Consider the following 144,179-nt stretch of genomic DNA (forward strand, 5'->3'; position numbering starts at 1 on the left):
ACAGTCAGAAGGACTATATGAAAAGTTAGTTCCCACCCCTTTAAAAAATAACTACTTGTGTGTCAGAAACTGGTATGATCTAAAGGTTAATGAATAAACTGAAAACCCCTGAAGATTACTGTAAGGCCCTTCTGCAGGTAAGACACCAAAGGAAACAGGCAAAGGAGACCCATACAGAATAAATTATAGGCTACCACAGCCATATTTCAAAAGCTATAATTACCAAATGACCCTAAATTTAGAATGCAAAATCAAACACCCTATTACTTAAAAGTGCAAAAGAAAAAAACAACACATCCACATTTTAGTTATCTGTATGGTTGGTATATGCCATTTATAACATTTTTAATAAAAAACTCATTTATATATCATTTTATAGAAGATCAAAAAAATCAAAGATCAATGTTTATTCCAACTTTAACTATAAATAACTAAATGAAACACAAAAAGGCCTGCTCTCCGGCTCTCACTCCTGCATCTAGGTCCTCTGTTCTTTGCCTTTTGGAGAAAATACTGCGTTGTAAGGCTGCCGTCTTTTGGGACGAGGACTAAGATCGAGATCTTCCTTGATATAACCTGAAAAACAAATTATGACTTTAGAACAGTGCATTATGAAATACATTTCTTTCAGCATGGGTGAGCATGGTGGCTCATGTCTGTGATTCCAACACTGAAGAAGTGGAGGATCAAGCGTCCTAAGCTAGCCCTGGCATGAAACCCTGTCTTACAACCAAACACACAAACTCCATCCAAGTAACAAAAACAATAGCATTTCTTTTAGTATATGTTCATTACATATCTAACTTGTGTAATGTCTAGTTATCTTGATACTTCTGATTTTTAGCTGTGTGATACTGGTGAGTATCACTAGCTAGCACCAGAGTTTCCTCATTTACACCAAGAGAGAAAAAAATCCCAACAAAATGTATAAAATGGTCAGTATCCAGGATCTCAGATAGCTCTCATGCTCCTTCTAAGTAGTTTCTGCTACACTGATTTCCCATATGAGTGATGGAGGTCTGCAAATATCAAATCACTTGCTCAAGTTCACAGAACTGGAAGAGTTGAGAATCTTGATCACACTCTAACCCAGTTCCAGAGTTCTCAGGCATCTCTCTTTTGTCTACCCCCAATAGGTTTGTACATGGGGACATATTATTAAATCTTAACTCTACTATTCTTATAAATTCCAGTGATTTCCCCCCAAGTCTTCTGTGTTCTCCATACTCAGATTCTCTTAAGAAATCTCCAGTCATGATTTTCAGGGGAGGACTGTGCTCTGGGCCAGGCTAGTAGGGTAAACAATGGTTGTAGCTAGCTTATCTAAATCTGTGCAATGACCAAGAAGAGAAATGATGTCAGTGACTTTGTGTATTTCCTACAGTTAGACACATGGAGCTTCTCTAAAAGTGAGGAAGACACCTCCAGGTGTGAGTCACAAGTCACCTTCAGGGGTTTGAAAATACTCAAAGAGCATGAAGCTAAACAGAAAGCAGCTTCTTACCACTTGATATTTATTTGTTGTTTTATTTTTCTTTGGGTAAAAGTTTTAAATATTAATAACTTAAATACAGGTTTAAGACCAAAAGGCTACAAATAAGCTAAATGCCATAGACCTTCTAGTCAAATTATAATCTGAACATTGTTATCTTTGCAGCCATATCAAGCAAACTTAGAATGACCATCTGTTTTAGCACCATGCTGCTGGTGGCAGTGAGGAACTGCTGCAAGAACTAGTTTTTATGATGCACAGTAAATGAAAATGCCCAATTTGAAGGAACTGACTGCATGTCAATATTCTTACCTCTGTAAGGTTATTTATTTAAGAGTCATCCTGACAGGATAAAACTGCTTTCTGAAATCTGAATGACAAACCAGGCTAATATATACATAGTCACATCAAAGTGATTATAAGCAATGTCTAGTTCCAAGTCAAATAACACAACAGTTGAAAGAAAGCCTTTCCCATTCAGGAATTCACTTGTATGTTGCAGAAGCAGTTCTTAACTTACAGACAGGAAAAAGAGAGTTATAGAGAAAAAGTTAATATTCAGATTTAAATCTTATACAATATTTTTTTAAAAAATCCAAATAGTGAAATCTATATTCCTACCTCTTTCCACACATGTCTGAGTAGAAGGAAAACCAACTTCCCAGAAATTCTCTGGTGTGCTGGGTGGAATGTAGCGAAATCGGTGTCTTGAGCAGGAAGCCAACTTCTTTTCTCTTTCTTCTGCTGGCAAATCTGCATAATACTAACAATAATAACAGGTTAAGTTTTTCTAGTTAGGAATAATAACCAGAGTGGCATGTTTACTGATTTAAACTAGAAATCAAAAAACTATTTAAATTAAGCATTCTAAGGAAATAATACTTATTGATGATTCTGAAGTAGTAGTAATAGTAACAAAGTCAGTGGTGAGTCTGTGCAATGCTTGCTCCTAAATGAGAAGCAGCTTGTATCACAATGTGAATCAATAGACTGTTTCCTTTATCCATAGAGGTTTGCACTGACAATTGCCAACCCTGCCTGGCATACCTGGCACTGATCTACCCCTGGGCTCTACTTAGTAATCTGAGAAGACTGAAAGGTACTGGCAGAATACTGGCATGATTTAACTTTTTTCTAAAAGATTATTAGGAAAAAAATACAAAAAGCCATTATTGTATTTAGTAAGAGATAAGAACCAAAAGAAAGGGAGAATATGGAGATGAGCATTTCTGAGGACTCTCTCTTTCTGCTCGAGTTCACACAGTGAAGTGTGTTAAGGAAGGCAGAGTGATCTTCAACAGACCACATAAGATGGAGTCTGGGTGTGTACCTGGTGGTGTGAGTGGAGATAGTAAGTGAATGCGGAGTGGAAGAGTCTGAAGGTAAAAGTGGGGTTTGTTGAAAGATAAATCAATGATATGTGCAAAAACACAGTGAATAACTAGAATCTTTCCTTCAAAAGAAAATTAGGAAAACAAACAAACAAAAAGGCAAAAAACCAACCCAGACATATAAAAGAAGTATAGGAATTGAATGTAGGAAACACATTTGCTTTATACAGGTGACATCTGTGGTCCCTGCCTTACACTTTCACACTGTATAGAATAGACATTGGGAGAAATTTATAGATAGTAAGCTACAGATTACATTTAAATACATAAAATTTGTACTTTAATCATTTTTTGACAATTAAAAAAAACCTCTTTTATAGTAAATAACAACACTACATAAAATGAAAGAAACAACCATTTTCAATGACTGGACATCAAGAAAGAAAATGATCAGCTGTAGTTCTCTAGTGGAGTTTTTTGGGTCATTTAGGTAGACTATCATATCATCTGCAAATAATGATAGTTTGACTTCTTCCTTTCCAATTTGTATCCCTTTGACCTCCTTATGTTGCCTAATTGCCCAAGCTAGTACCTCAAGTACAATATTGAAAAGATAAGGAGAAAGGGGGCAGCCCTGTCTAGTCCCTGATTTTAGTGGGATTGCTTCAAGTTTCTCTCCATTTAGTTTGATGCTGGCTACCAGTCTGCTGTATATTGTTTTACTATGTTTAGGTATGGGCCTTGAATTCCTGTTCTTTCCAAGACTTTAAGCATGAAAGGATGCTGAATTTTGTCAAATGCTTTTTCAGCATCCAATGAAATGACCATGTGGTTTTTTTTTCTTTGAGTTTGTTTATGTGGCAGGTTATAAAATCAACTCAAGCAAATCAGTAGCCTTCCTATGCTCAAAGGATAAGCAGGCTGAGAAAGAAATTAGGGAAATGACACCCTTCACAATAGCCACAAACAGTATAAAGTACCTTGGGGTGACTCTTACCAAACACGTGAAAGATCTGTATGACAAGAACTTCAAGACTCTGAAGAAGGAAATAGAAGAAGACCTCAAAAAATGGAAAAACCTCCCATGCTCATGGATCGGCAGGATTAATATAGTTAAAATGGCCATTTTGCCAAAAGCAATATACAGATTCAATGCAATACCCATCAAAATCCAAACTCAATTCTTCATAGTGTTAGAAAGAGCAATTCTCAAATTCATCTGGAATAACAAAAAACCCAGGATAGCTAAAACTATTCTCAACAACAAAAGAAATTCTGGGGGAATCAGTATCCCTGACCTCCAGCAATACTACAGAGCAATAGTGTTAAAAATTGCATGGTATTGGTACAGTGACAGGCAGGCAGATCAATGGAACAGGATTGAAGATCCAGAAATGAACCCACACACCTATGGCCACTTGATCCAATAGAAAAAAAGACAGCCTTTTCAACAAATGGTGCTGGTTCAACTGGAGGTCAGCATGCAGAAGAATGAGAATTGATCCATCCTTGTCTCCTTGTACTAAGCTCAACTCCAAATGGATCAAGGACCTCCACATAAAGCCAGACACTCTGAAGCTAATAGAAAAGAAACTGGGGAAGACCCTTGAGGACATCAGTACAGGGGGAACGTTCCTGAACAGAACACCAATAGCTTATGCTCTAAGATCAAGAATTGACAAATGGGACCTCATAAAATTACAAAGTTTCTGTAAATCAAAGGACACCATCAAAAGGACAAATCAGCAACCAACAAATTGGGAAAAGATTGTCACCAACCCTACATCAGATAGAGGGCTAATATCCGATATATACAAAGAAATCAAGAAGTTAGACCGCAGAAAACCAAATAACCCGATTAAAAAATGGGGTACAGAGTTAAACAAAGAATTCTCACCTGAAGAACTTCGGATGGCGGAGAAACATCTTAAAAAATGCTCAATTTCACTAGTCATCAGGGAAATGCAAATCAAAATAACCCTGAGATTTCACCTTACACAAGTCAGAATGGCTAAGATTAAAAACTCAGGAGACAGCAGGTGTTGGCGAGGATGTGGAGAAAGAAGAACACTCCTCCACTGCTGGTGGGGTTGCAAATTGGTACAACCACTCTGGAAATCAGTCTGGCCGTTCCTTAGAAAACTGGGCATGTCACTTCAGAAAGATTCTGCTATACCACTCTTGGGCATATACCCAGAGGATTCCCCAGCATGTAATAAGGATATATGCTCCACAATGTTCATAGCAGCCTTATTTATAATAGCCAGAAGCTGAAAAGAACCCAGGTATCCCGCAACAGAAGAATGGATGCAAAAAATGTGGTATATATACACAATGGGGTACTATTCAGCCATTAGAAACAATGAATTCATGAAATTCTTAGGCAAATGGATGGAGCTAGAGAACATCATACTAAGTGAGGTAACCCAGTCTCAAAAGATCAATCATGATATGCACTCACTAATAAGTGGATATTAGCCTGGAAAACTGGAATACCCAAAACATAATCCACACATCAAATGAGGTACAAGAAGAACGGAGGAGTGGCCCCTGGTTCTGGAAAGACTCAGTGTAGCAGTATAAGGCAAAACCAGAACAGGGAAGTGGGAAGGGGTGGGTGGGAGAACAGGGGGAGGGAAGGGGGCTTATGTGACTTTCGGGGAGTGGGGGTCCAGAAAAGGGGAAATAATTTGAAATGTAAATAAAAAATATATCGAATAAAAAAAAGAAAGAAACTGATCACTGAGAAGGAAAACAGTAACAATATTTGTGCTATAAAATTTCAAGATATAAGTGGTTTCATTTGTACTGTGCTGGTAATTTTTTTAAATCAATTCTATGCAAGCTAAAATCATACGGGAAGAGGAACTGCAAAATTGAGGAAGTGTCCCCATCACACCGCCTGTAGGCAATTATGTGGGGTGTTTTCTTGATTGATGACTGATATGGGAGGGGCCAGCTCATTGTAGGTGGGGGCCACCCCAGGGTTCTATAAGAAAGCAGGCTGAGCAAGTCTTGAGGGGGAAGCAGCAAACAGCACCCCTCCATCCATGGTGTCTGCTTCAGTTCCTGCCTCTCTCCAGGAAACTGCCTTGAGTTTCTGCCCTGACTCCTTCCCATGCTGGACTGTTGCATAGAAGTATAAGCCAAACGAATCCTTTCCTCCCCAGGCTGCTTTCCATCATAATCTTTACAATAGAAAGCAACTATGGCAACTGTCAAATTGGTTTTCAAAACAGGATTCCAGTCTATATTCCTGCTGCAAGAGCATATTGTCACCAGGTCATTACTATAATCAAGTCATACTTTCACATGCTACTTTAATGTATCTTATTAAAATTTTAAGATAGCAGTTAATAAGAAAAGCTAAATGAGGAAGGTAGATGTTGAGGAGGGCATCTAACAGCTGATAATGAGACAGAAAATAAGAACAGCATATCTTAAGATATTAAAGCACCTGTCTGGGACAGCATATTAATTGGGTGGTTAGTGTTGACTTCTTCAGCATAAGACAGCCAATGCAAAATGTTAAAAATGTAAGTGTCCTAAGGATGAAGGAAAACTTATTTTTAATATTTTGTGATGAAAATTATCTCAGAGAAAAATGGGGATTATAGTCGTACTGATTCTTTAAAAAGTTATGGGTATACCTTATGTCCAGAGAGTAAAAACGAATAAATGTAGTTTCCCGCTGAAGTGTCATTTTCCCTAAACGGTATACGTGCATTAGCATTTGCAAGTGACTACAGAAAAGTGGCACATAATGTCCTAAGAAAGCCATAAGAATTAGGATGTAGGGTACCTGCAAAATGGCTCAGTGATTTATTGTGGTACACATGTACCTAACTCCACATTAAAGTATGTAAATGCAATTTAAAATGGAATTAGGTTAGGCCTCAGGCTCTAAGACAAGCTGGGGGCTCTCACTCTCATATTTTTCTATTTATTTATAGATGCTGGTCCTAGCTGATATGTTACTTATTCTATCATTACTACAGTTAGCAAATTTCTAAATATAAATATAATTTGTGGCTATGATTTTTAAATCAGAAACTTATGATCTATAAAATTACACTTCAAAAGAAGTGTTTACATTAGTACTTACAATTTCACATTCTTTACATGTGTGCCCAAGCAATTTCCTTCTCTCTTCTTTTTTTCGAACTACCTCAATATGAGGAAAATTCTGTATGCTAGTTTCTCTGGATGGAAAAAAGGAATTAAAAGTTAACCTATTTGTTACTAGAAAGATATCTGGTTTAAAATATGAATTAAAAGTGTAAGAATTCTAAAAAGAAATAATCCCCCAAAACAGTCATTTTATTTGAGATATTCTTCTGTATACTAGGAAAACAGGTGATTCTTTTCAAGTATTTATTGTTACCTTATGCCAAGTATTATTTTAGATGAATGTTTAATTGAGCACACAAAGGAACAGGTTTCACTGTGCCCTTTCAGGCATAATTTCTCATGTGTTCCCTCCCTCCCTCCATTTTCCTATGCTTGCCAGCCCGGCCTGCTCTCCCCACCCCCCATCCACAGGTGGCTCACGTTCTCTATTTCCCCACTCCTCCCCTTACACTCCTCTTCTCTCAGTGGTTCCCTTCTTAGTTTAATGATTTGTATACATACATATAAATTTAAATCTAAATTTTTAGAAGATAACTACATGACCCATTCTAAGTACTTGAAAACATAGAAGATGACTTTTAAAATGATTTTCCTTGGGGACACATCTACTCTTTCAAGTATTTGGATATCATGTTCCTTTAATTGGAAAGCATTTTTCTTCAAAACAAATTTTAAATAATCTATTTCCAACTATACTGAGTGATAAGTCCCTTCTGTATTATAACTTTTAGGAACTCCCATTTTAGAGTAATGTATGAATTAAAAAATGGAGAGCATGAATGGATAAAACATATTGCTATATGATATTTTTTCAAATAATTTATGAAATCTAGGTTTATATAGAATCCATTTTTGCCATATCCTTTCCCCTGAGTATAATATATGCAGCAAGGAATTCACTAGAGGACTGACATTCATAGCAAACCTCAAAGGAAGCATCATTTAAAATGTTAGTAGGCCTGGGCCCCCGACACAACACAAAACAGGTTACTGTTTGATGTACAATATTGTCAACCTGACAGAATCTAGAATCACTTAGGACATCTCTGAGAGACTAAGTAAGGGTTAGCCTCTGGGCATGCCTAAGAGTACTAATCAGGTTGAGGTGAAAGGCCCACCTGAACTGTGGGTGATACCATTCCCTGGGGGCCCAGACAGTATAAAAGGAGAGTGAGATCAGCATTAGCATTCTGCACTCTGCTTCCTGACTGGGGATACAGTTTAGCAAGCTGCCTCATTCCTGCTGCTGTGCTCGCTTTTATGATGGGCTGACTCTCTTAGAACTGTGAGCCAAAGTAAATCCTTCCTTTCTTCAGGCTACTTCTGTGCGCTACTTTGTCACAGCAGGGAGACAAGTAGCTAGTACCCCAGGGTTCTAGAATTCTCAGCAGAAAAAGCAATCAAATAACAAGATCTTTACCATCATTCTACCCTTATCCACTTCCTGTTTCCTTAGCTATCCAGTAGCTTCAGAAATAAAACTACTCATATTTAAAGCTTAGTGAAACTCTACTAAGAAACATTTAAAATAGATGGTATTACTTTGTAATGTCACATTGATCTACAACTCTGTCTTTAGATGTGGAGCAAAGATATTCACTGTATCATTAGGTGTACTAGCATCATGGTGAACAAAACATGTGTTTACTGCTTGAGAACAAGTTATATGACACACCTAAAAAACTATCATTATTCCAACTCAACTCATTTCCAGGATATACAATCAGATGAAAACTAGTAAGAAAAAGGCTTATATAACATCTATCATTTGCTGAAGGGTACCTGCACACACAACCATGTGCATTTCTGTGTTTCTCACAGGTCACTAGAAGGGGATGATCCCCGGGAGCTGTAGTTAGCAGCAATTGTGAGCCATCTGATGTGGTTGCTGGGGACCAAACTCAGGTCTGCTAAGCCAATTGATTCCCTAGCCCCAGCCGAGAACATCTTTTATCAGACAGAAGGAAGCTGTAGAAGATGTATGGGGAAATGTTTGTCCCAGAAGGATTAGTACAGGTGAGCACAAATCAACTGTAGTTAGAATAGACAATAGAAATACGGTGGGTGGCTCCTCATTTGTGGCTTCATTTTCTGCTGTTTGTTACCCAGGTCTAAAACTATTACATGGACACTTTCAGGACTAAATAATGTAAAAGTTTTAAATATATGAAGTTCTCTGTATGTAGTATGACAATATCCTGAACCACCACGCTCCATCTCGCTCTAGATGGATGTGACCCCTTTATCCAGCTTCTGACCTGTATGTGCTGCCCACTCACAGTCACACTGGGCATCAGACTGGTTATGGCAATGCCTGTGTCCAGTCCATGCCATCCTTATTTTACTTCAGAATGTCCCTCAAATACAAAAACAGTAGTACCATAAGGATGCCAAACGTAACGGAAGCAAAACCACACTAGGTGTTCAAACTCATGAGCTTATGAAACAAATAAAATGCTGCCTATTTACATTTGGGATTCTAGGGCACCATTTCTTTGGAAAAGTGATTAAAAAAAAAGAATTAAACATTTAATGACAAAATGTCAACTTATTTCTTTTAGAGACTCATAAGAATCAATAAAAATTCATTTTGGATCCAGTGTGCTGGTTGGGCCTTTAATTTAAACACTCACAAGACAGAGGCAGACAGATCTCTGAGCCAGAATTATACAACTATACAGTGAGATCCTGTCTTTAAAATAGAATCAATTAGATTTTTGTTTTTTAGATGATAAAAATTTTCAACAGAAATGTAAGTCTACTCCGGGCTGGTGAGATGGCCAACAGATGAAAGCACTGGCTTTAGGGCCTGACAACCCAAGTGTGACCTGTAGGACCTAGGGCAGGAAGGGAGGGAGCCTACTCATGCCCTCCCCAGGAATACATAAATAAATGTAATTAAAGATGAATAACTGACTAAGTAACTCATTATGAGAACTTCAAAAGGAAAAAAAAAGTAAGTTTTTTGGAAAAAGTATTATGTCTTAAATTTACTTTAAAAGCTTACAGAATATAGCTGAAAGTAACAAAATTTACAATCTTTGTGAAAAAGGCAGAAAGTAACACTGATGATCAAAACTAAGTTGAAATTTTTTGTTCCAAGGATTCAAAAATTCTCTAAACTGAAGCCTAGCAACCTAAGGCTCACGACCAGGTATTACACACCTGAAAGTTACGAGAACATAGTCAACAAGTTCCCAAAGGTCAAAATAAAATAAAACAAAATGAAAGAGTATTTGTTAATAAGGCAGAGAAAGCATCTCTCCTGCAAAGGAGGAGTGGCACTGGTAAGATTTGCCTCTATGTCAAGTCGGCCTTCCTCTTGGTCTCCAGTCCCTGTCTACAGTGCAGAGTAACAGGCAGCAAGTGTGAGTTGCCTGCCCAGGAGGCACATGTAGGAGTCAGAGGTGGACCCCAGGGTGCCCTCGGATGTGTGCCCACTCTATTGCTTCCCTCGAATTTCATACAATGTACTCTGATCATGTCCCTCTTCCTACTCACCCAACATAGTGTCTTCATGTTTTGAGACATTCTCTAACTGAACCTCAACTATTTCTGTTAAACTGGCCAGTGCTGGGGTTAACGAACTGTGGCATCCCTCCATGCCTGGCTTCTGTGAGGGTGCTGGGGATCTGAACCTAGGCCAGCATGCCTGTTAGGTGAGCACTTATTCTGGCCGTATTCTCAGCCCCCCATGTCCCATAAATGATTTTTTTTTTTTTTGAGATAAAGATTCACTGTGTGGCCAAGCTGGTCTCAAACATGCAATTGCTCTGCCTCAGTCTCCCAGTGCTGATATTAGAGATGTGAGCCTGGCTCTAAATGGTTCTTTTTTTCTTTTTCATTTTGACACGTCTTTTTTTATTTTTGTTTTTGTTTTTACTATGTAGCTTTGAGTCTCCTTATAAATTATTTGTTTTAATCAAAGCAACAATTAAATAGTTTACAGACTGACAAAGACAGCAATATTAAGCAAGACCCACTTACCTCTCCTTATCTTTAAAATATGGCTCCACAAATGCTTTCTGTTTGACCCCATCTTGTTTATCACTGTGCACTGTAAATACAACAAGGATTTCATACATACAGAGCTTGATAAGAAATGGTTAGTTTGCTTGGAAAAAAACCTATTGCACATATTAAACTTCCCTTGATATTGATTTTCACACTTGTGTCCTGGTGGAGCAATTCATCTAATTTTTTTTATTTTTCATCTACATAAAAGTGATGCTTATTTTACCTTAGAGTCATTAAACTAAAAATTATATTTCAGAAATATTTAATTAATTGATTCATTAATTAATTTTGATATAGGGACTTTGTGGCCTTGGCTAGCCTCAAACTCAGATTCATCTATTTCTGCCTCCCCAGTGCTGGGACCAAAGGTGTATGCTACTACACCTGGCAATCAAGTGTTTTAGATTAACAGAACTATCTGGATGTCTGTTATTATTTGGCAGGAGATATCAATAGACATCTTTTAGTATTTTACTCTTATTTGTCCTATTAATTTGTGTAATGTATCTTTAAGATAGGTCATGGTTTGAAATATTAAGAGATTAAAGATTTTTTCAGAAAATTGATGACAAAAATTTAAAAATTTTGATCATATCTGATTTTCCTGTTATTTCTTTGTTTTTGATATATAGGAATGTCCTCTTGTGTTTCTCTCCCACCTCTCCCTCAACACTAGTTGATTTCTTTACCTCATAGATTGTTTTGAATTACATATTAAAAAATTTACAATTTTTTTTAAGATCATTTTTATTTTCTCAGCTTAGCAAGCTGGAGGTTTATCTATGTTGCTTTGATGTATTTTCTTGTTGATGGATATGTGGGCTGCTTTCAGTTTTAAGTTATAATAAATAGCACTATTATAAATATTCTTTCAGTGCTATAATTCTGACCCTATGAACAATCATAAGCATAAGTACTTTTTTTATTTCATTTTTCATATATATTTATATGTATGTACACACACACACACACACACACACACACACACACACACACACACACACACAAAATCAAATGCCATGATAGGTACAAATTTAATTCTGTACAAAACTGATGATGAACTTGTGAATTTTTTTTTTTTTATAATCCTCTTACCATACATAGGACCCCAATTGCTCCTCACTCTAATATTTGGTTATCAGTGTGTTTTTTTTAAAGTCTTCCTTAAAATTTTATTGTAAAATGGAATCTCTCTCTCTCTCTCTCTTTCTCTCTCTCTCTCTCTCTCTCTCTCTCTCTCTCTCTCTCTCTTTGGTTTTTTGAGACAGGGTTTCTCTGTATAGGCCTGGCTGTCCAGGAACTCACTCTGTAGATCAGGCTGGCCTCAAACTCAGAAATCCACCTGCCTCTGCCTCCCAAGTGGTGGGCATGCGCCACCACTGCCTGGCTCAAGGTTATCAGTGTTTTTAATCGCCCCAGGGAATGTCCTAATAATACTGGACATATTTTTCATATGCTTATTGATTACTCAATTATCTTTTCACTGAAGATTTTCTAGCTAAAAACATAATATAATCCCATATATATTTAAAATAAGGTCATCCTGATATTCTGTATCAAATTTCAGAGGCATGCATAGAATAGGTAAAACAGTAAAGCTTTTTAGATTAGGGACAAAGGGATATAGAGTAATGTAATGTACACTTAGGACAATACCTTTGGAGTAATAGACTGGGAATGAAAATTAGGAGAAAAAAGTCAAATGTGACCGTTCCACTTCCCATTCCAACCTCTGCCCTTTGGGCTAAATCGCATCCTGGAAACAGCTTTGTGTGTCCTTCTAGGTAAGAAAGACTCTTAACAGATTTTTCACATGGTAGGCAAGCCACTACCAACACAGCAAATAATTCCTATCTGTTTTCATACATTTTCTTATACTTCTGTGATTTATTCTGATACTATGAGTTTGACATTCATAGAGTTTTATTATGTCATGTGTCTGTCACAAAACAATAATAACTACAAATAATATATGATATATAATTCTGATTAGTAATAAAAATTAGTATGTAAAAACATATTCTCAACATTTCTAATTTTAGCCCCTGGGTAGATATACTGGACAGAAAATGAAACCTGGAGAGTCAGGAGAACATAACATCTAGGGTAGTTAAACAAAAATGTACTGGGTGGTGGTGGCACATGCCTTTAATCCTAGTACTTAGGAAGCAGAGGCAGGCAGATCTGAGATCAAGGCCAGCTTGGTCTACAATGTGAGTTTCAGGACATCCAGGGCCACACATAGAAACCCCGTCTCACAAAACCAAAACCCAACCCAACCAACCAACCAAACAGAAAGAAAAAGAAAAACAAAAATTTGTAAGCTGATTGTATCAGGGTCTAGATGCTTATAAAGATGCCACATAGGAGTTTAGTCTGGGGCTCTGGGAGAAGAGAACAAGGAATATACAAAACATTTTCCCTTGCTTCCCAGAACAACTACCTCCTTCCTCCCTCATGCCCAGAGCATCATCTCAATTCCTCTTGCTGCTTCTGTTAATCTCTATGTGTGTTGTATTGTGTTTACTGTGTGTGCATACATGTTGGTGGTGCTACCATGACTGTGGACAAGAGAACAAGTCCTGGGAGTTGATTCCCTTCTTCTACATGAAGACCCCAAGGACTGAATTCAGTAGTTAGGTGCAGTCATAGGTACCTTTACCCACACAACCATATAATTGATTTAGCTCTGCTCCTTTTATGTAGCTACTATATCCTTTGGGCTAGAGAGACGACTCTGCCACTAAGGTGAGGCTCACAACCAAAACCATAAGTTGCTACATCCCAGAAGTTAGAAACCTGAAGTACTTTTCTGCTTCTTTGACACCTTGGTATCTCACTCAGTGTCATGGCTTTAGGGAGTGCCTACTTTCTGTAAACTTCTTGTCCTCAAAGCATCTTCTTACTCTTGACTTCTTGCTCAAAGTCTACATACACTGATTTCTTACTAACAGATCCATTTAAATGTCTAGCAAATAAAAATCTGTCAGAATGAGATTTTGATATTGTTCCCTAAATTTTCTTTTTCCTATGAAGGAAAATCAGTTAGAGTAGTTGGCATTTGAGTTGTGAAAATGAGAATTTAAACCTTATAATTTATCCCTATGATTGAAAAAAATAAGAAATTACTTGGTAAGAAATAAATGGAATATGGCTCAGACATTTATAGCTTAAACTGCTGAGGCACAAAGGTATCTAACAATTATCCACAAATGCAGAACTGGGATTCACCAGAAGTCAAATACAGGAATACAGATTTGGACTTATTTTCAGTAATGACTATGAAGGCAATGAGCAAAAATACCATGTGAGGGGAATACTCTGGGAAATAGAAATTCTAGAAATCAAAAAGTGAAAAAAGTTAGTGAGAAGAAATTTTGAGATGGACAGTGTTAAATATAACAGGAGATACTTAGCAAGACTTTGAACTTGCAATTGTAATTATCTTTCTCAGAGTTCTAAGTAGGTGGAGTCCTCTTTACTGCCATGTTTCCCACAGAACACTAGCAAGGTGCTCAGAGCAGCAAATGGGTCTAAACTTCCTGTGACTCTTTTTCCTACTACATTATAATTATAAAATTTAAACTTTCTCACACTTTTACTATATTTAAGTGTGATGGTTTGTATATGCTTGGCTGAGGGAGTGGCACTGTTGGGAGGTGTGGCCTTGTTGGAGTAGGTGTGTCACTGTGGGTGTGGGCTTTAATACCCCTGTCCTGGCTGTCTGGAAGCTAGTATTCTGCTAGCAGGCTTCAGATGAAGATGTAGAACTCTTAGCTCTGCCTGCACCATGCCTGCCTGGATGTTGTCATGCTCCTGCCTTGATGATAATGGCCTGAACCTCTGAACCTGTAAGCCAGCCCCAATTAAATGTTGGTCTTTAAAAGAGTTGCTTTGGTCATGGTGTCTGTTCACAGCAGTAAAACCCTAACTAAGACGATATGTAAACTTCTTTATATATATATATATGGAAATTTTTATTATGGAACCAAGATTAATTTCTTAGTTCTAATAAATACTTCAGTTGTGTAAAATGTTTGCATAAAGAGGTGTAGGTGAACACACTGAACTTTTTTTTTTAATTCTTCCATCATTCTGAAATTATTTCAAATAAAAAAGTGGGAGAGAAGGCTCAAGTGGTTTAGAACACTGGCTGCTCTTCCAGAGGACCCAGTTTTGATTCTCAGCACTGACATGGTGATTCACAACCTTCTGTAACTCCAGTTTCAGGAGATCCAATGCTATCTTCTGGCATCCATGGGCACAAGGCACATACATGGTGTACAGACACATACACACAGGCAAAATATACATACACATTTTTAAAAACCAAGAAAGAAATTATATAAAAAACATGAAACTTTTGTTAATATTTTTAATCAATCCTCTATTAATTAGTCTGATGATTTAATGAACTCAGTGTAATAGAAAATACACAAAGAGAAGAAAGACTTACTGTTTGGTTTCTTTGTGGTGTCAGACAGTTCTTCCTCATCTGGTACCTGGGGGAAGCTATCTGCCAAACAGGATTCATATTCTTCATGTGTTGTCAGATCAAACATATCTTCCAAGCTATCGTTCATTTTTATGTCTCCATCTATACAAAACAGCATCAGCTTAGCAGCAAGCCTTCTATGCAGTCCAATATAAAACATATAAATAGCAACCACTGTAAAATAATGTCCTTACATGTGGATTGTAGACTATGCTTACAACAGTGTTGAAGTGCTTATAGATACACGTGTAAAAGTGATTCTAATTCTAAGATCATTAGTTTTATGTCACCTTGCTAAGACAGAATGTTAAGTGGATGACAAACCTTAATATATGTAATGGAGTCTTTAAAGATACATTGAAAAAAAAACCCCACACAACTACACTATACTTCAGATCTAAGTAAAGAGTGTTTAACTGAATATGAAGTGAGTTGGAGGCAGTCATGGACATGCTAAAAAGATGATTCTAAGAATAGTAGTTGTAAACTGTAAAGTTAAAAGAGTAGAACTCACTGACTCAAACTGGGTAACATAAATATAATTAGAGAGGTTTAAGTCAAGAGTCTTTCAATGGGGCTTAATTGTCACAAAGAGGCACATGAGGTAACAACAAACTAAGTCCTAGTAGTTACTGTTCATTTACAGATGTTTATGTTTATGTGGTGCCCTAAAATGTTGTCCTATGACAAGAAAGCTAGTTTTTGTTACTTCATATAATTGGATCTCTTACAAATGCTGACGCCTTTCTTATTCATATATAATCCACAAAGATCAAAATAATTCTTATCAAGGAAATTATAATAAATGATGAAAAATGTTAAATATAAACAAGTGTATAAATATCAGACATTAAACTCTATAAAATTCCATTTATTTTTCTAACAAAGCAGCAAAAATTTACTCCTTTACAAAAAAAATTACTGTTTTGGTGATTTAAAATGGATAGAAATAAAGATTCACATCTTATCTACTACATCAAAATGCTGGATTCATCTTACATTAACTACATTATCCATTATGTAGTCAATTTAGAAAAGTTCTGATTTAAAAAAATCAGACATAGTTCAGTTGCCTATCAAATATGACAGACTAGAGTCAACAAAGGCAACTAAATGTAAATAACTACATTGTCCTTAATCCTCAATCCAGAAATCTCTATCACTCTGTGTTAGTCAGGGTTTCTATTCCTGCACAAACATCATGACCAAGAAGCAAGTTGGGGAGGGTTAGGGTTAGTTAGGGAGGAAAGGGTTTATTCGGCTAACACTTTCCATATTGCTGTTGATCACCAAAGGAAGTCAGGACTGGAATTCAAGCAGGTCAGGAAGCAGAAGCTGATGTAGAGGCTTGCTTCCTGTGGCTTGCTTAGCTTACTCTCTTACAGAACCCAAGACTACCAGCCCAGGGATCGCACCACCCACAATGGGCCCTCTCCCTCCTTGATCACTAACGGAGAAAATGCCCCACAGCTGGATCTCATGGAGGCACTTCCCCAACTGAAGCTTCTTTCTCTGTAACTCCAGCCTGTGTCAAGTTGACACATAAAATCAGCCAGTACACACTCTTGATTTAATTCTTTATTTACATTCATCATTATAAAATTATATATTCACTAGTTTCTTCCCCATTAAAATGTAAATCCCATGGGACAGGTGTTTTTGTTTTATTTATTCCAGTTCTAGAGTATTTCCTACTATGTAACTTTTCTTTGATTTTTTACTGGATGGGTACATTATTTATGTATTTGTTTGTTTATTTTGCTGAGGTACAACTTTATAAATGGCCTTTTAGTGATATGGCAGGTACTGATGCCATATACTCCCCCAAACACTCTGCATAGCTATTAGTGAATCAGGGAGCTAAGGTTCTAACTTACTTTTGGTTGGTCTAACTTCTAAGTGTGAAATACTTGTACAAAGATACCACACACTTTTTGATATTTCTATCACTATTCCTCATAGGTCTAATGCAGTAGGGGTACAAAGATATTAGCAGTAGTTGAGTTTGGTGTATCTCGTTTCTGCATTTAAAAGGTTTACTTTAAGGCAAACCCCCTCCCTTTGTCTTCAAATATGGCCCCAACGGCTGTAGCTTTACAAATACTGTTCTTGCAATATGATGCTGACAGCCATCTGCTTGGTCATATGATTTACTATTCACTACTAAAGACCGATAAAGTAAAGACTACTGAAATTTTCTTACTACATTAGGGCAGAATTAAAATTTCTTAAATTCTTAAGAAAGAATTTCATTCAAAGAAATTCTTTGTAAGACTAGATGTTTCAGAGTTAAGAGAGATGGCTCAGCAGTTAAGACCACTTGCTACTCTTGTAGAAGATCCATTTCCTAGCATTTACATGGTGGTTCACAACCATTTGTAACTCCACTTTTAGGGGAGCTAATACAATCTGCTGATCTTCATCGAGACCAAGGACATATGCGGTACATATACATATATGTGCAGGAAAAACACACATTAAAAAAATAAACTTAAGAAAAAAAAAAAAGACTAGCATCCGCTTATTAGTGAGTGCATACCATGTGTGTTCTTTTGTGATTGGGTTACCTCGCTCTGGATGACATTTTCTAGTTCCATCCATTTGCCTAAGAATTTCATGAATTCATTGTTTTTAATAGCTGAATAGTACTCCATTGTGTATATACACCACAGTTTCTGTATCCATTCCTTTGTTGAAGGACATCTGGGTTCTTTGCAGCTTCTGGCTATTATAAATAAGGCAGTTATGAACATAGTGGAGCAGGTGTCCTTATTACATGTAGGAGCATCTTTTGGGTATATGCCCAGGAGTGGTATAGCTGGGTCCACAGGTAGTACTATGTTTAATTTTCTGAGGAATCGCCAAACTGATTTCCAGAGTGGTTTTACCAGCTTTCAATCCCACCAACAGTAGTCCAAAAGCTCAAAATAAACAATTTACAATTCACCCAGCACAGGAAGATCAAGAAGAAGGAGGACTTAAGTGAGGGTGCTATGGTTCATCTGAGAAAGGGAACATAATACTCACAGGAGAAATAAGGGAGGCAATGTGTGGAGCAGAGTCTGAAGTAAAGGCCACCCAGCTACTGCCGTACCTGGGGATTCATCCTATAAACAGTCACTAAACCCTGACACTATGACAAGAAGCATGTACCAAAAGGAGCATGCCATGGCTGTCTCCAGAGGGGCCCTACCAGAGCCTTACAAATACAGAGGCAGAAGCTAGCAAACAACTATTGGACTGGGCTTGGGGTCCCCAATGGAGGATCTGGAGGGTGGTCTGGAAGAGCTGAAGGGGTTTATAGCCCCATGGGAAGAAAAATGACTTCAGACACCCAGACACCCCATGACTCCCAGGGACTGAACCATCAACTGAAGGGTACACATGGTTCCAGCCAAAAATGTGGCAGAGGAATGCCTTGTTGGGCATCAGTGGGAGGAGTGGTCTTTGGTCAGGTAAAGGCTTAATAGAGGCCCCAACAAAGGGAAACGGTGGAGGGGGCGGGCTGGGAGGTTGGGGGAAGGTGGGAGTGTGTTGGGTAGAGGGGCATATACATGGAGTCAGGGGTGGGAGGAGGGGTAGGGAATCTTTGGGGAGGGGGGCTTTTGGGAAGGGAAAAATTGGGAAAGGTTTTACCATTGGCAATGTAAATGAAGAAGATACTCAATTAAAAAAAAGAAATGTAAATTAAAAAAAAAAAGAAAAGACTGCATGTTTTAAATTGTTTAGCTAAGCGGAATAGGCTATAGACAACTATGCAGAATGTAAACCCAGATGGAATGTCTTCACCGCTTCCCTTTGATTTTAGTACTTTGTTTTCATGGGCAGGCCCTGGTGATACACGTGACAACTCTTCATTTTATGAACCTCTATAGGTAGACATACTGCTAGGATTAGTACCTACCAGTTTTAGTTGTTGTCTTGTCTTTTAGAAAAATCAAGGTTTTAGTAAAGAATTAACAATTCTTCTTACTACAAAGGGGGTAGATACTCCTGATTTGATTTAACTCATTATATGTACTTCCTTTTCTCAGTAATAATTTGGGTTTTTTTTGGATTTGGTTTTTTTGAGACAGGGTTTCTCTGTATAGCCCTGGCTGTCCTGGAACTCACTCTGTAGACCAGGCTGGCCTCGAACTCAGAAATCCGCCTGCCTCTGCCTCCCAGAGTGCTGGGATTACAGGCGTGTGCCACCACTGCCCGGCTCTCAGTAATAATTTGTAAGTATATTATTCTCTATAGATTCCTGTCTTATCAAATTGCATCAGAAAATAATTGTAATTCTAAAAAGGCTCTTGAGATTAACCATTGCACTATATACTAAAAATAGTCTATACCAGAGATAAGCAAACATTTTTCTAAAAAAAAATTAGACAGGGAATATTTGAGTCATAAAGGAATATGGAGTCATAAAGTCTCTTCCACTTGGCTAACTGTGGTCTTCCTAAAGAGCAATCACAGGTAATGCAGTCAACAAACAAAGCCATGTTCCAATAAAACTTTATTTACAAACTGGCTACTGGGTAGACCTTGTGGACCCACCCCTGAAGTGAAGTAAATTCATGAGATAAAAGATATTATGGCTAAAGGATATTTTTTTCCTGAAATAACCAAACTGAACTCTCCTAGGGAAGAACACAATATTAACATAGCCGGAGTTGGGCATGGTACGCAAGTCTATAAGGTCAGAACTCAGGAGGCTGAGACAGACTGCAAGTGCAAGACCAGCCTGAGCTACATAACAAGACCCTTTCTCAAAATCTAAAAACTAAACCATTCCTAACATTACCAAAAAGCGGGGTAAACAATTTAATTATAAATACTGAAAACTGGTACACTTAGATAATGGAATATTATTCAGCTCTTAAAAAATGAAATTATGAAATGTGTAGGTAGGTAAATGGATGGAGCTAGAAAAATCATCATTTAGAGCAGTTGTCCTCAACCTTCCTAATGCTGTGACCCTTTAATACAGTTCCTTCTGTTATGGTAACCCCCAGCCATAAAATTACTTCATTGCTACTTCATAACTGTAATTTTGCTACTATTATGAATTGTAACATAAATATCTGATATGTAAGATATCAGATATGTGATCCCAAAGAGGTTGTGACACACAGTTTGAGAACCAGTGATCTACAGTATGGTAACCAGACCCCCAAAGACAAATACTTTGCTTTTTCTTATATGGAAATGTTAGCTTTTAAGCCTTCAATATGCATGCTAAAATCCATATAACACAGAGGTTAGGTACAAAGTAAGGGACTATTGAAGAAGAGAAGACTTCCCAAGGGAAGGGAAATAGAATATACTGTTATGGAGAGATGGGGTTGGGCAGGGGACTGGAGTGACAGGATTAAGCCGGGAACAGAAGAGGGGTAAGGAGTGCAAATGAGGAGAACAGTAAGGGCTGCTTGAGGGGTCATATGGAAACTTGTTACTGTAAAAGGTTTTAAAATATATACTATATGAAAGGGATCTAAATGGAGTTACCAAATAATGGAGAGACACTGCCCAAATAGACATCTTATACCACCAAATGAAATCTCCAATGCCAAAAATTATATCCAATTGAGTCGTTGGACAAAGAGAACCCATGGAAACCCCTAAACATCTCTATTTGCCAAGGCTATTGGCAGCTCTCCACAAACTGATGGTAAGTACCTATGGCTGCACGTGAAAGTATCTCAACATGGGGAAGTCAAGAGGCGTCACCCCTACCAGCTTCATCGTAATGGAAGGTATTCTGCAAGTTACTAGAGGAGTGGATCCATCCCAGCTCTGATTGGATGTAAGGCCCTTCCATCAGATGGAACCCAGGCCCGACACTGCTAGGGTAGCCAAGAGTCTGGATAGGCCATGGGCCTAGGGGAAAACCAAATACTGATGTTGTAAGCAATAAAATGACTCTTAACTACATTTTGCTCTACTGGACTATGTCTGGGCCTTGCCCAGCCAGCATCACAGAAGCTTCCTCTTGCAGTAAATGGGAATTAACACAGAGACCTACAATGGACAACGCACAGTGTGGAGAGACTTTGGAGCACTCACTCCTAAATGAGATATCATCATCAAACACTTGCCCTCCGTGATCAGAGAGCCAGAGCCAATGCATGACTCCGAGGAAGGAGCATCTCTCAGACACTCTGGGACTGATGCACATATGACTTACAGAGGTGGTAGCAGCAGGTATAGAACCTGCCAGCATAGGGTCAAGCCAGATGGGGTCCCAGCACTGACAGGAGGGGGGGCACAAAGGCTCCCACACATAATCAAGAAGCTATTTGCAATTGACAACCACTTGCGAAGGAAAAATTAGTTCTCTCTAATGGAGTCTCACTGGGTATATTAACCGCATTTTGGGGTAGGTCCCTTGCCCAGCTGTTCAGTCAACATAAAAAGAACAAAATGCTATTTTTTGTAGATTTTTGTCTTTGTTCAAACTTTGTTTGAACAATTTTTGTTTTATTGGTTTATTGCTTATATATTTTGGTTTTTGTGGTTTCTTTTTGTTTGTTTTTCTAGATAGAAAAAGAAGACATGGAATTAGGTAGGTGAGGTGGTGAGGAGGACCTGGGAGGAGTTGGGGGAGGAAAAAGTGTGATTAGAATATATTATATGAAAAAAAGGCCCCAAAATCTAGTTTAGAAAGTTACTGCACTTATCACTATGATGTCTATACACCTTATTCCACATTTGATTAACGTAACCAAAATCAAGACAAATCTTACTTGAACTTTTTTCTTTTTGCTCTTGTTTCTTCATTTTTAAAAGCATGGTTTCACTGACCAATGTACAGTCCATGTCCACTGTTTCTCCTCCTAATCGTGAGTGACTGCTATCCTAAATATTTTAAAAATTCAAAAGTTTTAGCAATTATTCCTTCATAGTCTTATGTCTGCTTTGGAGAAAAAAAAATAAAGGGTTAAAAACTCATAACATTTTACTATTTTATTTTTTGTTTTTTCAAAATAGGGTTTCTCTGTGTAGCCCTAGATGTCCTGGAACTCCCTCTGTAGACCATGTTGGTCTCAAACTCACACAGATCTGCCTTCCTCTGTCTTCTGAGTGCTGAGATTAAAGGTATGTCACCACCCAGCAAAATTTACTATGTTAAAGCTTTAAGCTATATTTACTTTTGTATCTCAGTAACAGAGATTTAGGTTTTCTTGCCAGAGTAATTATTTTAGCCTCAATACATAAACAGTTTGTGTCAATCTGAGGAAAAGAAGAACCGTGGTCAAGGAAATGGAGATTTAGTCACTACTCAAGTCCTTCCTGCTTTTCCTACCTTCTCTAATCTGCCCTGTAGTAATAAACTTTTTTTTTTTTTGTTAAAGATTAATTTATTATTATATGTAAGTACACTACAGCTGTCTTCAGACACCAGAAGAGGGCATCAGATCTCATTACGGATGGTTGTGAGCCACCATGTGGTTGCCAGGATTTGAACTCAGGACCTTCAGAAGAGCAGTTGGTGCTCTTAACCGCTGAGCTATCTCTCCAGCCCCCAGTAATAAACTTTAATGCTCATGAAAAGTAACTCCAATAATCAAATTTGATTTTTCCATAGCTATGTGAAACTTTAATAAACTATATAATTTCCTAATATGCCAGAGAATAGGAGAATTTCACAAACTATATAGAACCTGCACACAGAGCAAACACATTTCTAGTGCAATTTAAAATAAAAACAAACAACAACAGGCTAAGCCCCCCAACACAGCTGGAAGTAACAATATACACCTTTAATTCCAGCACTCAAGATGCAGAGGTGGGTCTTGTGAGTTCAAGGCCAGCCTGGTCTACATAGTGAATTCCAGGATAGCCAGAGCTATATTGTGAGACCCTATCTCAAACACAGACAGACAGATACACACACACACACACACACACACACACACACACACACACACACACACACTTTTTTTAAAAAGTCAACTGGGAAAAAAATTAATGTCTTGACAGCACTTTTTCTTCTACTTTTTTTAAAGCTAATCAAGGTGGCTGGAGGGATGGCTTAGTAGCTGAAAGTACTGGATACTTTTGCAGAAGACCCACATTCAATTCCCAGCACTCATATGGTCACTCACAATAATTTCTAACTCCAATTTCAAGGGATATGACTCCAACTTCTGATCTTTTCAGGTATAATCAGGCAAAACAACTCATACATATAAAAAATAAATATAAAATCTAAAATCATTAAAGGTAGTCAAGACATAAGATGGTATGGTGGTATACACCTACAATTCCATCACTGGGGCTGAAGCAGGAGAACAGTAAGTTTGAGACCAGTCTGGGTTGTACAATGAGATCTTATCAAAACTAAGGACATAGGATGGATATTTTTTGATAAAAATAAAATCACTTGGAATATGCAATTAATTTTTTTGTTATTTAAAAAGACAACAGTAATGCTTTATATCAAAGGTCTTTAAATATCAGAAAGTATTATTAACCTTTCAAAATTAGCATTGTGTTAGAAGAAAAGGTATTATTTCTGTTTCCTGAGAAAATACACATGCGTGTTAAGAAGTTACTATCTGGAGCTAACAAGATGACTCAGTGGGTAAATGTACCTGACAATAAGCCTGACAACCTGGGCTTGATCCCCAGGATCCAAAAGAAGAAGGGAACCCAGAGTTATGGTCTGACATCTACATGTATGATGTAACATGCAAATGGTGTGCACTAATGTGTGTACATGCAATCACATGCACAATAAGTGAAATGTGTGAAAAAGTATTTCAAGGAGAGCCTGATAATTCATTAGACTAAGAAACAAATGGGCTTTAAGTTTTTATACTTACCTTTGTATCTATTACAGTAACATCCATTTTATACTGAGAAAGGTCAGCTCCTGGATCTATACTCCACTGGATATTTTCAAAGGACATATCTTGGAAAAAGGAGGGTGAGGTAGGGAAAGAAGCACAAATTAAAAACTTTTTTTTTTTTTGCTTTAAAATGTTATGGGATCCACAGAATAGAAAATGTTCTGCAAATTACAAGTTTGATGAAGGACATCTAGGATATATAAAGAATTTCCATAGCACATACTAAAAAATAAATATATCTAGAAGCTGAAGAGATGGCTCAGCAGTTAAAAGCACTAACTGCTCTTGTAGAGTACTTGGTTTTGTTTGTAGGACAACTACATAAAATTGTCCTCTGACCTATACATCACATATGCAACAATAAAGATAAAAGAAAATAATATGTAAAGGGAAGGAAGTCAGAAGATTTCATACTGAATAGGTCTATTTATATAAACAATATTTCAGTCTATGGAGATAAAAATTAAACCAGTGATAATTGGAGTTGTGAAGGAAGAAAAAGCACTGAAGATGATATACTTAAGATTGTACAGACAGATGTACAGCTCTGTAAGTATACCAAAACCACTGGACTCAACACAAGAAGTGATCTGTATTTAATTGTTTAAAAGTTAAAATTGTGAAATTGTTTGAATCTTAATGTATTATAGTAGAAAACACGTGACAAACATGAACTGTAGATGAAGAACATGAAGCAAGATGATGCTAACTGCAAGCAGACTGTGCACAATTTATGGGTAGAATATGATCTCTAAGGTATAGTAAAGAAAAAAAAATCAAACATAAAAGCTAAGGAAAAAGTCAGGAATGACAGTAGAAAAACAAAAAACCAAACCAAACATTTTCACTTTGGGACTGAAACCTGTATAAGAAAACTAAATAATGTGCTTCAGGTGAAAACGGAAATAAATCGATAATGAAGGAATAGCTTAACTTGCTAAAGATAGACTAAGACAGCATCCTGCACCTGAAGCACAGCAGTGCTGAGTGGCGGAAGAACATGGTGATACACAGATGAGGGCAAACAGTTTCAACAACACGGTTAGGGCTAGGAGACCTGAGAAGGTAAAGGCCCTAAACCTAGACAAAAAGTCCAGGCACAGCAGAGACAGAGGACACGTGGGTCCCTGGGGCTTGCCGGCAGTCAGCTTACAAAGAGCTCCAGGCCAATGGGAGACCACCTAAAAATGAGGTGGACAGAGACCAAGGAACAACATCCCAGGCAGGCACACCTTCACGTGTACCTGTACAGATGTGCACACACACATGTGATTACAAGATTTAAACAAGTTAAACACCTATTATTTGTATAAGCTTACATATAAGCATTTCAATGCAAAGAAGGATAGGCTATCTAAGTGGTACAGAAAAAGTTCTGAATGATGAGTTATTTTTAATTCTTATGTCTGGTTTAGGACTGCAGGTGGAGCTTACATAGCATGGACAAGGCCCTGGCTCAATCCCTAGCATTGCCTCCCTCTAAATCAAACCAAACTCCCTCTAAAAACTAAAAAAACAAACAAAAACCCCAACTGAATTGTTAAAATACTTTTTAAAAGCTTTTGCACAAGAAGAAATAACTACATAAGTAAATCTACAACCATCTAAAAATATGTATCAAAGTATTTAAAATGATTTTTGAAAAGGCATAAGTGCAGAAACTTCCAAGGTGAGATGAAACCAGTGAGAATAATGCTATAAAGTCACCCAATTAAAGAAGAGAGACCTTGTCTGCAGTGTACACACCTTGGTTGCTTGGCCGAGACTTTGTTTTAGCAACTCTACAGGGATTTAACTGAAGAACTGATGCGAGCTCACATCCTCCATGGACTGATCTGTTTTTTACTTTTATTGGCACAAGAGAACCAGTACCCTAAACAGAAATAATTATTAGCACCTAAATGAAATCACAAACATTGTAATCAAAATCTCTAAACATTTAACACAAACCTTCACATCACCAAAAAGATTCTCTGTCTCCAAACTTTCTTGTGAACATGGAGGTGTTTTGAAGACAGGATTTTCTTCTTTTATCTGTAATGGTGTTTTATGGTCTGGAGAGAATTTACTAGAGGACTGGAGGATACGCTGCTGTAAACAGTGCGCCTCTGAAGAGTCTTTGGCTGGCATGCAGGCCCCACTCAAGGCTTTACGGCCTGAGGAGGAGCCCTTTGGAATGGGCTTCAGGGCCTCATAAATAGTTGCTTGCTTAAGTTTGTTTTTAGAAGTTTCGTTTCCGTGGTTCTTGTCTTGACGCTGAGTAGCTGCAAACCGATCTGACAAGTCCAGAGGCTTATCTATTCCATGGTCTCCATTCATGGAGAACTGATTCTCCATCGGGAAAGGAAGGGCATTCTCCTTATCAAAGCAGGTCTGGGGGCAGTTTGTTTCATGCTCACTTTCTTCCTCAGTCCTCTTCCTTTTGGATGCTTTGCCTCCCAGTGATTTCAAAGGCACCACAGATCTATCAGTCACAGCATCGTTCATGTGATCAGCACTACTACCCTGCTCACCAACACAGTCACTGACATTTTTATTTGTAAGTATTTGCTTATTAGAAAATGACTGGCTAATGACCTTTACTTCAGACCCAAGACCATGTTGTGTGAAAAGGGCATTATCCTCAGATTTGGATCTAACTTTCTCTGATCTAGAAACAGCAATGTTGCTAAAGGGAGCTGTCTTCAGAAGGTTTTTTTTCCCAATGTCTAAGAGAGAGGGGGAGAAACTTGTATTCAAACCCAAATGAGTTTTCACAGTAGAGGTAGCTCCAAATACTGGAGATGACCCCCGAGTAGTAAATTCTTGGGGAGGTGTCTTTGAAGCAGAATCTGAAAATCTAAATAAATAAAGAATATATAAGATTTTTTTAAACTGAAAACAGGGGGTAAAAATTTAAAAAACAGTATATTAAGAAAACATTTCTTGATGTAAAACAGTAAGGTGCTATCTACTTATTAGAGACAGATGATTGACACAAATGTAAGATGCAGTATTGGTTTTTCCTTAGTTAGCACACCAGAAGATGAAAGTAGAAATGAAGCCCACTGAGGACTCCAAAGTCTTTTGCTATTATTAAATTTTACAAGTAATTCCAAGAAAAAAATTCCTAAACTATTGAACTGAATGTAAGCGCTCTCAATAGATCTTAAACAAGATATTCAACCTTTGGAGCCACATTTTTGTTATCCATTTAAAGAAAAGAAGAACAGGCGAATAAAACTCACTTGACAAGTTATTAACAGATGTACCTAAAACCAAGCAAGATATGGGGAGGAAGCATGAGAGAAGGGGCAGGAACAAGAACGGCAAAATAAATCCTCTAAGCTTAATCAATTCCTACTCTAAGAATGGTTTATCAACATAGGTATTGTTAGTAAATATTATGACATTTAAGAAAAAACAAAACAAAAACAAAAAAGGGCTAAACAGGCGGCTCAATGGGTCAAAGCACTGACAACTCTCGCAGAGGCTCTAGGTGGAGATCCAGCACCTACATGGTGGCTCACAGCCATTTATTTATAACTCCAGTTCAAGGGCTTCTGGCTCTGGTTACTGGGAATACACAGTGTACATACATACACACAGGCTCACACACAAATATAAAATAACGTGGATCTTTCCCACCATTTAGTGTTTAGAGACACAATGTAATGACTAACTGTAATGGGCTAAAGCAAAACTGGGAGCTCTTAATGCTTTTGATGATGCAGGAAAGGAATGTAGACACAGTGTCTGCAGCCATTGTGGGGGTGTGCCGTAGTGTGAAATTCAGCCTTGTAGGATTTATGGAGTCACACTATCAAAACAAAAATATATGTGCTCAAAATTACCTTAATCTATCTTCGTTACTTCTTGCAGATTCCATAAAAGGCTGTTTTTTGTGATCTTCTTTGAGACAGTGGTAGAGCTCATTTCCAAGAGGGCTCGTAGGACCTTGGGGTTCCTTCAATAATAAAGTATGCTTAAAGTTGATAAATGCTACAATGCAAATAAGTCCCAAAAAGTATATGAAGTAAAAGGAACCAGAATGAAGAGCTATATAATCAGACAGAGAATGAAGTTGTATAATATTGCGAATGAATAAATATCACTGCACTGCAGACTTTAAAGTGACTAATTTTAGTATTTAAATTTTATCACAATAAAAATATGAAGAGAAGAAAGTACTAGTATTTTGATACTTTATATAACTTACTACTGCAGAGAAATAGTTCAATACCAAAATACGTTAAAATGAAGGGTAGAAAACTCAAGTGAATGTAAAAGGAAATTTTAGAGGAAATTCTCAAGATTGCATACAAGTCAACTGGGAATCATTAAAACACAAGTTCAATAGATCTGAAATTCTGTGCCTATAATACATTCAAGAATGATAAAGATGCTGTTGACCGTGAATTGGAATGTAAGAAAAGTCCTTTGATAGCTCCGCCTTTAATACATTTCATATCTGAACTTGTTAGATCTATGGCTAGTAAGGAACTAGAGACTATTAAACACAAAATGTAATGAAAAATGAACTCAAGTTTTAGAAACTCAACAGTGAGAGTTTTCCAAGAGAAAAGCAAAGGAGGACTACTTTAAATTTGTCACTTGTTTTAGTAGTGTTAGTGGTCAAACTCAGGGCCTGTATACATTATGCAAATGCTTGGCCACTGAGCCAATTTAAATCCTGAGTCCTGAAGCAGTATCAAAACAGAACTTAAGCTAGCGTTTGTGAAACCTTGGGTTCCAATGCTCAGCACTACACACAGATGGAACCCTCTGATTCGGAGCTCCAGACCCAGCTTAGTGACTAAGCAGCACATGCTCCTCTTGCAGAGCGGGCTGGTATGTGATTCTCAGCACTCATATCAGGCAATTACAACTGCTTCTAACCTCAGCTTCAGGGAGGTCTCAGGACTTCTAGCCCTCATGGGTTTCTGACTAGTACACATACAAACCAACAGGTAGACATACATATAAATAAAAGAAAAACAAAAAACCAGAACAAAAGCCCAAACACCAAGAACTTAAGATAGGGAATTTCAAATGTTCTATGTTATAAGATTAAGGGGAAAGAAGAAGGAAAGTATTACCATAATTAAAACAATTGTACAGTCAGATTTTTACCCAACTTTTAAGGATTATGCTTAGCTGAATTGATAGGTTCTTAAAATTCAGGTCATTTTTCAAATTAAATGAAAATGTAATGGCTGCCAGAAAAAAATAAGTTCTGAATTCAACCTAAAGGATATTTTCTTACAACAAATATGGGGAGGAAGCATGAGAGGAGGGGCTGAAAGAGCTGGCAAAGTAAATTCTCTATGCTTCAATCAATCCATATCCTAAGGATGTGTTGCTCTGCCTGCATTGAAAGGATCTAATAGTTTTATTCTAGGCCTTTATCCAAGGATGATGAATAAAGGATTTTCCTGCTCATTCTCATGAAAAGAGATCTGTGCCTTGTCAGCACATCCCACCTGGGTCCTAATGGCTCCTGCTTAATTCTCTAAGAACAGATCCAAGTGGATATATGCATTGTTAACAATTCATAGAAGCATCGAACTTCTGTAAGTGATTACTTACAGATTCTTCTTGACCATTAAATCCAAGTGTCTCAGCAACAACAGTATCTAAATTAAAAGGTGATTTATCAGTTGGGTAACTGCTTGTTCCACATATTTCTAAAGTAAAAAGAAAAAACACATTAATTTTAGAGTAGATATCAAAAAAATCACATAGAAGAACCAATGCATAAAAATCACAAAGATTAGGGAAAAAAATCAAGGTACCATTTTTAAGATGACAGCAGACAAATTTCAAACTGTTAAAAGGTCTATAATGGTTTCTTATAGATAGCAATGGGTTAAGATAATTTAACATCCATATTGTCAAACTTTTTCATTCATCTAAGTTTTCTACTTTTCCTTAGTACACTAAGTGGGAGCTTGTGCAGTATGTCCTTCCTCTCCACAGTCCTCGTCCTCTTCCTTTGTGCTCCTCTTTCTGTCACAGGAGCATGGTAGGAGTAGACTCAGAGCAGGCTGGGACAGATGAGTGTTAAACAGTGATACCGACAGCAGACTTCTTGTTAACTTTGAAGGGACTGTATAACTAAGCAGTGAAAATTAGGAGGATTTTTTTTTAAAGGAAGATAATACACATGTACACGCCAACAAGAAAAGCCCAGCGGAGTAGATAAAGATATAATAAAACATAAGCAGAAAGGTCAGGGATAGTAGCAGAGCCAGTTGTCTCATATGTGCAAAGGTCTGGTTTCAAACTCTAGCATGGGGTGAGAGGGCGCAACAAACAAATCTGTGCATATGATTTCTGCTTTCTCTGCTTGTAGTTTTTAATGATAGTTTCAAATAATCTTTTCTATTAGCTTCAGAGTGTCTGGCTTTATATGGAGGTCCAGTTGTACCTTTCAAGTTTCGAATCATGCTACTAGTTTAATACCTAATGATCTCCATGAAACTAAAATCAATGGAGTCTAAGAGGCTGTGGTCTTTTCTGACCCATCAGCTCTGTGCCGTACAGTGGCTCCCTCCCTCCTTCTCTCTTCTACTGGCCATTAGTCTTCCTTTCTTACTGGAAGCTCATTTTCTGGCTACTTAATTCCTCTTCCTTTTAATAATCTCTAAATCACAACAGAAACAGCTGTAATACTATCAGTGTGCACATGTATGTCTCTGTGTGTATGGGGGGATACAGGGGGCTTAGGGGACAAAATGTCTTTCCTTTTTTTATATAAAGTAAAATAACAGAGTACACAAACAGATATACAGTGTTTCTACAGTACTTACACATGGGGACAACACTAGGGCAGAATATGTGTAAAATGGTTTCTAGAAAGAGATAATAAATATCTCTGAAAAAGAAGATAATAAAAAAATCACTGCTTAACACAATGACAGAACTAAGCAGGCCTTGGGACGTGAACTTGTCTCTTCCATCTACACTGACTTGCTTGGTAACCTCATGGTTTTAGATAGTATGTTAACAACCTCCACATGTATCTCAGTACACGGACCTTTTCCTCTAAAGATGAACTCATATACATGCTTCCACCACAAATCTTTAATAATCTTTATCTGAACATGTTTTGAATTTCAAACCATATTTTCAAAGCCAAACTCCTTAATTTTAAGCTTCTCCTAGTCTCCTCCATCTGTCAAGAAGCAATTCTATTATTCCTATTGCCCAAATCACTTCTCCCTCCCCCCACTGTGTTCTGCCATGAACACAGAAAACCAACTGACACTAGACTTTTCCTAGGACGAGGCTCCTGGACACCACCCACTCCTTTAGCCTCTGCTCAAGTGTCACTTTAGTAAGACTTTGTGCTGCCCTTGCCATCTTGCTTTGTCTTTAGAATACTTGACTCTGCCTGACAAGAATTTGTTTTCTTTCTCCCATTATCAAACTGAAAGTTCCAAAAGGGCGAATACTTTCTTTGATCAGTGCCTGACATAGCAGGCCCTTAAATATTTATTGAATGAAAGAGGAAAAAAAAAATCACAAAAAAGTCTTTCTTACTTAAATCACCAACACTTTACATTAGATATTAACATAAATTAATATTGGCATTAAGATTACTTTCTCATATTAAACATATCTGTACAATACTGGATAATTCTGACTGTTGGTCATTTTTGTTTACTAATAACCACAATCTTACACTTATAAACACAGTATCTTACTTACCAGACAGTGGTGAGTGATTTTGATCACAAGTGTCAGCTACTAAAATTTCATGTTCCTCAGAGTTAACTGGTATAGGAGCTGAACCCTTAGAAATGTTTCTTAATTCTAAGTGGGGGGAAAAAAGGAGGATACACAGAAAATAACGATAAAAGATGCTATCAAGATTTATTCTGGTAATGCACAAAAACCATTATTTTATAGATATAATTTGCCTAATTCTTTAGTTCCACCAAGAAACAAAGCTATAGGCTAGGACAGTGGGAGAGAGGGGACTGGAACAGCTTAGTTTCTACGACCTGAGTTACCTTGGTAGTGACAGTTCAGTCACTTTTCTCATCTGGGACAAAGCACTAAGTTTACTAAAAATGTTATTGGCTCATGTTTCTCTAAAATCTGCCCAGAACAGAAACTAAAATGTGCTTTACTGGAAATCTCTACTGCTTAAATGCTTAGTTCAAAGACAACCAAAGGATAAGGTAAGGGAACAGAATTATACTTTAATTATAACATGAAAATTAAAAAGTTCTAGATACTTTTAAGATAAGTAAATATGGTAAAGGGATTTGTACTAGTTAAGTCACTAAATAATTTGAATTATTTTTTAAATATTTTACTTTCTAAGTAAAAAAAGAATAAAATTAAAACTAAGTTTTAAAGTCATATGCTTGTTTTTTACAATTAGGAAATAAGCCTTTGGGGTTTTTTGTTTTTTTTTTTAAAGATTTATTTATTTTATGTATATGAGTACACTATAGCTGTCTTCAGACACACCAGAAGAGGGCATCATATATCATTACAGATGGTTATGAGCCACCATGTGATTGCTGGGAAATGAACTCAGGACCTCTGGAAGAGCAGTCAGTGCTTTTAACCACTTAGCCATCTCCCCAGCTGTGGAAATAAGCCTTTATGGATACAAATAATTACCAATAGAAGCACTGTAGTTGTTTTCTAGACATTCATATGGATGAATTTAATCATGATATAACTTATACACACAGCTATCTATTTGTACCTTAAAGACCAATGAATGTTCATTTAAGAGCTTATATTTTAATTTAGCTCTTATTAGATAAAGGATTTAAAAACATTTCTGCTCTTCTCCACTAGATGGTGATAAAAACACACAAAATGAAGGAAACAGCCAGCCAACCTTACATTTTTTTTTTTTTTTGGATTTGGTTTTGGTTTTTTTTTTTTTTTTTTCTAAGACAGGGTTTCTCTGTGTTGCCCTGGCTGTCCTGGAACTCACTCTGTAGACCAGGCTGGCCTCGAACTCAGAAATCCGCCTGCCTCTGCCTCCCAGAGTGCTGTGATTACAGGCCTGCGCCACCAACGCCCGGCTCCTTACATTTTCAAATAAAGATGTAATTAGTTTTTATCTTTAAAGAATTACTTATTATTATGTGTAAGTACACTGTAGCTATCTTCAAACACATCAGAAGAGGGTGCCAGATTTCATAAGGATGGTTGTGAACCACCACGTGGTTGTTGGAATTTGAACTCAGGACCTTTAGAAGAGCAGTCAGTGCTCTTAACGGCTGAGCTGTTAAGAGATGTCTCCAGTGCCTGTTCTCACTCTCAAAAGACAAAAGAACCAGGAACATTTTTCAACTTCCAAATCAAAACAGATTAACAACAACAACAAAAGCATACACATACACACACACACAGTGTTTTGTTTCTGCCAACTAACTACTCCTGGCCCAAGGCCTTCCTTTAGTGTGGTTGATAAATTTGGAGCCACCCACTCCAGCAGAACATGGGTTTCCCTCTGCCAGCAGGAATCAACTGCAAACAGCTTCTTAATTAGGGTGAGACTTTGTGTCCACTTCAGTGCTGGGAGTCTGTCTGGTTTAAACCTGTGCAGGTTTTGAGCCTATTGTTACAGTCTGTGAGTTCTTACATTGTCAATCCTGTTGTGTCTAAAAGAAGCTGTTTCCTGGTGTCATCTACTACCCGACTCTTACAATATTTCCGCCTCCTCTTTTGCTCATATGCCTAAGCCTCCACCGGGCTGGTTTGATAAAGACATCCCAGTAAGGCTGAGTGCTTCAAAGTCTTACACTCTCTTTGTGCTGTTCAGTTGTACATCTCTTTGTTAACTACCATCTATTACAAAAAGCTTTCTCTGATGAGACTGAACAATGCTCTCTGTTCTAGGGTATAGCAATATTTCATGAAGAGTCATTTTACTGCTATGTTCCTTTAGCAGAATAATAGTAGTAGGTTTTCCCCTAGGCCTATGACCTATCTGGATTTAGGTTCTTAGCCATGTTAACAGCATCAGGTAGGGGTTCTAGCTCATGAGGTAGGCCTAAATCCATAAAAAAGTGGATGGCTGCTCCAGTAACACTTGTGCCACTGTTATAGCACAGTGTTATTTTGTCTGTTGTACTTCAGAGGATTCTAGACAGGCTAAATTAATTATTTCTCTTCTCTGTTAGTATGCAAAACCTTCCAAAACCATAACGATAGTCAGTAGGGGTGAAGTTTCTAGTTGGGCACCATCTCAATTTCTTTATTTTCAGCGGCATAAGTTTGTGTCCTAAGCAATTGGGCCTTACCATCAGATTATGGAGAATAACCAACAGCCTTGTAAATATGTAAATAGCCCATGATGTTTGTGAAGTGGCAGTCTATTTTTTTTTTTTTTTTTGGTTGTTAGTATGTCTGTGATTATAATACTACATGCTATAGTTACAGGGTCAAAATCGCTTCAGCATTGGAAAGTCCAGAGTCCCTTATTTTTTTTTCTTTTCTATATTCTATGTTTACATTTCAAATGATTTTCCCTTTCCCGGTTCGCCCCTCCCCATAAGTTCCCTAAGCCCTCTTCCCTCTGCCCATTCTCCTATCAAGCCCCTCCTAATTCTCTGTACTGGTGCTCCCCTACAATGCTGGAACAAGCCTTTTCAGGATCTGGGACCTCTCTTTCCTTCTTCTTGGGAGTCATTTGATATGTGAATTGTGTCTTGGGTATTCAGAGTTTCTGAATTAATATCGGCTTATCATTGACTGAATTCCGTGAGTGTTCTTTTGTGACTGGGTTACCTCACTTAGGATGATATTTTCCAGATCCAACCATTTGCCTAAGAATTTCATGAATTCATTGTTACTAATTGCTAAGTAGTATTCCATTGTGTAAATATACCACATTTTCTGTATTCATTCCTCCATTGAGGGATATCTGGGTTCTTTCCAACTTCTGGCTATTATAAATAGGGCTGCTATGAACATAGTGGAGCATGTGTCCTTATTGCATGCTGGGGAATCCTCTGGATATATGCCCAGGAGTGGTATGGCAGGGTCCTTTGGAAGTGTTATGCCCAGTTTTCAGAGGAACAGCCATACTGATTTCCAGAGTGCTTGTACCAACTTGCATTCCCACCAGCAGTGGAGGAGTGTTCTTCTTCACATCCTCACCAATACCCACTGTCTCCTGAGTTTTTAATCTTATCCATTCTGACTGGTGTGAGGTGAAATCTCAGGGTTGTTTTGATTTGCATTTCCCTAATGACTAGTGATGTTGAACATTTCTTAAGGTGCTTCTCAGCCATTCTAAGTTCTTCATGTGAAAATTCTTTGTTTAGCTCTGTACCCCATTTTTAATAGGTTTATTTGGCTCTCTGTTGTCTAGCTTCTTGAGTTCTTTGTATATATTGGATATTAGCCCTCTGTCAGATGTAGGGTTGGTGAAGATCTTTTCCCAATTTGTTGGTTGCCATTTTGTCTGCTTGACAGTGTCCTTTGCCTTACAGAAACTTTGTAGTTTTATGAGGTCCCATTTGTCAATTCTTGATCTTAGAGCGTAAGCTATTAGTGTTCTATTCAGGAATTTTCCCCTGTGCCAATGTCCTCAAGGGTCTTCCCCAGTTTCTTTTCTATTAGTTTCAGTGTGTCTGGTGTTATGTGGAGGTACTTGATCCACTTGGAGTTGAGCTTAGTACAAGGAAATAAGAATTGATCAATTCATATTCTTATGCAGGCTGACCTCCAGTTGAGCCAGCACCATTTGTTGAAGAGGCTATCTTTTTTCCACTGGATGTTTTCAGCTCCGTTGTTGAAGATCAAGTGACCATAGGTGTGTGGGTTCATTTCTGGGTCTTCAATTCTATTCCATTGATCAACCTGCCTGTCACTGTACCAATACCATGCAGTTTTTAAACACTATTGCTCTGTAGTACTGCCTGAGGTGGTATACTGATTCCCCTGGAAGTTCTTTTACTGTTGAGAATAGTTTTAGCTATCCTGGGGTTTTTTGTTATTCCAGATGAATTTGAGAATTGCTCTTTCTAACTCTATGAAGAACTGAGTTGGGATTTTGATGGAGATTGCATTGAATCTGTAGATTAAGTGGTAGTCTTTTATTTTAAATATATATGGGTATTTTGCCTGTATGTATGTCTGTGTACTACGTATGTCCCTCATGTCTATGGAAACCAGGAAAGGGCACTAGATTTTATGGAACTGGAGTTAAAGATGGTTGTGGATGTCATGTGTGTATTGGGAATTGAACCTGGGTTCTCTGAAAGAGCAGCAGTGCTCTTAATTGCTAAGCCATCGCTCCACCTGCATAGATCTACTTACTTTTTAAGACCTAGTTTAGCAAACCTCCTGTTTCAAATATTTTGGGTTAAGAATTGCCTTTGTCATTTATTTTAAATGAGCAACAAAAGAAATAATCACCTTATCATGCCACATAAGCTACAAGTTTTTGAAGCATTTTGAGGCAAAACAGCAAACTGGAATGGAATTAGAAATAGGTTCTACAAGCCAGGCATAGTGGAGCATGCCTTTAATCCCAGCACTCAGGAGGCACAGGAAGGTAGATCTGAGTTCAAGACCAGCCTTGTTTACAGAGCACATTCCAGAACAACCTGGGCTCTACAGAGAATCCTTGAGAAAAACAAAAGCAAAAATAAAACAAAAGGGATACACTAAGCTGGGCATAATAGCATAATGGCATTTAATTCCTATGGCAGAGGTAGGTAGATTTCTATGGGTTCAAAGCTAGGCTGATCTACATAGTGAGTTCTAGGATAGCCAAGGTTACAGAGAGACTCTGTCTCAAAAATAAAAGAAATATATTACATAAAGTATATACTTTAAAAAGTCTATGCAGAGGACTGGATAGACAGCTTACCAAGTAGGAACAAGCATTCTTTGCTTTTACAGAGCTCCTGGGTTACACTGCCAGCACTCACATTTACCCGGCAGGCAGCTCACAACCTCCTACAATTCTAGTTCCAGAGAATTAAACACTATTCTGACCTCTGTGGGTTCCAAACATACACTCAGTTACATACATATAAAATTATGCACACATATTCAGATTAACTATTGTTCATGTCTGTATATAATGTAAGCAAAAAATACCTTATTGTTCATTTTATGAATGGAAGTTAAATTCACAGTGATATTCTTAGTTATCTGAACAATGTACACCAAATAGGCTACATAAAAACAGTAAGTGAATACTTTATAAAACCCAACTCTGACCCTTACCACTTGCACACACAGAGCGCTCCAATTTAGTGTGTGTTTGTTCTACGTATCGGACATGGAGATTCTCCTTTCTTCGTAGCCGGTTAATGCCAGAAAAGGAAAAGGATGTTACTGGTGAGTCTGGAATAATGTTTTCCTCACATTCAAGCTCAGCTACTTGATCCTGTTGACCATTCCTAGTGCAAAATGACAGATAGAAAGAAAATGAATTCTGTAATTATTTATTAAAATGTCTACTAAATAATGTGTAACTACAATAGAATATGAATACAAAAATATCAGAGATATTATCCTTTGCATCTAATGCTCTAAACTCAGGGAATAGAGATGCATGCGTAAGTTAGTACAAAGTGGGGAATATTAGAATTCTTGACCCAAACTACTTGAAATGTTTGGAATTTCAAAGCATAAGAGGAATGGGAAATTTAACAGAAGTGTACAAGACTCATTGGAATAGGAAGAAAGGGGGAGCCATCATTCAGACAGTCACTTGTAAAAGGACATGCCAGATTCTGTAATTAGAACTGTAATCCTCACGTGTGGAAAGAAACTGAATGTTGTAGAAGAATCAGCATGACTCAGTAAATGCCACACAGATGATAATGCTGACAGGATAACTGCCAACTTCTCCAGGAATTATCCAAACTGCTGTGTATGACTTTAATTATTACAGTTGTGTGAAATATTATTCATTTTGCAATTGGGAAATAAAGAGACAGAAGTAAAGTAACTTATTTCAATAGTAAGAGAGCTAGGATTGGAATTTATCATAGACCCTGGAGGCTCATTATTAACCCGGTGACATGTTATTCTTAGAATAGGTCCTGAGTCAAAAGACTAACACACAAGGCTTCTGTCCCTGCTTCTGTTAAGTTCTGCTTACCATCTTCTCTCAACACTGCAGTTTACAACAGTCCTACTAAACCTGAAGTGATAGCGATTGAATCTGATTGAAACCCCGACATATCTTTCCACTTCATTAAGAGTACAAGCTTAAAAAAAAAACCCAACAACTGAGTACAAGCCAGAGTTTTCTGACTAGCACACAAGAACACATGTGGTCTCTCCTACATTAATTGTACTCTAGCCACTCTCTTCCCTGAAGTTTCCCAGCATGCCAAGCATATTCCTACTTTAGCTCATTGCTCTAGCTATTCCAAAGGCCGTGCACTTGCCCACACCAACACCTTATGTCCTTTATGCCTTTGCTAAGATTTCATTTATGAGGTAGGAACTAACTATGCAGCTCAAGATGGTCTCACACTCACTATCCTCCTGCCTCAGCTTCTTGAGTGCTGGGATTACAGGCATGTTTCATTGTGCTAGGCTTGTACTAAAATTTTAATATAAAATTGTAACCCCTTCCCATAACTTAGTCTCCTTCCAGTTCCATTCATTTTTATGTATTTTAAAGATGCTGTCTAACAAGGTATGCAACTTGTGATGTTATTGATTACCAATTATAATACAAGATATAAAAGGGCAAGGACCTTTGACTTATAATCACAAAAGCAAGTATGTAAGAGGTACTATACAAGATGCATTGAGTGAATGAATGTGACACATTTCAAGTTTCACTAAAGAAATAAATTTCTGCTAACCTCAGTAACTGTTCTTGACTAACTTGATTCAAGATCAGCGACACCAATCAAAAATTTGGATTGAACTATATAAATGACCTATGCCAAACCATTGTTGACCTTATTTGCTAGTCAATAGTACTATTCTGGCAGCCATTTAATTTTTGATAAGACCAAACTAATTATTTCATTTGAAATTTAATTTGTCATATGACTTCAAATACTACATAAGAATTTTATAAACTATGATCCCCAGAGGTTGGTAGAAGGCTGGCAAGACGATTCAGTAGGTAAAGGTGCACGTAAAGCTGGCAACCTGAGTTTGAACTCCGGAACACATGCAAAGATGATAGGAGAGAAATGACTGGGCAAAGCTGTCCTCTGCCTCCACAGGTATACCATGGCACACATACTCATATACACACACCATGGACACGGGGACACACACACACACACACACACACACACACATGGATGGACGCACACAGACACACGGACGCACACACACACATTTTTTTAAAAATAAAAATTAATCCAAAACAGAAAAATGTTTCCTAACAAACATTTATACTTTCATTTCCTGAATGATGTCAGTATTGTTATCCTATAATTCTATAATGTATGATACGGGACAACCCTGGAATAAATATCTAGTTAATTTTTTCTAAGTTGCAAAAATAACTGTACACACACACACACACACACACACAAACACACACACACACACACACACACACGCGCGCGCGCACGCGCACATATAGATGTGTTTTTCATGTTTTGGTATGTTTATGCTGTGAAATGATTAAATTAAGCCAACTAATAAATTTACTTCATAAACCTCTTATATAAAGTGAAACATTTAAGACCTACATTTCTACCAGACTTTAAGTATACAGTATGTTCTTGTTTTAGTCACCATTCTGGGCAATGTATTAAGCATGTAATTTTTAATAAATTAATAGTACTCTTACTCTATAAAACAGAAGTCATATAAGAAAGTCTTGCAGGTTAATAGAGTGTAACACTTCTGTGACTTAGCCTGAACTAATCACAGCACTGTTTGTTTTCTCATTAGTCATAAAAACTCAACCTGAAACATAAATGAGTCACAAGAAGAAAATTAATTCTTGGCACGGTCTATTTACAAGGGGTTAGAAATTGCACAAGAGAAAAAAAAAATCCCCCAAACAAAAACACAAACCAGTTCCATCTAGCAGTGCATGACTAAGTAAGTAAGTACAAATTTTATCTTCTTTGGTCATAAAAGACAGGCACCAGGTCAAAGCACAGATTCTGTCTTACCCAATTTAACTGTTTAAGACATTAGGCTCCATCCTGATTTTCTGAGAAAAAATGATTGTTTCTGTTTTACTTCCATTGCCGTGTACTTGCCGCCTTCCTTTAGCCTTCCTTCCAATAACATCAGAGGGCTTGCTATTGTTCTATTTGTAGCCTGCCTCTTAAAACTCCATCAGAACTGTGTCATCTGTTTTTTTTTTTTTTTTTTTCAGTTTCTTGTGAGGACCCAGGTTTCTCTTCATAAGGAGTTCACATTAAAGATTTTAAAATTTAGCCTTTTCCTTCTCCACTTTGTTAAAACATAATTTACCCCCACTAAAGTAATGTCATAGCCACCAAACTTATTTCAAAGTTCTCATTTTCAATCAAAGGGGAAGATTTCTTCAAGTACAATGTGATACCTTAATCCTTCAGAATCTGTAAGTTTATCCTATAAATAAATCAAAGGCTATTTTTTTTAAAGTAAGGTTATTAGAACTATGTTCTTAAAGAATGCTTCACTGAGTATCTGGCTATCAGGAAATCTGAAAAGTGACTCCCTTGATACCCTCTCACTGTAAACAATAAACAAAAAAGAAACCCCAACTTAGCATGAGCACAGACTCCAGTCACAGGCCATTATCAGTACTGATTTGCCTCAGGGCTCCAACCGCAGGCAAACTGTGCTCAACATTTTACTAATGGGCTTGATACAAGGCACTGACAGAAGCCACTTAAACCTGTGAAAGGTTTAAGAACAAAAACTAACCTGATATATATCAGTGGAAAAAGCAGCATATGGTAACTACCCCGACCTAGAATTATGAAGCAAACCTAGAAAAATGCAACAGAGTAAGAATAAATGCTAGTGGGCCACCAAGATAGCTTAGCCAGGAAAGGTGCTGTCAGGTGACAACCTGAGTTTGATCCCTGGGATTCACACAGTAGAAAATTATACTATGATTACTACACACATGCATTCTCTCTGTCTCTGTGTCTGTGTCTCCGTCTCTGTCTCTGTCTCTCTCTCTCTCTCTCTCTCTCACACACACACACACACACACACACACACACACACACACACACACACACACGTTTCTTTTCTGTTGTAATAAAGTACCATGACTAAAGCAACATATAAAAGAGTTTTTTTAGGGCTCAGTTTCCTAGAATTAGAGTTCACAACCATTACGATGGTACACGCAGCAGGCAAGCAGGCAGGCAGAAAGCAGAAGCTGAGAGCTGACATTTTGAGACACAACCATGAGGTAAGAGAATGTGAGACTGACCTGCTCCAGCAAGGTTCCCACCTCCAAAAAGGCCAATCTTTCCCAAACAGCTCCTCCAAGTAGAGAGCAAGTACCAAATATATAAGCCTGTGGGAACCATTCTCATTCAAACCACCACACACACAAATGTAGTTTAAAAACCAGGAATAAATGTGTCAGAAGAGAGCAAACGTGTGTTTGGCCATGTATAGGGTGGCACTATGTAATAAGTAAGCTGCGGTTAGTTCAAAACTACAGAGAAAGGGTAAGGTGCAGACAACGAGGTTTTCTGTCCAGTCACGCTGAGTAAGTTGTTTAACCTTCCTGAGCTCCACTTTCCTAATTGGTTGAACAGGTATGTTGTACTTTCTGGTTTTCTTTTTTATGGGAGATCTGTAAACAAGAAAAGATATTACCTAGTTTCTCAAATGTAGGTAAGCATTTAAGAAAAAATGCTACCTCAAAAAGCAGCCATATGAGCTCGGGAGATGGCTCTCTGAGTAAACTTGTTTCCCAAACAGATGTGAGGGCCTGAACTTGGGTCCCTAGAGCCCACATACAGCTGAACACAGTGCATGTGTTTGTCAGGGTTCCTAATACAATACTGGAGGCAGGACAGATAAATCTCTAGGAACTCACAAGCACGCTACCCTAGGATAAGCATCAATGACTAAGAGATCCTGCTTCATTTCAAACAAGATAGATGAGAAGGACAAATACCCAAGGTTGTCTTCTGACATCTACAGTCAAATAACTACAGGTTTCTTCAAAGAACTATTAAGCATATCTCTGAAGTCCTGCATTTATATTTAAAATAACAAATCTGCAAGTAGAGGGCAGAGAAAAGATAAAATATTTGTCTGTCTTTACTTAATATGGACCACACACACATAAGAAACAAAATGAGGAGTTGGTAATTTTTTGCTTTGTATTTAGATCCTATCTGAGCTATTAATTAATGTCCAAGCAAAAAACTTAAAATGCCACTTTGAAGAGTCTCCATGAAGAATAGCTGACAAATAAGGTGAGGCAGGGCAGCTGTTCTGAGGTATATAAAGTATAGTCAAGTAAAAGAAGTGGTCATGTTCCCCATGGCTCCAGAATGCAAAGCTGGAATCAACAGTGTAATTCTAAACAAGCCCAGAAAACACTTCAAAATTCATCTTTCTAAAATATATCCTCTAGGGAAACAGTGAACTTGCACACAGACTATTCAAACAATGGGTGAAGAAAACATACACCAGTTCACTTTCAGAGGCAATAGAATGAATCCTCTGTGCAGATTCCTTCGATCAACTTCCCAATGTAAAGAACCTAAAAATACAGCTTATTTCATTATTTGCTTTCTGTGAATAAGAGATGGATCATCTTTTCTACTGAATATTTCCTACTGTTGTTTCACTTAATAACTATCCTGCCACACAGGAAATCTGTAACATTAAATCTAGGTTAAGTGTGTTAAGAAGAATTAAGTCAATGTTTTCTGAAATGCGGGGGAATTTCAGGTAGTCAAGGCATGACCCTATGGTGTAGGCAGTCAGAGGAAATACTGTTGCCTTTGTAAGATGACACTTGTTATTTTAAAGCTGATAACCAAAAGGAGATTGAGTTGAAGAGAGAAAGTTATGAGAAAGTTGGCTCAAGACATTGCAATTATTTTAAATTTTAGAAAAGTGTGTAAAACTGCCATAGACTATTTCCTTCACTGTTTTGACCAAGCATATCCTAAACAGAACACTCATACTTTGAATTTGCCTATGTAACAGGTCTTTATTGTAGCGTTTGCTATTATTTTAAGCAAGATCAACGACCAACAGGCAAAATCTGTGTATCTGAGAACACTAAAAATAAATTCTATACTAATTAGAATTAACATTTAAAAATACTTATTTATTTAGTATATATATGTGTATGTGTCAGAATGTAACACATACATTCAGGGGCCTGGAGGTCAGAAAAGAACACTGGATTTCCTGGAACTGGAGTTATAGGCAATTGTGAGCAGTCTTAAAAGTGCCAAGAACTGAAGCTAGGTATTCTGTAAGAATGGTAAGTGATCTTAACCATTGAGCCCCTTCTACAGGCTGAGAATTAATATTTCTATTACCAATGGCAATTTAATTTTAATATACTTAACACACTTATGACTTTCAGACAATCACCCACTTAATTTTGTGTAATCTCTATACACTTATTAGTATTGGAATTTAAAAATATAAACAAGACTGCTACTACCAAGGTTTAATGTATCATAAGCTACATGTGCTAAATCAATGTTGTAACAAATATATGTCAACAATAACCTATCTGAAATTCTTGGAAGCAAGTAATATTCAGATTTGTTTTTTAATGAAAATATACAGCACACATAGTACATGCAGTAATCTGAGGCATCATTCACAACAGACACTATTACATACTGTCAACCATGTGACTACTCACATGGAGTAAGAGAAAAAAAGACTATAAATAGCATTCTGGCAGCTGATATAAATATAGACTGTCAATTAACATATGAAATAAATGAAAACAACTTTGGGACTTTGGAACCTTATAGATGACAGCTATGTGTTCTAACCTCTTTTCATCACAGAGAATGCATCATCAACAAGAATGTTAGAATTTTCACACACTCATTATAGACTCAGTCTTCCCTCTATAGACTCTTAGTAGACTGAACACATGGGACAAATGGCAAAATTCTACTGGATATCCTTTTGCTAAAAGTATACTGTTAAATAGTTTCACCTATAAGGCATAACTACTAGACACCACTATAGCATGATATTTGCACAGTCTTGAGTTTTTGCAGATGCTTATTTAAATACAACAGCATATTTAAGAATTCTGTAATACTATGAGTACTACTCTGAATAAAAAATTTACAGAAAGCAGTCATTTGATGTGCCTGTTGTCCTAGCTAAGACAAATGCTTGAGATCACAATTTCAACGCCACTTGGATAACAAGTGTAATGAGACCCAAGTCTCCACTTCAAAACTTAAAATACTAACCAAGCAAAACAAAAACTCTAAATAAAAACAATATAACTTTACTTAGCTAATTCCAGGACAGCCAAGGCTACCTAAAGAAACCCTGTCTCAAAAAAAAAAACAAAAAACAAACAAAAAAACAAAAAAACAAAAAAAAAAACAAAAAAAAAAAAACCAAAAAACAAACACCAAAACAAAACAAACAAAAATCCCATCATAATCAAAAACAACTCGGGGAAGAAAGGGTTTATTCAGCTTACATGGCCTAGCCACACACCATGAAGGGACGTCAAAGCAGGAACCAGAGGCATGAAATTGGATGTGAGAACTGAAGCAGAAACCCTGTAAGTAGTGCTGCTTCCTGGCTTCCTGTTCATCGCTAGCTCAGCCTGCTTTCCTTTACTGTCCAGGACCGCCCGCTTAAGTGTAGCATCAGCTACAACAGTCTGAGCTTTCCCACATCAACCATTCATCAAGAGAATGTCCCTCAGGCTTGTATGGGGCTATTACTTTCTCAAGTGAGGTTTCTGCTTCCGAAATGACTCTAGCCTATGTCAAGTTGACGTGTAACTAGCCAGTGCAAGTGAGAACTATTTAGCAAGCCCTATTTCTACTCTGAAAATTGTCATACCACATTAAAGAAAACAAACAAGCAACATTTTTTTTTTTTTTTTTACATCTCGAGATAGTGTTGCATAGTGGAAGGAACAGGCATTTTTATATCAGAAGATACAGGTTTGATTAATGCTCATGCTGTTTACTAGTGATGGAATCATACAGAAGTCATTTGCCTTTTTGAGCTTTGGTTCTCTCATCTGTAAAGTATAAATAATAAACTACTTGGCAGAATTAGGAATACTCTGTGGATTAGGAACAAAACAAAATATAAGACCAGGAAAGAGAATTCAAGGAAAAAGCCAGCTGTTTTTATTTCTATAGAAAGGAAAAGAAGAAAAAAGAAGAGGGAAGGGAAGCTGCTTTATATGCCAAAGAATTCTGCCAGAGGAAGTACTTATATCAAGTGTCTAGAACACTGGAAAAAGAAGCAAATCTTAAACATTTGAAATAAATATCAAGCATTTAAATGATTTTTCTACTGTTTATGTCATTATAAAACTTAACATGTTTTAAGATGCTGATAGTAGACTACCCCTAAAACATGAACAAAACTGCAATGACTTTTTTGTATGCAACTGTAGGGCACTGCATAGTTTTAAGAGATGAAACTTGTGACTACACTTTCAGTTTGTGCAAATAAATACAATAAAAGCAAGAGAAGTCAGAGAGAGTCCGCTGCCTTGAGAGAGAATACTTACTCCATTTTCTGCTGCAGCTGCTCAGAAAGCTTTTTGTTTTCCTCCTGAAGAGTATTCTTTTCATTCACTTAAGAATAACATAGAGGAGAAAGCATGTTAATACTATGTCAGGTTCTTAAAATGTCAACATTTATGAAGAATTTAGGATTCTCTCTCTCTCTCTCTCTCTCTCTCTCTCTCTCTCTCTCTCTCTCTCTCTCTCTCTCTCTCTCTCTCTCTCTCTCTCTCTCTCTGCTGTTGTAATTTTTTTGAGACATGGTGTCCTATGTACCCCAGGCTGATTTGGAACTCAGTGTATAGGCCAGAACAGCCTCAACGATCACAGAAATCCTCCTGTCTCAACCCCTTGAAAGGCACTGTTGGGACGTGAGCCATGACACCTGGCTTTCCAAACTTAAATCAGCATCTGGGAACCATCCTAACATAGAATTATAAAGCAAACCTAGAAAAATGCAGCAGAACAAGAATAACTAAATGCTAGTGGGCCACTAAGATAGGTTTGTCTCTGTCCCCTCCCTCCACAGCCCTGGTACTGACATTGCAGACATGTGCCATGAAGTGGATTCTGGGCAAATGATTTCAGATTCTCATGTCTGTACAGCAAGCATTTTAACACTGAGCTATCTATCCAGCCCAGGCTGAATTTTATACATTTGTCCCATGACTCCCCTCTGTATATTGCTAGTACATATGAAAAAAAACAAAGCCATCCTACAGAGTGACTTCACATGGGTTGGGATAAATCTTGTTTCAGGTAAAATTAGATTTTTTTCCCTTTTTTTTTTTAAATTGAAAATAGATTTTTTTTTCACATAACATACCCTGGCTACAGTTTCTCCTCCCTCTACTTCTCCTAGATCCTCTACACCTCCCCACCCATCCTGGTCAACTCCTTTTCCGTCTTTCATTAGAAAACAGACTTCTATGGGACAAGCAGACGTCTTTATTATTATCCCACAGAAACTAACATATTGGATTAGGATTGAAGGAAAAGAGCCCAAGAGAAGGCACAAGAATCAGAGATCCACTTATTCCCTACTCAGGAACCCCATAAAAAACTAAAATGGAAGCCGTGATATATATGCAACGGATCTGTAGGGTAAAGAGACCAATAAATAAATAAATAAATAAATAAATAAATAAAATAAATAAAATAAAAAAATAAAAATAAAATAAAATAAAAGTGGGGGGAAGAGAAGAGCCCTGGCGTGACACCAAGACAAGGACCCTCCAAGGGTGAGTTCATTTCCTGTCGGCCCTCTAAGCAGACTATACTCTGTTTTCCCAGTGGGAAACTCAGTTTTCATTTGCAAGTGGTTATGGATTGGAACTGCCTCTGGTCAGGGGTGAAGGCTTGTGTCCACTTTTCCTTTCAGTTCTAACTCTTGTCTCCTTACCAAGGCAGGCCTTGGTCTCAGTGAGTTCTCACATGCTTGGACCCTGTTGATTAGAGGGCCTAGTTTTCCTGGTGTCCTCCCTCCCCTCTTGCTCTGTACTCTTTCTGCCCCCTGTTCCACAGGGTTCTCTGAGCCCTGATTTGATGGAGACAATCCATGTAGGGCTAAGTTTTCCAAGGTTTCTCACTCTGCAATATCTGGTTGTTGACCTCTGCCTGTGTTCATTCCCACACTGATCTATGAGCACGGCAGAATGTTATTAGGAGTCACTGCTACAGATTTTCTGTCTATCTTTGTTGTTGTTGTTTTAAGAAAAGTTGTATCTGTTTTTATACCCTTGATCTCTAGGCTGTCTAGTGTAAGTTTCTTGGTCATCCAAGCAGTTTTGGGTATGGGTTTCATCTCGTGGAGTGGGTCTTAAGTAAGATCAGTCATTGGTTGGCTACTTCCGCAAGCTTTGTGCTACCATTACACTTGTAGGCAAGGCACCACTGCAGATCAAAGGGTTTGTGGCTGGGCTGGTTTTTCTATTTCTCCTTTGTTAGTGAACAGAAAACCCTTCTGTACCAAAGATGCTAGCATGGGATAGACAGGAGCTCAGCTTCTCCACATTCAGTGAGTTGTATAGGTACTATCTTCAGGAATAGGGCCTTTTTGTCTGTGGAGAACAATCTATAGTCTTGGCAAAAGCCTGGGTTGTTGGGGATTTCCACTGGACAACAAACTAATTAGATACAACCTAAGTCTGGTACTAGAAGCTTCATTTGGTGACAAGAGAGTCCAGGTAGGGCTGTTTCTCCTGTATTGTTTGACTATTTCATTTATGAAATATTCAATATTTCAAAACAATATTTCATACCTTCATATATGTTTATATTTTAGGAAGCTTCTACTGCATTAAGTTTCCATACTACCCCTCAAATGTCCCTTAATTTGAGCTCTCTTCCTGTATTCCCTTCCCCTCTCCACTTGATTATCCTGTTCTAGTCCCTACCCCCAATTCATCTATTACTATCTGTTTCCCAGGGAGATCTATCTGTCCCTTACTCTGTATCTAAGTTCTGTGGTTCTATGGATTGTAGCTTGGCTATCATTGACCTAACAGCTAATATCCACATACAAGTGAATAATACTATATTTGTTTTTCTGGGCCTGGAATACCTCATTCAGGATTATTTTGTTGTTGTCCTAATTATTTCCTTGTAAATTTCATGATTTTATGTTTTTAATGGCTGAGTGATACTTCACTATATAAATTTACCACATGTACCACATTTTCCAAATCTATTTTTTAGGTTCATGCCTTTATTTTTTCTTTTTTCAGTTCCAGATTCTGCTCAGAAGGTAGTTTACTCACTGAAAGAAATTAGTTCAGGTTTATAAGTTGCTACTCCTTAACGAACTTCAAGAATATGATTTACCTTTATTGGTAGAGGCTATTTTGCTATGACATCTTCTGAGCTCTAGTTCTCCTAGTTTAGTAATGCTTAGCCTATAGCAACATAGAAGCTCACTGACAGGAGCGCGGGGCTGCCTCCAGTGGAGATTACATCCTGTAGTTATGTTTCGGCTTAATAAAAATTAAGTAAGGACAGGAAGATGTAGTAAAGACAGATTCCAACATGTACATTTATAGTGGAATATATTTAAATTATTCATTATCAGGTATGATAAAGAAAGACTGATTTTACAAATGTGCTTACAAGTATGTTTTTAATATTTAGCATTATTATTTGTAATGCTGGCCATTGAACCCAGAGCCTTGGAAGCACTAGGAAATACTCTTTTTATAATTACGCTTATTTCAAGATAAGTGTCTAATATAACATTTGAAAATTGGACTGAATAACCGATGAAATTTGTTCTTATTCTCAGTATGAATAATTAGATTGCATACCTTAATATTCTTTTGTTCACAAGCATTATATAAAATTACCAGTTAATCAGTTACACAGAATTTGCATAATATGAAATACAGTAATCAGTACCTAAGAGCAAGTTAATGTTGCACAATAGCACTGATGTTGGAATCAAGGTAAAAGACACAAATAAGATATGCTTAGAAATATGCTTGCTGTCTTAAGCATGGTAAAAATTTAAAGGATAATGTAAAACGAAATATATATATATAAACACTTTTATGTCCAATTTCCCACTAAGATTAAATCTATAAAAGACACCTAAAGTGTAAAAAATTAAGCAAGTTTTATCAACATGACATTATGCTTTAAGGACACGGTGACTGTGACAGGGAACTCACTCAGCTCTGTGATGAGCTTGAGATTCTGCTGTCGGATGTTTTCAAACTCTTGCTGCTTTTTGTGCATGTGCTCTTCAGTCACTGCACAGCGATCACACAGTCCTGCTCTTAACCTGTGAAACAGAAATAAAACATGTCTCATCTACTAAAGCATATATCCTTATACAGAGTGAAGATCCCTTTTTACACATATTTGGGACTCTCTGGTGTTTCAGATTTTAGTTTCTTGGTTTTTATAGTATTTGCAAATACTCAATCCAAAACTCTAAAAAAAATTTTTTTCTTAAAATCTAAAAATTGAAATGCTTAAATCTAAAATTTTCAGAATGCTGACATGACATTGAAAAGTTCTGAAATTTCAGATAATTCTGAGTTTTGTAAGATTTCAGGTTATTCATTCATTCATTTATTCATTCATCTATTCATTCATTCAGGTTGATTTTCAAGGCTACTCACTGTAGACCAGGCTCACTTCAAATTCACCAAGATCCACCCGTTTCCCAGACACCCAGGTGCTGGGATTAAGGGCATGCACTGGCACTACCACCCAGGAAGTTTATTTTTGTTATGTATACAGATGTGTGTCTGTGCACGTGTGTACAGGTGTTCCAGGTGAGGTGTCAAATCTCCCTGGACTTAGGGTTGTATGAGGTCTGAGCTGTCTTCACATGGATGCTAGGTATCCACCTCGGGTTCCTCTGCAAGAGCAGCATGTGCTCTCGGGCTGAGCAGCAGTCAGGAACACTGGCTGCTCTTCCAGAAGTCCTGACTTCAATTCCCAGCAACCACATGGTAGCTCACGACTCTCTGTAAAGGGATCTGATGTCCCCTTCTAACATGTAGGTGTACATGTAGAGAGAACACTCTGCATTTAAAAAAATACATAAATAAAATTTAAAGAGTAGTATGTGCTCTTAATGGCTGAGCCATCTCTCCAGTTACAAATTTTGGATTATGGATGACTAAACTGTGTTACAGTACTGAAAGAGAGTTTTATATTTTTAAAGATCTAAAAAATTGACTTGGCAATTACAATGACAACAAACTATTTAATATTAACCCTTTAGTACAATCTTATCTAAATTGAAACCTTGCTATAGCATCATTTCTTAAATACTGCAGTTCTGGGTGAAATTATCACTTTAAATATCCAAGTCTTTTCTTTTCTTGAAACATTTAATTTTTTCTATGTATGTATGTGTACATACGTACGTACATATGTACGTATGTATGTATGCATGAATGTATATCTGTATGTATGTTTTACTTTTAGACAGGGTTTCACCATGTAGCCCTGGCTAGTCTGGAACACTCTATGTAGACCAGGTTGATCTCAAACTAATTAACATACTGCCTCAGTCTCCCAAGTGCTACAATCAAAGGCTGTGACACCATAGCCTAAAAAGTTATTCTTATTTCTGTTTTGAGACAAGGGCTGTTCTATTACGTTGCCTAGGTGGACCTAAAACTTACTATGTAGCCTAAATTGATCATGATCTTGTAATCTCCTTCCCTTAGCTTCCAAAACTGAGGGAACCAAATTCTCTTTTTGGGGGGTGGGGCTAGTAGGTAGGTGTGTATTGTATGTGGTATGTGTGCATGTGTGTGTTTGTGTACAAGAGTGCACATGAGCAGGCAGGCAGGTGACATGGAAGCTCACGACTGACAGTGGGGCCTCCTTAATCACTCTCCATCTTACACACTGAGGAGAGTCTCTCACTGACCCTGGAGCTCACTTGTGGCTAATATGGCTAACCAGCTTGCTCTAGGATTATGGGAAGACCATGATGTGTATGAGTTCTAGGGACCCAAATTCCAGCCCTGGTGCTTTACTCACTGGGACATCTTACAAGCCCCAAGAGACTTTTCTTAAGAAAGCTAACCTTGATTTTTATCTATTATAGTAAAAAGTAAGTCCTACCTAGTACTAAGTGGTCATGATATTTTAGGCAGTTCTGTATCTGTTTTTCTCAGTATAACACAAGACTCATCCAATGAATGTATGACAGATCAGTGAATACATAGGAAGAAAAAGTTTTGTATTTCTTTCAGCATTCAAAGAAACCAGTATACTAGAAAACAATGACAATATATTATTATGTAAAAAGATCATAAAGTATCTTTTAGTAAACTTGTAAGTACTAAAGAGAAAAGTGCATATATTATACAAGTATGTGCAGGGGATAGAAAATATATTCTAAAATGTTATTTGTTACCTTGTAGGCAATGATATGAGAATTTTAAGTTTCACACACACACCATAAAATCAAAGTTTCTCCAGCCCTACCATTTACATAATCAGAAATGCAGTTAAAGTGAAATACCCCACAAATCAATACTTCATATGCTTTAAGAAACTTCACCTCAATTCTTTACAGAATAAGCATCCAAATGTCTATGGAAGTCATAGCATATTAATATTTATAGCATATAATAATAAAATTATATGCATATAATAATAAAATTATATGCCATAATTTTAAGGTAAGTAAAGAAAGGGAAAATAAAAACTATATAATTTAACAAACAAAATCTAGATATTTTATATGAAAGTTATGGTCCTATCAACAATATTGATTTGAATGAAGAGGATTCATTAATAGAATTATAACTTACAGATCGAAGAAACAAAGAGTTGGTCTCTTGCCTTAGATGAAATATATTCTGGCCGGGCAGTGGTGGTGCACGTCTGTAATCCCAGCACTCTGGGAGGCAGAGGCAAGTGGATTTCTGAGCTCGGCCAGCCTGGTCTACAGAGTGAGTTCCAGAACAGCCAGGGTGATACAGTCTTGCTGCCAAATATGAAAACATTCCTGGGACCCCACAGTTGTTCTCTGACCTTCACATGCACATCAAGGTCTACATACATACACATGCACACAAAATAAGAAATTATCTCACCACTAGTGAAAAAAAAATCCTAGTTCAAATCAGTTAGCCGTTTGGTAGCAGATATGAAAATGGAAAGTACCTAATTCTGGAAGTATTTTTATTCTTTGGAATTGATCTCATCTGAGTGGGAGGAAAAGGTCTATGTATGAAGGCTGCTATGTTAACTTAGGAATATATAAATAGAAAAATGTATATATTGATAGAAAGTGAAAAACTATAAAAAGAAATCAGAGTAAGAAAGAAAGACAATTTATTAGTTTCCATATACTTGGAAATTAAAGGAAATGTAAGCATTGGATCAGGACACACCACCCTTAAGCTCCGCTTATATCTAACATTAAAGACACCATTTATAGGTTAAGCTATTATTGCTAAAAATAGTGGGAAACCATATATAAAACCTGGGAGTATATTGTCAGTCTTAGAAAGAACTTATTCAACAATGACATAAGGCTAAGGGAGAAAATCATTTCCAATCCCAGCAATGATTAAAAGTAAACCCAATGGACTCCCATTGAGGAGTCCCATTTTCTCATCTGAGTATCAAACTTACCTATCTTCTAAAATTTTAATGGTTTCCTGAAGGACTTTCTGCTGATCTCTCAGCTGTTGATTTTTGGTAAAGAATTCTTCTAGTCTCTGTGCATCTCTAAAGTTAGGAAATAAAAATTTATAGAAAATAATAAAGACAGTTCTGATATTATAACTCTGAAATTTTGTCTAAAAAACAAAAAGACCTGGCAACCACCTGGTGGCTCATAACCATGTATAATGGGATCTGGCATCCTCTTCTTGCATGCAGGTAGAATAGTGTGTACATAATAAATAAATGTTTAATAAATAGTAAATTTAGAAAATAAAATTAATAGGTGTATAGGAAGGATTCATTTTAATAAAATAAGTTCTTTCAAAAACATCTAGTGAAAGTAATTTAAAATGTATAATCAAATAGTTAAGCACAATGATTTCTGAGTTTTAGTACTTCTTAAAAATGATCTCCATTTTCACTTTGAAAAATGGCACCTGAATTAGTGGCTGTTATTTCAGGATTTACATCAGTAACTGTAACACTGACCCAAGGAGCAATATAAAATATTTCACCCTGTTTCTAGTAATCAATTCTGAAACATTGAACCAATTAGAAAAAAGCCAACCACTGAAGCTGGAGAGCACTGGCTGTTCTCCTAGAGGACTCAGGTTTGAATCCTAGCACCCAAATGACTACTCACAACCATCTGGAATGTCAGTTCCAAGATCCAAGACCTTCTTCTGGCCTCCATGTGCACCAGGCACACACATGGTGCACAGGGATATATGCAGACAAAACATCCATACACATACAAATAATGATAATAATAATAAAATTCCTTTTTAGAAAGTAAAAGTAAGCTGGGCCATGGTGGTTCATTGCTTTAATCCCAGTACTTGAAAGGCAGAAGACAGGAGAATGTCTGTGAGTTCCAGGTAAGCCTAGTTTTCAAACTGAGTTCCAGGATAGCCTGGGCTCCACAGAGAAACCCTGTTTCAAAAAAGAAAAAAAAAAAAAAGAAAGAAAGAAAAAAGAAAAAGTAACAGTGACAACACGTATAAAGGACATTAATACAGACAAAAATGAAGCTGAAAATCACAGCATTTAAGTGTAGTTCAGAATTTTAAAATGGAAGTAGCTCAAAAAAATTTAGAAGCAAAGTCTATTTATTCTTAAATAAAACATATTCCCATTATATTTTAAGTGGATACAATAGTGAATTTTACATATTAAGAAAATAATTCTATTTTTTGTTTCATCCAATAAAATGTATTAGCTTTGGAGTAATATATATCATAGAGAGAACTTACACATAAAATTTTTCTGAGATCACAAATATATTCATTATACATACAGAATATATACATATGATTCATAAATATAAGGCAATACCATCAGTATTAAATTCCATTAAAAGGCTGGACAGTTTATGAAATTCTTTTTTGGGGGGGGGAGTGGTAGGGGAGGGTTCAAGACAGGGTTTCTCTGTGGAGCCCTGGCTGTCCTAGAACTCACTCTGTTATCTAGGCTGGCTTCCAACTCAGAGATCCTCCTGCCTCTGCTTCCCAAGTGCTGGGATTAAAGGTGTGTGCTACTACCATCAGTTTTTTTTTTTTTTTTTTTGGAGAGCAGGGGGGTCGGTTTATGAAGTGTTATTACCCATAAATAATAAAATTTGTGCCATATAAGGAACATTATGCTCCAGGAGCTGCACTAGTAATGACTTTTTCCTGGCTACTTTGCGAGGTGGTGACAGTCAGGCTGTAGCAAGATCTTCAGTTCCCTATTCAACAGCCATTTTGCCAGCCTACTTCTTGCTAAGATTAATCTTCATTATGTCAATATTTAGTAGTTTTGAGGAAAGAAGTTGATCTTTTCTAATGTTTCATTTTGGGAATAATTTCAGACTTACAAATACATTGTAAATATGAACATAAAAAATTAACACTAATAACAACAATGCTAAGTGGTAACTAATTAGGAAAGTCTGTTTAAATTTTGCCAGCTGTTCCTTTAATGTAATTTTTCTGGTCCAGGATCCAACCTTCTATTTTTCATGATTTCTTTAATCTGGAAAAGTCTATCATATCATTGCATAGTTATTTTGTTGACTATGCTTCCCCATTATAAAACTGTTTTGCTAAGAATATGAGAAAAGCAATATTGTGATATTCTTAATAGGTCACATCAAGAGATACATTAGGCAAATTAATCTCCTTATTAGTGATGTTAACTCTGATCTTGATTTGTGAAGCCTGCTGGGTTTCTCAGTGGTAATGATACCCTTGCCTTTGTATTTAGTAACACATAAGGAGACATTTTGAGGAATTTATAAAATTTATGAATATGGCTTCTTTTCAAATTTCATATATTTTATAAAGTGTTTTGCATGCAAGTATGTTATGTGCACCATGTGTATGCTTGATCAGGAAGAGATCACAAGAGAGTGTCTGGTCTCTTGGAACTAGAGTTACAGGCTATTTGTGAGCAGCCACAAAGGTCAACTGACCCTGGGTCCTATGGGAGAGCAGTCAGTGCTCTTAACCATTGAGATATCTCTTTACCCGCAAACAGTGTTTCTCATTCTACTTATAACTTTTTAGGCCCAATAAATGGTTGTTGCCTTTAAGAATTTATGCTGTAAAGCTTCCCACACAATGATTTTTTCTGTGTCTATAATTCTTTCTACACTTACTGAAATCCCACTAATCAAGAGTCATCACTTTGTTTTAGAGGATCTATGACTGTTCACTATTTCCAGTTGTCTCAGACTTAATTACTGTGAGGCTTTTATACTTTCTTTGTTTTTATTTTTTTGTAACAATGTCTCACGTAGCCCAGGCTCTTTGACTCCTACTATGGAGTCAAGGATTACCAACTCTCTTTCCACTTCCCAAGTGCTGATCTTACAGAGCTGTCTCAGCATGTCTTGTTTTTATCTGGTACTAAGAATCAACCTCAGGGCTTTCCACATGCTAAGCAAGCAGTCTTCCCCTGAGCTACAGGACCACCCTTCTCATTATGTCCTTCTTTTCTGGCACCAAAACCATTATAGCTCATCTTGCATGCTATAAACCTCACATGGCTATCACCATTTCTCCAAAGAACATAGGTTCTTTAAAACTATGTTTGTTTGTTTGTTTATTTATTTACTTACTTATTTATTTCATGTGTACGAGGATTTTTGCCTACATATAAGTCTGTTCAGCACTGGTGTACCTGGTGTTCTGAGGCCAAAGAAAGCATCAGATCCCTCGAGACTGGAGTTGACAGTTAGGAGCCATCATTTAATCCTAACACTCAGAATGCAGATGCAGAAGCAGGTGGACCTCTGAGTTCAAGTCCAGCAGAATCTACATAGATTTCAAAGCTAGTCAAGGTGACATAGTTTAAAAAAAAAAAAAGTAATACTCACTTTCAACATTTCAAACTTCTTACAAGTATTACCAGCAACAATTTTTATAAAAAACAAAGGTTTTAAAAAATATTATTTTAGACTTATATGTATGTATAAGTGATTAGCCTTTATGTTTGTATGTGGCTATCTGGTGCCTGTGGAGGTCAGAAGAGGACCTCAAATCCCCTGCAACTGGAGTTAGATTGTATATGAATCCATGTGTGTTGGGAATTGAATCCTGGGTCCTCACCTCAACAAGAGCAACAAGTATTCTTAACCACTAAGGCTTAGTGACTAAGCCATCCAGATGCATGTTTAAAGTTTTCATATTCCTCTCATATCTGAATCTATTTCTGCTATCAAATATAGCTTTCCAGGTGTGAAGGAAAAGTTCCTCTTTTTTTAAGATAAATATAAATGGTAAGTAATCCTAGCTTTCAGTTATAGTCTAGAAATATTAGAAGCATAAGACAAGGTAGGCCTCTAGGTATATGCTATAAAGCAAATAAAAACCCACTTGTCATAATGACACTGTTTTGTTTTATGTTCTGACATTCTATTATGACAACTATTTCATATTCTCAAGTCTGCAAAGTGAATAACCATGAGTAAAACCTACTTCAAACTTGAAAATCACATGATTCATAGTTTAATATTCAAAGCAATTCAGGGGGCCTTCTGGTCATTCTAAACTTCTTAGAAATAACATCAGGATACCTATTTAGCATTCTTTTTTTGTATATGTGTACGTTATCAGGCATACACACATGTATGGTTGTGTGTGTGTGTGTGAATGTGTGTGGCCTCTCAAGATAAAGACTCATGTAGCTTGCCTGAACTATAAATCCTGCCTTTTCTGCTCACGACCTCTCACATAACTGGGACTGTAGATGCATGCAAGGCCTAGCTTTGCTGTTTAAGACAAGCTCTCATGTAGGTGAAGCTATATAACAGATTGGCCTAGAACTCCTAATCTTCCTATAGCTACCTCAAGTACAGAGTACAGGAATGCCACCATACCTTTCACCCCTCTCTGGTTAAGACAGGGTTTTTATGTAGCTTAGGCTGGACTCAAACTTACTATGTAGCAGAAACTAGTCTTAAACTCACAATCTTCCTGTCCCTCTTGTCCCTACTTGAGAAGTGCTGAGATTACAGGTGTCTGCCACCTTTGGCTTGCATTTCTTACAAGTTTAGAAATCTCACAATTAGGCTGGGCGGTGGTGGCACACACCTGTAATCCCAGCACTCTGGGAGGCAGAGGCAGGCTAATTTCTGAGTTCGAGGCCAGCCTGGTCTACAGAGTGAGTTCTAGGACAGCCAGGGCTATACAGAGAAACCCTGTCTCGAAAAAACCAAATCCAAAAACAAACAAACAAACAAACAAACAGAAATCTCACAATTATTCCCCTTTATAATACTTTGAGTACCAAGAATTAATATCCCAGAGAAAAGAATGATAAACACCAACAGCTCTCATTTCACTAAATATTCTATGAAAATATATTTTTATGTTAAAATATACATATGCATGTTAACTAAGTCTGTACTTAGAAATCAGTTATTTTTTACTTTAAAACATTAAAAAATCACAATTAATTAGCTCAAAACGAATTCATTTTTAAGTAAGACATAAGGCTTTTTTTTTTTTAATGAGACTGGCTATCAGTATCAATTAAGTAATAAATAAGACATTGGCATTACATACTGATACTTACAAAATTCGTTCCTTTTTCAGTTTGGTTACTTTGATTTGTAAACCTGCAAAGTAACAAAAAAAAAAAAAGCACAGTATTTTGTTACACGCTGTACCAATTCTAAAGCAGTTAACCAAGTTCCTTTATGAGGCAAATGCTACAATATTAAGCCAATTTAAACTAGCTTCTGAATACTGAACCAAGTCCCATTTGTTGTACAGTGTATTCCTCTTACTTGTACCCTTAGGCTAGGAAAATAAATCTGCAACATTATTGCTTTTAGTCTATTATATGACAGCCAAGTAGATTAAAAGTGAGTTATTTCCTTTCTAATAGTGAGAGCAAACATATAATTATCAGTTCACTATAAACTCTGGTCTGCGTTCTGACCCAGCCAATATATTTGCTAACACCTAGCACCTATGTAGGCTCAAGTCTCTAGAGATTAAGCTAGATTGTGTCAGGGATTTCTGGATTGGAAACAACGTTGCTTATAGAAAAGTACTTGGGGCTGGAGAAATAGCACAGTGGTTAGAGCACTGACTCTTCTTCCTGAGGTCCTAAATTCAATTCCCATCAACCCCATGGTAGCTCACAAGAATCTATAATGGGATCTGATGCCCTCTTCTGGTGTGTCTGAAGACAGTGACAGTGTACTCATATACATAAAAATAAATAAAAAAAAATTTTTTTAAAAAGTACTTAAGAAAGGGCACTAGGATTTTAACTCTAGACATATGTACTTTTCAGTTTTAATTAAGTCTGATACAAAATAAATTGGCAAGGGAAAATAAGGATAAAAGTAATAGGGCATTTCTAATTTTCATGGTAGTAACTAACAGAAAAATATCCATTAAACAAGCATGAAACACAGTCTACAACACTACTAGCAACTAAATATAAATGCAAACCAAATAGGCAATTACTAATTATGAAAATGAAGGGGTTGTAAAACTATAAAACCATACTTTTGTAAAGATACAAGAAACTAGTATAGTCTTTGGAAAACAATTTAGTAATATATCAAAAGTTGTTCTCATTAGTATCTGATTTCTTAGGTTTTAATCTATGTAGAAACACAACAAAAACATTCAATGTTAAGCAATATAAAAATATTTGAAGTAGAGATGTCCACACAAAATATATATAAAGTACCATTCCAAACTATGTGAAGTATATCAAACAATCATACAATCTTCAAAACTCTCTTGAAACACACACTGAACTTGACCCTGTGGTGCATGCCCGTAATATCAGCACTTAGAAGGCTGAAGCAGGATGCTCCCAAGTTTGAAACTATCCTGGGTTACATAGTTGAATCTCCTTCAAAAAAAAAAAGTCAAATTAGTTGAAAATTTTTAGTTGAATATAGCTTTTCTCTTCATCCTCTGATTAATATAAGAGTAAAATGACTCTGATTCCTAATTAAGTTCATATTATAACATTCTCTAATTTCTTTAACTACAACTATTATAATTACTTTAAAAATAAATTGCCTAGAAATTGTTAAATTTCTCTAAGAGTTTCACTTCCTTTCTTTTTTTTAAAAGTTGGATCTCCCAACTGGAGAAATGTTTCAGGCGGTTAAGAATACCGGCTGCTCTTCAGAGGAATGGGGTTTGAGTCCCAGTATCTACATCACAATCACTATAACCCCAATTCCAAGGAATCTGATGCCATCTTTGATCTTCATGGATATCAGGCATGTACATGACACATATGCACACATGCAGGCAAAAATACTTATACACATAAAGTAAATCTCAAAAAAAAGGTGGGGGAGTGGGTGGGAGAGATGCTCAGTGTTTAAGAGAATCCAGAGAACCCAGGTTCAATTCCTAGCACCCACATGGCTCCTTATAACTGCTTGAAACTCAAGTCTTAAGGGATCTGATATGTTCTGGATTCTATGGGGACCAAGCACAGATACATTAATACAAAACAATCATATACATAAAACAAAATATACTTAAAAAATTTCAAACAAAGAAGTGTTTCCTTATGTTGCTCAGGCTGAACTCAAACTCAACTATGTAGCTCAGCTATGGTCTCAAATGAGAAAAATCTTAAGCAATTAACTATTAACATGCACAATTTGGATAGATCTCAGAGGGGACTGTGTTGAGTAAAATTTGCCAATTTCAAAGGGTTATTTTTCTGTATGACTATTTATTTAACATTCTTGAAATGAAAAAATTAGAGATAAAGAACAGATTATTAATGGTAAGAGATTGGAGGGGAAGGATGGGAGGAAGGAGGCTAGGATTTAGATAAGTGGCATGGAATCTTTAGTGGTAGAAACAATGTATTCATTACTAAATTATATAGAACCAAACACACAAGTGTAGGTTTCACACATACACAAGTATGCATAGAGAATTGATGTGATCTGAATAAAGCTAGTAGATTATAACAATAAAAATTTCTTGGTTGTGATAGCATATAGTATATGTATAAGATAAGGTATAACCAGATGTGATGGTTCATACGCATAATCTCATCCTTAGGAGGTTAGGCTAGAGGTTTGCCATAGTTTAAGGCCAACATGGGTATAGAGTGAGTTCCTATCTCAAAAACAAGCAAACAAAAAATAGACAATACACTACCAGTAGGAGAACCTATGGAAAGAGTACATGAGATGTCTTTGCATTCGTTCTTACATGTGAGTCTACAACTAGTTTGAAATAAAAAGCAATAAAAAAAGTGATTTACTTTTAAAATATTTGCAAGATAATAAAAAAGGATAGCTTGTGTTATAACTGGTAAAAGTAAACTGGTATGCTTTTAGTTAAGAAGAAGAAGAAGAAGAAGAAGAAGAAGAAGAAGAAGAAGAAGAAGAAGAAGAAGAAGAAGAAGAAGAAGAAGAAGAAGAAGAAGAAAAAAAATCCTTCACAGCTGCCAAATTCCTAAGTCAGAGTGCTTTCTTCTTGTTGGGTAATGGTGACAAACTCAAGAGACCTTGAAGTCCTCAGTAAAGCAGCACTCCTGCAGAACTAAGAACTAGGACCTCATTAGACTGAAGACTATAGTCAGCAATTTCAGTCTCTTCTTCCCAGATGTGGGAAATTTTCCTTGCTGACAGATTTTCTTGTTTTTAATTTTGGCTGACTTCTAAAACTCAGGTCTGCTTCTCCAAGTGAAAAGTAGCCAAAGATGAAATGGATTCTAGCCATGAAATAAAAGATTCTTTATTTTTTAGAAAAGAAACAATGGAGTGGAAAATCCATATAAACTTCAAAAGAAAATTCTTGGGAAATATGGAAAGACTACTCTTTTATCTTATAAGCATTCAACACCTGTGAGGCATCTGTTCTGTCACGTACATCAGCCCTGAAACAGGTTTGAATGTGCGTATGCGTGTGTTTAAATTTTAGCATTTGCTATTCATCAAGTCAATTAGGAATCTACAATTAGAACCCCTATAAAGTGTGCTTTAATCCTGCTCCACACCCTTCGGAAGGAATGAGGCTATACAACAATGTAGCTCCTGTATGAACAGGTAGTCTGTTCAACAAAGTATTTGGGATCATAACACTGGCATTCCAGAACCTATTGAGGAAACAGTGCTCAAAAGACTAAGCACTATAGGACATCAATTAATCATGCATGTATTCATTCTATGAATTTTAGAAGACATCCAGGGTAAGTATATGCTGTTATATTACACTAAACAAGTTTAAAAGTTCATAAATGAGGCAAGAGTTAGTTCAATTTATGATATATAAACAATAATCAATGCTATTAATTCTTGTTTTAGTTCTTTAACCAGATAAAAACCATAAGCAGAGCTTCATCTAAAGATCAAGTAATTTGATTCTACCAAAAAATCCTATCTAACTATACAATAAATTATTTCTATTCTAAGCTAAAAAATATATTTATAAAATCAGCTAAACATCATATATATGTACTTTGTCTAATTCTTAATTATGTCAAAATAGATAAACTAACTGTTGTGAATTTCATTGAATTTATAGTAGCTATAAATGCAGATAATAAAATAATATGTGATAACTACTTAGAGAGTTCTTAATAGGCACTAGTACTATGAGCCAAAACTGTTGATTTTGTAGTACTTAAGTCATATGTACGTATGTATGCATATAATGCTTATGTAAATAATTTTTGGAATGTTGATGAAACATGTGTGACTAAGAACAATAAACAACTGTAACAAAACAAACAAACAAAATCCAGACTTAAGGTATAGATATCCGGTCATGTTAGCGCCTCTTAGTTTTTACTCTTAGTTTTAAAAGAAATGCATGAAGCTTACTATATCATGATCAGTGTATACACTGTTCTGTAGATCACTGCTATTGTTTTAATTATGTTTTGGTCAAATGAAGCCAACAAGAAACCCCAACAAGAAACAGCAGGGTATACGGATGTGTGTAATTTTTTATGTGTAGACTTCCTTGACTGTCTATATCAAATCATCCACCCCAAATACTACTTACTCTTCCTAACATTCTCCTTTGTCTTTTACTTACATGAAGCTTTAAAAAGTAATGAGTCAAATTTGATTCCTATATAGACTTCAAAACCCACACTGTCCAGACAAGTCTGTTTGATGTCTTGCAAACAGCCTCTTGTATTGGTTTTTCTAAGTAGATCCCCCATCACCTTTTAAAAAATTAAGTACCCTCCAGGCAGGTCTTTGATGTTATTATTACACAGTCAGAGGATGTAGTTTTATAGGAAACTATGTAAAACTCATTGACAAAGGACTAATATTACAAAAGTCCTCATTTGTTTGGGAAATATTCAGGAAGCCAAACAATTTTTAAACAACATTAATTTTTTATGAATAGTGTTGACTATGCTAAATATGGTGGTACATGCCTGTAATCCCAAGACTATGAGGCTGAGGCAGGAAGATCTTGAGTCTAAGGCGGGCCTGGGTTATATAACAATTTCTAGACCAGCTGAGCTACATAGTAAAACTCTGTCTTAAACAAATAAACAAAGCACACAATTATTTAAGACTTTCAAAAGTCTAGAAGTAGGAAACAAGTCTACTTCTTATACCTTACCCTCTTAATGCTTTTTAAAGCACACCAACATTCCTGAGACCAGGAAGCTTATTAAAGAGCAGCAACAAGGATTGAGTAATATGCAAATTACCTACTATAAAACAAGGGTGAACTATTTGCTATGTAGTATTTGTCGGATTTTATAATAAACATATTGTTTTGCTCTCAAGAAATATATATATAAAATGTTACTTTATCATAAAACAGAGGTCTCCTGAAGACCCTATTTACAGAAGAACATAAAGAAGAAACCTGTCAAAATATATTTCCCTTTAAATACATAACACACTTAAATGGGTATGTTAGTCAATTTTCTATCGCTATAATAAAACACTTAAATTAGAAAGAGCGAGGATTAGACAGGCCAAGATGGCTCAGCAAGTACAGGTGCTGCCAGTCTGACAACCAGAGTCCAATCTCTAAAATTCACACGAGGGAAGGAGAGAGCCATCTCCCAACGCCATCCTCTGGCTTTACCTAATCTATCTGCCTTATATGTAAGAACTCCTAGACAGGGACAGGAAAAAGGCTGACACCCAGGGCATGGCTGTGTATACCTGTAAATACCAGCACTCCATGAGATGGAGGCAGGAGTTCAAGTTTACCCTCAACTACATGTCGAGGTCAAAATCAGCTTGAACTAAGTAATGCCTGCTCTATCTATCTGATACAACATGGAAACAAGATGCTTAGAAGACAAAGGACTCACACACTAAAAATTATAAAATCTATCTGCAAAATAATTACAGAAAGTGAAAATATTTCATGTTCATGATCAGCCTGGGTTACATAGGAAATTTAGGACAGGCCCAGACTCTGTCTTTTAAGATGACAATAGGAGCTTGATGGTGGTGGTGGTGGTGGTGGTCCACACCTTTAATCCTAACACTTGGAAGACAGAGGCAGGTGGATTTCTGAGTTTAAGGCTAGCCTGGTCTACAAAACTATTTCCAAGACAGCCAAGGCCACTCAGAGAAACCCTGTCTCAAAAAACCAATTTTAAAAGAAAGAAAGAAAGAAAGAAAGAAAGAAAGAAAGAAAGAAAGGAAGGAAGGAAGGAAGGAAGGAAGGAAGGAAGGAAGGAAGGAAGGAAGGAAGGAAGGAAGGAAGAAAGAAAGGCGAGACGAAGGAAGGAAGGAAGGAAGACAAGGATAAGAACCACCTATCTAGCTCAGGCTTGCAGTCTGACAACCCAAGTTTGATCCTCTGGACCCACAGAGTGAAGAAAGAGAACTCACTCATGAAAGTTGTCTTCTACCTCTATACAAGTGCCATGGCACAGACACTCCCAATAAATAAATAAATAAAGTTTTATAAATAAAATTAATCAATACATGAGATTTAAGATTAAAAGTTTTTTCCAGTATCCCTCTGTCAGGCGTCTTGCAGGAGACATTTATAAAATATAGTTGTTGCTTTAGAATGATGGTGATAATTAACATATATTGCTTACTGTGTTCAGACACTCTTCCAAACACTCCAATCAGTCATATAACACAATCAGAGGTAGATACCTTCATATCATGAAGCATCTGAAGCCATACAAAGTTAAATAACTTGTATAGTTACCATCTTTATTCAAATCAGATAAAGAGTATAGCTTTTTAGCACTTGTAGTTAAAGCTACAACTTACGGACCTGACCGCTGTATCTCATGCCTCTTTTTTAGTATGGCTCTATTTGAGCTATAATCAACAATTAACAGGATTGTTACTCAGGAGCTAATCCTAGCTAGGGATGCTGGCCCCATGCCTTTAATCTCAGCATTTAGGAGGCAGAGGTAGGAGGTTCTCTGAGTTCAAGGCTAATCTGGTCTACAGAATGAGTTCCAGAACAGCCAGGGCTACACAGAGAAACCCTGTTTTGACCACCACTGGAGAGAATGTTCTTAGCATGTATACACTGCTCACCTGAACCTATCTGCTTTCCTAGCATTACATCTTACCTAACAGATCACATTTCCACTTGGAAATACATTCAACTGTCTGTAATTCATTGGAAAACCAAGAAATGAACCCACACAACTATGACCACTTGATCTTTGACAAAGGAGCTAAAACAATCCAGTAGAAAAAAGATAGCGTTTTCAACAAATGCTGCTGGTTCAACTGGAGGTCAGCATGTACAAGAATACAAATCGATCCATTTTTAGCTCCTTGCATAAAACTCAAGTCCAAGTGGATCAAGGGCCTTCACATAAAACAAAAACACATTGAAACTAATAGAAGAGAAAGTGGGGAAGAGCCTGGAGCACATGGGCACAGGGGAAAATTTCTTGAACAGAACACCAATAGTTTATGCTCTAAGATCAAGAATTGATAAAGGGGACCTCATAAAATTGCAAAGGTTTTATAAGGCAAGGACATTGTCAACAGACAGCCAACAGACTGGGAAAAGATCATTACCAATCGTATATCCGATAGAGGGCTAATATCCAATATATATAAAGAACTCAAGAAGTTAGATTACAGAGAATCAAATAACCCTATTAAAAAATGGGGTACAGAGCTAAATGAACAATTCTCACTTGAGGAATATCAAATGGCTGAGAAGCACGGAAAGAAATGTTTAACATCCTTAGTCACCAGGGAAATGAAAATCAAAGCAACCCTGAGATTCCACCTCACACCAGTCAGAATGGCTAAGATAAAAAACTCAGGTGACAACAGATGATGGAACTCTCCTCCAGTGTTGGTGGGATTGCAAGCTGGTACAACCACTCTGAAAATCAGTCTGGCGGTTCCTCAGAAAACTGGACATAGTACTACTGGAGGAGCCAGCTATACCGCTCCTGGGCATATACCCAAAAGATGCTCCAACATATAACAAGGACACCTGCTCCACTATGTTCGTAGCAGCCGTATTTATAACAGCCAGAAGCTGGAAAGAACCCAGACATCCTTTAACAGAGGACTGGATACAGAAAATGTGGTATATTTACATAATGGAGTACAACTCAGCTATTAAAAACAATGGATTCATGAAATTCTTAGGCAAATGGATGGAACTAGAAAATAACCTGAGTGAGGTAACCCAATCACAAAAGAATACACATGGTATATACTCACTGATAAGTGGATATTAGCCCAAAAGTTCAGAATACTCAAGATACAATTCACAGACCACATGAAACTCAAGAAGAAAGAAGACCAAAGTGCTTTGGTCCTTCTTAGAAAGGGGAACAAAATAACTCATGGAAGGAAATACGGAGACAATGTATAAAACAGAGACTGAAGGAAGGGTCATCCAAAGATTGCCCTACCCGGGGATCCATCCCATATACAACCACCAAATCCAGACACTGTTGTGAATGCCAAGTAGTGCATGCTGACAGGAGCCTGATATAGCTGTCTCCTGAGAGGCTCTGCAAGAACCTTATGAATACAAAGGCAGATGCTTAAAGAAAACTATTGGACTAAATACTGGGTCCCCCAATAGAGGAGTTAAGAGAGAGGACTGAAGGAGCTGAAGGGGTTTGCAACTCCATAGGAAGAACAACAATATCTACCAACCAGACCCCCCCAGAGCTCCCAGGGACTAAACTACCAATCCAGGAGTACACAATGGAGGGACCCACGGGAGCCGTATATGTAGCAAAGGATGGCCTTGTTGGGCATCAATGGGAGGCCCTTGGTCCTATGAAGGCTCAATGCCCCATTGTAGGGGAATGTGGGGGGGGGAGTGGGAGTTTGTGGGTGGGGGAACATCCTCATAAAACCCTCATAGAAGCAGGGGGAGGGGGAATGGGATAGGGGATTTTTGGTGCAGGGGGGTGGGGTGGGAGTAGGGGTGGGACTAGGAAAGGGAATAACATTTGAAATGTAAATAAAGAATATATCCAAAAAAAAAAGTTATCCTTTGGTTGGCAAGTGTGACCTCCAGGGGAATAATAACATTCTATTACATTTCAAATTCTATAAAGTTATTAGTTATCTCCTCCAGGAAACCATTCTCTATTGACAGGAACTCAGGTGGATTGTCTAATAGCTGAAATGGTTCCATAAATAAGCTTCAACTTGAAAGCTCAAAAAAATTAATAGGTAAATCAAGATTTTTTTAATCTCTATTTTTCCCCCATTTTTAGAGTCTTCTCAGGAAGTTCAATCTTCCTCACCATCCTACCACCTATATTGCCTAGATATACCCAACTGGAAAGTCTAGTCTGAAAGAAAATGGAAACACATACTGGTTCTTCCTGGTATCTTCCTAAACATAATACACTGCATTAAAATTCTGTCACACAGCAAACACTCAAAATATATCTTGTGATTAAGTATCTCAATGTACACTAAACTTGCAACGGTACTTTGAAGTTCATAGTCAAAATCTATGGAGGCTATTATCACAAGATTTTACAAGAAACTAAATTTACCATGTGAAAAATTCAATACATCCCCACAATTAACCATTAGAACTGATTCAAGAGGATCACATTGTAATGGCATTACGGTATAATGTTAAAGCTGTGGAGGATCATAATATAAAACACATGGCTGCAGTAGGCAATCAAGAAATATTCATAAAGTTGGGGGTGTCATTCAGTGGGAGAGTACTCAGTCAACATATATGAGGCCTGGGCTTCCTTCCTCAGCATCACCACAAAAACCAAACAAAAGATTATATAACAGCTAAGATTATAAAGCCAGCAGGAAGATGAAATTAGAATTGAAATCTAAGTCTGCAGTCAATAAATTCTACAGTTTTTAGCACCACAAAGCATAGTTATACAAGTAATTACTGACAAGTTATATGAGAATTATGTTCTAGAGGCTGGAGAGATGATTCAGCAGTTAGAGCATTTATACTCTTGCAGAGAACCAAAGTTCAGCTCCTAGGACCCACATGGTGGCTCACTGCCGATAACTCTGGTTCCATGGGATCTGATATCCTCTTTTGGCCTCCATAGCCTCCTGAACACACACTGTACATAAATACTCATGTCGGCTCACACACATAAATTAAAAAAAACAATGGCTCCCCCATATGTTCTGTAGTACTTGTAGTTACAATGTAACAATTCATCAATAAAACAAATCATAAAGCATCATGATAGTAAATGCCCTTTAAAGTTGGAACATTTGCCTCTAAATGATGGTATTTCTATGTAAAAATATACAAAATAATCAAACCTAGTTTCTACGATTATAGTCTCAAGTATTTAAACAAAGACTGTACCTTGTACTTCCTTATCATGATATTCTTTTAGCTTTGTCCACAGTTCCTTGAAGTCATTGGATACATCTGCAGAATTAGGGCTTCCACAGCTGCTTCCTGAAACGCTCATCTTGCTTACCAGGCTTCACACTTCTATTTGCTGATGTTTCCCTGACCTTTCTTGTGTCCTTACATAGGTGTGATGTTGTCTTTAGATTGCTGAAATGCCTGAAATGAGATTGCGATGTCACTTTTTTTGCACGCAACTTTACATGATCTGAAATCAGACGAAAGCACAAGTGCAGCTATTTTCAGGTTTTCCTTGCAAGTTTACAATCACTCAGACAGTTTGACAGAAGCTGGGAAAGATGACAGAACAGAGCACAGTGCACTCCTCTAGACTCAGAACATTGGAGGCAGAGGCAGGGGAATCTCTGTGAATTCAAAGTCAGTAAGAGCTACACAGAGAGACCCTGTGTGTGTGTGTGTGTGTGTGTGTGTATGTATGTGTGTGTGTGTGTGTGTGTGTGTGTGTGTGAGAGAGAGAGAGAGAGAGAGAGAGAGAGAGAGAGAGAGAGAGAGAGAGGTGAGAAAACTATGATTTCAGTTATTTGGCCTTCGCATAGGTAAATTTACAGGCAGGTTCTCAATTTTTCCACCCAAGAGGAGTAATTACCTAAATTATGTTAAAGTAAAAAGGGCTCTAACATTGAAAGGTTTATAGTCATCCATAGTCAGAATTCATTTACTTTATGCTGGCACATACATAATCCTAGCACTCCAGAGTTGGAGGCAGGGGGACCCCAAGTTCAAGGCCAGTCTGGGCTATATAAGATGATCCTATCTTTAAAACGGGGGGGGGGGGGGGGGGGGAGGGCAAAAAAATAAAAGGAAAAGAAATGGAAGGACCAGCAAGTGAAAGCCACTAAGCCTGACGACTTGAGTTCCATCCTTGGAAGGGAAGGAGGGGACAAACTGACTGCAATAAGGTGGCTTCTGACTGCCACATGTGTACTGTGGCATGTGACCCAGTGGTATGGGCACATATGTTCACTCACATGGTAAATAAATAAATGTACTGATGTACATGAGAATGCAGCTCAGGAAAGGAGTGCTTGCTGAGCAAGTACAAGACCTTGAACTCAATCCCCAGCACTGAAAAAAAATTACTGTCTTAAGTTCTGGAGTGATGTGAAATGCAATACTGTTACTGAACCAGACACTAGAAAACATTCTAAAATATTACTGACTTTACAATCATTCACATATACATGTCATAAAACCAGGTATATGGCTTAACATACTATCACATGATAGAATCACATACATTTCTGAGAACAAGTCAGCAAGATATACATGCAGCAAAGCTCTAAGAACATACTGTCTATTTAGAGGTACAGAGCTATTAGTATAAAGGTACATTGTGACTCTTTCATAGTAAAAGTTAATGATTAACTTTAAAACTTATGTGGCCCCTAAAAAGAAGGAATAGTCTATTAAGAAACTCAAGTGAGTTAATACATATTTTAAAATGTGTTCTTAACTGAAACCATTAATTAGTGATTATAAAAGTAACATGTTGGGCATGGTGACTCAGCACTAGGGAGGCTGAGAGAGACTACTGCAAGCTAAAGGCCAACCTAGGCTACACAGAAAAATGATGGCGGGAGGCAGAAGAGAAAGGAGGGAACAGAGGAGGGGCAGGACACAAAGAGTCGGGAGATGTGGCTCAGTTGGTAAAACATGTATGTAGGACTCATAGGTTCTGGGTTCCATCCCCAGCACCCCTATCTGAGCACAGTAGTGAATACCTATAATCCTAGCACTTAGGCAGAGGCAGGAGGATCAGGAGTTCAAGGCCATCCTCTATTCTCCAGCTACACAGAGAGTTTGAGGTCAGCCTGGGCTGCACAGACTCTGTATAAACACAAAACAACCAGGGAAATGGCTTAGTGTTTAAGAGCATTGGCTGCTTTTTCAAAGGACTGAGCTTCAAGTCTTAGCATCCACAATCTTCTACAACTCAATTCTAGGGGCTCTGACCTGACCTGACCCCCTCTTCTGGCCTCTATGGGCAACAAGCATACATGTGATTATATGTGTATACACACACACACACACACACCATATATATAATAGATATGCACACACTACAAAAACATACATCATGCAGGCAAAACACTCATACATACAAAATAAAAATAAGTCTAAAAAACTGAAAACAAAGTGAAATTTCTAAAGCTGCAAGAATGCATTCAACCAGGTAACACTGCATAATGACATGAGTGTAGGAAGATATCACACTGAAACCCATTACTTTGTATTCTAGACTAAAGGTTAATTTTTTTTTAAAAGAAAAGAAGGTACTCAACTACTTGGTTCTTGGTAAAGCACTACAGAAATAATACACACATTGACCAAGTGTTACAAAAATTGCAGTTAGGCATTCTTAAAAAAATCAGCAAAAATTGAACATAGATTTCAAATAATCTTATTAATTTTCTTGTGTACACCAAGTTATTGTTAATCATCTTGGATGCAATAGTGATGAGACTATTTAAACGTTTTAAAAAAATTATTTTTTATGGTGCCCAGAAAAGAATCCAGGCATGCTAGCTGAGAACCACTGAGGTACATCTTGAACCCCATTTTTCTTTTTCCATTAAAAGGCTTTGTCTGTTGCAGGAATATTATGAGATAAACTACCAGCTTCTGGGATTCGCTTGAAAACCGGTGTGGGTGGAGAGATAAAACAAGAACAGATCACTTTGACAACTATTGAGGCTGAGTGACAAATGCGTATATGAGGGGATTGATACTGCTGAGAGCTAATACAGATTTGCTTCACAAGCTGTCTGTATGTAAAAGATACAGTATGGCCAATAAGAGACTATATTTAATTATGTATAACAACATATGGAATATACTTTCATTAGCCATATCAGAACTCTAGAAAGAGGCACAATTATTGACTTCAGTTTAGGGTTGGACACACAGTTATATCAGATTAAGCGACCTGCTCAAGGGATTACAGCCAGGAGTGGCTACTTCGTGGCTAGGATTTGAACCCCAAACTATACTTTTCTGTAGGAAGAAAAAAAAAATGTATGCCAGGCAGTGATAACGTACTCTCTGAGTTCGAGCTCAGCCTGGACAGCTAGGGCTACACAGAGAAACCTTGTCTTGAAAATAAGCCCCTCACCCTACCCCCCCCAAAAGGAAGAAAAGTTTAAAGGCTTAATTACGTTAATGGAAAACTTAAAAACTGAATTAAAATTAGCAGTGTAATCGAAGTATCCTTTAGAAAATTGCATCAATGACCAAGTGGTTAAAATAATCCAGAGCTTTTGTTGTTTTGAAATAGGTCTCACTATTTAGCTCTGGCTGACCTAGAACTCGCTATGTGGACCAAGCTGGCCTTGAACTCTGAAAGATCCGCTTACGTCTAAGAGAGCCACCTTGGCTGTTCAAGTGCTTTTGAAAACGGCTACAGTAGAAAGGATCAATACCAAGTTTGCAAACTTCCGCCTGCAGCATCCTTTCCGTCTCGTGTTCTCGCTCAGCACTTTGCAGCCAATCTCTCTGCTCTGGACCGTTATTCGCTGCGCACTGAGCCCTTCTCTCGCACAACACTCATCTCGTCTACCGGGTCTCTGTAGACACAAAGGTAGTGACGACTCTTCCGTGGATCCTCAGCATCGCAAACCGCCACGCTGAAGACGCTCGGTAAGACCGTCGCACCACCCAAGGGAAACGCACGTAACATTCAGCGTCCCTCTCACAAGCAAAACGCAGACTCGCCGCAGCCCTCACTCCAAGCCGGTTTCCATCGGCCTCAGACGCCCCTTCGGCTCCCAGCGCTCCCCAGGTCGGACGCAAGACGCTCCAAACACTACGCGAAAAGCGCGCGCTGCGCATTGGGCGCATGCGCGGGGCGGGCTCAGTGCTGAGGGGCGCGTCTTCGAAGCGCGCGGAGCCCCGTAGACTGCGCGCAACAGGAGCCCGGCCCGCGTCCTCCGGACCAGCCCGGGACCAGCCTACCTCGGCAAGTGCCTCACGCGTCTCGGCCGCCGGAGCCTCAGCGAAAAGCGGCGTCCGACCGGAAGTAGCTGCTCCGACCCAGAACGCAGGGTAGGAAGAAGGAGAGGCCTTTCACTCACAGCTTCTGATCCTCCCTGCAAAGCCCTCGGGAGCCCAAGGAACAGGGCGACGTCCTCCGGGCCGGGAAGGCCCCGCCGCTCGCTACTGCCCACCTCTCGCCGCGTCCCCTCCTCCTCCAGGCGGCCGAACCCTACGAGGAGGACGGCCAGAACCTCCTGAAGGCTGGCCGGAGGGCGGCCGGCCCCGCCCGGCCCGGGAGGCATCCGGCGTCTCGTGACGTCACGCGGGAGTTCCCGCGGCGCCACGCCCCTTCCCCCCCCAGCCTCGGGGCGGCAGCTGAGCTGGTTGATGGGTGCGGAGCTTCCCTAGGGTCCCTAAGAGCCTGGCGGACTCCAGCAGCGTTTGTGAAGTTCCCTGGACAAGTTCCTGTTGGGAGCTTGGCCGCGAGCCCTTGGGTTGGGCGAAAATTAGCCTAGACCGCTCTTTGACTGCTGCACGTTTCGTGGCAGGCCTAAGCTGTACAACACCTAGAGATGAGAGGAAGGATGTAGGACTGGATAGGCTCATCCTTGGTTCCAGCGTTAAAGTCATTGCCTACAGTTTAGTAATGTGCATCAGAGAGGCCTGGGTGGGAAACGCCACAACTCAGAAGGTTAACGCTAAAGTTCAATGATGAGTTTCTTGCAAGAGTGGAGTTAAAAAAAAATGTGAAAAGTGCCTAGAATTATGTTAGCAGGCCGTTGAGTACCCCAGGTGGATTTCAGATTCACTGTGCATGGTCTTGAACTCTTGATGCTCCTGTTTCCATCTTCAGAGTGCTGGTATTATACCATGATAATCATAGACATGTGACAGCCACCACACCAGATCTGTTTATTTTATTTTATTTTTTTTGGCAGTGCTGGGCATCAAACCCAGGACTTTGTGCATGTTAGGTAAGCACTCTATCAACTGAGCCACATTCCTAGCCCTTCTGTAATTTTTTTTTAAATCAGAATTTTCTGCGGCGTAAGGTTCAAAGTCAGTAGGGAAAAGAACCGATTCAAATATAAACAACAGGTTCTACAAAGGAAGCAAATAGAATCACAGTCTTGTGTTAAACCAGTCAACTAATTTTCTGTGATGCTTCTGTGCCCTAGAATACCTGGGGACAGATTTTAAAAGTTGAGTAGTGACTCGAGCTATAATCCCAGCTCTGAGAAGGCAAAAGCAGGGCAAGACTGGCCAATTTGAGGCCAGCCTAGAAGGCAGTTTTCTACTCCTCTCAGATCTCCCCACAACCCCACACACACACAGGGTTTCTCTGTGTAGCCCTGGCTGTCCTGAAACTCACTCTGTAGACCAGGCTGGCTTCGAAATCAGAAATCCGCCTGCCTCTGCCTCCCAAGTGCTGGGATTAAAGGTGTGCGCCACCACCGCCCGGCCCTCCTCTCAGATCTTAAGGAATACTTCTTTACTACTCTTTGGGATGACACATTCCAGGGAATTTATCTTACCACTGCCATACAAAAGTTAGAGGCTCTAAGAGGCTACCAAGTATTTATTACTGTTACAGTAATTTCCCAGATTTTTTAAAAGGATTTTAGTATTATTTTCTGTGTATGGGTGTTTGCCTACATATGTATGCGTACCACATGCATGCCTGGTACCTACAGAGGCCAGAAGAGGGCATTGGGTCCTCTAGAACTAGAGTGATAGATGGTTGTGAGACTCATGTGGACACTGGGAACTGCAGCCACAAGCAGCCAGTGTTTTTAATTACTGAATCATCTCTCCAACCCCTTCTCCATTTTATAAGACTTAATGAAAATTGGGTTTTATTTTTCCTCTCGCAAACATTCTATCACAAAGTTATATACTAAAAATTGCATAATAGGACTTGTTTCTAGTAGAAATAGCAAGTTTGGGTATAGATGGGTAGAGCCTATGATCAGTTTGTCATTGAATCAAATACTTAAGAAGAGAATAGTTTTCTAAAGAAAAGGGCCTGGAGAGATGATGGCTCAGTAGTTAAGAGAACACTTAATGCTCTTCGGGAGGACCCAGCTTCTGTTCTCAGCACCCACATTAGGCAGGTCACAACTGGCTGCAGTATTAGTTCCAGGATTCAGAGTTCTGAGTGCCCCTGAGTGTACATACATTCACACAGGACACATACACATAAATATGAATACATTTTTAAAAGCTATTTTTGAAGCTATGATTATTGTGGTGCACACCTATGATCGCAGACCTTGGGTGTCTGGGAACCTGGACTAGGACAGTTACTGCAAGCCCAACACCGGCCTAGAACACATAGCCAGACCCTGCCTTACCCAAAAACAAAACCAAAACCAAAACACTTCTCTGTATGTAACCCATTTATATAAATTATAATCTTTAAAAACTTCTCCCTTAAATATCAAACCTATCACCAAATCCTGTCAGTCATACCTATGAACTCCTAAGTCCATCCCTTCACCATCATTGACCCCGTAATTGTTTTTGTTTGTTGCTGAGACAGGCACGTGCAGCCTAGGCTGGCCTCAAGCTTACTGTGTAGCTGAGGTTGGCCCTGAACTCCTACCATTCCTACCTGTCATGTCCAAATGAAATACCAACAAACTGGAAAAGGCAGTCCAAAAATCCAGAAATGAGCTCAGCCTGGATATAGGGGGCTTTCTGGCAGTTAGAGAAAGCCAGCATTCCTCAGGAACTTGTGAAGCTGGTCCCACTCTACCACAAGGCTTCATTTCCCTTGCCTCTGGCAGAAGGGTCATGGCCACCTGAAGTGCCTGTTACATATCCAAGCTCATGCTGCACTCCAGGTTCCTTCAGTGTCTTAAGTAACTAGTTTGCATCTCCCTCTCTCTCCCCTCCCCTCTGCGCTCCTGCTTCTCCCACTGTTTTCTCTATTCTATATCCCCTTCAGTTCTCCCCCTTGTCCCAGATGGCTCTGGCCAGGCCAGTGTGCTGGCTGTGTTCAGTCCACTGTGCTCTGGACTCTTAAGATGCCTGTAGCAGTTTTATATCTACAATTAAACCTTCCCCTTGACCATACCATGGAACAGTCATATCCTCAGTTTGTACACTGCCTACCAAGCAGAGGGATTACAGACATGCACTATCAACCTCTTACCTAAACTGCTACTGGTTTATTCTCATTACACACACACACACACACACACACAGTCACCTATTTAGACCTTCCTAGTCTCTGACACTGAAGGCCAGTTAAGATAGTGTTCAAATATATACATGCTCAATAAAAGCGAGCTATTAGTATTCCTGAGTCAAATATTGTGACACAAAAGTATTAAATAATTACTTTTAAATTGAATAATTTAAATAATTGAATAAATAATAGAAGTAAAGGCTTATTCTCCAAAAACAAAAGTAAATACTTTAAAATTAAATTTTAAAGTGTTGTGGCACACACCTTTAACCCCAGCACTCAAAGAAACAGAGGCAGGCAGATCACTGGGTTCTAGGCCAAGAATATGCATAGTTAAATTAAAAAACATGGGTTTAAAAAAATTCGCTAAATTGAAATTCCCTTTTAAGATATGCTCTATTCCAGAGCACTTCTGCAGAACAGCTGTGAATTTAAATCTGATAATGTCATTTTACTGCTTAAATTCCTCAGGGCTTCCTGTCACTGTCTGGAGGACCTTTTGCCTTTTCTGTTCTCAGCTGCACTAGCCTGTTCTAGGTGCTCCTAGACCTCGCTGTCCCGTTGGTCCCAGATTTCTCACCAAACCCCATTCCTCTTTGCCAGTCGTCTATTCTATCACAGTAGATACTTAGTTTCTTTTCTATCACCATGTTCCTCCTATCTTACACTTTTTTTCATATACAACTTTATTTAGTTTTTCTCACCTTTAGGCATGTAAGTTTATTCTCAGGTCAATAACCATGGCCTGTTCACTTAAAAAAAAAAGTACATATATGAGTGCTTGCATGAATGTTATGTGCTCTGTGTGCATGCCTGGTGTCCTTGGAGATCAGAAAAGGGCATCAGATCCTCCAGAACTAGAGTTCCAGAGCCTCTTGATGTAGGTCTGAGAACCAAACCTAGGTCCTGTAAGAGCAGTAAATAGTCTTTATTCTTTATGCTAACCCATCTGTCTAGCTCCTTTTTTCTTTTTTAAACTTTTTTTGTTGTTGTTTGGTTTGGTTTGGTGTTTTGGGTTTTGGGGGGGGGGTATTTTTTTGGATTTGTTTTTATCTTTTTGGGTTTTTTTGAGACAGGATCTACTGTATGGCCCTGGGTGTCCTGGTACTTACTCTGTAGGCCAGGCTGGCCTTGAACTCAGAGAGATCTACCTACCTCTGTCTCCCAAGTGTTGGGATTAAAGATGTGCACTACCACACTGGTTTCCTTGTTTCCTTTTAATCTCCCCAAACTAATCTAAGCAGGACTCTGGTTGCTGAATGAATTGGGCATCCATTGATAGACTCCCATTTTTTGTGTATGTGGAAACCTTTGGATACATTGAGAAATGTTAGGCCAGGTGTGCTGGCACAGGTTTCAAGTCCTAGTGTTCAGGGAGTCAAGAGTTCAAGACTAGTTTTAGCTACACCTTAAATTCCAGGCCTATCTACATGAAACCTTGTCTCAAAACAAACAAAAACAAAGAACAAAACAAAACTTAGATTATCTTTCCTTTTGTTTTTCTTTTCTTTTTTTGTTTCCATTTATCTTTTGAAGCAGGGTTTACTGTGTAGTCCAGGCTCACTCTGTTGGACAGACTGCCCTCTAATTAATTCATTGTTTAGTGGAAGATGACCATGAACTCTTGGTCATCTGGCTTTCTACCTCTCAAGCATAAGTAGCCTTATTTATGCTCCGCAAGTGTCCAGTCACTGAGGTACATTCCCAGCCTTGTTAAATGTATTTTGACTTCAAGTATTTTTAATTCATCTTGGGTTTGTGGGAGCATGGCCCTATAGCATGACCCTATTTTAAGATAAGGAGCATCTGTATTTGTATATTGTACTGTGATGGCAGAATAGGGCTGGTTCTGTTGAAAGTTAGGGTCTCTAGCACCCATACATAGAGCTGTCTCAGAACTATGAATGCAATGTCTCAGAATACTTCAACACATTAGTTGCTGCACTCGGGTGCTCAGTTTAAAAGCTCTGTGATAAAATAGTTACAATGGTAAATTCCGTGCTGTGTATATTTAATCAATGTAAACGTCTTGTGTTTTATACTGCAATACAACTACAGGATTTTTAGAGTTTAGGGACTCGTGTAGCTTTCAAATCACGTAGCTCTCAGCATTTTAAAAATAAAATTCTTGATTCTACAGTGTATGCTTAATTCCCACAGCTAGATAACTGAGTAATGTGAAGGAAAATCACATGTCAGATTAGAGTAATGACAGAAAAATTACAGGGTTTTAAACCTCATGGGAGGCATTGGTTAATCTTTCAAATTGCCTTTGTTTGGCTCCCTCTGTTTCCTTTGCTGTTTTCCAAACCCTCATATATTACTCAAGCGTTTCTGTTCAGTATTTTTATTTTCAGCTAAAAGCTTGTCCAGATTAAGGCAACTTTTCTTTCTCCCTCCCTCCCTTCCTCCTTGCTTCCTTCCTTGTTCCCTTCCTCCCCTCCCTTGCCCTCCCCCTCTCTCCTCCTCTACCCTTCCTTCCTTCCTTCCTTCCTTCCTTCCTTCCTTCCTTCCTTCCTTCCTTCCTTCCTTCCTTCCTTCCTTCCTTCCTTCCTTCCTTCCTTCCTTCCTTCCTTCCTTCTCTTTCTTTCTTTCTTTCTTTCTTTCTTTCTTTCTTTCTTTCTTTCTTTCTTTCTTTCTTTCTTTCTTTCTAAGGGTGCAGCACCTTATACTATACCACAGACTGTTCTGGAACTCACTAAAGTCTATGCTGGCCTCTTGCCTCATCTCCCAGTGCAGGGATGACAGGCGTGAGCATCACCAGGTCTGCTCCTCACCGCTGTCTTTGCATCCACTTTGGTCTAGGTTACCAATAGCCTTGTTTCCACTAGTGTTTAGTATCAGATATACTTTAGCCCCTCCTTCCAGGGAGGGACAGTTGTTTAAAATCATCAGATTGCATTTCATAACCCTAACCCAGGCTCTTCCTACCGTAACCCTTCATATTGTCCTTTTTCTTACTATTGAGTGAGAACCTGTATCTCTTGGCTCAAAAGTTAAGCCAGTGATTAAATCCATTATGGGAATTTACAAAAATCCAATACCTCCAACATAAACACATAATGCTAGAAAATTGGAGGGAGCCGGCATACTTGTAGTCAGCATTACATGAAAATCAACCCAAAAGTTATTGGAGAGACAAAAGGCAAAAGAGCTTTTAAGACAGAAGTATATTAACTAAAAATATTGGACCAAGTTAAATGAGCATTTGCTAATAACTTTAAAGAATTGTTTATAGTTATTGTTAAGTGGTATTTGTAGGTGGACAATACATCTATTAATGATTCTCCTCCAAATGAATTTCAGCCAGTCATAGTGGTACACATCTTTAATCCCAGGACTCAGTAGGCTGAGGCAGGAGCATCTCTGTGAGTTCAAGGCCAGTTCAACTCAGTCATACTGAGTTCCAGGGAAAAAAAAAACCAGGGTTACATTGTGAGACCCTGTCTTGATAAAAGCAATGAGAGAGAGAGAGAGAGAGAGAGAGAGAGAGAGAGAGAGAGAGAGAGAAGAGAGGAGAGAGAGAGGGGTGAAAAAAGAAAACAGTGCCAAAGCTCCCGTTAGTTTTAGTGATTTTATAACTACTTCAAACTTCAAAAGATATTTAGCATCCATGTGTAATGTCAGCATCAATGTTTTTATGTTGATAGTGCCTTAGATATTCATGTAAATCTGCTGACAGTGCCTTTAGTATTCATGTAAGTACTTGTAGCAGCCATTGCAGATTATGAGGCTATGGTAGTTTATACTTGTAAATCTGTAAACCCCTTAGAAGGCTGAGGCATGCTGCAAGCTGGAGATTAGCCTGGCTATGCAGAAAGTTCTAGCTAGCCTCAGCTACATAACAGATCCTTTCTTAAAAATAAGTTGTACTCCGTAGCTAAGGAATGTAGCTCATTGGTAGAGTTTACTTAGCATGCACAAGGTCCTGGGTTTGATCCCTCATTCCAGCACTACAAATATATAAACACAAAATATTACACATTACTTTCAATGAGAAAGAATAGCCTCATTTAATCTGGCCAATTTCCAAACTAGATCAGCAAGTTTTATTATTTATTTATAGACTTAGACTCCCTGTGTAATGTAGGCTATCCTTCAATACCCTCCTTTCAGCCTGGATTACAGATGTGTGCCATCATATGGCTAGAAGCTTTGTTAAGTTTGGTTAAATGTGTAGTAGCAATTGCTATACTGGAGTAAATTTCCTTCTTAGTTTTCCTTTTTAAAACTATTAAAATGTTTTAAGACAGGGTCTTACTCTGGCTTGTTGAGACAGTCTTCCTACCTCAACCTTCCAAGTGCTAGGATCATAAGCATGAGCTACTGTACCTGACTGCTTTTGTTTTTATTTTAATATAATTTAACTTTTTGATTTTGGTGTGTGTATTATTGTTGCATCTGTGATGTATGTGCCTATTAGTGTGGATATGTGCATGTGCATATACAGGCATGCATGCATGTGTGTGCATATGTATGTGGAGGCCAGGTATCTTCCTCAGCTATGCTTACTTTTAGTTAGCTAGTTAGTTAGTTACTTAGTTTGTTGAGACAGGATCTCACTATGTAGCCTTGGCTGTCCTGGCCTTTGGTGGGTAGATTACACTTATTTTGGATTTACAGAGCTCTACCTGCCTCTGTCTTAAATGTGCTAGAATTAAAGGGTGTCATCAAGCCTGGCCTTCATCTTCCTTTTCCTTCCTTCCTTCCTTCCTTCCTTCCTTCCTTCCTTCCTTCCTTCCTTCCTTTTCTTCCTTCCTTCTTTTCTTTCTTAAGATGTATTTCTTTATTTTATGTATATGAGTACACTGTAGCTGCCTTTAGACACACCAGAAGAGGCATTGGATCCCATTACAGACGGTTGTGAGCCACCATGTAGTTACTGGGAATTGAACTCAGAACCTCTGGAAGAACAGTCAGTGCTCTTAACTGCTGAGCCATCTCTCTAATCCCTCCATTTTACCTCTTGAGACATGGTCTCTCAGTGGCCCTAGAACTTACTGATTGAGATAGGCTGGGTGGATGGCGAACTTGTCTCCACTGGGGTTTTGGGGTGCTGGGGATTTGAACTTAGATCCCCATGCTTAGATAGAAAGTACATTATGGACCAAGCCATCTCTTTTGGGCATTTTTATTGTGTGGTTTTTGCACTTATTTGTTTACTTTTACTGGATCTGGGGACACAGGAGATATGTGGGAATCAGAACTAACTTGCAGGAATCAGTTCTTTCCTTCTGCTGTGTGGGTTCTCTGGGGATCAAACTCAGATGATTAGTGTTGGCAGCAGGCACTTTTACCAGTCTCCTTGTTTGTTTTTAAAGATCATTCACTGAGTTTCATTTCATGTTAGTAATGAGAAAGTTTTACTGGAATATAATTTTCTCAGTTCAGGAACTAGCATACAGATATGCTTAATAAAGAAGGTTCTAGGACAGTTTATTTCTAGATGTAGATATGTAATGGTTTAAGAATGCTATTAATCTATTATTTTCAAAATGATGTGTCATGGACAGGGACAAATAGTTCTTCCTGGACATCTACTTATAATGTAGTAGTCATTTAGGCAATATTTCATCTCTATGACTGCATTATAGGTTTATAAAGTCTAAGAATTTTAAGTAGTTTTCCTTTAGGTCTCATTTCTAATAGTGATACTTAGGAGAACCTCAGAACCTAACTGCCAAAGAGAGGCCAGAAAAACATAAACACAATCACCAAGACTATAAAACTGAAAAGGTTTGTTTATTTTGGGAATCTTGAAAAACGTCTTTATACTTTTATCTAGTTAATATACTTTATTGTCGTGTGTGTCTGTTGTGTATGTGAGCACGTGTGCATGTATGTATGTGTTGCAACGATGTCAGGAAGTGAGAATAATACTTATCTACAGTTACAGAAACAGAAGGTATTCCAAAGGCTAACTGTAAAAGCAAGTCACCAACACCTAGAGTCTGTTAAAGCTTTCCTCAATAGGTTTATAAAAACAAACACATTCAACATTCATCTCTGTCCTAGTTCACTTCCTTCACTGTGATAAAACTGATCAAATGAATCTTGGGGAGGAAAGGATCTATTTGGTTTATACAACCCCAGCACAGTCCATCATTGAAGGAAGCCATGGGAGGAAGTCAAGCGGGAACCATTGAAGAAGCCGCTGCTGGCTTGCTTCCTCTGGCTTGCTCAGCCACATGCTGCATAGACCAGAGGATCCAGCAGTGGAATTGCACATATTGGGCAGGGTGCATCAATTAGCAATCAAGAAAATGCCCTATTGGCATGCCCACAGGCTAGTTAACAACAACTTTAAGTTTTAGCTAGTACTTTTAAGTTTTTCTTAGTTACAATCAAGAGTACAAAATTTTGGAGTGAAATCTTGCTTTAACATAGCACACCCACAGTGACTCTTTCTGTGGGCTATTTAGAACACTGATGCTGTAATGGACAGGTTCTTGTGTAAGGTTACCATGTGCCTTGGCTTACAGTCATAGCCCTAGTTAATATCTGTTGTTCTAGTTTAATTATTAATGGGACTCCTTTTTGCTCAAAAATATATTTAGGTCTTAAATCACAGGTCAGGAGTTTTAAAGAATTTGAAATATAAAATAATTAAAAAGAGAAGAGAAATGTTTCCTTGTGGTTTTGACTGTTTCCTTCTCATCCATACATAGACCTACAGCTATAACAAACTGAGCCTGGTGCTGTGCTGTGCCTATGATCTCAGCATGCAGAAGGTGGAAGTAGGGGTCAGAAGTTCAAGCCTATCTTCTACTGCATGGACTTAGAGACCAATCTAAGCCACATGAGACCCTGAATCAAATAAAAAACCCAGATTTAAAAAAATAATACTCTGAACTGCTATGAGTTGAGAGGTGATTTAATATTGGTAGGAAATTAAGAACAATATTAAAATAGAAATGTACTTATCTTTAGGCGTGCGTGTGTGTGTGTGTGTGTGTGTGTGTGTGTGTGTGTGTGTGTCTGTGTGTCTGTATGAGCACATGTAATTGTTTGGCTTGATTTTCTGAGATCAGGACTTGCTTTGTAGCCCTAGCAGGCCTGATGGCTTGTTGTATGCCCAATTTTTCCTCAGACTTGTTCAGTCCTCCCAGTCAGCCTGTTGAATGTATTATATATTGAACCTTAAAGTAAGTCACCAAGGTAAAATAGGTACAAGTTTCATCTTTCCACAGAGGTCAAAGACTAAATAACTATTAGTGTAAACAGGTAAGGTAGGAGATCCAAGAGTCTCATGGGTTTGTTAGTAGCTGTGGTCTTCTTGTGGGCCATGCAGTTTTTAATGATAGAATCCACACGAAAACTTGCAGCTGGTTCTCTTTTAAAAACTATTTAATCATCTTGTTAGTTTTCTGTTTTCTAATTTGTTTTGTTCTTGGCTGACCTCAGGCTTATGTTCCGTCTCAGCGTCTCAGTGCTGAAGTACAGGCATTTACCCACCTGACTCAGTTTTTTAATTTAAAAAATATTTTGAAAAAATAATAAAGTGTCTCAATAACCAAAAAATTATTACATAGAAGTTAATTTATAACCCCAATATATCAGTTTACTTCAGAAAGCTTTAAATTATAAGATATCACAAGAAGGTCTTTTTTAGTTAGTTTCAAGACAGGGTCTTTCTACGTAGTCCAGGCTGAATTTGAACATGCCATCTTCTAGACTCAGACCCTTCCAGACCAATCCAGACCCTTCCAGACCAATCCCTCCTGAGATTATAGATATATGCTACCATGCCTGACCAAAAAGGGCTTATAAATTTGACGTAACTTAGTTTCAGAATTAAGAAAAACATAAATAGGCATTTCAGCCAATGTTGGAGTTAAGAACCTAATTATAAACCACCTCCATTAATTATTATTGAAATTTATTTCACGATTTTATAGAAATGTGAAATGTACTTTGATAAAGTTTTCCTAGTTTATTCTATTTAAACTTTTAAAATATATATTTTATTCTGAGAATTTCATAATTCATACATATATTTTGATAATATTCATCCTCAGCTTCTCCCCCTAATTGCCCAGGGGCTCATGTGCCCAGGCTGGCCTTGAGCTTATAATGTGTAGCTTAAACTGACAATGAACTCCTAATCCTCCTGCTAACATCTCCCAAGTGCTGGGATTGCAGGTATGCACTACAATACTGGCTTCTATTTTTTTTTTTTTAGATATTTTTTGCATTTAGATAATTTATTTTCTAGGAATTTTGCTACACATAGACTTTTACTCACCTTGTGTGTATGTATGTATATATATGTGTGTATACATATGTATATGTATATATATATGTATATTTGAAATATGAATATAAATCAACTTCTGACAGAATTAGCAAAAATAATTTGTACTAGCTTTTCCATTCCTATGTTGTGGATTCTTCCAAGTACTAAATTTAAAGATTTATTTATTTTTATTTTTAAGTGCAGGAGTAGTTTGCCTGCGTGTATGTCACCAGAGGGGGCATGGGATCCAAGAGCAGGACTTAGAGAGCCCAACTTCTCTGCAAGAGCAGCAAGTGCACTTAACTACTGCGTCATCTCTCTCCAGCTCCTCATGTACTAAAGTTAAGTATAATAGATCAAGGCAGGCATAGTGGCTTACACCTGTAATCTAGCACTTAGGAAACTGAGGCAGGAGGACTGCCCTGACTTCTAGGCCAGTCTGGCTACTGAGTAAGAACCTAGCTCAAAAACCAAAACCAGGATGAAGATTTAATGCATTGTATTAGAAATAGAAGCTCATGTAGGTAACCCCAAAATGCGTGGTGTTGAAGCAGGAGGACTGCAAGTTCAAGGCTAGCTTTGGCTGTGTATGAAGAACTTTGTTTCAAAAAACAAAAAAACAAAAACTAAAACCCAAACAAAATAAACCTACAACAACAGGTCAGAACAACAAAGCCATAGACCCAAGGGCCTTGTCTCAGAATTTCAGAAAAGAGCAGAGCAGAAAGTGCTTTAAAACCAACCAACCAACCAACCAGCCAACAACAGCCAACCCCTGATTATATCCCATAATCAAAGATGGCCTATGCTAATTATTCTTAGGAAGAGTTCTAAGCTGGAAGATAGGACCAGGCTTTAAGCTCTGCTACATGTTTCCTAGACTGCTCTTATTTTCCCTAAATAAAGGAGGCAAATTAGTATTTGTTATACCCCAAGAGATTATTCAAAGAATGACAAAAAAATAAGAAAAAAATAAGAGGCTGCAGAGTGCACAGCCATAAATGGGATATCTGTGTCATAGCCTCTTTCCAAGGCTCAAGGACCGACACAGAGTAGGGAGTAGAAAGATTGTGCAAGCCAGAGGTGGTAGATGGCTACAGTGAAACTGTTTTCTGGGCACAACAGGGCGTTTACACATACGACTTCACAGTAGTTCAAACAGCATGCTCAAGTCAGACAGAAATCTAAGCAGAGAGAAGGCTGGTGAGCACTAGGTACCTCCCACTCCCAGCTGTGGAGCTATTGGCAACTAATAGCTGCTGAAAGAGGGAGGGCCCGTCAGTTTTCTTTAAAGGTATGAGCCCAATAGGTTGACCATAATCTAGGGGATAGCCTCACTTCTGAGACTAAGTGAGCAGCACCAACTGGACATGATGGGTTGTGTAGTAGTAGTAGTAGTAGTAGTAGTAGTAGTAGTAGTAGTAATATGGATGGATAGGGAGGTAGGAATGGATCTGGTAAAGGAATTGGTAAAGGTAGGAATGGAATTGGTAAAGGGGACTAAATATAACAAAAATATATTATATAGAATTTTCAAAGAATTAATATGAGTATTTAAAAATTATCTATCCCAATTTCAAAATTATATAGAAAGGAGAAACCAATTTATTCATAAATCCAGAAGTTATTGCTTGTTTGAAATTATTTGATAATGGTGGTAAATGACCGGGGAAGGTGACATTGGTATATTTTTATCTTTGCTACTATGTACTCACAAATACCTGACTGTTCTCCTATAGAAGTGTATTTGTTCTTATTGGGTTCTGCTCAGCAGTGTGTGTCCTCACTTCTTATTTGCTGTGCATTAAGATCAATTTTTTCTGTAATAAAATAGAATAAGCTAATTCAGTTCATTAGCTACCTTAACAACAAGTTTCTTTTTAATCTCAAGCATAATTATTCTGGTAGAATTCAAGCTAAGTGAAAAGATACGCCTTGTTGTCAGATTGCCAGATTTCTTTTATACCCGCACCTGTCCCTGTTTCACGTCCTTTCTGATTTTCACTGTGACCATGTCTCATGCTATAGCTCACGTTGGCCTCCACCTTGCCTCAGTCCTTCTGCTCACCACCCTTGAACTAGGGTCGCTGGCGTGACCTGCCACACCAGGCATCGCTGAGGCTCTCTAACCAAGCTTACTCGTTGCCTAAGTCCTTGTGACGTCCATGTAGCTGCAGCACACGACTACTCCTGATGAGATTGTCCATTGTTACTCTGCGTGACGAGAAGCTGCACACCTACTCTTCAGACTCAAGCTCTGGCATCAGGTTATAGGTTACTTCTGGTAACCAGACCCTCTTGGAAACACTCCCAAACACACTGTGCGATTCAAAACCCTATGTTTCAGCAGAATGAAATGTGTTACTTAAAAGTCCAATGTAGTTGATTTGTTTTTATGTGAATTTTACCAGTGACTTTAATGAAGTCTTGGGATTAATCCTGGGAATATAGTGCATATTCACTGGTCATTTTCCTGCTGTTTGGCCCTTTGAAACTGGCAGCCAAATTCAGGAAATGAGTTGTCATTTATTAGAAAATGCCTTTCTCACAGAAGGTCAAGTTTCAGTTGCATCTCAGGTTATGTGTGAATGGATTGAATACATGAAATAAAAATGTCTAAAATTCCTTACTTTCCATTTGAAATTGCTGTATTACTAGCTCAGAACATTCATATTTAAAGAATATTAGAACTCAATTGATAAACTAAAAAAAAAAGCAGTTTGATAATGTTTTTCCTATAATATAATATATTGGATACTTCTTGGGGTTTGCTTGTCCCAGGCATTTAAGTGACAACCAGATCCAGGCAGGTGAAACCTGAAAGCTCCTCCCTGACCTTTTGGCCTGTGGCCTTCTTTGAAACTACTAGAAACTCTATACAACCTGAAATGTTAAGAATTAACAGCCTGAGGAGGCCCCTTAGCTGGAAGTCAGACCTGGCACACATGTGCTGTTTGCCTCTGTTCTCTGACAGGAAAATCTGGGGTTGTTTCATGGGCTCCTAAGAATATGTTGGCCTTTGAGTGCTGTTTGATTGAAGTTGGGGATGGATTTAAAAGTGCAGTCTTGGGGCTGCAAAGATGGTTAAGAGTGCTAGTTCAGCTGGGCAGTGGTGGCGCACGCCTGTAATCCCAGCACTCTGAGAGGCAGAGGCAGGCGGATTTCTGAGTTCCAGGACAGCCAGGACTATACAGAGAAACCCTGTCTCGAAAAAAACCAAATAAATAAATAAATAAATAAATAAATAAATAAAAAAAAAGTGCTAGTTCAGTTCTCTTCACTCATATCGTGTGTTCACAACCACCTATGACTTAGTTCCCCAGATCCGTGGGCACCTAAATATGTGTGGCATATATTCACACAGGCACACACATTTTAGAGTCTTTGGAAAAATAAAAACGGAAGTGTGGTTTGTTTGTTGGCTGTTCTGTGTTTCTTCTTATTCTCTCATTCTTGATTCTGGGATGACTTTCCAAGTAAAGAATTACACATTGACCAGAGAGGAGCAGGCCCTACTTCCCATGGGGGACATTAACTGAGGGGTAAGAGACATGCAAGATTTTCGTTTAACTATTTCTTTACTAATGAGTAGATACTAAACATTTTAGAAGTTGATGTCAGGCATGGCGGTGCACACCTTTAATTCTGCACTTGGAAGGTGGGGACAGGAGCATCTCTGTGAATTTGAGACTAGCTTGATCTATATAGCAAGTTCTAGGACAGCAGAGATGCTGTCTCAAACTTGACTCCACCTCAGAACAATTTACAAGTTTGAATATGTAGATGGGACTCAAACTAGTTGTACAAAGCTGTTTGTAAAGATGGTAATGCTTCATTATTGAACATGTGCATTTGAACTTTTTTTTCTGATAGTGTCCATGGCTTTAGTTGGAAGGATTCGTTTATCAGTAATAAAATACATTTTTTCTGGTTACTTTTAAGGCCATCTGTCTTTAGTACAATAAACTGTAAAGTTGTAAATATTCTAGTTCATTTTTTATTAATAGCAGCTTTGTCAGCCTTTAGCTATCCAAATTAGCTAATTGTGGTGAAAATTCAATTAAATGAAAATTACAGAATTTTATTCCAAAATGTAGAATTGGGCTTGAAATTTTAGCCATAGATTTTTGTGTAAAGCATGTATTTGACTCCTTAACAGCTTTCTTAAAAAAACTATTAACATAAAAATCCATGAATTTTAAACAGTGTAGTTTACAATTTTTAATTACAATATGTAACAGAATAGCAAAAACACCATGATATATTCTGAGTGCATATTGTACCAAAAAACTAACTGAAAAGAGAAAATTCAGCTAAATAAAAGTTTTGGCTCACATTACCTCAAACATGGAAAATTTACCTATGTTAGATAAAATTAATCTTGATTTGCTGAATCAGCCCATTCCCATTGCAGCATACTGCATAGCTTTATGGAGTTTAGCGGAATTACCAGAAAGTTTATGCAGAACTGTCTAGAAGCAGGACTAAGGAGGCAGCTAAAGGCTTTCTCTATAAAAGTGGCAATCTCATCTGAGCATCCCAGCTGTATTAACTGTAATAGTACAACATTACAGTCTTTTATGTTTGAACATAACCATAAAAGAGGGATACCAAGAGCAAGGAAAAGATCCACTCAGTCCCAGGTAAAGTCCTATCAAGATAACCTACAGGTCACCCCTGACAGGAAAGTACTCAATATAAATCTGTTAAAATTTAAAAGTTCCTTGATAAATTAAAATGTCAGCTGTACAATAAATTCCCCAGAGGATGGGTGCACTCAGACTGTCCGTAGGTGACTGGCAGGATGTATGGTGTACTAATGTAAATTACAGGACCGCTTACCTTCTAAAGGGCAAACTGTACAGAAGGTAATTGGATTCATGAAAGAGGGGTGAAAGACCCACTTTAGAATGTAAGTGAAAGGAAGATTATGGATCCTGTAACATAAAAAGGTTCAGACCTAATAGGCATGACACAACCTGTCTTCATTCCTTTCTGTTCAGCTCAGCAAGTGCTTTTGAGCCCAATCATTAATCAGTTACCAGATTCCACAATCTTTGTTTTTTTCACTCCTCAAATCTTGCTGGGAATTGTTCCTCTAAAGTACTTAGGATCACCAAGTAGGACAAAACCTTTTCTCTCTTGCCTTAAGGAAACATTATTTTATTTGCAATTAGATTTACCATATGAAATTGTTACCATGTAGCAACAGCCTGTAAAACATAATAGTATATATTATCAATGCAATAGATGGCTGAAATTATTCATTAATAAGTAAGATATATTTAGCAGAATTATTCGACTTGGCTTTTAAAATGACAATACTTATAAGTAACTTACAAAAAAAGTATAGCAAAATATGTAGTTTATCTCAACAAAGCAAAGGAACATAGATACAACTTCATAAAACAATATTCACCCAGCTTTTCAGAAAAGTATAATGCAAGTATTTTATGCTGCTGTATTAAAAATATATATATCTTCTTAAACATTTAATTTAATCTTTCAAAGATTCATTTAAAATTTGGAAAATATGAAAAATATGAACTTACCCTTCAATTTATTTAGACAATTCTGTCCCTGGTCAGAAGCACCTGGTCAGAGGGTCACCACTGTCGTTACCTGACGCTATGGACTTAGATGTTAGATGAGTGTCTGCCACCTCTTTGGACCACACCAGAGTTTGCTAGACACTGCTGCAGTGTGGCAGAGCTCTGCTGCATCTAAGCTATATACCGGGTGCAATGGATAACCTAATATGCCTTTCACTGAACTTGCCAGGCAGGTTTTCTACCGTCTGTGGAACATGGAATCAAACCAGAATATGTTGGCATAATAGGCCAGTTAAACTGGTTCTTCTGCAGATCCAAAACCCGTCCAACCAGTCTGCATCAAAGGCTAGCCCAACATGCTGCAGCGGCTCAGTTCTGCTAAGCTTGTATCGGGTGAGTTATCCCCACCTCCCATCAGCTCCCAACAAACTACTCAGAATGTTGTAGCCTCCAGCAAAATAATTCAGTTCTAGTGGGAGGAGTAGCTACGCGTCAGGTACGCAAGAGTCCATTGTTAGAAGCTTCTGCCAGTAGAGACGTGTAAGCAGGTGGTCTGTTATCCTCAGAGGTGGGAAATCTGTTTCAAAATGTATTCTAGGGCTCTGTGCCAACTAAAAGTCTCTAGGTAGATTGTCTACTATGAAGAAGAATCCCACAATGCCTGACCCTTTCCACTAGGGAAAATAAACCCATCGAGGTTTATTTTCTGGTTTAGCTTTGAGGAAAGAGATTACTACTCCCTACAAGGGTAGTTACCCTGGGAGTTGGAAGGAAACATTACCAGAGGGAGAGAAACAGGTGTAGGTTGACCAAACATTTGCCTGGGTGTGTTGTCTTCCTTGTTCTCAACTGATCTTCACAGCATTCCAGAGTCGAGAATTGGAAAGCCTGCTTCCACACAAGAGAGGATTTAGAAATGTCTTACTTTAGATATTCAGCAGTTCAACACTGATTATTGATATCTAGTGTGTTCCAGGAACTGTGCCAATTTCAGGTAAATGGTGGGAAAAGTCAATTTTAAGGAGAAATGGGAATGATGTCAAAGTCTTAGTTAAGCATGTCTAGTGCACATTTGGAAGGAGGCACTGGGCGCTTAGGACTACATTTGGTAGAGATTTTATTTTATACCATTTTTAACAAGATGAAGCGGGTTCTTATTTACAACGCATGTGCAAACAGTTTTCCTACTGAGGCAGTGATTCTTCTTCCTGCTTTTAAGCAGCATCCATCTGAAGCAGTTGGAGAGTCCAAAGGCTCAGACTCCGTGCTATACCCACTCTCCTCCGCCCTCGCTCCCTTCTCCCCATACCCCACTCTTCTACTTCTCTTTTTAAAACAGGTCTCATGTAGCCCAGGCTGGCTTTAGTTTTTGTTTTGTAGTGAAGGATGACTAAGCCCCTGTTCCTCCTGCCTCTGCTTTCCAAGTGTGGGGATTACAGCTGTGTTCTACTCTCCCAGGCAAAAAAATAAAGTGTGTGTGTGTGTGTGTGTGTGTGTATAGTTTCTGGGACAAAAATTTCATTGAATAACTCAGACAGCCCTCATACTCAGTACTCAGAGTGCATAGCCTCGAACTCCTCATATGAGTCCTGCTTCAGGCTCCCTAGTGTTGAGATTTCATGAGCTGTCATGACCAACCTCAAGTACTGTTCTCATCCTGATTAGTAAAGTCACAAAGTTACTTTACTTTTCCAAACTCCGGTGACTGGAACAATGACTGACATTTTGAAATGCTTAATAAATGTTGTGACTGTCTATTCAGAAATGGCAATGCTAGATGCCAGGAAAACCTCCAAGAGTAAGTATTCCTTGAATCATACTGCATGAGGACTATAATTATAACAGGAAGGGGGATCCTAGGGAAGAGAGCAGGCACCGTGAGAACAGTGAAAATGTCACAGAAGACTGCTTAGAGCAGGGATCCTTCTCTCTCTCTCTCTCTCTCTCTCTCTCTCTCTCTCCCTCCCCTCCCCTTCCTCTCCCCTCCCTCTCCCTCCCCTTCCCTCTCTCTCCCTCCCCCTCCCCCTCTCCTTCCCTCTCTCTCCCTCCCCCTCCCCCCTCTCCCTCTCCTTCCCTCTCTCTCTCCCCCTCTTCCCCCCCCACCCCCGTGCTTGTGTGTGTGTGTGTGTGTGTGTGTGTTCATGTGCCTTGCCCTGTTTATCATTTTCTGTCTTATTCCGTTGAGACAGGGACCTTTCACTGAACCTGGAGCTAGCTGGTGGCCAGCAAGCCTAGGTGATAATCTTACCTTCCCACCTCTCTCCTGGACAGTGTCAGAGACACATGCTTAGCTGCGCCAGGCCTTCTGTATGGTACTGGGAACTGCACCACGCTCCTCATGATTGCATAGCAAGTGCTCGTCCTTACCCAGCTGTCTCCAGCCTCAAGCTGGGTTTCATAAACTTTGTCCACTCACAACATCCCCCCCTTGTTTTAAAAAAATAAAAAATTGTATTTACTTAGAAGCATTCAGAATGTCAACAAAACAGCTGAAATTTATTTTTGTAATTACAAAGTAGTATTCAGTTAACAGAACAACAATTATCTTCATATAAACTGAATCAGAGACAACTGAAGATGAAAAAAAACAAAAAATAAAACCAAAAAACACCAAAAACCAAAAAACAAACTACTGTCCCCATATATAACTAAATTGTGCTGTGCACCAACAAGAACCTGCTTTAAAATTTCATGCCAATTTACAACCCCCAGACTGTGCCAGGCAAAGTTAGTGGCTATTGAAAATACCACCAGGACAGGGCTATCTAAAGACACATTCAGTAGTGTGTTAACTATACAAAAAAAGACACTGTACAGTTTAAAAACAAATCTTACACAGCCTTACATTTCAGTTTTTTTCTTTAAAAGGAGTGAGTTGTGTATGGAGGGGGCGGTTAAATGCTTTATAGACAAGGAAAAAACTAGAAAAAGAGCTGCACTAGAACCAACTTACTCATCATCATCTTCATCTTCCTCCTCCTCCTCTTCCTTCCTTTTCTTGTTCTCCTCAGCCTTAACCACCCCCTTTCTCGCTGCATCAGGTTTCCTTTAGCTCTGTAGGCAGCAGTCTCCTTCTAGTCCTTCTCCTTCAGCTTGGCAGCCTTCTTCTCACAGGACTGCTTGTCATCAGCTGCAGGGCTGCTCCACATCGCTCCTCATTTCTTTGCAACATCACCAATGCATAAGCCGGGATGCTCGCCTTTGATTTTGGGGCGGTGCTCAGAACAGAACAAGAAGGCGAAGGAGGCCTCTTGGGTGCATTGGGGTCCTTGAACTTCTTTTTGGTCTCCCCTTTGGGGGGGGTGTAGGTTTTCATTTCTCTTTCATAACTAGCCTTGTCAGCCTTTGCCATATCTTCAAATTCCCCCCTTTTCTTTAGCAGATAGGGTCTTCCACCTCTCTGAGCATTTGTTTTGGAGAACTCTGAGAAGTTGACAGAAGCATGTGGGTGCTTCTTCTTGTGTTCCTCCTGGCAGGTTTGCACAAAGAATGCATACGAGGACATTTTGCCTCTCAGTTTACTAGGATCTACTTTGTCCGTGTTTAGTTGATTTTCTTCCACGAGTTGCCCAGTGACTGTCTGGCTCTTGCTTGCCCCGGCGCTGTCTCTGTGGAACTGAATGTACTGCATTGGCTGTCCATAACACCCTTTTACTGAGAAATATTTACACCAGCTTGGGTACCTAGATAAAAAGAAAACAAAATCAAAACAAACAAAAAACAATCAACCAAAATATGCCAAAACAAAATGAAACAAAAACAAAATGAAACAAAAAGCCCACAAAAAATCTTTTGTGTTCATTTTATGTTGGCTAACTCCTTGGCATAGGACCTGCCCTAGGGTACAGTTGACATACCCAGAGAGACTCCATTGGAGAAAACTGATTTTTCCCTTTGTCAGCAGGCATCAATTGCAGATAGCTTCTTAGTCAGGAGTGGGACCCCGTGTCCACTTCCCCTCAGTGCTGGAACCTCATCTGGCTTGCACCTGTGCAGGTCTTGGGTGTGTTATCATAGTCTCTGGGTTTATATATGCATCAGTTCTGTTGTCTGGAAGACACTGGTTTTGGGAAGTCACCCATCACCTCTGGTTTCTACAGTCTTCTTTCTTTTCCCCCTCCTCCTCCTCCTCTTCCTCCTCCTCTTCCTCCTCCTCTTCCTCCTACTCCTCTTCCTCCTCTTCTTCCTCCTCTTCTTCCTCCTCTTCCTCCTGCTCCTCCTCTGCATAGATCTCTGAGGGGAGGGGTTTGGTGAAGACATCCTATTTAGGGCTAAGTAGGCCAAAGTCTCTCACTCTCTGTATGTTGTCCAGTGTGGGTCTCTTCTACTTCAAGAAGTTTCTCTGATGAGTGTTGAAGGTACCGTGTTTGGGAATGGTATAGCAATGTCATTAGGAGTATTTTACTGCTATTCAAACAGTAATTTTTAAAACCAAACATCCTAATATAGTACAATCCAAAGCTATACTAGTTTGGTAGCTATATACTAAGAAATAATGTAGGAAAATATGAAAAGTCTTTGTGTCCTTTAATTGAAATATAACTCTATAAGAAGAAAACTTTATAAGTACAATAAAAAGTGCTAGAGTTCATATCATAGAGTGGTCTCTAATCTGAGCCCAGGAAGCACTCAATAGTTGTATATGTTGTGTGTTCAGAGACAAGACTGCAGTGACTGCATGGCAAGTCCCTGCCAGACACACCTCAGATCACTACTCAGCTCAGATCATGTAATCATGGGTTTCTTTTCACTCACTGCAACTTCAGAAATCTTTCACTGTTATCAAAATTTTTGTGATAGGGTGTATTTAGTTATTGAACCCCATCTGGGACCAGGAATCAACAATCTAAGGAGTTAAGAGTTAAAATTTTGCCGGGCAGTGGTGGTACACGCCTTTAATCCCAGCACTTGGGAGGCAGAGACAGATGGATTTCTGAGTTCGAGGCCAGCCTGAAATACAGAGTGAGTTCCAGGACAGCCAGGGCTACACAAAGAAATCCTGAATCGAAAAACAAACAAAAAACAAACAAACAAACAAAAAAGAGTTAAGAGAGTCTCATTTCTCTCTGTCTCTTGTCTCTCTCTCCCTCCCTCCATCTGTTTATGACTGCATATGGCTATCTGCATGGCAACATAGAGGCAGAGGTATAAAGAAAATTCTTTTGACTTGGTACCATGAAAAAAGTGTTATGTATCTGAAGATACCATGACTCAAAACTTGGTAATGGTTATTTTCTAGAGGAAGAGTCAGAGGCTATTTTAGAGTTTGTAGGCTAAATTGGTTTTGTTCCATCCATGAAAAGCAGATTTAGCCAGGCCTGACTAGCATCCCAGCAATCAGGAGGCCCAGGCATGAGGTTGTCAAATACAAGACAGGCCTGTAATGCATAGAATAATCCTTCCTCAAACAACAGAAAGGAAACAAACAAAATCCCCAACAAACAAACAAACAAACAAACACAAAACCCAAACAAAATAAAAAACACTTAGTAAGTGTGGGTGGGGGATCTTTCCATCTTAACTAACCTTCTCTAGGTAATCCTTTGTAGCTGTGCCCAGAGGCTTGTATCCTAGGTAACTCTAGACCTTGTCAAGTGGACACGCTTAACTACCACAAACTATCTCAAAGCACCCTCCTGAGTCCAGAGTTGTAAGCCTGGTCCCCAGGATGGCACAGGTAAGGGTGAATGTGACTGATGAAAGGTAGGGACATAGTTAGGTACTAGAGTTCTGTTGTCAGAAGGATGAAGTAGGTGTTGTAGGACTCCTGGCTTCTGGCTTCTGGGCTGCCACATGATGACATTCTATCCCATGCGCTCTTTTCATCACAGTGACATGCACAATGATGCTTTTACCAGAGCCCTATTTAACGCTAGAGATGTGCTGCTGGACCTCCAGAACTATAAGCTAAATAAACACCCCTGCTTTATAATGTATCCAGCTTCAGGTATTTTATTATAAAGTAATAAATATATATGTAAATAAATAATATGAAAATGAGAAAATAAATATAGAGACCAAGATCTGCTTTTGCCCTGTTTTACTTTCTCCTAGGAAATCCTCACAGAGGTTGCTCTTGTTCAGGTGCCATTTTCATATAGGCATCAGTGTGATTGATGAGTAGATTTATTATTCTGTGGTGGCATTAGAATTCCAATGAGTAGTTTGCTGCGCAGTTAATTGTAACAGGTAGAACATGGAGCATAAAGAAAATTTTCACTTTATTTCCTTTCCTATTTTTTACCTAGAAATGCCATTTATATTAACATGCGGACACATAATAACTATTTTTTTTTCTTCTCTATACATCTGGGTATCCATCAGAACTCAGTTTTCAGAAGTCATTGTCAGAATCAGGAGGATAGTTTTGTATATCCAACAACTTTTTAAATTACTGAAACATCTCCTATACCAAAATTTGATTCATTAAATTCACAGAATAATTCTAATAAGTAATATTGAGTTTCATTTTGAAAGTTTCTTTTTAAACTGGGTGTTTACTTCTTATTTTATCCTGGATGTCCCTAAGGAAAGTTCTCTGTCATGCTACAGTATTGTCTGCCATAATAGCAAAATACAATCATTTCTATCTTACAGCGAAACAAAACAGCTAGCTTAATTATTTTGTAGTAAAGCTAAGCTACTGCATATATCTGGTAATCTTTTTAAATTGATTTAAAGTTAATAGGAAATGGGGCTAATGTTCCTGGGTCATAAAATGAGGAAGGCAATCAAATGATACATGTCCTAACTTGCACAAACATTTGTACCTGTCAAGTTTTCCAAGTAGACATTTGCAACACACCACTCAATACTTAGTTGAACCTGATCAGAGCATCTGAAAAGCTGCAATCGAAAGGTTGTCTTAACTACTCTTAGGTTATAAATATAGGTTGGTTGGTTTTTCATCAACATATGGTGAATTTTACAGGTAATATTTTGACATCTGTTCAACACAAGATGCTCATTGTAAGAGTCTTCAGGGTCAGCAAATAATTAAACATGAGAGAATAAAGGTGTATGAAGCTATAAGAAAACATTTTACAGAGAGTGCTTTATGTGAGCGGAATTAGTAACCAGTTCTCCAAAAGCTGCAGCTGAGATGAGCTGGGTGCAGGTACAAGTGATTTGTGAAACATGTGTTTTGTTCAGAAACAGGAGAGCCCCCTGGGGAGGCAAGCCAGGGAAGGGAAACAAAGGCAGCAGGTAGTGGTTTCAGCATTATCATTAGAATTCAGGAGACTCCACAGCATACATTACAGTGAATTTATTCTACCTAGAGGCAAAGAAACTGGAATTCATACTCTACAACCAGTCTTAGTTAATTGAAACAGACGAAAACTTCTAGGCTTTTGTAGTATTTGTGCCTGAAGTGGCTCTTGAAGCCCAAGGGTAATTTTTTGAAGCAGGTTGCAGGTCCAGCAACATTAAGAGTAGTGAATGCCAAGATGAAGTTACAAGAACTAGATTTATCCTACCACCTGAAGCAATGGCACATAAAAAAATATATGAAACAATGGCTTCCAAGTCACTGTACAGTGATCAGTAAAGAACAAAGGGTAACAAACTAGTCCAACAATTACCCAGTTTACTGTCTGAAGAGCTTTCAAGCTGCATCAAGGAGTGGAGATCAATCAAGTCTAGTGCTCTACGGAGAATGGCCTCTTGGATAAAAATATGCCCCTAAAACTCATTTTAAATATATAAAGCTAAATGAATTAAAGATAAAAGGGGGGACAACACTAATGTGAAGGAACCTATAATCAGGCAAAGCAGACTATTTATTTGCCAGTTTACTGAGTTGGCCTGATAATCCAATAGATTTATCTTTAAGTGAACTATATGAAGCAAATGTTGATAGGAGTGGAAGGAAAGTACAAGTCTATACCTATTCTAGAACCCATCACAATGATTGATAGAAGAACTACTCAGGAAATGAGAAAGAGCATAGAAAGCCTATCATTGTTGTGGTGGTTTGAATATGCTTGGCCCATGGGAAGAGGCACTATTAATGGGTGTAGCCTTGTTGGAAGAAGTGTGTCACTGTGGGGTTAGGCTTTGAGGTCCTATGCTCAAACTGCCATGTTAGATTAACATCTCCCATCTTAGATTATTCTGCTCATTTATAATGTCTCTAAGTATCAGATAATTCTAGTTAGCATTAATGATGTTTAGCAAATTTCATACGTTGTCTCAAACCAACATATAAATAACATCTTAGCTAAGAAAGTGATCATTCACATATAATTTAAATGAGTTAATTTTAAATTAGAGAATTTGGCTCTGTTAACACAAATTTGGAGATATGACAGTCATGCCAATGTAAATGGCTACCTAAGCTTTAGTATCCATAATATTAGGTAAATACTATATAAATGAAAACATAATAAATATATAAAAATATCAATATTAACTAGGTGTGGTGGCACACACCTTTAATCCCAGTGCTTGGGAGGCAAAGGTAAGGTGACCTCTGTGAGTTCCAGGCCAGCCTGGTCTACATAACAAATTTCAGGACAATGAAGGCTGCCTAGAGAGAGCTTGTCTCAATAAACATGCTAACTAAACATAGCAACACTGTAGAACTGTAACTAAGTTGTGGTTGAAGTCATGGACTAGATTGAGAATCATCATGGAATTATGTCTCTGGGTACGTCTCTAGGAAAGCTTGACCGAGGCAGGAATCCTGAATGTGTGCAGTACCGTCAACAGGCTGGGCTGCTGGTCTGAACGTGAAGGAGCAAGTGAGCTGAGTACTAGCATCCATCCCTTCATGCTTCCTTCCACTCAGAGGCAATGCGACCAGCTGCCTCAATCGGGAGAACTGGTCAACCCCACCCCTGCTCTCATCTGAGTCCTGCCTGGCTCCTGCTTGCCTCTCACCTGCCTCTCCCATCCCAGGTTAGTTTCCTGGATGAGGTAGGTCTTCGTCTCTTTTCAGATGTTTGTCACTTGAATTTTTTAACATAGGGTTTCACTGTGTAGTACAGACAACCTATAGTATGGTGTCCTGGCTGGTTTTGTGTGTCAACTTGACACAGGCTGGAGTTATCACAGAGAAAGGAGCTTCAGTTAGGGAAATGCCTCCATGAGATCCAGCTGTGGGGCATTTTTCTCAATTAGTGATCAAGGGGGGAGGGCCCCTTGTGGGTGGTGCCATCCCTGGGCTGGTACTCTTGGGTTCTATAAGAGAGCAGGCTGAGCAAACCAGGGGAAGCAAGCCAGTAAGAAACATCTCTCCATGGCCTCTGCATCAGCTCCTGCTTCCTGACCTGCTTGAGTTCCAGTCCTGACTTCCTTTAGTAATAAACAGCTGTGAGGAAGTGTAAACAGAATAAACCCTTTCCTCCCCAACTTGCTTCTTGGCCATGATGTTTGTGTAGGAATGGAAACCCTGACTAAGACATATGGTCACAGAGGGTTTGGGAGATATGGTTGCAGAAAGCTTGCCCCTTTGCTCTGGATTGGTGTTAAATCTTTCCAGCCTACTACCTTAAAACAGAGGCTATGTGATGTCCTCAAAGTGATACCACATCTATTGTTTTAGCTTGTTTTTACTTGTCACTGTTGAGGTGGTCATTAATTACCTTTATGTACTTTGTAATGTACCTTTCTTTTATACTATTCAGCAGGAAGAATGGGGTTAGATAATTATCACCCCCCCAATCTCCTGAACTTACAGAAGTCATCTATTTTGTACTATTATTTTTACAATGTATTTTATTTTCAAAACTTTTAAACATTTTAAAATTATATGTCTGTATACATATATATGCATATATGTATACAAGGGGATATATATATATATATATATATATATGCCTTTAAAATAGCTATATATTAGATACTAACTTGTTACTGTGACTAAATACGAGACAGGAAGCAACCTATGGAAGGAAGGGTTAATGTTTACCATGTAATAGTTCATCACTGAGAGAAGGCATGACGGGAATAAACTCCATGGTGGCAGCAGCTGGGACATCTTACCTTGCACCTAGGCAAAACAGGAAACAGCTGAATTGGGGCCACAGGACCCACCCGAGTGATTGATTTCCTCTAGTAGACTCCACTATCTAAAAATTCTATAACCTCCTAGAGCAGTACTTCTAGCTGGGGACCAAGGATAGCTAGGGCTACATTGTAGATAGACCATGTCCAAAAAAAAAAAAAAAATTCTTCCGTTTCAACTTTTCTTTCAGATTTGTTTTTCCTCCTGTGCTCATGAACCTGGGGTATGTTTGAAGACTGGCTTTTAATGGTTGGTTTCCCAGGCTTCTGACAGTCTTGCCTTTGGAATCTTACATTGTGTTTGGACTTAAATAGGGAGGTGCCCTTTCATAACATGGATGGGATAGCTAAATCAGAAATCAGTTTTCTCACAGTTTTGGAAGCTAGAAATCTGAGAATTCTAGATGAAGAATCATCTAGATGCTGGGTGGTGCCTCACGTCTTTAATCCCAGCACTCAGGAGGAAGAGGCAGGCAAAGCTCTGAGTTAGAGGCCAGCCTCTACAGAGCGAGTCCCTGGACAGCCAGGGCTACACAGAGAAATCCTGTCTTCAGAACAACAAACAAATAAGTAAGTGAATAAGTAAATGAATACATAAATATAAAAACCAACTGGTTTGTCTTCTGGGGGCCGTCATGGAAGGCCATGTTCCAGGCCACGTTCTAGGCCACGTTCCAGGCCACACGTCTGCAAGCCTTCCTTCAGGTGGCTTTGTCAGTTCTTTTAGTCATACTCTCTACCCTGTATCTAGGCCTGTGTCCAGAGTTCTTCATTTGAGTCAGAACTCGGGGCATACTGGATCAGGACTCATTCTAATGTCTTTATTTAACTTAATTTCCTCTCAAATTGCCCATTTGAAGACAAAGATTCATTTTGAAGCACCAAGGATTAGCACTTCAATCTAGGAATTTGGGGAGGGACACTATTCAGCCTGTAGTGCTGCATTTTTCTTAATATAATTTTATCTTTTAATGCTTTTGTTTCTTAGAGTTTTTGGAGGGAAGTCCTCCCTGTAGCAACTTAGTTTAGACAAACAGCCTTAGCTGAGTAGAGTCCTGATTTCAGATACCTGGGGACACACTAGAAATGTGTATGCTGTGGGGGTTGTGTTCAATGTTACCTATGCCACAGGAATCCTTGTTGGGTAGAAACATGTGGTGATTCCATTTCCTAAGTAGCAGCAGGCTGTTACTTCTGACTTAGAAGGCACTGGTGTTAATCTGTCTTCCCTAGATAAGGCTGTTGGAGATTCAAACTTAGAAAGAAAGATTCAAACTGCATTCTCATTGTAGGTAGTTTAAGTGTGTAGTAATTGTGAGGCATTGGCAAGTACAGGGCTTTTGAGCTTATTTTCATTTGTAAAGAGAGATAATAAAATTATTACAAAGACTAAATGGGATATTTATATTGTGCTTAGGAAGATCTGACATAACCAATGTGTTAAATTGTAATAGTAATTAATACTCATAAATCATTAGTATCCATTCATCCCTGAATCTGTGTACCTCCTTGTCTGGAGCTCAGCTTGTGCTCCAACCTCTCTCAGCCCCAGTCCACCGTCTGCTGCTCTCTTTCTCTTTCCGGTACAGGGAACATTGTTTAAGGGTTGGTGGGAAGATTATAAAAGTCAGAGGATCTGTGACTTTGTCTTGAAATTATGTCTCTAGTAACATCAGAAGACACACCAATAAAGTCTCCCCAAGATGGCTGCCCAAACTTGAGCTGAACAAGAAGGCGCTAATGAGCATGCCAAACTGGGCAGGAGGAAGCCCACGAGGGCTTCAAACCTGGGACAAAGGCTTGAGGTGCCTATTTAACATCAAAGCAGACTTGGCTTCGAGCCAGGTTCTCTCCAAACCCCTCTGTAACAGACCCTGCCCTGAACTTTCCAGCCCAACAGACTAGGCTCCTCTTCCCTGTATGATACAACCCACTTTGATTTGTACCTTTGGCCTCCTGGCTACCGCACCAGGCTTCCACGCTCTCTCCCCGCCTCTGTCTATGCCCTCCCACACATTTACAATAAACCTAGGGGCAGTTATGTTTCCTTCCTCCCTCCCTCCCTCCCTCCCTCCCTCCCTCCCTCCCTCCCTCCCTTCCTTCCTTCCTTCCTCCCTCCCTCCCTCCCTCCCTTCCTTCCTTCTTCCTTCCTTCCTCCCTCCCTCCCTCCCCCCATTCATCAGGTGCTGAAATTCAGGACCAATCATGTTCCTTTTCCTTTGTCATTTTTTCTCATTCATCTAATGAAAATGAAAGGAAGAAAGGATTGAAAGGAAGGAAGGAAGGATAAAAGGAAGGAAGGAAGTATAAAAGGAAGGTAGGAAGAAAGAGGAAATGACTGGTCCCAGATTTTGGCACTATATGAATGAAAAAGAAAAATCAATGCAGAGGAGAGGAATGAATGTGTCTGCTCCTGGGGGTGTGGAGGCCCTGAAACAGGAGAGGCCGAGGAATGCAGGGGAACTTGGTGCTTAGCTTCTGCTTTGATATGTTAGGTAGGCATCTCAGCCATTTGTCCCAGGTTTGAAACCTAACAACGTCTAATATAATAGCATTGTTCAGAATTTCAAACCTTTGAAATGCATTGCTTTTTATATGTGATAACTTCATGAATTTGCATGTGGTTTTGATTAGAATGAACATTGTATAGAGGTTGATCAGAGGGTTTTATACTTGTTCATTAGTTCAGAATGGCCAATTGTCTACTGTCTTGCTAATTGCTTTCATCTATGGGTCTTATCAGTTACTGTTACAATGATCTTACTAGTTGTGCATTTCCCTATTTCTTGTGTTAATTTTTTGCCTAGTGAATTTTAAAATATTTTTAGGAACATGTGTGCTTAGATTGTTAGGTTTTCCTGATTAATTCTCCCCTTTGATCACACAAAACTTACACTTTCTCCTTTGTACTATCTCATCATGGCCTGTGCTTCCTGTGATGACAGCCTCACAGTGTCTGTGTACTTCCGGTCTCTAGGATGATGCATATTTTCCCAATTGTTTACTTTATTCCCTTTTTGTCTTATGTTTTTCTCAAGTTTTGGTCTTCATATCCACCAGCTCTTTTAGTTGCCTGTTCCTTCTGTTATTAAGCTCATTTATTGAGATCTTAGGTATTTTTGTAGCTTTCATTTAGATTATGCTTGTCTTCTTAAAAAATGAATTATGAGAAATAGTTCATTTAAGGTATATAATTCAATGATAATATATGCAGTGGGAAAGCACCTCTGCAGCCCCAGTGCATTGTTAGAGCATTGTCACTGTGGGCTAGTGACATGTTGCTGGGAGTGTCCTAGTGTGCCTTTGGTCTCACTGTCAGCACTGACAACATGTACTGTTTAGTTACAGCCTCAGTTCCATGCCACGCCTACATCCTCCCAGTCTACTTTACAGCTCTGTGTTTTAGACATTTTATACTAATGGAGATCACCAGTATATGCTCTTTTATGCCTCTCTTTTAAAGTTCTGCTTAGGAAATGTTTTTGTGGTTCAATCTGTGTTATTGAACCAATAAAATTATTTTGGAGGCTGACTAATATTCAGTAACGTACATATAACAATTTCAACCATGTTCCTGCCGACAGTCATCAGGATGTTTTTACCCTTATTGTTGTGAGTGATGCTCAGTCAGCGCTGCGTACAAGCTTTTGTGTGACCGACCATACATTTTTATTCCCTGGGAAGGTGGCTTGGAGCGTGGTTGTGTATTTGGTATCTCTGTGTTTAACTGTTTAAGGGATTGCTATGCTATTTTAGAAGTGGATACATATTCTTTTTGTGTTCGCCAGCCACGCGTTAGGCCTCTGTTTTTTCTGCTTCCTCATCAGTATTTGTGATTATCTTTTAGAATTTAAAAGAAAATGGTAGTTGAATCTCTCTGTAGTTTTGATTTGTATTCAGAAGCAAAAGTCACAGACACTTCTTGAGTGAATACTAAATAATATGCCAGAAGAAAACTGATTGCAGAAGCAGAGTGGGGTGAGAGACAGTGTTGATAAGACACTGGCTACCTCATCTCTCATGGTCTGAAACATGATACAAAACCATTCTGTGAAATATTCACACCCCTCCCCCACCTTTTTTTTTTTTAACAGGAGCTAGGGGTGGTGTTGAAGCTGAGTATCACACAAGGGTTACTGGGCTAGGAGAATGTCCTTTTGTTCAGAAATGATATTAGATTTAAGAAGCCAAACAACCTTCATTCCACGAGCTAATTTTTGACACAGACAATACTTGTGTCTACTGTTGGGTTCAGAGTAGAAGTCAAGAACACTAATTCACTTCAGATATGGAAGCTTAAAGTGGAAGTTTTCTTTTCTAAGCGCTCAGGGAGGCAGCCAGTCTAGAATCTGAATCAAGTCCATGAAGGGAGGTTGTACAACATTTTTATAGGATGGGAACACAAAGCAAGGGGGGAGTGGGGGGCTGTTACCCTGACCAATCATATTTTAGCCCAAGGGGTTAAGCAAGGAAGTTAACATTGGTGACTGGGCCTTATCTGGGTCACCTGGTTTCAGGGTCCCTGAGTCAGCTTTTGCAGTCAGGTCCCCTCCTGGCCTCTGACCTGGAGTCTATTATGATAAAGGAACAAAGGAGCGGGTGAGCAGCTAGTAGTCAATTTAAATCAAGATAGGCAGCACATTTGTGACTTGTGCGCCTTCGTTAGATAACAGCATAACAGCATCTTCCTTCCATACACACCTTCCTGCTTAACAGACAAACATGAACCATCTGAAGACACAGGACAGGAGTCGGGTTCTGGGCCTAGGAACATGAACTCAGGTTTTTTGTTTTTGTTTTTGTTTTCTGTTTGATCTTTAAAATCAATTATAATTGCATGACACTTATAATATTTTAATAAATCATTTACATTTCTATACTACTTACTTATAAATCAATATGTAGTATATAAGACATAGCAAACAAACAAAAAGCTTGGATACTTTATAAAACATTTAGAAATACTTTGTTTGCTTATGATATACATCTATTGCATTATCTCTGGTATTTGTTACACAAAGTTTTAAACAAATGAAAGTCTCTTTTATATAAAAATAGTTATTTTTCTTCATACTAGTGAACTTTCAAATTACCTGGATGTTACATGTATTGCATAGGAGTATCCTGCCAGTAAGGTTCCTGAGGTGACTGAACTCAAGAAATTACCTCCTAACAGCTATGAGTTCTATAATATATAAGAAAAAAAATCACTCACTGTCTTCTGTCTCTGGAGAGAACAGGGCACTAGAAGCTCTTCTAGAGATAAGCTGTGACAGGTCATCTTAGTAGAAACCCTGCTGAGCACAGTGGCTTATACTTATTGGTGTCATATGATTTTGGGGAAATGCTAAATAGCTTATGTCAGTATGTCTGACTAAGAAAGCAAAGGCCAAAAGAAAAATGATGTTGAATTAACAAACTTGCTTAGTAAAGAGCAAATGTTTTCTGTATTTGGGGATATTTCTAAACATGTGATTTTTCTGTGCGTGTGAAAGATCACCTGATCAGTTCTTTAGTCAGGCTTGTAAGCTATGGTGTAATCTTTGTAAATTATAGGTAATTACAAAAAGGTACATTAAACCTTAGCTAATCATAGTTGTTTCAAAAATATGTCCCTTCTTTTAACAAAGCAGTAACCCAGCCAAAACTTGGATAAACTGGCATTTCCCTACATCACGTTTCGCTCCTAAGCACAATGCCCCCTGTGTTTCTCTCAGGTGTCCTTGCTTTTTCTGAAAAATAGAGTGAGCTCTCCTCCCAAAGCTTGGGCATTATTTCTCTTTGTTGGGGAATCAGTGCATTATTCATGCAGGGACCAGCAGTGCAGGTGTTTCACCTCTGTGCAGTCCGGCTGATCCCAAGCCTTTGATGACATCAGCTCAGTCTCTGACATCCACATCTCTTTGCTTTCTCCTTTTGTGGCCTTAGTTTCAGGCCCCAGATGCAACCAGATCATCTTTCATTCCACTGTGTTGACATTTTTAATTAGTATTTCCTAAGATGTCAACAAGCCGCTTCTTTCTCAAGGTCTTAAAGGGCCAGGTCTGGATCTGGGATCAGCAGCTGGTGTTGATTTCATTTTCCTGAGCTCACTGCCATGTAAAGCACTCAGATTTACTCCCATCCTTGCGAAGCCCTAGCTGTAAGTCACGTGAAATAAAACTCCCAGAACTCTAACCAAACTGAAGAAAGCCTCAGAAGCAGGTATGGGAGGAACCACTTCCTGAGTGGAGCGTGCAAAGAATCGCTGGCATCCTTAAGGCACCAGGGCTTGGGCTGGGTATCAAGTAGCCATTCTGTCTTCTCGGGTGTAAGGTTTCAGCCTCATTTTTATTTTCACAGACACTTTCTTGCTGTTTCCCAGAGGACAGAGAGGTGTGGGCTCAGGCTCACTGAGCAAGACAAAGCCGAGATAGAAGGAGGGCTTAGGAGACACAATTACTTCAAGACTTCATTTTTTTTTTTCTTATTGCAAAAGCTTGTAATTGATATTACTTACCAAGGTCTTTTTCTCCAGCTGTGTGACATGAAGTTTATAAAAGTTTACTATTGTCATCTATGTCTCAAATATATTTTTAAAAAGTCCTCTTGTTGTCATTTACTGTGCGGACATGTACTTCACTACAATATAGTACAGACCATTTGAAGTATACAGTATCATCATTTTCATGGCTAAGAGTTTTTACATTTTCCCATTGTAGAATTTAAAAGTGTATGTGAGAGATAAGGATACCAACTCCTCCACAGAAACTTTGACCCAAAATGTGTCCTGCCAGTAAGATGTGCAGGGACAAAGATGGAACTGAGATAGAGGGAATGGCCAACTGACGACTGACCCAAATTGAGACCTATTCCATGGGCAAGAACCAATCTCTGACACTATTAATAATACTCTGTTATGCTTGTGGACAGGAGCCTAGCATAAGTGTCCTCTGAGATTCTCCACCCAGAAGTGGATGGAAACAGCTGCAGGGACCCACAACCAAATACTCAGGGAGACTTGTAGAAGGGTTGGGGGAAGGATTGGGGGACCAGGAAGGGGATAAGGACTCTATAGGAAGACTAACAGAGTCAACTAACATGGTCTCAGAGACTGAGCCACCAACCAAAGAGCAAGCATGGCCTGGACCCAGGCCCTCCGTACATATGTAGCAGATGTGCAGCTTGGTCTTCATGTGGGTCCCTGGCAACTGGAGTGGGGGCTGCCCTGAGTCTGATGCCTGCCTGTGGATCCAATTCTCCCAACTGAGCCACCTTGTCTGGCCTCAGTGGGAGAGTATTCACCTAGTCCTGCAGTGACTTGTGTGTTCAGGGTGGGGTGATTACGGGGGGTCAGAGTTCCCTTTCACAGAGAAGGGGAGATGGGGTGGAGGGAGGGGCTATGTTGGGGGGAACCAAAAGGAGGGAGGACTATGATTGGGATGTAAAATGAATAAATAAATGAAAAAAGTATATATGAAAACAGTGGCTAATCAGTAGATAATATCTTTTTTAATTGTAATTAATTATACTTAATAAAAATGGGCTCAGTGCTTTGCTGATAAGAGTAGGATATAACACATCCATAGTGTATATTTACAGAACAACAAAGGCACATGATTAGGAAGCATGCTGTAAGCGTTCTTGTACAGAAGGGGGGGAGGGGGAGGGAGGAGTGTGCCTCTGTGGCAGAGCATTTCCCTGGTCTACACGAAGCTCTGAATTCAGTCTTCAGCACCACAAGACAAACAACACTCAAAAGCAGTTCAATAAACACACAAGAGCTGTATCATGCGGCAGCTTCGTTCTATCTCATACCCCTCCCCTCCCCAGTATATACTCATGGCTGACAGGAACTCTATGTGTGCCTCAGACTGGCCTTAGACTCAAAGTTTGCCTCTTTCTCTAGAATGCTGGGATTAAAAGCACACACCTTTCATCCAGCCCTCAGGAGGCAGGAGAATCTCTGAATGTGAAGCCAGTCTGGTCTACACAGTCAGAGCTACATAGTGAGACCCTGTCTCAAAATAAAATAGCAGAAGCAACAACAACAAATTGTTCAGATTTGTCTCTGGAGAAAACTGATCCTCCTTCTCTCAGCAGCTGTTGATTGTCTGTAGCTTTTCATCTGGGGGGTGGGGCAGGGAGCCTTGAATTGGCATGTCAACTAGTGTTCTAGGCAATGGTATTGAGGTTTCATGGATGCACCTTCCTTATCATGTCTTGCATTACTGTGGTCCCTTAGTGCCGACCCTAAACAACATGAACCTATGAGCAACACTAAATGGACTTAGTGGGGTGTGTGCACATAATTTAGAAAGAAGAGGTCTTGAGTTTGGGGCTTGAAATGGGAGGAGTGTTAGGTCTCAAAAGGCTAAGACACCATTAACACATCAAAGCAGATGCTGGCCTGCTCTCCCGGATCACTCAGCCTGTGGCTCCTCCCAGCGCGTCTCCCCCACCCTCCTCTAACCCTCTCCCTCCCAGGGGCTGGGCTGCTGCTTCCCTTCCACAGCCTGATTCCTTATAATGTAGACATTTGGGCTACACCAGTCTCTGGGTCTGTCGGCTAGCTGTCATGTCAGAGGGTGGGCGGGTGGCTCCTCTCTTGCTCTGCCTCCCCCTTCACACCCTGGCTTAGTCTGCTGTGCATGTTCAGCCAGGACTCGTTCCTCTGCTACTTTCTCCCTATGTCTACAGTGAAATCTCATATCCATACTTTAGGAGTGGTCATGTCCTCCTTTTAGTTCATCATTTTCATGTGTGTAGGAGAGAGAGGGAGGCATGGAAACAATGGAATATGATAGTTATGTATGAAATTCACAGAAAAATAAAAGAATTAAAAAACAAAGCAATAATTGCTTTGTGCTGGGCAGACACATAGCAGGTAAAAGCACTTACACAGAAACTTGGCTGCTTGAGTTGGATCCTTGATTTTTATAACCCAATAACAGTCAATGGAGAGGACCAACTACACAGAATTGCTCTCTGAACTCTACATGCAAATCATGACATGCTCACCCCACCCATATTCAACAGCCACAATAATAATAAGTAAAATGAATACAAACATTTATTTTAAAACTATTTTATAGGAATTGGCAATTTAAAGTTGATTTTACTTTATATTTTAGGATTGATAATTTTAGAAAAAATAAACAAGAGTTTGATCATATTAGATACTAGTTATTCAGTATAATAGCTTGGTCTCTAACAAGGAAGAAACAGGTAAACATAGCCAGGCTCCTGGCCACCACAACTACTTCAGCTGATCATTTTACTGAGCTACAAAGAGATCCTACACCTTTTTGCTCATGGTCAACTTACATATGCACTCCATGGTGACCTGAGGGGCATCTATGCTACCAAAACATATGACCCTCAATCATGGGACCCATATTCTTCTCTCACAGGATCTTCTGTCTGAGCTTCTCACAGATCCTTGCCAAGTTTATTAGGGCGATTGTGGCGGTTCAAATATGTTTGCCCCAGGGAGTAGCATTATTAGTCGGTGTGGCCTTGTTAGAGGAAGTATGTCAATGTGGGTGTGGGCTGTAAGACTCTCTTCCTGACTGACTGGAAGTCACTCTTCTCCTGTATGCCTTCTGAACAAGATGTAGAACTCTCAGCTCCTTCTGCCCTATGCCTGCCTGGAAGCTGCCATGTTCCATTCTTGATGATGATAATGGACTCAACCTCTGAACCTGCATGCCAGCCCCAATTAAATATTGTCCTTCTAAGAGTTACCTTGGTCATGGTGTCTGTTCACAGCAGTAAAACCCTAACTAAGAAAGCCATGATCACGTCAAAGTTCTATAGCCCCATGTGATTGAGGTGCCAGAGGACAACAAGGATCCATATCACTTCTATAGCCATTTGCCAAGAATGGTCATCTCTGGTTTGGAGGTAATGGTGAGCTTGGTGAGACCCTGGGCTGCCTTTATCTATCTGACATTCCCAGTAGGAGTAGAGCCTTGACATCCTAACATGCCTTGAGAAACTGCAGTGCCTCCTCAGTCCTCTCCTGCATCAAAGTCAGGAAGATCCTGAAGAACAGCTCTACATGAATCTGTCAGTATAGGCTGTAGATCTTCACTATGTGTGGTGGTTTGAATAAGAATTCCACGTGCCCCTTTATCCCCTCTGGCAGGCTTATATATTTACATACTTGACATGCAGTTGGTGGGACCTATTTGGGAAGAATTAGGAAGAATGGCCTTGTGGGAGGAGGTGTGTCACTGTGGGTAGGCGTTGAGGTTTCAAACGCCAAGCCATTCCCAGTTAGCACTCTGCCTTGTGGTTGCCTCAATATGGGAGCTCTCAGCTACTGCTCTACTGCCATGCCTGCCTACTGCTCTGCTCCCCACTATGGTGCTCATGGACTCTACTACCCTCTGGGACGATGAGCTCTTAATGAATTCTTTATAAGTTGCCTTGGCCATGGTGTTTTGTCATAGCAGTATCAGGGTAATTAAGACACTATGCATGTCATGGCCAACATCACACCTACTGCAGGTATTTCTTCACTGAACTCAGTTTATGCTTAGAGCGAGCGCTACAAGGGCAAGGATACCTGGTGCTCAGATATGTGGCTAGCTCTACCATCTTGAGATACAGCCCATATCAATAGCTATTGGCACAGCTCTTCCTCTACAAATTTTTCTTTCATTTTGGTATCAAAGGTAAGGTAAGCCAGGCTCTCCACTGCCCAATCCTGAGTTCCCAATTCTGGTCTGGTCACTGCATAGCCATTTTGGCACCACTTGGTCAGTTTGAGGGTAGAGCCTTGAGCAAACAGCTCCATGCTGTAGTCAGTCCCTCTGCTTGAGCTGAGTTTACACAGTGCTCCCCAGGGCACACCGTCCCTCTAACTGCCTTGAACAGCGAGCGGAACACCATTGGCAGTGGTGAATGACACCTGACTGGCTTCGCTAACCACTTCCTCAGAGTCACCAGAGCACCTGAGCTCCACTCCTCATTCTTGCTGGCAAGTGCTTTACCTGCTGATCCGACTGCACAGTCTCACTTATATTAATTTTATTTCTGCTTGGTGAGTCTCCCTTACTTTAAAGTAAAGTAAAAGGATCTTGCTGTCCAGCTGTTTGGTGATCACATTTTTCTAGAGGTCTGGCTCTCATTTTATGCCTCACACACTTGACCCTGGAAATGGATGCGAAGTTAAAAGCTCAAGGATGGCCTCTGTATCCAAGGCACTATTTCCATCACTTACCACCACTTCCTTTTTAAGAAGATTTATTTATTTGTGTATTAGTCTTTTGCCTGTGTGAATGCACGTGTACGCTGTGTATGCTTGGTGCCTACAGAAGCCAGAAGAGGGGGGTTCGATCCTCAAGGACCTGGAGTTACAGATGGTTGTGAGCCACCATGTGGGTGCTGGGAATTGAACTTTGGTACTCAGAAAGGGCAGCTAGTGCACTCAACCAATGAGCCATCTGTTCAGCCCCCAATTACCAAAGTCATATTGCATCTGTGGAGCCTCAGTTGTTGCTGAGGCTTCCATCTGAAGTGTATCTACAGCCTACTGTCTGTCACACAATGGCTACAGTCTTGCTGTTTTGCACAGTTGGAGCAGTGAGTCTGGGCACACAGTTTTGTGGAGTAAGAATGCTTCACGCACTCTGCATCTTGGACTGATTAGTTGGACAAATAATCCATTGTAGTGTATTTTATTTTATTCTCAGTATGTTTATTCTTTTCTACTTTGTATACTTTATAACTTTTATTATAACCTTTGAAAAACACAGTACTAAGGGCTGGAGAGATAGCTCAGCAATTTAGATCACTGATTGCTTTTTCAGAGAACCTGGATTCAATTCCCAATACCCATATAGCGGTTCACAACTGTGACTTCAAGATCTGACACCCTCTCATAGACACACGTGCATGCCAAAAACCAATGCAAATAAGATAAAAAATAAATTATTAAAAGAAAGAAAAATCACAGTGTTAAATCTAATTTCACAGACAATCACTGTGAACACTCCAGAGGTTAATAGAATTTGGCAGTCTTCTGGGTAGAATGATGATCTGGTTTGATTCCATAGTTGAGAATTAAAATGCTAAGTTGATCAAGAGTGTCTCCATAAAGAATAAATAGATGGAGAATTTACACATGTATATCTGTGGCTTTCCTTCCCTTGGTTGATAGTAGATTCTGGTATAAATAAATAACTTAGAGCTGATCTGCTTCCGCGTCAGCTTTCCTCCCAGAGAAAGTAGAAATAAGTATACATCTTTAAACTTTACATTACCAAAAACTGTGTACATTAAGACAACTGGAAATCAGCGTTAAGCATAATTTTCACGAGACTGGGTAAGTGGATCACTAGAGCTATTTCTTATGAACTTTTCATTTTCTGGGTAAGCTAGATTTTTAAGTTCTCTGCCAGAAGAGGCAGACAACCACCAAAGTCAGGTTGAACCCTCGACTCTAGATTTTCCTAAATAGGGCATTCATTAATCAGACATGTTTGACTTTGTTAACGTAGAAGAGAGAAAAGCTTTAGCTTTTAGCTTCACATTCTGTCTCTGCTTTGTGTGGAAGTGTTCAGCTGTCTTTAACATAATCTCATTGTTGGCCTTTCATGAAAACATAAAAAGAACAAACTTGCATTGTGACTAAGAAATTGTCTCGTTCAGCTTTATACTTCAGTTACTACAAGTTCTGAGTGACGACCTCACCCAATTTTTTTTTTTATAGCCAGGATATTCATAAGAATTTCTTGTAGATTTGTATTGAAACTGTCAATTTCCCCCATTTTTTCTGAGGAGAGCACTGTGGGTGCCCCTGACCGTGGTGCTGTAAGGAGAGCAGAGGCTCTTTGCTGCTGTGCCGTCAGCCCCTCCTGCAGGCAGCACTGTGGTTAGGGAGCAGCAGACTAGGGTGCACACAGCCGAAGATGTCGGGGATTTTCAGGGGGGCTGTTTGGGAGGTTTGTGAAAAGACTGAAAACTTCTTTCTGCTCTCACTTACCAAGGCAACATAATAAACCTTTTAGCATTCACAGAGGAAGAAAAAACTGAAAACGGAGCAAAAGGGGCAGCCTTCAGAGACAGCTGTTTTGGTGATAAATGGGCCTCTTGTTCTCATGCCGGCTTCTATTGTTGCCGTGTTGGGCGTCTTCCAGTTGCACTTCTCACCTCTTTCTGCCCAGAGAGACCGAGATGTTCATTTTACTGCGCTGACTCTGGACGAGTAGCATCAGCCATAACGCGGGCCATGGAAACTGAGTTTTCAGTTCCTACCCCATTCTGCGTAATGATTCTGAGGTGATGGGTCCTAACAAACCCTCTTAGGGAGTCAGTCGCCTTTCAGGATGACTGAGCTACAGAACTAAACTCCATTAGGACCTTTCCTTGGAGCTGGGCAGTAGAGAGCATGAGGGAACCTAAGGGAGGAGCTGGCTTCGCCATCAGGAGCACTTGCTCCTCCTGAGGAACTGAGTTCAGTTTCCAGCACCCACATAGTGGCCCACAGCCATCTACAACTCCAGGTATGCACATGGTACATATACATGCATGTATACAAAATACTCATGCTCATAAATAACTGCATCTTTAAAAAAATTAGGGCTGGAGAGATGGCTCAGCAGTTAAGAGCACTGACTGCTCTTCCAGAGTTCCTAGTTCAAATCCCATTAACTACATGGTGGCTCACAACCATATGTAATCAGATCCAATGCCCTCTTCTGTTGCATCCGAAGAGGTAATGTTATTCACATATATAAGATAAACATCTTTTTTTGTAAAGCACACCCTTTCTCATTTCTAAAAAAAAATTAAAAGAAAGCCTACGGAAGTAAAGGGAGTATAGCCTAGCATTTGTTTCCTGTTTCTGCCCCTGTGAGGCACTATAGGTTGGCTATATTCTTTTAAGATGAATCTTCTATCAGTAGGCTTTCTATACACTGCTGTTCTCTGCAGCTGACAGTAACCTGTGTTTTTACAGTAGCTCTTGCTAGCCTCATAAAGGATCCTGTAATAGTCTTTGTTAGCATTTTAAAAATATGTATACAATTTTGCAAATAGTGACTTTGTTACATTGCAACTACTTTATTTGAGTATGTTTCAATTATGCCTGATATAGTCCACAGGTTTTTTTGTTTGTTTGTTTTTTGAGACAGGGTTTCTCTATTTAGTCCTACTCACTTTGTAGACCAGGCTGACCTCTAACTCACAAGAGATCCTCCTGCCTCTGCCTTCTGAATTCTGGTATTAAAAGTGTGTGCCACCACATTTAACTCACGGTTCCATTTTTTAATTTTTAATTTATTCTTTGACAAGATGCATGTCGGTCTGTCTGACTGTCTGTCTCTCTCTCACATGAGTGTGCGTGCATGTGTGTGTGTGTGTCCATATCCACCCCCAACATTTTTCTCCTAGCACATTTCCTTCTGAACTTCTTGTCCTGTTTTTTGTTTGTTTGTTTGTTTGTTTGTTTGTTTTTCTGAATTTATAACCCATGAAGTCCAGTTAAGGTTGTGTGCCTGAGTTTGGCCATACCCCAGACAAAGACATGGATGCCTTCATATAGGGAACCAGGGGAACTCTGCTGTGCTTGTAGACAGGAACCGAGCATAATTGTCTCCTGAGAGACTCCATCCAGCAGTGGACAGAGGCCGATGCAGAGACCCACAGCCACAGCTCAGGCAGAGCCGAGGGAGTCTTGTAGAAGAGCTGGGGATTGAAGCAAGCAAGTCAGAGGTGTCAAGGGCACCCCGGGAAGACCCACAGAGTCAACAATCCTGGGACCATGGGGGCTCACAGACCCTGAAACACCAACCAGGGAGTATGTATGAGCTGGATTTAGACCCCCTACATATCTGTAGCAAATGTGCAGCTTAGTCTTCATGTGTTTCTCCTAATACGTGGGACAGGAGCTATCTCGGTTGGTCTCTGTTCCCTGCTGTTGGATTCCCCTTCCCCCTTCCCTGGGCGGGCCTCAGTGGGAGAGGAGACAGGAGGCTACCTCCAAAGCTTGCAGACTAACTAGCCTGATGTGCTACAACCATGAACAACAAAAAAACCCTGCCACTGACTTCCATACACATAGTGTGCTTGTGCCTTCACATGCACAGGCACACACATACATGTATACATACCATATATGCACAAAGATTAAAAAACTTCTTAAGTTGTAAAAATTTTTGAAAACTTTTAGGATTTAATAAATGCCGTGGAGTCCAGATCATTTCCATCCTCAGATGCTTTCTCTTTTAAGGGAGAGGAAATTGTGTTTCAGGAAATTGCACTTGCATCGTGAGTCATTCTACCTCTGCCACAACCTGTGGCGAGTATCTGTACTCTGTCTTTTTTTCTTTTTTTTTTTAAAAAAAGCTCTTATTATGTTTATTGTGTTATTTATTATCAAACTTGTAACAGAGGGATATGTAGTATAATGAATACCCATGAATCCATTTTAAGCTTCTGTAGCTGTAAAAACATGAACAATCTTGTTTTATTTAGTATTCAACTTTTCTCTGTATATTAAAGCTAACCCAGAAATCATTTCATTTAGAAATAATATAATATGTGTACTTCTAAGATGTAATTGTTATTGAAATTGAACATTAATATGAGTTCCGTGTTGGTGAGATGTCAGCAGGTAAAAGTTGCTGCTCTGCTTGGTGACCTGAACTTGAGCTCTGCGACCCGTATGGCAGATGGAAAGAACCGACGCTCGAAAGTTGTCTTCTGCGGGACACACATGCAGTGGCAAGTGCAAATGCTCTGCCCACACAGATAAATAAAAATAATAAAGAGATAGAAATCCCTTGGTGTAGCCAAATGCTTCATCTGTGCTTGTTCATTTAGATAGCTCATTTTAAAAAATCGTTGCTTTGTCTTGGATGGGGGATTGTGGTTGAATGGAGGGAAGCGTGTCAGCAGTCCCAGCACAGGGAGAGGGGGAGACACAGCTTTTGTAAGGTTCCAAACAAGGCCTCACATTGTTCTCAGACTGCTTATCTCCTCAGTCTGCGGGTCCCTCTCTTCCTTCAGTTTTGCTTTAGTTTACACCTTTCACAGACTTCTCCTTTAAGGTGGTTAGAAACTTGGAAAGTTATATAATTTTTCACTTTAAAAAATTCTCATAATTTTTAGTGTATGTGCAGGGTGAATGAGCACACACGTGGAATTTATATACACATGTGTATCGTGTGCCATGATACACATGTGGAATTTAGAAGAACAACGTAACAACTCGACGGGATTAGTTTTCCCTTCCTCCATGCCGGCCTGGCAATCACTCAGGTGTCTTCTTTGGAGTATCTGAGGCTGTGGCAATACTGTGCATTAATTTAATGCACAGAGTCTGTACTGCTCACATCTTCTCTAGCTTCATCCGTTACAGTCCACCTTCATTACCATCCTGACGAGGATTTCTTTGTCGGATGCAAAAGCTTGCTATGAAAGTACGAAGAACTCTTACAGTGGAAGAAATTCTTTAACGATGAGTTGTCCTTTGTGTGGGTCTCAGAAATTCAGTTAATGGTGTTTATGTCCTACTTTATATTATAGAAAGGTAATTGGTATTTTCTTTAGAATCCTAGCCAAGTTCCAGTTCTGATAAATACATTCCACTTTCATTAATTTCACTTCAGTTTCAAATGGATTCGGTGTCCTTAATTACTGGCCCCAACCTGTCCCTTTATGAAGTTCACCCATTCTGCAGCTGCCGATTTGAGTCTCACCAGAAAGCAGGCAACTTTGCCAAAAGACCATAAATGTGGGTGGGGTAGGAATGATTTTTGAGGGGTCTAGGAGTTATATTTACTCTGTAATATTCAAATCTTGAGAGAGAGAGAGAGAGAGAGAGAGAGAGAGAGAGAGGGATAGAGGGAGAGGGAGGGAGAGAGAGAGAGAGAGAGAGAGAGAGAGAGAGAGAGAGAGAGAGAGAGAGAGAGAGGACAGGGGAGAGAAAGTAGAGACATTGAGTGTTGAGTGTTAAGACTGCTCCAGAATACAAGGCCCAGGCCCTTTTGTTGACTTAGTACACTTTTATTAAGAATTTATGTGTGACACACTGTTCTGGATACTGCAGGGAGAGGAGACAGAAACCAAAAAGAATAAGAGTTCTGCCCTTAAAGAATGTTTAATCTGTTAGGATGACACCTTTTACAATATTGAAGAGCTCAGCTCGCTCCTTCCAACAGTTTTCTTATAATGAATAACAACATAAGCAAGTTTCTTCTTAAAGTCTTGACTTTCTTCATCTGTGACATGCAGACAGATGACCTTCTCAAGCTTTTGGTGAACATTTTGTAGTGATGTTGCTTGGCACATAGTCAGTGTTCAGTGACTCCTACTTACTGTTACTTGCATTAGCTGCAAGGTTGATGCCAAGTTACACTGAGTAGAACATGGAGATTCAGATACTATGACCATAGATCACAGAATCATAGCTAGAACAAACTTCATATGGTCACAAAAATGCCAGAATTACGGCCTCGAGGCTCTGGATCCTTTGTTTACTAATACTCTGGTAATGATCATAAAATCAGGAGGAAAAACTGTTAAGTTCTTTTTCTCAGCCCAGCATCTAATTTAAAATCCTGAGTAGTGTTTGAGACTGGTTTGGAAATTCAGCCTTTCAAAGCTGTTACAACAGGAGAAAATAAAAACTTTACTGTTTGACTTTGGCAGGCAGTCCAAAGTCCCTCCCTATTTAACAAGCCTTAAGCTTTCATAGGAGACATAAGACACTTAAGGGAAAAAAGTATTGCCACAAGGCTGATGATGACAACAGCTGCCAGAACACCTTCCATCAAAGCAAGTAAAGACTTGAAACAAACCTGAGCTCTGGTTTGCGTTAGAAGCGTGACTGCGACATGCCTGTGCCGGCAGAGGCTCAATGCATTCCTTAACATCAGGACTAAAGACATTGCTGGGGGCCGGAAGCCTGGAGTCCTGAAGCTCTATTCAGAGGCTATTCTTTCCTTGTGGGCGTGCCAGCTCCGAAGGTTCAGTGCAGGGACTGGGAAGGATGAACGGCCAACTCCCTTTCTTCATCAGGGGTTACAGTGTGGCTAAGGCATCCACTCATACCCTCACTAACTGCCTTCAGTGTTCAAAGCCACTGCAATTAAATGGGGTATATTCTAGACTGATTACAGGTCATGGTTTCATATTCTTTGGGTATTTTTGAGAAAATTCTCTGAGATCTTTTAAATTGAATCAAATCAACACATATACATGATATGAGTACAGAAAACACTCAACTTGTCCCTCCTCTACTGAACATTCTAAATACTCCAGGAAGCCCTGAAATTAGAGACTCAGTTAGATCCCAATAACCATGTTTGTGCATGTGTTATTCAGTTTTGAACTACTGCTGAAAGTACCTGAGGTGATCAACTTGTAATGAGAAAAGATTAGCTCAGTGGTAGAGTCCTTGCTCAGTATGTACAAGATACTGGGTTCAATCTCCAGCACTGAAAACGAGAGAGAGAGGGGGTAATACGGCCCCTTCTCATTCATGATTGGCTTCATTCATTTGGTCCTATGGTAAAATAGCACCTGGCAACGAAGAACTCTTCTCCTCATTAGCCAGAAAGTGGACGAGAAAGAGGAAAGGGCTGGAATCCTACAGTTGCCTACAAGAGTACATTCCTGGTATCTAATGACCTCTCACAAGGCCCTTCGTCTTCAGGTGCATAGCATTTCAGTAGCACCTTGGTAATGAGCACACACGCAAAACTTTGGGAAACACTCAGCATTCAAACTATGACACCGTGGAAGCAGAGAACTCCATCAGCTTGACAAATAGGAGTCTATGTTGTTGGCCTTTTCCATCATCTGTTTATAAACATTGTAGGTTGATCACATCTTTATAGTTCTGTGCTGGATGACTACCTTCTCAAAACACAAAGCTGAGAGGCTGAGGAGATATCTCAGCTGGAAAGAGTGCTTGCTGCACAAGAATAGGCACCTGATGTAGGACCTCCGCATCCTTGGGGAAAGCGGTCATGGCCATGTATGTGCTCCAGGTGCACGCATGTGGTGTTGGGGGTGGGAGGCGGAGATAGGAATATTGTTGAAGCTTGACTTCCATCCTGGCTCCAGGTTCAGTGAGAGACCCTTTCTCAAAGGATTAAGGGATTAAAGGATTAAAGCAATACAGTAGGACATCTAATGCTTTCCTCTTCCCTCTGCACATATATATAATCATATACCACATACAAACACATCCCACACATACACCCAAATATATCCTACACATACACACACTCAAACATATCTCACACATACACACACCCAAACACATCCCACAAACATTCGCATACCCAAACATATCCTATATACATATACATACCCAAATACATCCCCCCACATACACACATCCAAACATATCCCACACACATACATACACCCAAACACATCCCACACATAACACACACTCAAACACATATCACACATACAACCCAACATATCCCACATATACACACAGCCAAACATATCCCACACACATATACATACCCAAATACATCCCCCACACATACATATACCCAAACACATCCCCCATACATACACACATCCAAACATATCCCACACATATACACCCAAACACATGCCACACACATCCCCCCACACCCAAACACATCACATACACATTCATACACCCAAACACATCCCACACATATCCCCTCATACCCAAACATCTCTCTCTCTCTCTCTCTCTCTCTCTCTCTCTCTCACACACACACACACACACACACACACACACACACAAGCAATCTCACAAAACAGTTAAATTTTGACCTCAGTATAGTTTTCCACACACATTCTTGCTGTGATGCATTTTCTTGGCTTCACAATGAGCGACTGGCAAAAACTCATCTGTCTTCCATGCTTTTTCATTTGTTTTGGAGCTATGGTTCCTCTATGTAGTCAAAGGTAGTGTCAAACTCTGTAGCCCAGGCTGGCCCTGAGCTCTTCTTGATCCTCCTGCCTCAGCTTCTGGTGTGTTGGGGTTACAGTCCTGGGCTACAAGTCTGGGTGTTCTTTCAGCATTTTAGAAGAAATGACCCGTCCACGGTAGCGATGAGATGAGGAGCATACACGGGGCCTCTTCATCTTCTACACAGAAGGGGAGGGGGACCTTGGGGAAGGTTTGCACAAGCCTATCAGAATTTGTCCTCTTCAAATGTTAGGAGTTTTGTTAGGAAAGGAATACTTTACATAATAAAAACACATTATATTTCTAGCTTCTAAGTCAGTGGCAGGGGCTTCACTATTATCAGGGAGCTGTGGTAGGACAGAATTCTAAATTCTCTAGCTAAAAAGCTGGTTCCCTTCTGCTGACACTGGTTCTCATCCTAGCCACATTCTTGAGATCACAGGGAGCTTTTACTCAGTCCCCCCCCCCCCCCCCCCCGCTGCTTTCTCCTGTTCCACCATCTCCTTCCTCTTCTCTGTTTATTATTATTTTTATTTTCTTACTTTTAATTTTATTTCTTGAGCCAGGGTTTTATAACATAGCCCAGAATAGTCCTAAACTCACAATCCCCCTGCCCCAGCCTCCTGAGCACCGTAATTACTGTCAGGCATGGCAACACCACTCCTGCTCCAGCCCTTCTGTTCCAGTCTCTGGTTCCTTGAGGTATGTATGCATCTCTTTGCAGCGATTTTCTGTATGGTTTGCTTTCTCACATCTTCTTTGAAACACGGGTTTATTGCTCATATGTCTGTCCATCTTGGTGGTTTTATTTGCTGGGCATCACGGATTGCATTATGGCACATAAAAAGAACCATGAAGCTGGGCATGGTGGCGCATGCCTTTAATCCCAGCACTCAGGATGCAGAGGCAGGTGTATCTCTGTGAGTTCAAGGCGAGCCTGGTCTACAAAGTGAGTTCCAGGACAGCCAGGGCTACACAGAGAAACCCTGACTCAAAAAAACCAACTCTCCCCATCTCCTTCCAAAAGAACTGTGATCTCTAATCTCAAAGAGTCAGTACTCTGGGTTCAGACTGATATAAATACCTTTGGGAAAAGTCATTTATTTCTATATTCTTTTTAATGGCAAACTTGTGTTGTCAAAGACCATGGGTAGGGGAGGGGGGTCTTAAGAATTAAGGAGTGTTGGACAATTACGCATATAAAAAGAATGATCTAGGATCTGGGGGAGAGATGCTCAGCCATTTAGAGCACTGGCTGCTTTTCCAGAGGACTGGGGTTCAGTTCCCAGTACCCACACGGCAGCTCATGACTGTCTATAACTCCAGTTTCTAGGGGATCTGACACCCTCATACAGATATGCATGCAGGTGAAACACTTACGTACACAAAATAAAAATAAATCATAAAAAAAAGAAGACTGGCTACTCTTCTAGAGTACCTGGACTCAATTCCCAGTGTCCCCACAGTGGTTTACAAATCCCTGTAGATCCAGTCCCAGGGATCTAACATTTTCTTCTGTCCTCTACAGACAATGCACACGTGTTACACAGACATATAACAAAACACCCATATACATAAAATGTTTTAAAACATTTTAAAAATTGTTCCTACCCTCACCATGCTTTTGAGACAGAGACTCAGATATACTCCTGTCTGTCCTAGAGCGGAGGACGTACATGCTTGAATGACGTCAGGGTTGTGGAGAGAGTGTAAGAGAGTCTTGTGAACCTCTTCTTAAGTAGACCTTAAGCCAGGTAGCACATACTCTAGGCACACTGTTTGTTTGGAAGGTCCAGGCAAAGAATTGCTTAAACTCAAGAGCCGTAGGACAGCCTTGGCAACACCAAGACTCAGTGTCAAAGAAAGGAAGAAAAGTAAGAAGGGAGGGAAAGAAAGAAAGCTCCTCCTTTGTATCACTGGTCATGCAGTGGTCTCTGCTATGTTAGGAGTTTATATGCTGCTGGTCATTGCTTTAAGAGGCACAATCAGATGGCCTAGCCAGTTACAGAGAGTCATGTAGCAGTCAAGTAAAACAACATAATACTTATTAATTCCTTCTCCTAAATAAATATGATATATGTGCGGGACTGACTGTAATGTAATGTAATATAATGTAATGACTAGAACTGTCTTTTGTTCTAGAAAACAGAAACCAGTAGATAGAACTATCAAGAAGTGATTGTACTTGAAAGTTGCTAGTAAGAACACTCTGATCTCTGGAAACAACAGACCTTTGGTGGGTCAGTGAGTAAGACACTTCACAGGTAGCAGTACTAGGTTATTTTAGCACTACAGAGTAAGGGTTAGATAGTCACGCAAACCTCTTAGATACGGTTAAGCTGGGGGAGATAAACCATGCTGGAAGGCCCAGAGTTCAGAAGACTGAGGCAGGGGATTGGCAAAGCAGTTCAGTACCAGATTCCTTTTGTATTGGACAAAAGAGTGGAACAAATAGCAGCCGAGTGGGAGCTGTGCTGCTGTCTTAATTCCTGGGAGGTATGGCACAGCCTGTGCAAATGTCTATTCTGGTTCTGTTTCCAACAAGATGGAGAAAACTATCTTCTCTCTCTCTTTCCCATTTAATGCAGGATACTTTTTGAGGCAAAGTAACTACCACCAAATACAGTGAGGTCACCTTTTTTGTTGTCCTTGTTCTCTGGTAATACCAAACCTGCAGCTAAGGCAGTCTCCAAGCAAGGGACATTGGCCTGGACAGAGAGAGCTCCAGCAAGAGATGTCTAGCTCCTCTAGAAAATGACATGTTACTACTAGGAAAAGTAGACATGGTCTCTCCTCCTTTATCCCATGATTGGTGACAGTTCTCTAGAGGAACAAAACTAATAGAATGAGTATATCTTACAAGGGGGCTCATCACATTGGCTCACACACTTCCTGCTGGATAAGTGCTTCAATGGCTGCCCATATGTTAGACAGACTAAGAACACTGACTGCGCAGTTTATGGGGTTGGGTGTCCTAGCAGTTACTATTAGCCCTGAATGCTGGGAGAACATCTGGGGAGCAGTGCTTTTCACTACACGTTGGAAAGCTGGTGAAGCTGATGTTAGTGAGGAATGGCTGCAGCAGCGGCAGCGGCAGCAGCGGTGGTGGCAGCAGCAGCGGCGGCAGCGGCAGCGGCAGCGGCAGCGGCAGCAGCAGCAGCAGCAGCAGCAGCAGCAGCAGAGTGATGATCTCCCCAGTGGTGAGTGAAGGCAGGTTGACTGAGTTATATCTGTAGCAGATCTACATCTGGGCGTAGCTTCCTGTGGCTTGTGTCTGTAGTGATGTTTCAAAAGAGAAAAGCTAATCTAAGGAAAATAAGATAGCATTGATGCTCATGCAAAAAAGTTACCTGAAACATGTTATATGCATTCCAGATCTGGTTTCTCTGTTAGAGGATTTCCCTCTCAGGTTCCTCACCATAGAAAAGTAAGGGTCAGTGCAGTGAGTTAATAGGAAACAAAGTACTTCCAGAAATGAAAAGAATGCTTATTCTGTTTCTAGTCTAAAATTAGTATGTGATGATTCACAGATAGTTCAATTTAAGGCATGTCATAGAGCGGGGTGACATTGGTACAAGCTTTTAATCCCAGTATTCAGGAGGCAGAAGCAAGCAGATCTTTGAGTTTGAGGACAGCCTGGTCTACAGAGCGACTTCCAGGATAGTCAGGACTACACACAGCAACCCTATCTCAAAACAAAACAAACAACAACAAAAAGTAGGCATAGAAAGCGTCCAGTTTGTTGTAATAACAGCAGAATCATTTCCTTTGGCATTGTGTAGTTTGAGATTGATCAGTTATTCAGTAGATGGAAATGAAGACTGAAGGAGCAACACGAGTTACAGTTTCCGGGTAACTGTTTCAAAATTTCCAGATTTGTTCATGCCGCCCTCATTTTTAAAGCTCCTGCGTTGTTCTCATTATTACGAGTGGAGTTCATAGTTATCAGCTGGGCTTCCGGAGTTCAAAAGCATGCCCCAACCTGTCTTGTCATTTTAGTTTCTTCTGTATCTGTGCCTCTCACTCTCTAGCCTACAGTATTGCTATCTTCCCCACCAGGTACAGACTGTTATTTCAGGTCTTTATTGTAGTTTAAATAGCTGGGCAACGGCCTACCCTTTGTGCTGTTAGAATCCATTTCCCTATTGATAACACCAATTTACTGCTATTTACTGTTTCATCTGGGCTGCTCTTAGCTCCAATTGGCTACCTAACATGGCCACATTTTCTTTACTCCTGCCTTGTGGGCTCTCTCTCTCTCTCTCTCTCTCTCTCTCTCTCTCTCTCTCTCTGTTTCTCTCCTCCTCCCCCCTCCTCCCCCTCCTCCCCCTCCTCCCCCTCCTCCCCCTCTTCCCCCTCTTCCCCCTCCTCCCCCTCCTCTCCTGAATATTCTTCCTCTTCCATAGCAGTTTCTTCTCTCCTCTCCTCTGCTCCTTCCCCTACACCTGCCAAAACTCAACCCCACCCATTTCTCTTATCCCCAGTTATTGGCTGTTGGCATCTTTATTCACCAATCACAGTGAACTGGGGGCAAGGTCACTTAGTATCTTAAGTGTATGAAGACTCTCTTGTCTTTGGGGCAAACAGCCTTGGGGGCCCCAAATTAGCCTTGGAACACAAACAACATTAGGCCAACCCACCACCCTTTATATGTTCTTACACATTCTGTTCAGTTAGTTTACAGTATCTATTCACTGCCACATTGCCCTCTCCCCTAGCCAGGGTGAATCCTCTCTTGTATCTTTGAATTCCAATTCAGATATCACTTTCTTTATGAAAGAAGCTTTCTGGTGTTCCCTTCTTGAGTCTATTTTCCTGTGCTAATACTGTTTCCTCCAGATGATGAGGCTATCAGTGTCTCTTATGTGCCTATTTTATTTGATACAATGAGTAATCCTCAAAAGACAGTTTGTGCCCATACCTTGAATCCTAGCCTAGTCCCTGATGTAACACAGGAGCAGTGTTTGTAGAATAAATGATTTATGACCTAGAAGAGTACTCATGTGGCTTATCACCTGCTCATAAAAAGATTATCTGCCATAAAGGATCTGGTGCCTTTATACATTTCATAGTTTCCCTTTATAATGAAGTACATCGTGAGTGAGATTGCAAAAACACTTGTGTGTCATGTTCCCTCCTTGAGGCACTGGAGAAAGTAGTATCTGGAGTTACTAGGCATTCTTCTTAGAATTCACAAGTATAGCCAAGTATTGACATGTGCAAAATTAAATTTAGCCTAAAACTCAAGGAATTCAAGCTTCTCAAATATTTTTAGAAGTTTTTCTGCATAAATGCTCTAAATGCATAAATGTGCCAGTGCTTCCATGATTTAAAAGTTTCTTTTAGGTTGAGGCTTTCTCAAAGGAGGTGCTCAATAAATACTGGTTAAATGAGTTTTAGGTCTGAAGCATGGCTCAGTGATTAAAAACACTGGATAGTGTTGTCAGAAGATTCAGTTTTGATTCCTGGCATCTGCATGACACCTTACAACTATCTGTAACTCCACATCTGAGGGATTTGGCTCTTTCTAGTCTTCTAGGCTCCTAGAGCACCAAGCATGCATGTGGTATATAGACACGTATACAGACAAAACACCCATACACATACAATAACAAAAGAAGTAAAATAAAAATTAAAATAAATTGTCATAAATGGTACCTATGCATGGTTCTTAAAATGACAGGTGATTAGGCCTAGGACTTTTGAGTCCATCTTGCTGAGCATCCCCAACTTGGAAATGAAGAGACAGGTCGAGAAGAGACAAGTCAAAACCATTATTGAGTTAAGCAAGGTGAAATTTCTGTTTTTGTAGGTCCAAATGGTTTTATAACTAGCAATTTCATCTTCTTAAAACTCCAAAAGAAAATAAAAGTCCACATTGCATATCAGGATGTAGTATTCTCCCCTAAGATAATAAAAACAAAGAGTTTAGGATTAGTATCTTTGTTAGAGTTTCTATTGCTGAGAAGAGAAACCTTGATAGCAACTCTTTGAGTGGCGGTGGCTGATAGTTTAGAGGTTTAGTCCACTCTTGTCATGGCAGGAAGCATGGTGGCAAGCAGGCAGACAAGTGCTGGAGAGGTAGCTGAGAGGTCTACATCTGGATTGGCAGGCAGCAGAGAGAGAGAGGCCTGCTGTGAGTTTCTGAAACCTCAGAGTCTAAGCCCAGTGACATACTTTATAATGGCTAGTTTCATGTGTCAACTTGACACAGGCTGGAGTTATCACAGAGAAAGGAGTTTCAGTTGGGGAAGTGCCTCCATGAGATCCAGTTGTGGGGCATTTTCTCAATCAGTGATCAAGGGGGAGGGCCCCTTGTGGGTGGTACCACCTTTGGGCTGGTGCTCTTGGGTTCTATAAGAGAGCAGGCTAAGCAAGCCAGGGGAAGCAAGCCAGTAAGAAACATCCTTCCATGGCCTCTGCATCAGCTCCTGCTTCCAACCTTGCTTGAGTTCCAGTCCTGACTTCCTTTAGTGATGAACTGCAACGTGGAAGTGTAAGCTGAATAAACCCTTTCCTCCCCAACTTGCTTCTTGGTCATGATGTTTGTGCAGGAATAGAAACCCTGACTAAGATATACTTCCTCCAACAAGGCTACACCTCCTAATTTTGTCACTCCCTATGAGTCTATGGAACCCATTTTCATTCAAACCACCACAGTGCACAAGTCCTTGGAGAGGTGTCATTGTCTGTGGCTTGACCAATTATACTGGATCAGGGATGCATCTGAATTGAAGGAGGAACGATCATGTTTTGCATGAATGTTAGTCAGGTTGTGGAATTTACAAAGAATAATTACTTGACAGTTTAAGGAAAACGCCTGAACTTTAAAAAAGTTTCCCAGTAAAAATTCAAAAGCATAATTTTAAAACTTTTTGTCAGATTTAACTGGTTGTAGTTATATTTCAAAGGTCTGGAATTTCTCAAAGACTCCAGTTCCCGAACATTCTAGATCCTAACTAAAACAAAGAAATGTAGTTGAAAGTGGGGATTATTTTGTTTGCTTTGTCCTGCCTCCATGGGAAGCTTCTCTTTTCATGGAGACTGCATTCATTTTCAGAAGGAGATTTCAACAAGGAAGAAGTCTGCTCATGCAAGCATAACAGGGGAGGAATGTGCCCGAGATGGTATTTTTACCTAAGAAAGGATTTTGGCTCAGGGATTTCTTTGGGAAATCTCTTTATGATTTTTTTTTCCCCTTGGCTCTTAGGCCCTAGCTGGTACATGTCTTCATAAACAAAGCAAGACATTTTTTTTTTTAAAAGTCTTCCTGTCAGAAGAAACGGGTTTCCTTGATGATTTCCTGGTTAGTAGGGAGAAATGATTTTATTTCTTTTTCATATAAATATAATGTTTAATTTTTGCCTTTGCCTCAGTCGCTGAATCAGTTACAATATTTTTGTTGTCTATTTTACTTTAGGGTCACTGGAAAAGCTAGCAGTGAGGAATAGTTTAACATCTGTCTTTCATTTTCTTAATGAATATCTTAAAGTTTACTGGGTAGGTGACCCAAAGCAATTCATACAGACAATTAAATATTTTAAGACTGTCTTCAAATATGGCATATGTTTATAAGTTTAATTTTTAAATTCTACAAGAGCAAGAATTGTCTGTTTTATTCACTCTCAGATTATCAGTGGCCTGGCAAATGATAGGTATATAAAGTAGGCATTTGGGCACCAGAATGTAAAATAAAGAGATGACCATTCCAAGGCGTGGTAGAGGGGAAGGTCTTTATTGTAGATATGAGGGAGGGTACAGCAAGAGGCATCTAGAAGAGTCCAGAGCAAAAAGAGAAAGCAGTAGACTTAGCATTGCCAACAGACTGAACCAGGCCATGAGAGAAGGGGGTGGGCAGAGGGCAAGAGAGGAGGACCAGGAGAGAGGGGCAGCACTGAGAAGCAGCACTGAGGAGAGGGACTGAGAGAATGCAGGGCTCTATAGGAACAAGAAGCCAGGGGAAGGGAAGCCCATGAGCTGGTAGGGGGTGGGGTGAAGAGAGCCTGGAGGCCAGCGTGGACTCAGCCCCAGGTACTTGTGGGTGCTGAGGGAGCCTGGAGGCCAGCGTGGACTCCGCCCCAGGTACTTGTGGGTGCTGAGGGAGCCTGGAGGCCAGCGTAGACTCTGCCCCAGGTACTTGTGGGTGCTGAGGGAGCCTGGAGGCCAGCGTGGACTCCGCCCCAGGTACTCGGGTGCTGAGGGAGCCTGGAGGCCAGTGCGCACTTTGGTATGCTAGCGGGCACCACAGTTAGCCATCTGACCTTAGTTTCTTTTAGACAGAAGGGATCAGTACGTATTTGCTGGACAATAGTCATAATTGTCTCAAGCTGTGAAAAAGGTGGTACCTCTCTGGACAGTTACTCAAATAGTAGTTATCTAAAGTATTAAAAAGCAGTTATAGATTGATAAAAATTATCTTCATGAGGTATGCAATTATGGAAATAGAGGAAATCGCAAAAATAGTATTCTGACATAAACCAGAGTCTACAGAGGCAAACACTTGTTGGATAACACCCCTATTCTTATCTTTCCAAACTGGGAGTCTTTGAGCCTTAGATTCTGAAGTAAACTTTAGATCCAGTTACTTACTGATAAAGAGGCATCTAGCCCACCATTACCACCTAGTGAAGGACTTCTCACTGATTAATAGGCTGCTTTATGGGAAAACTCTGATAACCAAAACGCCTTGTCCTACATGCACCAGAATGTCTTTGCCTGTTCTTTCCACACTCTCCAACACTTCTGCTTCCTGGGACTGGCTGTGGTGAGTCTGATGGGAGAGCAAACCGGATCTTCCTGCAGTGTGATGTCTGGAATGGCACCACTGGTCTAGATTTCTCTGGAACAAGATGTCAAGCCTCCCCAGTTCTTGGCACATAGAGAGTCTGAGTTAGAACAATGAGCACCATCTAGTGTTCTTAGCCCAGACCCTTTTGGGGGGACGTGAGTTGCTAACAGTTCTTTCCAGAGCAGTTTGACCATACATATGATTTGTATCCAGCAATTAGACTTTTAGGAGTTTCCCCTACAAAAAATACTTCCAAGGTTGTACCCTAAGTAATAAGCAATAAGAATGGCCTAGAATATTTATTATAACATTTTCAAATAAATGTTCATTATTAGGAAGTAGGTGAACAGACTATAGCATTTGCCCACCAGAAGAACAGTTACAAAACAGACTAAGATGGAGTGACATGTATCCAACTGAAAGGTATTGATGATATGTATTAGACTAAAGGTATATATCATAAATGCTTATTAGGTAGCATTGTAATATTTGTTAAGATATCATAGATAATTCTGAAAGGCTATATACCAGTTTGCTAATACTGATCGCTAAAGTACAGCATTGTGATAAACTCAGTTTACTTAACATATTTATCTTTTCTTTGAATATTACATGTAAGAATTATAGACATTAAGACTAAAATGGATCTTGAGTTGAGTAGGAAATCTTTTTGTTTGGTCTTTTTGAGAGAGGGTCTTGCTAGCCCAGGTGGGCCTCAACATCCTCTTCTTACAATGTCCTGGAGTGCTGGAGTTACTCCTCAGCCCTCAAATCCAGCTTTAGACCCTAGCTTTTTCTTACCATAAATTACACAACAGTGCCTGGAGGAAGCTTTTTTTTTTTTTTTTTTAAGCAAAGAGTACTTATTTAGGAAAGTATTTGTTAGAGTTTGACAGTGGAAGGAGGGGTGCCTTGTTGGGTTGGAGCCAAGAAACACCATGAAGTCACACCTCACAACAGGCTTCTGGTGAGAGACTTATTGGGAGCATGTGTGTGTGTGTGTGTGTTAGGGGATGGTAGGGGTTGGTATGCAGAGGCTGCCTGTGAGTGAGGGTGGAGGCAGGCCATGAAGACTCGGGCTTTTTATAAAGGGACATATAGCACAGGGAGAACAATTGAACTGTGTAATATTTTGGTGACTGATGACATGACAGCTGTCACTGGGTCACTGAAGGTGGCCTGGGGGTGCAGTTCTCCAACATTCCTCCCTCTCATCCATTATAAAATGTGAGAAGATATTTAGGTGTGACTGGTGAGGCAGGAACCGGGGCACCATGCTCCCTAGACTGCTTCTTGTTGTCTAGGGGTGTTGACATCTTCAGGGAACTGTTGGTCCTCACTGTCAAGACATATTCAGTAGTCAAATGCAGTAGTATCCAGCACTGTGGCTAGCATTGGTTGTAGTAAAAAATAATAAAAATCCTGGCCGGGGCTTCTTCCCTGCCTTAGACCATTTATGTTTGTGGATGAAAGACAGATGCAGCCTTTATATTTTAAAATATGCCATAGGCAGCAAGGAGTTGTGCAGCTGCCTACCTTCCAGGCTGTTAGAATTTGCTTTCACATCAAAAATCCCAGTGATCACTTACTATTTCCTATGCTCCGTCTGGGCAGCCCGTAACTTCACTTGGGCAGCCCTCCGGGCCACGCTCTCTTGACCCTGACCCATGGCTGCCCTCCTTCTCAGTCCTACCTAGTCTTCATCAACCCATGGCAGTTTCGCCTTCTTTCCCCCTCCTCCTAGTCCTCTGTCTTCAAGCCCACAAAACCTCCACCCCACCTGTCTCTTCTGCCCAGCTATTGGCTTTTGGCATCTTTATTCACCAATCACAATTAACTGGGGACAGAGTCACTCAGTGTCTTGCATATGAACTCTCTTGTCTTTGGAGTAACCAGTCTTAGCATTAGAATACAAACAGCATTAGGCCAACACAGTACATTGGTAGTCCTGTAACAATTGTTGCAGGATATTTGATCACACTGTGAACCTCAAAATTGTGTTATTTACTAAAGAAATGGAAACTGGAGACCAGGCAAGAGGCAAGTTGTAAACTGATCTCTTGCTGGAATGCCAGTAGTTCCACTGGGGATCCCGGGTGGGGGCCACCTCAGCCCTGGTCCCCTCAGCCATAGCCAGGTGTCCTGTGTTAGTTTGGTGGATTTCCTCTGCATGAACTCTAACCTGATCCCAGACTCACTTGTGTTCTTTGGGAATTAGTTGTTAGTTGGGGTTGTTAGTTAGAATCATATATATGTTATGGAAGGAGACTAGATGGTTGGGTAATATATTGGAATTCTTTCATGAAAGTAGAGGAGTTGGTTAGAGGTATAAGACCCCTGCTTGCTGTTGTTGTTTCTATTTGAGAGATTTCACTTAATGGAAAGGGGACATGTACCTTGTCCAGGCTGCCTACCCCAACAACCTCCGGCAAAGGGAGAACTGGGCATGAGTTAAGCTGGGTGGGGAAAGAAAGATGGGGTATCACTGTGAGGTTGAACAAGTAATGGGGGACTGCTGGGGAAAGTGGGTGCCAGGGTGGGGTTTTTAAAACAGCCTGTTGCTAAAGAGAGGGAGAAGAGGAGGCCAGAGGAACTGGAGGAGGAGAAGGACTAAGTGAGAAAACAAGAATAGAGTGAAAATAGAGGGCTTGAACATAGGAACCATCCTCCATTTCCCTGATTGCTGGCACTAGCTGTAGAGGGTGCCACTGGCAGAATTTTTAATTTCTTTTTTTTTTAAAGATTTATTTATTTATTATATGTAAGTACACTGTAGCTGTCTTCATACACTCCTGAAGAGGGCATCAGATCTCATTACAGATGGTTATGAGCCACCATGTGGTTGCTGGAAATTGAACTCAGGACCTTCGGAAGAGCAGTCAGTGCTCTTACTCACTGAACCATCTCACCAGCCCCATTGTGAGCGATTACATAATATGCTAGGCTGAGAGTCAGAATTAGGACCTTGTCTTTGGATTCTCATTCATTTTGATACTGTTTCCTGAAAGTTGATGCACGTTTATTAGCTATCTGTTACTGTGCTATCAACTCTGCCAGACATATCCTAGGTAAGATCAATTACAAAAAGAAAGTGACAAATTAAACCTCAAGATTCGACCGTGGCTGGGTATAATGACACACGTTTGTAATTTCAGCACTCAGGATGTTGAGGGGGGGGAAAGATAAAGTTTGAAGCTAGCCTAGACTACACAGTGCAATCCTATCCCAACAAATGAATGCAACAAATAACAGCGGCAAAGAAGAAGAAAATGGTCAGTTCACTGGCCTTACATTAAAAGTCCTGATAGAAGACCTTCCTTCTGTATCCCAGTTAAGGGTTTCAAAGCATTCCTTACTGTTCCTCCTCAAAGAGAAGGGATGTCCTCTGAGGAATCAAAGCCGCTGAGACATTAAGTGGCTTATGTATTAGTCATCAAGAACAGGAATAACTCTAGGATTCCTCAGTGCTGGGTGATTCCCAGAAAACTACACCCTTCACTGATCCAAATTAAGGTGGGCCACTCCTAGACTCCTGGACATGTCTGAAAAGTGAGTAGATCATTGCCCTTTATTTTCAGTACAGTCACTCGCAAATCTGGTTGAGACTGACTCATCTGAGTTGAGTCCACCAAACTGTTGCTCCTAACCTAGGATTAGTCCACCAGGACTAGAGAACTGTTTGTTAGGCTATGGGTGAGGTTGTACTTCAATGGCCAAGTTGATAGCAGATGAGAGGAAACCACAGACTTAAAGGGATTTCTTGGCACCAGGAACCAAACTAAAATTGCTGATGCAGGAATGACAATCTCTAAGCATTTCCCGACAAGTTAGAAACACAAGTTGGGCCAATTTTGGGCAGATCTGGCCTGTGTGACTAGTACCTATACAGAAGATGCTATGTGCATGTTCTTGTGCTAACTTTGCACCAGATGCCTCCTGGCTTTGTTTAGACACAAAGCTATTTGTGTTCCAGGCTTAGGTTCTCCATTGTCTTCACATGTGACCTCCCACAGGGCACCATTACTGGGGTGGCTTTTGCAGTGGCTGTTATTAGTGTCTAGAGTCACCACTGTCCACCTTTAGATCTTTAGTGATGGTCCCGCATTTATATCAACATCTCCAAGGTGAGTCACATTGCTGGTTATAAAAGGGGCAGTTTAAAACATTTCACTCACTTTTTTCTACTTTAGAGGCTCTTCTTTATAGACCAACAGCTTAATCTGCAGATTACCTTAACTACTAAATTGCTGTGGTTGGTCTCCTAGAGTGATACAGTCTTACTCTCTGTGTGGTGTGTAATCGGTGGATTCTGGTTCTAAATGTCTGCTTACTTTGGCAACTGAGTGATGGATTCTGACTTTATAGGTGTGACTTCCACTGATCTCTTGCTTTCTCCTTTCCTCTTCCCATTCTCTTCCTCATTCCTCCTCTGTCCTCCCTCTCTTTACTCCTCCCCCTCTGTACTCCTCCTTCTTGTCTTCTTCATTGTCTTTCCTTTTTTCTTTTTTTGACTAATTTTAATGTGTGAAGCAGCACCCTTCTACTTTGCCCCTGGGAAAAGCATGCCCCATTAACCATTTCTACAAATCCCTTTATGATAATTTTGGTCTCCTGACTTCTGGCAGTCAATTTGTGACCCTATCATTCATGAATATTTATGAGGTCAGCTCTAAGATGGCCTCTCCTGCTGAACTCTAGCATTCAGAGAACCACTGTTTATTTAATAACTCTCAGTGTGCTCCTTAAATCCTTGGTGGGAGATGTCTTCTTGGCCACTGGCCACTTTGTGGAATTTATGCATCCTTTTGGTCTCCTTGTAACAATAATTCTGGCAGACCTCTTTCTAGGATGTGGGCTGGGATGGAGCAGAATATTCTGGTCTGAAGTAATCCAAAGAGCAAGTGGCCTTGACGTCTGCCCCCTTGGGCATGTCCCTAAGTCACCTTGCTGTCGGCCTTACCCACTTCCCTTTGCCTGTATTCTTTACTCTTGCGACTATCAGGGTAACTCAGGTATTTGCTTAGTGTTGGTCATCTCGAGTGGTTCAGGTCTCTGCGAAAACCACACCAGTGGTGAATTTTCCTCAGCCTCTGGGGTCTTGTAATGTTTTAAATGCAAATATTGTTAAACCAATCCAGTCTTATATTCTGGACCCTTTGATCAAATACTTTTTTTGTTGTATATGTGGTGTGTGTGTATGTATATGTATGTGTATATATGAGGTATGAGTGTACATGTCTACATATCTGTGTGGTCTGTATGGTCTGTATGGTATATGTGTGTGATGTGTATGTGTGTGTGGCATGTGTATGCATAGGTGATCTGTTTAGTGTGTGTGTGTGTATGAATGTGTATGTATGTGCATGTGTATGCATGTCTGTATATGTGCTGTATATGTGTGTGGTATGTATGTATATGTGTTTGTATGAGTGTATATGCTTGTGACATTATCTATTTGTGGTAGCTGTGTGTGTATATGTATATGCATATGTGTATGTATATGTTTGAACGTGTATGTTTGTGAGTTTATCTATATACGGTGCCATTGTGTGCCAGTGCATATGCTTGTGCATGTGTGGAGATCCAAAGAGGATTTTGGACAATCTCTTACTCCTTTGAATAAGGTCTCTCTCTGAACCCAGAGATAGACTGGTAGCCAGTGAGCTCCAATGATCCTCCTGTCTCTACCCCCTTCAGTGTTTGGGTTATAGTTGCACCCAGTTTTTACAGGGGTACCAGGATCCAAGTTCTTGTCTCCATTGCTTGACCAACAGATGTTCTTACCCCCTTCCAAGCCATCTCCAGATGTGAATACTGTAGAGAGCCTTATTGGGGTGCCATACCACCTGGCAGAAACTTGACATGACCAATGTGAAGTTCCTCTCCCAGCATTTGAGTGGGATCTCCTGTGTTAGCCATAATCCTCTCCACCTAGGGAGGAGTGCTCAGACCAAGGTGAAGCCCATTGTTCTTCAAGGACCTGCAGTTTCCTGAGAAACACTAGCCACCTGCAGAGCAACTGAACTGGTTCTACTGAGAAGCTTCCAGCCTTTGGGGGAAGGGTTTTCCCCACCTATAGATTTGGAGTCTTTCACTAAACTTGGACACCTTGAATAGCAGGTGTTGTCTTGGTCTCCATCTCTTTTTGCTGCCTTCCCATACATACCCAGCTTCCCTTCTAGGTAACCCGTTTGATATAACTGCGGGCAGTTACAGAACACCATTATAGTGTGAATCCCAGAGTCTCTCCCTTGACTCTTTGTACCACAGAAGTGCTGGCTTTACAACTTGCTCGAACATAGCATCTTTCTTATCTAGCCCAGCAACCCATGGCCAACTACCTAAGAGAGGAGAAAATGGAAAATCTTGAGGGCAGCTTCTCTTTGGGAGCAGACAGCAGCTTTCCCCAACACAAATGAAGTTCTTGCTTTTACAGATATGGGTTCGGCATAGCCATTATCTCTAGGAGAAATCACCTACTTGGTCTTGTTTTGTTTTTTCAGGTCCCAGCTTTTCTCCTGACTTTACTATGTCAGACCTGCCTACGCTGGAGGTCTGCAACTTTTCTCAGACTGGCAGCCTGTGTCTTCTTTTCTACAATTACAAGTGAGAGTTCTGTTGTAAAAGTAACTACAGAGTTCCTTTCAGCTACTTGCACTAGCTCCCAGCTTTTTATTATCCTGCCTCACCAGTCAAGCATCACCCTACACTGGGGCAACAAGCCTCCACAGGACAAAAGGGCCTCCCCTTCCACTGATGACAGATAAGGCAGTCCTCTGCTACGTGTGTAGCTGGAGCCATGGGTCCCTCCATGTATACTCTTTGATTGGTGGTTTAGTCCCTGGGAGCTCTGAGGGGTCCAGTTAGTTGATATTGTTGTTCTTCGTATGGAGCTGCAATCCTCTTCTGCCCCTTTAGTCCTTCCTCTAACTCTTCCATTGGGGTCCCTGGGCTCAGTCCAGTGGTTGGCTGTATCTGCACCTGTCTTTGTCAGATGCTGGTGGAGCCTCTCAGAGGACAGCCATATGAGGCTCCTGTCTGTGAGTACTTCTTGGCATCAGCACTAGTGTCAGGGTTTGGTGTCTGCAGATGGCATGGATCCCAAGGTGGCATGGTCTCTGGAGTGCCTTTCTTTTCAGGGTCTGCTCCATTTTTTTTTTTTTTTGTCTCTGCATTTCTTTTAGACAAGAACAATTCTGGCTTAAAAATTTTGAGATGGGTTGGTAGCCCCATCCTTCAACTGGAGGCCATGTCTATCTACTGCAGATGATCTCTTCAGTTTCTATCTACCTGCTGTTGGGTCCTATTGCTAATGTCAGACCCACTGGGTCCTGGGGGACTTTCTAGTGGTTTCCCCCATCCCCCACCCTTCACTGCTACATATTTCTTTTCATTCTTCTGACCCTCTGGACATCTTTCCTGTCCCTTCCTATACCTGATCCTGCCCCCCCCCCCCCCCGCGCCTCTCCCTCCTCTCTCACTCCCAGGTCCCTTTCTCCCTCTACCTTCTGTGATTATTTTGTTCCCCCTTCTTGTTTGGTTAGTTACACCAAGATATTTTGTACTATTTGTGACTATTGTGAAGGGTGTTCTTTCCCTAATTTTTTCTCAGACTATTTATTCTTTGTTTAGAGGAAGGTTATTGAAGCCACCCAGTCACTTTGTTGAAGTTGTTTATCAGGTTTAGGAGCTCTATGATGGAATTTTTGGGGTCGCTTATATATGCTATTGTATTATCTGCAAACAGTGATATTTTTACTTCCTCCTTTCCCTTTTTCCTCCCTTTGACCTCCTTTTGTCTGATTTCTCTGGCTAGAACTTTTAATACTATATTGAATAATTAGGGAATGAGGAGCCTTGTCTTGTCCTTGATTTTAGCAAAATTGCTTCAAGTTTTACTCCATTTAGTTTGATGTTGACTATTGGTTTGCTGTGTATTGATTTTATTATGTTTAGGTATGTGCCTTGAATTCCCGATCTTTCCAAGACTTTTAACATGAAGGGGTGTTGGATTTTGTCAAAGGCTTTTTCAGCATCTAATGAAATGATCATGTGTTTTTCCCATTGAGTTTTTTTACGTAGTGGATGCTGTGCCTTTATTCGTTAAATTCCAGAAAGTCATTAATTTCTTTATTTCTTTATTTTCTGGCCAAATTATCATTGGGTAGAGAGTTGTTCATTTTCCATGAGTATGTGGGCTTTCTGTTGTGTTTGTTGTTATTGAAGACCAGCCTTAGTCCATGGTGATCTGATAGAATGCATGGGTTTAATTCATTTTTCTTGTATCTGTCAAGGCTTGTTTTGTGTCCAGTTATATGGTCAGTTTTAAAGATGGTACCATGAGGTACTGAGAAGAAGGTATATTCTTTTGTCTTAGGATGAAATGTGCTATAGGTATCTGTCAAATCCATTTGGTTCATAACTTCTGTTAGTTTCACTGTTTAGTTTCTGTTTCCATGATTTGTGCATTGGTGAGAGTAGGGTGCTGAAGTTTCCATTATTATTGTGTGAGGTTCAGTGTGTGCTCTGAGCGTTAGTAATATTTCTTTTACAAATGTGGGTGGCCTTGCATTTGGGGCATAGATGTTCAGAAATGAGAGCTCATCTTGGTGGATTTTTCCTTTGATGAGTATGAAGTGTCCTTCCCCATCTTTTTTGATAACTTTTGGTTGAAAGTATGTTTTATTGGATATTAGAATGGCTACTCCAGCTTGTTTCTTGGGATCATTTGCTTGGAAATTTTTTTCCTAGCTTTTTACTCTGAAGTAGTGTCTGTATTTGTCACTGAGGTGTGTTTCCAGGATGCAGCAAAATACTGGGTCCTGTTTATGTATCCAGTCTGTTTGCCTATGCCATTTTATTGGAGAATTGAGTCTATTGATGTTGAGAGATATTAAAGAACAATGATTGTTGCTTCTTGTTATCTTTGTTGTTGTTGTTGTTAGAGGTGGAATTATGTTTGTGTGATTTTCTCCTTTTGTTGTGAGAGGATTAATTGCTTGGTTTTTCTTGTGTTTTTCTTGGTTTCCCTTCTTGTGTTAAGAGTTTTCCTTCTATTATCCTCTGTAGAGCTGGTTTAGTGGAAAGATATTCTTTAAATTTGGTTTTGTCATGGAATATCTTGTTTCTCTATCTATGGTAATTGAGAGTTTTGTGGGTATAGTAGCCTGGGCTGGCAATTGTGTTCTCTTAGGGTCTGTATGACATCTGCCCAAGATCTTCAGGCTTTTAGAGTCTCTGTTGAGAAGTCTGGTATAATTCTGATAGGTCTACCTATATATCTTACTTTACCTTTTTTCCTTACCACTTTTAATATTCTTTCTTTGTTCTGTGCATTTGGTGTTTTGATTATTTTTTGGTTTTTTTTGTTTGTTTGTTTGTTTGTTTGTTTTTTTTGGATTTGGTTTTTTCGAGACAGGGTTTCTCTGTATAGCCCTGGCTGTCCTGGAACTCAGTCTGTAGACCAGGCTGGCCTCAAACTCAGAAATCCACCTGCCTCTGCCTCCCAGAGTGCTGGGATTACAGGCGTGTGCCACCACCGCCCAGCTTGGTGTTTTGATTATTATGTGACAGGAGAAATTTCTTTTCTGGTCCAATCTACTTGGCATTCTGTGGGCTTCTTGAATGTTTACAGGCATTTCTTTCTTTCTTTCTTTCTTTCTTTCTTTCTTTCTTTCTTTCTTTCTTTCTTTCTTTCTTTCTTTCTTTCTTTCTTCTTCTTCTTCTCTTCTTCTTCTTCTTCTTCTTCTTCTTCTTCTTCTTCTTCTTCTTCTTCTTCTTCTTCTTCTTCTTCTTCTTCTTCTTCTTCTTCTTCTTCTTCTTCTTCTTCTTCTTCTTCTTCTGTTACAACACTTTCTTTATTTCCCCCCAAAAAGAGAGCAGGAAGAATTTTTTTTTAGGTCGATGCCAGATCAGAGGCAGAGCCCGCTGGCTTTAGGGAATCCTTCGGCACATGTCTTTAGGAGTAGGAGGTGATATTGCTACACTGACCAGGCATTTCTTTATTTAGGTTAGGGAAGTTTTCTTCTATGATGTTGTTGAAGATGTTTACTGGTCCTTTGAGTTTGCAATCTTTACTCTCTTGTATATCCATTATCTTAGGATTGGTTTTTTCATTGTGTCCTGAATTGCTGTATATTTTAGGTTGGACTTTTTGCACTTTGATTTCCTTTGACTGTTGTGTCAGTATTGTCTATGGTATCTTTTATATCCTAGATTCTCTCTTCTATCTCTTGTGTTCTGTTGGTGATGCTTGCATATGTGACTCCTGCTCTCTTTCTTATGTTTTCCATCTCCAGGGTTGATTCCCTTTGTGATTTATTGTTTCTATTTTCATTTTTTAGATCCTGGATGGTTTTGTTCATTCACTTCACCTGTTTATGTTTTCCTGTATTTCTTTAAGGAAGTTACTTATGTATTCCTTAATGTCTCCTGTCATCATGAGATGAGATTTTAGATCTGAATCTTGCTTTTCAGGTATGTTAGGGTATCCAGGTCTTGCAGTGGTAAAAGATCTGTGTTCTGATGTTGCCAAATGGCATTGGTTTCTGTTGTTTATGTTCTTTTGCTTGTTTCTGGTAATCTCTGGTGTTAACTGGCCTTGCTGTCTCTGTCCCTCCTGTGAGCCTGGTTATGTTGGGCCTCCTTGGAACAGGCTGTCTCTGGGGGTGGGAGGGCATCTGGAGCACCTGATCTGTGAGCCTGGCTGTGGATGATCTCCTGGGAGTCAAGCTGACTCTGGGTGGGGGCAGAGTAGGGAGTGCTTGAGCCCAGGATCTGCTCTGGGGTGCAAACTGGAAAGAAGATGTGTCTTTGGTAGGGTAAGAGGTCCTGAGTTCCCTGGGCTCCGGGTGTGTGTGTGTGTCCCAGTTAGGCCAGATATTAGGGAGGGGGGGGGAATCACCTGTGATCCTGGTGGTGTCAGAACTCCTGGGGAGTCAAGCTGTCTTTTGGTGTGGGCGCGGGGTGGTGGTGGCTGGAGCACACAATCTGCACCCAAGCACAATTTTGAACCCTAATTGTCCTTTCTAATGTGACATTTCCCCTAGTAATATGTGACAACATTTTATTCATTTGAACAACAACTGTGTCCAGTCTACCAAATAGATTGGTCTACTTAATCAATTTATTATTTAATTAGTGAGTTAATGTTTTTTAAAGATTAAAAAAAAAACCCTTTCAATTGATTCTTTGTGAACCTCACATCATGCATTAATGCTGGAACCTCACTTGGACTCCTTTTGACTATCTTGTTGCCCTGTGTCATGAGATCCTGAAGCCTTGGATCTGTAGAATTGGTGCCTTCATACACTTCCACATCAACAGGGTAGGTGTTGGGGTGGGCCAATTCAAAGCCCTGGATCTGGGCCTGAGAAGTATCAGAGATAGCCTGCTGACTCTCACTATGGATGGTTTACCTGTAACCCTTGTCACATGGATTAACTCTATCCTGCTGCCCAGGTGAGGTGCAAGGCCTGTTTCCCAAGTGCTACAGCATGAGAGGGGGCAGGAACATGACTCTCATGACCCCATCAGGGCCATCTTTCCTGCCTGCCTCTAGGTGGTGGTAGTGAGGGCAAAAGGAAGGAGAGGGGATCTCTCTCTTACCAATGCTACCACACAACAGACAAGAGGCAGGGTCTGCTTTCTCACACTCATGCCCTCTGGGCCAGCTCTACTGTGCTGCCCAGGTGAGGGGCAGGGCTTGAATGAGGCAATCTTAACCACCCTTTTTTTTTTTTGCTTGTTTTCTAAGACCACTCCCTGAATCACATGGATGTTTGTATCTATTCCAAATAAACGCCAAGTTGGAATTAGATATGAAAATGATAATTCTGTAGGAAGGGGCAGGAGAAGGTGAAGAGAATCTTCAGTAATGTAAAAAGGAAGGAAGAGAAGGGGGAGGAGGAAGAGGAAGAGAAGGAGGATTGGACAGGAAGGTTCTTAAGTTACTTTCTCTGTCAGTGTTCTATTGCTGTGAGGAGATACCATGACCAAGGCAACTCTTACAAAAAAAATTTAATTGAAGACTTGTTATAGTATCAGAGGTTTAGTTGGTTATCAATATCGTAGGAAGCTTGGTGACACACAGACAATAATGGTGCTGCAGAAGTAGCCGAGAGCTGCATCTTGCTCTACTGCTCAAGAGCATGGCATGGTATATGAGCTTTTAAAATCCCAAATCCCATTCTAGTGACCACTTCCCCCAATAAGGCCACACCTCCTAACCTTTTTAAATAGTGCCACTTCCTGGTGACCAAACATGCAAATCTATGAGCCTTTGGGGGCCATTCTTATTCAGACCACCACAGTTACAGGTTGCAGTGCAGTGCCAAAGCAGGTGTGGCTAGGTTGATAGGAGTCCTCCAACCAAAGCTGCTGTACTGGTCTCCCTTTTTGTACCCGCTATGGCTAGGACTAGCCCATGGGGAGTCTCTAGGCAAATGCAGTGCTGGATCCACAGGAACAAATCTGAAATTGTGTTGATTATGGTTTCCACAACAGAGTCTAGGAGGAAAGTTTTCATGACTGATGCACACAGCAGCCAGCTGCTAATGACGGGCAGTCTTCACAGTGTTAGGTATACTTGACAAGCTGGGCATGGTAATCCTAGAACTTGATAGGTGGAAGCAGGAAGACCAGGAGTTCAAGGCCAGCCTCAGCTATATAGTGAGTTCAGATACAGCCTATATTATATGAGATGCTGTATCACACACACCCCCCCCCCCCACACACACACACACTCCTGATGTCTCTTTTGTCCTTCCTCTGATAGATAAATGTTGTGTGAAAAAGGTAGGAATGATGGAGCTTATCTTTGTGCATGCTCATCACATATTCATGACCCCTTTGTTCTAGTTGTACTATTAGGAGAGACTCCCCTGACAGTCCTGTGGTTAAGCTAAGTCAGACAGTTTGGCACCTGTCTCCAAAGACACTTGGATTTATAATAGAGATACAGCAGAGAAAGTGGGGATTAGAACTTCTGGGACGCCTGTTTAGGGATGTGATGGTTACTGTTAATTGTCAAGTTGAAATATTACCTAGAATTACATGGGAGAAAAGCCTCTGACCATGGGATTATCTTGTTTATATTAATTGACACAAGAAGACTCACCTTGACTCTGTTTTTCCCTGGACAGGGGATCCTGGAAGGAACATAATGGGGGAAGTAATCTGAGCACTGGCAAATGGTTGTTGTTCTCTGATTATTAACTGGATGCGAATGATCAGTTGCCTTCCCTCCATGATGGACTGTGCCTTGAATTCTCAGCCAAAATTAGCTCTTTTTCTCTTAAGTTATTTTTGTCAGGGTATTTTTTTTACAGCAATAGGAAAAGAAAATAGGAGTGTGTATAAAAGCTCCCTGAATCTGAGGAAGACACAGCTGGATGATCTCACCATGGAACAGTGTGCCAGGATCACCAGGGACAGGCAGGAATCTGTAAACTGGCCAGTGGGATCAAGCTTGAGTGTTTCAAGCTGGAATTGATATGCATATAAAACACACACAGTTTTTTTTTTATTGAATATTGTCTTCATTTACATTGCCAGTGGCAAAACCTTTCCCGATATCCCCCCTCCCCTAAAATCCCCAATCCCTCCCCTTCCTCCTTCCCCCTGCCTCCACGTATATACCTCTCCACCCAACACACTCCTCCCCTCAGTTTCCCTTTATTCAGGCCTCTGTTGAGCCTTTACCTGACCAAGGACCATTCCTCCCACTGATGCCCAACAAGGCCTTCCTCTGCCACAATTTTGGCTGGAACCATGTGTGCCCCTTGGTTGATGGTTCAGTCCCTAGGAGTCTTGGGGTGTCTGGGTGGCTGAAATCACTGTTCTTCCCATGGGGCTGTAAACCCCTCCAGCTCCTCTGGACTACCCTCCAGATCCTCCATTTGGGACCCCATGCACAGTCCAGTAGTTGATTGCTAGTATCTGCCCCTGTATTTGTAAGGCTCTGGCAGGGCCCCTCTGGAGACAACCATGGCATGCTCCTTTTGGTATACATTTCTTGTCGTTCATAGTAGTGTCGGGGTTTGTTGAATGTTTATAGGATATAGAGAATGCCCAGGTAGGGCAGTCTCTGGGTGGCCACACATTGTCTCCCTTATTGCTCCTGTGACTATTTTGTTCCCTTTCTTAGAGGAACCAAGGCACCCTCACTTAAGTTCTCCTTCTCGAGCTTGGTAAATTGTAACTTGTTTATTTTGAGCTTTTAGACTAACATCTGCTTATTAGTGAGTACATACCATGTGTGTTCTTTTGTGATCGGGTTGCCTCGCTCAGGATGACACTTTCTAGTTCCATCCATTTGCCTAAGAATTTAATGAATTCATTGTTTTTAATAGCTGAATAGTACTCCATTGTGTATATATACCACAGTTTCTGTATCCATTCTTCTATTGAAGGACATCTTGGTTATTTTCCATCTTCTGGCTATTATAAATAAGGCAGCTATGAACATAGTGGAGCATGTGTCCTTTTACATGTAGGAACATCTGGGTATATGCCCAGGAGTGGTATAGCTGGGTCCTCAGGTAGTACTATGTCTAATTTTCTGAGGAATTGCCAAACTGATTTCCAGAGTGGTTTTACCAGCTTGCAATTCCACCAACAGTGGAGAAGTGTTGTTTCCCCCCCACATCCTCTCCAGCACCTGTTGTCCCCTGAGTTTTTCATCTTAGCCATTCTGACTGGTGTAAGGTGGAATCTCAGTGTTGTTTTGATTTGCATTTCCCTGATAACTAAGGATGCTGAACATTTCTTTAGGTGCTTTAGAGCCATTTGAGTTTCCTCAGCTGAGAATTCCCTGTTCAGCTCTGTACCCCATTTTTTAATAGGGTTATTTGATTCTCTGGAGACTAACTTCTTGAGTTCTTTATATACGTTGGATATTAGCCCTCTATCAGATGTAGGGTTGGTAAAGATCTTTTCCCAATTTGTCCGTTGCCGTTTTGTCCTATTGACTATGTCCTTTGCTTTATAGAAGCTTTGCAGTTTTATGAGGTCCCATTCTTGTTCTTAGAGCATAACCCATTGGTGTTCTGTTCAGGAACTTTCCCCCTGTGCCCACGTGTTCAAGATTCATCCTGACTTTCTCCTCTATAAGCTTCAGTGTGTCTGGTTTTATGTGTAGATCCTTGGTCCACTTGGACTTGAGCTTTGTACAAGGAGATAAGAATGGGTCATTTGCATTTTCTGCATGCAGATCTCCAGTTGATCCAGCACCATTTGTTAAAAATGCTATCTTTTTTCCACTGAATTTTTTTTTTAGCTCCTTTGTCAAATATCAAGTGACTGTATGTGTGTGGGTTCATTTCTGGGTCTTCAGTTCTATTCCATTGATTTTACTGCCTGTCTGCATACTAATACCAAACAGTTTTTATCACTAATGCTCTGTCGTAGAGCTTGAGGTCAGGGATGGTGATTCTCCCAGAAGATCTTTTGTTGTGGAGAATAATTTTTGCTATCCTGGGTTTTTTGTTATTCCAGATGAATTTGAGAATTGTTCTTTCTATATCTAAGAAGAATTGATTTGGGATTTTGATGGGGATTGCATTGAATCTGTAGATTGCTTTCAGCAAGATGGCCATCTTTACTATATTGATTCTACCAATCCATGAACATGGGAGATCTTTCCACCTTCTGAGACTTTCTTCGATTTCTTTCTTCAAAGACTTAAAGTTCCTGTCATATAGATCTTTCACTTGTTTCATTAGGGTCACACCTAGGTATGACATATTATTTGGGACTATTGTGAAGGGTGTCATTTCCCTAAGTTCTTTCTCCTCTTGTTTATCCTTTGAATAGAGGAAGGCTACTGGTTTTCTTGAGTTAATTTTATATCCAGCCACTTTGCTGAAGTTGTTTATCAGCTTTAGGAGTTCTCTGGTGGAAGTCTTGGGGTCACTTAAGTATACTATATCATCTGCAAATAGTGATATTTTGACTTCTTCCTTTCCAATTTGTAGACCTTTGACTTCCTTTTGCTGCCTGATTGCTCTTGCTAGGACTTCAAGTACTATATTGAATAGATAGGGAGAGAGTGGGCAGCCTTGTCTGGTCCCTGATTTTAGTGGGATTGCTTCAAGTTTCTCTCCATTTAACTTGATGTTGGCTACAGGTTTGTAGTATATTG

General features: G+C 39.6%; 1 protein-coding gene and 1 pseudogene across 8 annotated transcripts; both read right to left on the minus strand.

Moving 5' to 3' along the window:
- Nucleotides 1-302: 302 nt before the first annotated feature.
- Nucleotides 303-72,676, minus strand: Rbbp8 (RB binding protein 8, endonuclease). Of its 8 annotated transcripts, none has more exons than XM_052155417.1 (20): nt 72,463-72,676; nt 68,324-68,530; nt 58,134-58,176; nt 53,043-53,138; nt 49,598-49,710; nt 45,941-46,007; nt 37,507-37,682; nt 31,999-32,103; nt 29,875-29,972; nt 28,140-28,252; nt 26,257-27,145; nt 26,053-26,179; nt 24,280-24,368; nt 22,198-22,309; nt 18,006-18,191; nt 15,428-15,568; nt 10,942-11,011; nt 6,929-7,025; nt 2,114-2,255; nt 303-576 (listed from the first exon to the last, which is right to left on the minus strand). In XM_052155417.1, exons 2-20 carry the CDS (start codon nt 68,430-68,432, stop codon nt 479-481), a joined length of 2,871 nt encoding a protein of 956 aa, XP_052011377.1. In that variant the 5' UTR covers nt 68,433-68,530; nt 72,463-72,676; the 3' UTR covers nt 303-478. The 8 variants fall into 8 exon arrangements, with proteins under 8 accessions (XP_052011377.1, XP_052011382.1, XP_052011374.1 ...); XM_052155422.1 differs by having other exon boundaries at nt 26,257-26,770; nt 72,344-72,676; XM_052155414.1 differs by having other exon boundaries at nt 72,344-72,676.
- A 19,260-nt stretch (nt 72,677-91,936) lies between these two features.
- Nucleotides 91,937-104,644, minus strand: LOC127664041 (high mobility group protein B1-like; annotated as a pseudogene).
- Nucleotides 104,645-144,179: the final 39,535 nt, after the last annotated feature.

This window comes from Apodemus sylvaticus, chromosome 13, assembly GCF_947179515.1.
Source record: "Apodemus sylvaticus chromosome 13, mApoSyl1.1, whole genome shotgun sequence".
Lineage (NCBI taxonomy): Eukaryota > Metazoa > Chordata > Mammalia > Rodentia > Muridae > Apodemus > Apodemus sylvaticus.

Bases quoted from the DNA above. Each gene is read 5' to 3' on its own strand.
- Rbbp8 (XM_052155417.1), bottom strand. From the start codon at position 68,432: ATGAGCGTTTCAGGAAGCAGCTGTGGAAGCCCTAATTCTGCAGATGTA. The intron at 22,310-24,279 runs GTAAGTATAAAA...TAAAATATTTAG, and splicing joins TTACTGTAATAGATACAAAG to GATAGCAGTCACTCACGATT. The intron at 18,192-22,197 runs GTAAGATTTGTC...TATTTATAATAG, and splicing joins GCAAAAAGAAAAAAGTTCAA to CCAGAAGCTGCAAAGAACCC.